Raw genomic sequence first — 138,607 nt, 5'->3', positions numbered from 1 at the left:
AGGTAGAAAATAGGAATTAAAGCGAGGGCTCTCGGGCAGACCTGAGTTCAAGTCTCAGCTCTGATATTTACTAAAGATCTGATTTGGGGCCTAAGCTCCAGTTTCCCCACCTGAAAAACAGGACAGTAGTACCTAGTTATGGGGTGGTTGTGAAGATTCAATAGTGAGACATGTAAAGAAAGCACTTACCAGAGTACCCTCCCAATATAGTAAATACCCAAAAAATGAAAGCCATTATCAGTAATGAGATCTCAGGCATTAAGAAAAGGGGAGACAGGAAAATGAGATTTTTCTAGAGAGAGTTTTAAAGGGCAGGATTTGAGCACAGAATACAGGTTTATTCATTTTTTAAAAACTTTTTATTATAGAACATTGCAAACATACATGTATAAATAAAATAATATAGTAGACTCTCATATATCCAGCTGGAGTAACTATCAATAAAGGCCAACCTTATATCGTCCATACCCATCTATACCTTATAGGCTAGCTATTCTGGCCACAAGTGCACATTATTTTCTTATAGGAGAAAGAATTTGGGAATTAGAGTCTGAAAATGTGTTCCACCCTTGATTAGCTGTATGACCTTAGGCAGGTCACTTAATTCATCCAATTCTCAGTTTCTTCATCTGTAAAATAAACTTGAAAATAATAATAACTTGCCATACATATTTCATAGAGCTCTTGTGTAGAGGAAAGGAGATGCCTGTGAAAGGGTCTTATAAAAGGAAGTGTTATGCCCTGGCCGGTTTGGCTCAGCGGTTAGAGCATCGGCCTGTGGTCCAGAGAGACCTGGGGTTGTTTCCCGCTAAGGGCATGTACCTCGGTTGTAGTTTGTCCCCGGCCCTGGTTGGTTGTGCGGGTGGCAGCCACTCAGTGTGTCCCTTTCACATTGATGTTTCTCTCTCTCTCCCTCCCACTCTATCTGAACAAAAAATGGAAAAATGTCCTCAGGTGAGGATAAAAAATAAATAAATAAAAATAAAAGGAAGTGTTATGTAAACATCGATTATTATTGGCACATCTTTCACTGTCTGTGGCACCAAGTATGTGCTCAACAGACATTTATTCAGGTTGTTCTTAAGTGCTAGGTCATGCCTAAGAAAAAGCTGCTCTTCAATCTTAGGTTGCACCCCTGAGTCTAGCTGGTCACATTACAAATGCTGTCACTAAGGCACCCAAACCAGAGAGAATGAATTACTCAGTGCATCTCAGCCCTACTTTCAGAGAAGCCCCTCAGTGTGTACATCCTGTTGGACCAAGAGAGTCACTTGTCATGATTCATGTCCTTGTTCAATGTCAAAGCCTGGAGTGTCAAAAGTCTCCAGCGCTGTATCTCTGTTAAGGTTCAGAGTGAGAATTACAGAGACAGTGGGCAAGCCCTCAAAATTATATTTTGAAAAAGAAGCTGTCAAGAATATAACCCAAATCACCCTTTCAAAAATTATTTGGAGATAGGTCTTAGATCCAGAGTTTAAGGCTGTTAGAGGAAACCAGAGGGCATACCTGACCCAAAGGATGGCCCTACAGCTACTTTGGCTGTGGCTGGAGAGATGCTATTTCTCTTGTTTTTCTTCCCTTAAAAGACAATTTCAGAACTTCATCCTTGCCCCAACCTCTGCTTCCTTGTGGCCCATAAAAACAATATTTTTTTGCTCAGCAGGGAAAAACCTCTTATTTCCAGCTGTCCTTTTCCCATCTCCCAACTCCACACTGAAATCTTTGCTGTAGACAGATTACTCCAGCAAGTTATTTTCTCACCACTGAGCCCTGGCTGTTTTGCATCCCCAGAGCATGTCAGGGCCAGAGCAGAAATGAAAGGACAGAGGCAGTGTCAGCTACACAGGGGCCCAGGTCACTGGCGATCAGATTTTTTAATGAACATGGAGGCCAGGGATTTGAAAGGAAGGTCGGGGTTCGCAGAAGGGCAAGGACAATATGCTTCTGGATTATTAAATCCTGAACGTGAAGACATCGGTATTCTTCCAATACCTGTTCCTCCCAGGAGCTCAGTGCTTTACTGATCAGTCAGGATTCTTGATCTCCTAGAAGCCTTTGACAAAGGAGCATGAAGGACATTTGACAACTGGGTTATGTCCCAACAATTTCCCACCCTGACTTTGGAAGTTCCTGACTTTTCCCTTTTCCCAGAAAGAATACAAGGTCAAATTTTCAAAGTGCTCCCAGGAGAAGGATGTGGCCTATAGATGGAAAATCTCGTTCAGTAGTCCCCTCTGCCCTGTCCCTAATGCAACTATTTTTCTTATTCCCATTTGACCACACCTTTGAGTTTTGGAGATCTTGATTTCCTGGTTCCAATTGGAATGAGGGCTTTTTTTTTTTTTTTTTTTTTTTTAGCATTGTAATCCTAAGTATCATTGGAAGAAACATACTTCCTGATGGGAACCGGTCTTTATTTCTTCTACTTCAGAGTTACTTTCTTTACTTGTTCCTAAAAGCAAGGCATAATCCACCTCTCTACAAAGTGGTGATGCCCATCTTTGGTAGTAGTTGTGGTTAAACCAGCCATGCAATATACTGACAGATGATCACATATTGATGCTTTAACACCTCGAGTGATAGGGAGCTGCTAGGAAGCCCAGTTCCATTTTGGACAGCCTTTCTTGTTAAAAAGTTTCTCCTATTCCTTCCCTAAATCCTTTCCTAATTTTGCTCATAAAAGAAAAATAGGATGAATGAAAGGCCTTTCAAAAACCCCATGTGACATTCCTTGAGATCTCTGAACATACCTCCAACGTCTGTCCTAAGTCTTTTCTTCTCCAAGCTCAGCACTTCCAGTTACTGTCTCATTACCCTATACAGGGAAGGAACAATGAACTGGGAGTAAAAAGACTTGGGTTCAAGTTCTGGCTCCGCCAATTACCAGCTGTGTAACCTTAGGAAAGTCATTTAACCACTCTTAGACTAAAATGGAGATTAAATATATATACCTTACCTACTGTTGAGATGATTGCAGAAATACAAAGGATCACATGAGACTATTATTAACAATTATATGCCAACAAATTGAATAACCTAGAAGAAATGCATAAATTCCTAGAAACATACCACCTACCAAGACAAATCATGATGAAACAGATTAATAATAAGTAAAAGGATTGAGCCCTGGCCAGTTTGTCTCAGCATTTATAGTGTCAACTAGCAGACCAAGGAGTCGCAGGTTCAATTTCGGTCAAGGGCATGTACCTCATTTGCATTTTGATCCCTGGCCCTGGTTGGGGTCATGTGGGAGGCAACCAGTCAATGTGACTCTCTCACATCGATGTTTCTCTCTTTCCCTTCCTCCATCTCTCCCACTCTATCTGAAAAAAATCAATAGAAAAATATCCTTGGGTGAGGATTTAAAAATAATTATAATAAGTAAAAGGGCTGAATCAGTAATCAAAAATTTCCCAACAAAGAAAAGCCTAGGGCCAAATGGCTTCACTGGTGAACATTTAAAATCTAACACCAATCCTTCCCAAACTTTTCCAGTAACTTTAAGAGATGGGAACATTTCCAAACTCATTTTACAAGGCCAACATTATTATCCTGATATCAAAGCCAGACAAAAACAGTATAAGGAAAAAAATTACAGGCTAATATCCCTGATGAATATAGATGTAAAAATCGTCAACAAAATACTAACAAACTGAATTCAACAGCACATTAAAAGGATCATACAGCCCTGGCTGGTTTGGCTCAGCAGTTAGAGCATAGGCCTGAGGTCTGGAGAGACCCTGGTTCGGTTCCCGCTAAGGGCAAGTACCTCAGTTGCAGTTTGTCCCCGGCCCTGGTTGGGTCGTGCAGGTAGCAACCACTCGATGTGTCCCTTTCACATCGATGGTTCTCTCTCTCTCTCTCTTCCTCTCTTTCCCTCCCACTCTATCTGAACAGAAATGGAAAAATGTCCTCTGGTGAGGATAAAAAAAAAAAAAGGATCATACACCATAATCAAGTAGGATGTATGCTAGGGATGCAAGGATGATTCAATATATTAAATTAATAAATGTGATACACCACATTAATAAAATAAAGGTTAGAAACCATATGATCCCTCCCTGGCCGGTTTTGCTCAGTGGTTAGAGCATTGGCCTACAGTCCAGAGAGACCCAGGTTCAGTTCCCGCTAAGGGCACGTACCTCGGTTGCAGTTTGTCCCCAGCCCTGGTTGGGTTGTATGGGTGGCAATCACTCAATGTGTCCCTTTCACGTCGATGTTTCTCTCTCTCTCTCTCTCTCTCTCTCTCTCTCTCTCTCTCTCTCTCTTCCCCTCCCTCCCTCCCTCCCACTCTATCTGAACAAAATATGGAAAAAATGTCCTTGATTGAGGATTGAAAAAAAAAAATCATATGATCTCAATAGATGCAGAAAAAGCATTTGAAAAAAATTAAACATTTTTTCATGATTAAAAACTCTCAATAAATTAAGTATATAAAGAATGTTCCTCAACATAATAAAGACCATATACAACAAACCCAGAGCTAACATCATACTCAATGGTGAAAAGCTGAAATATTTTCCTCTAAGATCAGGAACAAGATGAGGATGCCCACTCTCACCACTTCTATTCAACATTGTGCTGGAAGATCTAGCCAGAGTAATTGGGCAACAAAAAGAAACAAAACACATCCAGACCAGAAAGGAAGAAGTTAAATTGTTTCTATTTGTAGATGACAGGATCTTATATATAGAAAACCCTGAAGTCTCCACCAAAAGACTGTTAGTACTAATAAATGACTATTCTGTAACAACCAATTTGTACTTCTTAATCCCTTCATCTTTTTCACTCATCCCCCCAAACCCCCTCCCATCTAGCAATCATCAAATGTTCTCTGTATCTGTGAGTCTATGTTCTATTTGTTCGTTTAATTTGTTTCATTAGATTCAATTGTTGATAGATATGTATTTATTGCCATTTTATTGTTCATATTTTTTATCTTTTTTTTTTCTTGTTCTTAAAAAAGACCCTTTAACATTTCATGTAATACTAGTTTAGTGTTAAAATAGCTTTTTCTTGTCTAGGAAACTCTTTATATGTCCTTTTATTCTAAATGATAGCTTTGCTGAGTAGAATAATCTTGGTTGTAGGTCCTTGCTTTTTATCACTTTGAATAATTCTTGCCAATCCCTTCTGGCCTGCAAAGTTTCTGTTGAGAAATCAGCTGATGGTCTTACGAGAGCTCCCTTACAGGTAACTAACTGCCTTTCTTTTGCTGCTTTTAAGATTCACTTTGCCTTCAACCTTTTGCATTTTAATTATGATGTGTCCTGGTGTAGGTCGCTTTGTGTTTATCTTGTTTGGTACTCTCTGCGCTTCCTGGACTTATATGTCTATTTCCTTCATCAGGTTAGGGAAGTTTTCTGTCATTACTTTTTCAAATAGTTTTTTTGTTTGTTTGTTTGTTTCTTGCTCTCTCTTTTCTCCTCTGGCATCTTCATGATGTGAAGTTGGTATACTTGAAGTTGACCCAGAAGCTCCTTACCCTAGCTTCATTTTTTTTAGATTCTTTATCTTTTGCTGTCCTGATTGGGTGTTTTTTGCTTCCTTATATTCCAAATTATCCATTTGATTCTCAGCTTTATCTACTCTACTGTTGATTTCCTGTAAATTAGTCTTTATTTCAGTTAGTGTAGCCTTGATTTCTGACTGGTTCTTTTTGATGATGTTGAAGTTCATTGTGCATTCTTATAACTTTGAATTCTGCATTTAGTAGATTGGTTGTCTTCATTTGGCTTAGTTTTGTTTTGTTTTTTTCCCCTGGAATATTGTTCTGTTCTTTCATTTGGGACATGTTTCTTAGTCTTTGGCAGCCTCCCTGTGTTTGTTTCTATGTATTAGGTAGAGCTGCTGTGTCTCCTGGGCTTGGTAGAGTGGCCTAATGTAGTAGCTAGGGTCCAGTGGCACAGCCTCCCTGTTCATTCAAGCTGGGCATTCCAGGTGTGCCCCTTCGGGTAGGCTGTGTACACCCTCCTGTTGTAGTCAAGCCTTGGCATCAAGGTGAGAGCTTGGGGGGACAGCTTTGGCCTCTGCCAGCACTTTTATCTGGCAGAAAGCTGCCCCCCCCCAACTCTCACCCTGATGCCAGATGATTCAATTCCTCCCTGTATGTCCTTGGTGCCTTTTAAACTGGAACAATGGCCTCTGCCAGCACTTTTATCTGGCAGAAAGCTGCCCCCATGAGCTCTCACCCTGATGCCAGATGATTCAGTTCCTCCCTGTACGTCCTTGGTGCCTTTTAAGCTGCTGTCCCAGAACTGGAGCCCATAGGGAGGGAGTCAGAGTAAGTCCAGGCTGGAGCCCTTTAAGAGGAAATGCCTGGGACTCTCGTAGCCCTCCATATCACTCAGCCACAATCCCCGCTGGTTTTTACAACCAGAACTTAAGGGGACTTGCAGGGGCCTAGAATGGGGCTGGGACCCCTTGCTCATCAGGGGTGACCTCTGCAGCTGAGATCTCTCTCTCAATTTTTATCTAGCACATGTGGGTATGGCACCATCCTGTATCATATCTCTATCCCTGCTACCAGTCTCCATGTGGCTTCTTCTTTAAATCTCTAGTTGTAGGAGTTCCATTCAGCTAGGTTTTGGGCAGTTCTGAATGATGGTTGTTCTATAGTTTAGTTGTAATTTTGATATGGTTGTGGGAGAACATGAGTACCACATTTACCACAACCACCATCTTGAGCAGAAGTTGGTCAACTAATTCTTGGGGAAAGAACAGTCTTCAATAAACGATGTTGGGAAAATTAGTTTCCCAGATGCAAAAGAATAAAATTGAATCTTATCTTACACCACACACAAAAAATAACTCAAAATGGATTAAAGATTTAAATGTAAAACTTGAAACCATGAAATTCCTTGAAAAAAATATAAGGGAAAGGTTCTTTTACATTTGTATTGGCAATGCTTTTTTTTGGATATGACACCAAAAGCATAGTCAACAAAAGCAAAAATAACAAATGGGACTGTGTCAAACTAAAATGCTTCTGCCAGCTAAGGAAACCATTAACAAACTGAAAATGCAACCTATGGAATGTGAGACAAAATTATCAAATCATCTATATAATAAGAGATTAATATCCAAGATGTGCAAAACTCATACAACTCAATAGCAAATAAATAAATAAAAATAACTTGATTGAAAAACAGACAAGTGCCCTGACAGGTTTTGCTCAGTGGTTAGAGTGTCAGCCTGGGGACTCTATTCCTGGTCAAGGGCATGAATCTGGGTTGTAGGTTTGATCCCCAGCCTCAGTGGGGGTATGTGCAGAAGGCAACCAATTGACGTGTCTCTCTCACATCGATGTTTCTCTCTCTCTCTTCCCCTCCCTCCCTCCCTTCCACTTGCTCAAAAAATAAATAAATAATAAAATCAATGGAAAGTCCTGGCCGTTTTGGCTCAGTGGTTAGAGCGTTGGCCTGAGGACCAGAGAGTCCCGGTTGGGTTCCCGCTAAGGGCACGTACCTCAGTTGCGGTTCAGCCTCGCCCCAGTTGAGGTTGTGCGGGTAGCAACCAGTCGATGTGTCCTTCTCACGTTGATGTTCTCTCCCTCTCTCTCTCCCTCCATCCCACTCTATCTGAAGATAAATGCAAAAATGTCCTCCGGTGAGAATTAAAAAAAAAAAAAATCTATGGAAAAAAGATCCTCCAACAAAGATTAAAAAAAAAAAAAATGTACAAGGAACCTAAACACACATTTTTTTCGAAGAAGATATACAAATGGCTAACAGGCACACGAAAAAGTGCTCAACATCACTAATTATCAGGGAAAACCCCGTCAAAACCACAATGAAATGTCATCTCACACCTGTTAGGATGCTTATTATAAAAAAGACAAGAGATAACAAGTGTTGGTAAGGATATGAAGAAAAGGGAACCCTTGTATGCTGTTGGTGGGAATGAAATTGATCTAGTCATTATGGAAAACAATATGGAGGCTTCTCAAGAATTTAAAAATAGAACTAGCATATGAGTCAACAATCCCAGCTCTGGTTATATATCTAAAAGAAATGAAATCAGTATCTTGAAGAGATATCTGTACTCCAATATTCATTACAGCATTATTCACAATAGCCAAGATATGGAAACAACCTAAATGTCCATTGATGGATAAATGGATAAAGAAAATGTGATGTATCTATCTATATATCAATCAAAATATGCAAATATGTATATTACACACACACACACACACACACACACACACAAAAGAATGCTATTCAATCATAAGAAAGAAGAAAATCATGCGATTTGCAACAACATAGATGAAACTAGAGGACATTATACTAAGTGAAATAAGCCAGGCACAGAAAGACAAATCTTGTATGATCTCACTTATAGAAACTAAAAAAGTTGAATTCATAGAACCAGAGAGTAGTACAGTGGTTGCTAGGCACTTGGAGGTAGGGAAAATGGGGAGGTATTGGTCAAAGAGAACAAACTTTCAATTATAAGATAAATAAGTTCTAGAAAACAAATGTACAGCATGGCACTTATAGTCAATAATACTGTAATGTACACATGAAATTTGTTAATAGAGTGTAATAACACTTAAGAGTGTTCTTCAACACACACACACACACACACACACATAAACTATGTGAAGTGACACATACATTAATTAATTTGGTTGTGGTAATAATTTCACAAAGTATACTTACATTAAATTATCACATTGTATGCCATACAAAATCACATTGCACAAACTAAATACATACAACTTTAATTTGTCAGTCATACTTTAATAAAAATGGGGGATGAGATAATATATGCATACATTATTTGATGATTATAAAACATTACACACATGCTTACTAATTATCATCATCACTCTCCTCCATTCTAGTTGACCTCCTCTGGAGCTCTCTAGTTTACAATGTTCAGCTAACTATAATATTTGTTATTTAAAAAGGCATCTGTGAACCAAACACTATACTAGGCACTGGGGAAAGAAGACAAACAAGATGGCCTTTGTTTTTAAGGTAATTAGAAGATTATAATGCACTGGCCTAAAAGCTACAGTATAGACACATGCAGAGAATACTTTAAGGCAGTGATTTTCAACCAGTGTGCCACAAGAATTTTTTAAAAATTCAATACCTGCCCTGCCGGTGTGGCTCAGTGGATTGAGCATTGTCCCTTGAACTGAGAGGTCCTGGTTCAATTCCCGGTCTGGGCACATGCCCAGATTTTAGGCTCGATCCCCAGTGGGGGACCTGCTGGAGGCAGCTGATGTTTCTCTCTCTCACATTGATGTTTCTATCTCTCTCTCCTTTCCTCTCTCTCTACAAAAGTCAGTAGAAACATATTTTAAAAATATGAAAAATGCAATATCTGACTATTTAGTCAGAGGCACTGACCTCTTTTCCCTTAGATTGTCAAATAAAAAATGACAATAGCCAACACAACAATAGGTGTCCAGTGTGAATAAATCAAAACTATACCTATTTTTTGTCAGAGTAGCAAATAATATATTTTTTGGTTTGCCACAGAATTTTAGTAATTAGTTTATATGTGCCATGAGAAGGAAAAAATTTGAAAATCTCTGCTCTAGGAATACAGAGGAGGGTTCCTAACTCATAGTAGAGAAAGTGATGGCTTAGTTACAGGATGCATAGAAGTCACCCAAAAAGAGGAAGATGGGGGGCATTCCAGGCAATAATGAAAATATGCAAAGCCATAAAGTTTAGTTTGAATAAAGATAAGCTATTTTGAATTTTGAAAAATCACTGTTGCATCAAAGAACACAATCAAGAGTGAAAGGCAACCCATGGAATGGGTGAAAATATTTGCTAATCATGTATCTGATAAGAGGTTACTATCCATAATATGCAAAGAACCCCTACAACTCAACAACAAAAAACTATTAAAAATGAACAAGGGAATTGAATAGATATTCTCCAAAAAAGACATATGAATGGCTAATAGGTACATGAAAAGATGCTCAACATCACTAATCATTAGGGAAATGTAAATCAAAACCACAATGAGATACCACTTCATACCCATTAGGATGGCTGTCATTTAAAAAAAGAAAGGAAAAAAATAAATAAATAACAGGTGTTGGCAAGGATGTGGAAAAGTTGGTACGCCTGTACACTGCAGTGGGGATGTAGTATGGTTGTTCCTCAAAAAATTAAAATATAATTATCATATCCAACAATTCCACTTCTGGGCATATACCCAAAAGAATTGAATCGGGGTTTCAAAGAGACATGCGTGTACCCATCTTCAATGGCAGCTCTATTTTCAATAGCCTAAAGATAGAAGCAACCTAATAAATGAACAGATAAACAAAAGGTAATATATAAGTACAATGGAATATTATTCAGCCTTTCAAAAAAAGAAAATTCTACATTTCCCATGCTACAACATGAATGAACCTTGAGGACATTATGCCAAATGAAATAAGCCAATCATAAAAAAGACAAATACTATATGATTCTACTTACATGAGATACCCAGAACCATCAAATTCACAGAGACAGGAAGTGAAATGGGGGGTATAGAGTTTTAGTTTTTCGAGATGAAAAAAGTTCTGGAGTTGTCTGCATAATAATGTGAATGTATTTAACATGAGTGAACTGTGCACTTAAAAATGATTAAGACAGTAATTTTTATATGAGCATTTTACCACAATTTGTAGGAAGATAATAGAGGAAAGCTAGAGAAATTTGATATGCACTAGATATTATTGCTAATTTTTTAGTTGTGATAATGGTACTGTAGTTAATAAGATAGTGTCCTTATTCATGGGAAATGCACACTGGTCAATGAAAGGGGAAGTGCAACCTATTTTGAAATGCATGGATGGAAGGATAGATGCAAAAATAGTTACATAAAGCCAACTTGGCAAAATGGTAATGACTGAATTTAGGTGTACTGGCTTTTTCAACATTTTCTTTTTTTATATTTAATTAATTAATTAATTTGTGTTACAGATGTTTCTCCTTTCCCCCCATTGACACCTTCCTCCTATCTCCCATCCCCCCCCCCCCACACACACACAGATAGCATTGTTGTCTGTGACCATTGGTTACGCATACATGTATATAAGTTCTTTGGTTTATCTCTTTCCTCCCCCCACCCCGCCCACCTCCTCTGAAGTTTGTCAGTCTGAACCCTACTTCTATGTCTCTGGGTCCATTTTATTCATCTGCTTATTTTGTTCATTATATTCCACAAATAAGTGAGAGCATGTGATACTTGTCTTTCTCTGATTGGCTTATTTCTCTTAGCATAATACTCTCCAGGTCCCTCTACATTGTCTCAAAAGATAAGAGATCTTTCTTTCTTCAGCTGTATAGTATTCCATTGTGTGTATGTACCGCAGTTTTTTTTTTATCCACTCATCTATTGATGGACACTTGGGTTGTTTCCAGATCTTAGCAATTGTAAATAGTGCTGCTATGAACATAGGGCTACATATAGTCTTTCTGATTGGTTCAACATGTTCTTAATACTTGAAAGTTTTCATAATAAAAATTTGAGAAAAAAATTTAAATCACTGTATGAGCCCAGGTGGAGAAAATAACACTAAGCTAGCATATATGTAAAAATAATTAGATGTTTCAATATGAGTTAACTCTGGGTGTGACTGCCAACCCAACCCCCCTGCCCACCAAAAAAATATAAACATGACCTGAATGAATAGAAACATGGTATTTGTAGTGCAACCTTAGACAAGTTATTTACTCTCTGTAAGTCTAAGTTCCATGGGTGCAAAATAAAAATTATATTAATGTCTTGCCTGTTAGGGTTGTGGCAAGAATTAAATGATAAAATGTATGTAAAAGGCTTAAAACAAAACTAATTTTCAATAATTTCCATAAATACCTGGTAGGACTAGAAGAAAGAAAAAAATGTTATAGTCCTAATTAACTCTTTACTGGTGGCGAGAGTTACACCATGTAGGAGTTGATCTGGGGGTTCTCTGGTTCCTGGGTGATATAGTCATGTTATATCATGAGCAGCTGAAGATAGGAGCTGTAACACCTGGAATAGAAAAGACTGGATGGGAAAGCATCATGACTATCTTCTGAGAGCTGAAAGAATAGGAGCAAAGGGTAAAAGGTTCAGTACAACAAATCTCATCTTAAATAAGGAAAAGTGGTCAGAGTGGTTTGAAGAGAAAAATGACCATCTCCAATGTCAGCTCTCTGTCTCCAATGATGGGTGGGTTTCAATCAAAGGCTGGACAACCACTTGATGAAAACATTGTTTGTCATGTAAACATTGTTTGTCATGGGCCAGATAATCTTTGTGGTCCCTTCCAATACAGAGTCTAAGATACTCTTCCCATATGGCACCAGGAAGTGAATGCAATGTTGTAGATTGAATTAGCACGACAAATACCCTCCTTAATATAGTTGCATTATTTAAATCTTAAATATCTTTATATTATATGAGAAGAGAGAAAACAAAAACTAAATACATTTGCCGTATCTGTCAGCTGTTAATACTATACCGTATATGCATAGTGTTGGATCTGTCTCATCTTTACTCATGTTCATTCATCTTTTCTGCACATCATATATATTTACAAGATATGTTTTTCCTAGGTGCTAAGAATACAAAAATGAATAGACATATAAACAAATGATAACAGCAATATGATATGTGCCCAGCAGTGGGATATTAATGAGGTAAGGGCAGAGCAGTCGAGGATAGAAATTCACTGTGTCGAGCAGTGGCAGAAAGGATTCCTTGAGGAAGCAACATTTGAGCTGCATCTTGGAAGATAAATAAGGATTTTTCCAGACATAGAATGGGCAGAAAATCATTCATGCAAATGGAAGAGTTTATTAGAAGTCAAAATAGAAAGAGTGCCATGTTTTGGAGGGAAAAGAAACCAGGTAAGACTGGATCTCAAGGAAATATGAAAAGCCAACAATGTCAGGAACAATTCTAAGAGGAGAGAGAGGGAGAAAGAAAGAGAGAAAGGAGACTTAAGCACCAAACCTCTTTTTTCTCTTCTTCCCACTTTTACAACCCCCTTCTTAAAACCCAGTATCTTTTCCTTCTTTAAGCTGGTGATGTTATTGCAAGTTTTTAGTAAGTTAGTGTTTAGTTTTTTTTCTCTCCTGGAATTGGTCTCTTTCTGGTTGTACATTTCAGATATTTGATCCCAAAATACACCTCACCTGTTTATCCTACCCTTTGATGGACTCGTCTTAGATCTCCGATCAGGATGCTCTCTGCAAGCATGTCATGTGTAGAGCACTCTTGGTTCCTCCAATATTGCCTCCAATTCATTGAAATTTCTTGTTCCATTTCTTTAGCTACTAAGCAAGGCCAATGATGGGAGGGATGAAAGTGAGAATGGAAGAGACTCATGAAGCTTTAACTTGACCTTATACAAAGAAACTTTAATACCCCACACACACATTCTCACTACTATTTAATTATTTTTACTGATTCTCAGCAGAAAATTGATATTCCCTTTGGTCAGGGGGCTGAATGACTGTGTGCAAAGTAAGTGAAATATGGCATGTTTGGAGACCCTTAGCTTGTAAAATTACCGAGACCCATTATTTCAGCATGCCTCTCCAACACATGAAAAAGTACTGGTGAGATGCCTGGCTCCTGCCTTCCCATAAACTATGCAATTTGTTTGACACTTCTTACTGGTAAAAGCTCAGGTAAAGGGATACTGAAGTGGGATGAGGGCTAGGATCTCTAAATATGTTGAAAATGTTATCTGTTCTTTCTCAAATATGTCTCTCCCATTTGGGTATTTGCTCTGTGATAGCCTTTTACCTTGGCAGCCACTGAGTCTCTGTGCCTCGTATTCCAGAACTGATAAGAAAAGGCAAGATACTTCCCACATTGCTTACTCAGAGCACCTGGCTGCACAGCCTCACAACTAGTGCTCACCCACCGCCCCCTTGCTCTGCGTGCCTTGCTCATCTAGAAAGCAGACGGTAAGGGAAAGGAGAAAATAAATAAGCTTTCTCTGAGGGACTCACACATGCACTCTCTCTGGTGATTTCCTTATCTGCAGACTTGGCAAATTTTTTTACAACATCTGATCAACAAAAAGCTTTTTTTGATGTTTCTGCATGTTCTCGATTTACTGCCAGGCTGCTGGAATATGATGAGATGCCCTTATCAGAAGCCCCTTCAGAGCTTTCCAGACTGGTTGCAAAGTCTGCGTATTTTTAAATAAACAGCAAGCCAGTCCCAGAATGTGGCTTCTTTGTGCTAAAGCAATATTTGCATAAAGCAGGAGAGTAGATGCCAGACCCAAGTGATCTACTGCCCCTAATTTGGTTCTGTGTCCCTCCCCTTTCCTCTTCCTGTCTCCTATCATGTTAATTAGACTGTCAGGACCGCTCTATAGGTCTCCAGGAACAGCTGAATTATGAAATGGGAAGCTGCTCCTGGCCTCCAGGTTTCTGCCTTCCATCTGCCTTGTGCCCGACTCTGCGGACCAGTGCCGCGAGTCTCAGGTGGAAGAGATTGGAGATTTGGGTTTTGATCTGCTTGTTCCTCAAAGTCTTTAAAGCTCTGACCTATATGTCTACCATGACCAGAATCTCCGACAAGGTGGTGGGGAGACTATGGAGTGAGCAGGCACCTGGACAATGCAGAAAGGCCTCACCTTTTATCTATCTGTTTTGTGACTCCCAGTACCTGAGAAGTCACAGCATCCATATACCCATCAGAAAAGTTTGGAACCGTGTGTCCTTAAAGAGAATCCTTCCCAAATTCACTTTAATAGCCCCCTTCCCATTTCTCCAGGCTTGCTGTAAATATATCATAACTGAACTCTTCAACTTCAAGATTAGTCATATTCAAAGTGTCTACATCTTTCTAAACTTGGAGAAGACCACCCCAAGTGAAAGATCCCTAAAGCAAAACCTCCCATCGTGGCCAAACCCTGGACTATTAGAGTTTTTCACAGGATCTGAAAGTCAAACAATATCTGACTTGGACTCTCTATATGCGACCTGTCTCTATTTGCAGGAAATCTCAATTTTTAAGGGTTACACACAGAAGGATATTTCCTAGTTGAACATGGTGATCTTAAATATTTGGGTACTCTGCTTGATTTTTCTCCTCCAAATGGAAAAAGACAGTGACCTAAGACCCTGATGGTGGTCTGATAGGTGGAGTGTGGCGGGGGGAGGCAGGGCAGGATGAGGTGGAAGAGAGGCCATCATCCAAAATGCATTGCATATTTCAAATATGTGAACTTATATATAAATTCTTGAGGGCCAGAGGCAGAAAAAGGAAATGATATGTTGCTTTTCAGATATGTGATCATAGATGCATTACTTATTTTCTTTGAGCCTCGAGGTCCTCATATAATGAATAATGATCATATTAACCTTCCAGAGATATGATGAAAAGTAAGGGCTAATAGCAAAATGCTACATAAATGTCAATAACAACAACAGTGGTAACAAAAATAATAACAGCTGCCACTAAGGAGGGAGGTCAGGATAAAGCACTGTGAAAGAAATAGTTACCTGGACAGCAATGATAAGGAGAAGTAGAACTGGAGTAGCCACCTGAGCCAAGGTCATCTGTACTTCCTTCCCTTGAGATAACAGGCCTCTCCTCACCTGTCCACGTTGTTTCTCTACTCTAATTCTCCTTCCCCTTCTCACAAATTACACAAACTGCTCAGCAAATGTTTGCTCCCCACAAATAGCCGCCAATCTGGTAGCTCTCTCCCTGAGTTTGGGATTTGCATGAATTATGGTATCAGTGACTGATACAACCCTAAAGGTCAAGTAGATGGATACAATTTGCAAGAGAGAAAGGATTCCTTTCTCACCAGACAGCAGCCTGCCCCCGACCATGCTATCCTGCCTGTATCAACAGAAATATAGTGCCCAGATCAAGGTCACTCACACTCTACTTTGAACTGATCCAATCACACTTTATATTTTCTGGTTAGTTGTAGACACTTCATATTATGGAAAATAGTAACTAAGAAAGGAAGACAGAATATGGAAAGATCTGGAAATTAGGTCTCAAGAGAAATAAATTAAGGAATTGGAATGTATATTACTCTAGAGAACAGAAGACCTAGATAACATAGGACAACTGTCTTCAAATATTTGGAGGAGTATTTTCTTTCACTTAGAGAAGTACAACATTGGAGGAATCTTCCTAATATTTATCTATCACCAGAGGTGTCTGAGCCCAAGATGTTGTAGTAAAGATTGGGTGAGGGTATAAAGGACAAGGTCTTTATATTATTTCCATCTCCAAGCTTTTAATTGTTCTTTTGCTTTGATTTGCTCCACTCTTGTCCTCTAAGTCCCTCTGGTGAGCAATTAGTGAGATTGAAAAAGGCAAGAAATTCCCAGCAACAGTCAGCTTCAGCACTGATATGTCTTGGGAAATTCATTTACTAGAAGGAGAAATAAAGGCTTTGGGTCCATGTTCAGGGCATGCATGGGGAAAGGAAGAAAGGAACAGAAGACAGTTCAGAAATGCAGATTCTTCAGCTCTATTAGTTAAGAAGCAGCTAGATGGTCATCAAAATACCCAAAGGCAATGTTGATCTGAAAGCTGGATTGGTATCTCATTATTTGGCAGGAATTTACACATTTGTCAAAAGCCGGGAGAAAAGCACCCTTCCCTGTTGCTGGAAGCAGAATAACTTAACTCCTCCTCTGTTCTCCCCACCCCTTAATGAAAATTCCTTTAAGCTTGCAGGGTTGTGGGGTGTGTGTGTGTGTGTGTGTGTGTGTGTGAAGGGGAGAGTCCTTTCTCTCCAGGTACTTCTAGTATAGAAATACCTACTATTCAGATCTGTCAAGTATCTGTGAGCTTTTCTCTCTCCTCTCCCAATTAAGGTCTTCAGAACCCTCTGGAGAGTAGACTCTGTAACTCAGGAAACCACTCCTAGTTCCAGGCTGAAGCAGGAAGGGGCTCTAGGGGTGATGAGTGAGACCCTATGCGACTGCAGGAAAATTGTCTGCATCTTGATCCCTAACTCAGTTGAAAGGAGAGGATGGGAGAGTGCTCTTCCAGGCTTCGCCTGGCCTGAGAGAAGAATCTGAGCTATGTCTCAGTAACTGAGCAAACATTTACACTTGTCAGCAAAAATAAAATTGAAAACTAAACTCAAAAGATTTGGGGGAGGGTGGATCAGGTCCTTTTTTGTTTTCCAAAGGAGGAATCTGACATTAGGAGCATCTCAACACCTGGCCAATGCAGAAGACATAAGAGTAAGAGGTTTATGTACTGATTAAATCAAATTCAATCCTATGATCCTGCTCCCCCACCCCTCCATAAGATTTATGTACAAGGGAGGTGGAAGAAGAGAAAGAGTAAAGCAAATTTTGCTTTGAATTTTTTCCAGTCTCCTATATCCCTTTCACTTAGAAGGAATAGACAGAAGAAAGAACTACAGTATATTTATTGTAGATGAACCCTCTTATTCAAAAAGAGGAATTTTTTTAAAGTTTTTTTTTTTTTTTTTCTAGTGAAAGGGAGGATTTAGGAAGACAAACTATTTTTGGTAGTCACATGTAATGCACATTTGGAAGTTTAATTTTTTTCTAAATAGGTTAGGATGTGGAAGAACCCAAAGTTAAGATTGGTATTAGACATCAACTGGATGCTTTTTTTTTTTTTTTAAATTTTGTATCTGTCCCGTTGTTCCTCATTACTAAAATCTAAGGATATATACAAGCTCTTTTCTTTTTCCTACTCAGGTAGGAGGATCCTGGTAAAGCATACTCCACTCAATCCAAACGCCCAAATAAAAACCAGGAAAATCAGCATTCTAGATCTTTTTTTTTTTTTTAATCCTCACCCAAGGACATTTTTTTTCTTTCCCATTTTTTTGTTCAAATAGAGTGGGAGGGAGAGAGAGAAACATCATGTGAAAGGGACACATTGAGTGGTTGCCACCCACACAACCCAATCAGGGCCGGGGACAAACTGCAACCGAGGTACGTGCCCTTAACGGGAACCGAACCCGGGTCTCTCTGGACCGCAGGCCGCTGCTCTAACTGCTGAGCCAAACCGGCCAGGGCATTTTGCTATTCTGTAAAGAAATTGTAGAATAGCTAGTTATGTTTGGAATTTTTTGTTTGTTTGTTTTGCTTTGTCTTAATTTTTGTTTTCTGTGTGAGTGCTTAGCCCGCACACAACCGAACATAGAGAGCTGTCATTTCTCAACTCTTTTCATTTTCGTTTCCATTCTGGGGATTCTGTAGAGATAAATTAGATTGAGTGATTTTAAGCAAAAGACCCTCTTACTTTTTATGTCTATGCGGAGAACTCTTCTGTTTTTCACTCACACTGCTCAGAAGTTTTGTTTTGCGCCACTTACAGCCAAAATATAAATTCCAAAGAGTAGAAGAGAAGGAGAAACTTTCCAGCAGGTAACCTAGCTTGATTTCTCTGGCTGTGGCAGCCATGTCTGCAAAACTGTTTTTGGTTGGGGTCACAAGTAACAATGACTGTTTTCAGATAGGTCTGTAATTGTGTGAAGGAGGCCTGCATGTCTGCGGGAATGTGTCAAGGTGTGGATTTCAATGGGTTTTGAAATGTTTGCACTGTAGGTGGGAGCCTGCAGGCAAGCAGACCCTTTCAACAGGCAAGTCCCCATTTCCAATGCACCCAAATTACTGAATTTGAATTGCTGAATGGAGACCCCATGCTGGATTCAGGATTTACCACACCCCACCCCACCCATCCTTTAGGGAAGACATTGGCTTCCTGCCTTCACACTTTCTAGCCTCAGCTCCTTGGGCAGGGTCTCTCCTGCTGAGCCTCAAAGGTGGGAGTTAAAAATTGAGTTCCAGAAAAGGACAGATAGTGGAGGAACAGGAGGTGGGGGATACAGTGGGGGCGGGAGGAAGTTCAGGGCTGGAGAAGAATGTGGAATAGCTCTTCCCACCAGCTGCCAGCCTGTATTTCCTTACATGTATCTCAAAGGTTTTCCCCCTGAATAGCTGGTTGTCCAGATTTCACCTCTTCAGACTCCCCATCTGGCAAAAAACCAGTGCCTAGCAGAGGCTGCGGGCTGGACAGAACTGGGGAATCAAAGAACTATGGCCAAAATTGTTAGAGCCACACCCAGGACCCTCGAACTTTTGCTTTCCTTTGGGTTGCTGCTGAGGAATTTCCTCCACCAACTTTGTTCTTCCTAGGGTGGGGGTGCTGATCCAGAACTCTAACCTCAGGATGAAGTGTAGGGGAGGCCGGACAGGTGACTTTCCCTTTTCCTGACTTAAGTTAGGCTTCTGTTTCTGTGATCAGGATCCATGAGCGTAAATCTGTGTTAGTAGGAATAAGCAACAGGATGTCATCAATTCCCAACAATTTCTACTGATGGTAACTGGCCAGGCCAGAGTGGGTGATCTACCAAGGGGTGGCCTTCCTTGCCCTTGAGTTCTATTAACATTGAGATGAACCAAAGAACTTACATGCATGTATGCATAGCCAATGGACATAGACAACAATCCTAGGGGGATGGGGGTGAGATGGGGAGGAGGGGGTCTAGGGGGAAAAAAGGAGAAACATCTGTAACAAAAATAAATTAATAAAAATTGGAGGGAAAAAAACTATCAGTTATAAAAGGAACTAATGAAGCAAATCTGTTTTCCTAAAAATAAAAACAGATTGAAACTAAATAAAATTCAAAGTTGTAAAAACAAAAACAAACAAACAAAAAACAAAATAGAAAGTAATGCTTCTCACTGTCCCATTTTAGACACAAACTAACCCATACACTGCCCTGCATGAATTCACTTTATTGGCATAGAAGCGGAAGACACCCCAAACATTTTTTTTAAAAGATCAAAGGAGAGCTGGAGGCTCGAGGAGAAAGGAAGGCTTGTCTGTGACAGGAGCACCTCGCCTAAATCTCCCTGCAGAATGATGGCTTCTCTGTCCCCTTTCTACCAACATTTCTGCCAATCCAAACATCCAGCTGGGCCTTCAAATCCTATACATTTCCAAAGTTGAGTCTTTTCTTGAATTTATACTTGTTAAAGGAAGCGCAAACAAAAACTGTAGGAACCGTGTTTTAAAGAACAAAGGGAAGGTAGGAGAAACAAAAATGCCTCCCATCTCTAACCCCACGTTCATTAACTTCATATTAATACACTGACTATGGTTATACTCTTGGACTATTCAAACATTTGAAACTGTCATCATTTCAGAACACCATTTTCGGGATGCCTGACTTTTAAACAGAATTTTGCCCCAACAAACATTTACTAAGCATCTACTATGTGCCAGGCATTATTCAGGCATTAGAAATGAAGCAATGAACACAACAGACAAAAATCTCAGCCTTCATGAACCTTCCATTCTAGAATGTTAGGAGGCGAGAGATTATTTTCATATATGGTTGCTGGAAACATGTGTGTCACTTATTTACTGTGTTAACTCTTTCGGTGTCTTTGGAAAGAGTCCAAACTATTACAAGTTTACCAGCTTTCTCTACCATTAAACATGATCTATAATACTAATAACAGGCAGATAGATACATGGCCCTTCACAGTCCTGAATTACCTCCCCAAACCAACAATACCATTTTAACCAATTTCCATGCACCCCTTCCCTAAACAGACAATCATTTTCTGAGTCTTCTCTCCTCTGGGAAGCCCAGGCTGCTGGTCTGGCAAGAGTGGAGAGACCAGGGCATGACCCCATGACCAAGACCCTTCCCCCGAAGCACTGGCCTCAGCAATCCTCCGGTGGGGGTGGGGGGCTTACAAGCTATTGCAGGGCTGAACTCTCCATGAACCAGGAAGGAAAGGGGGTGAGGGTGACAGAGCTAAGCCAGCAGGAACAGGCTGGGGAGGAGGCAAGGCTTCTGGGCAAAACTCTCTGGCTGAATAAATATTGAGCAGCCTCATCTCCAATGTGGGGGTTGAAATGGAGCTGTCAGGCCAGAGTAAACTGAAGGGAGCTTCAGGCCTCAGAGAAGCAGAGGGTACATGTTTTGTGGGACTCCCCCCTCCTAGGTTCCCCTCTAGGCAGAAAGAACTGCAGAGCTTAGAATCATCTGGACCCAGGCCAGGGATCTTGAGAGCTTGAAGGAAATGCAATGAAAGTAGGGTGAGGGTGAGGGTGAGAGTGATTTTAATTAGCTCTAACTACAGTAGACTCTGTGCAACAGGATGCCCCCCATCCCCATCCCATGTACATCACTCTCCTATTCCAGACCAAATTTCACATCCTCAGAGGAAAGGATGAGTCAAGCTGCAGTGTTACAATCCAACTTGTATTAAAAACTGGGAAAGCAGGTCCTGGCTGGTTTGGCTCAGTGGTTGGAGCTTCGGCCTGCGGACCAGAGAGTCCCAGGTTAGGTTCCTGCTAGGGGCACGTACCAAAAAAAAAACAACAAAAAAAAAAAACAACAAAAACTGGGAAAGCAGGCCCAGAGAGGACACACAAGAGGCCCTTGGTAGAGGAAACTCTGGTATCCCAACCTCCTATAAAGTTCTTTCTCCTCTGAAGTACCTGATCTATATATTTTCTGATGGAGAGAACAACAGTGGACAAGGACCAGAAGGTCCATTTTTGAGCTGAAATCTACAGCTGTTTGAGCCTCTCTATTCTCCCAGAAATGGACATTAAATATTTTTGCATCTCCAACTCCTGTCCTACCCAGGATTCACTCTGATTATATAAAGCAAAGGCTGAAGCATCTGGAATACTGTGGTTGAAGGTCATGCGGCCAGCCGGCTGGCTCAGTGGATTGAGCGCCGTCCCATTGAGTGAGGTCCAGGTTCAATTCCCAGTCAGGACACATGCCTGGGGCACAAGCAGTTTGTGGGCTCGATCCCTGGTGGGGGGCAGGAAGCAGGAGTCTCTCTCTAAAAAAAAAATTAATAAGAACATTTAAAAGGGGGGGGGGGTGTCATGCAAGGAAGTCCTTAGAGCCAGAACTAAACCATTAGAAAAAAATTTGGCACAACTGCAGGGGGTGCCAATCTCATACATTGTATGAGAATGTGCTCCCAGAGTTAGTTAGGCAATAAGACTGTCCTGCCAAGAACACGTCTCATTATGATACTCTACTTACTGTAAACCAGTATTCTATGGGACTACCCTGAACCCTATTGTTCATAATTATTTTATCCCCTAGCAGCAAATTTCATGGTTATGGTACCAGGTGGGTCTGTGGGTGCAGTGCAGGAGGACCAAGGCTGAAGGATATCTGCTTCCATCATGCCAAAAACAACTCAGTGTGGGAAAGTAGTAGAAAAAAATGTCTTGTGTGAATATATAAAACAGAAAATCTCTACTGACCACTGCCAGACAGTATTCTAAGTGTTTCTCATATATCCCATTTATTCTTCAACATCTTCCATTTTACATCTGAGGAAATGCAAGCACAGGGAAATTGAATAACAGGCATAAGCTCATCCAGCTAATAAGAGGGGGACCACAATGATAACTAAGTTATACTTCAGAACCCTTGCCCTCCAACACTCTAAATCAGGGCCTCAAAGCCTCTGACTTCAAGACTTCTTATCCATCCCCCCAATAGAGAAGGGAGAGAAGGAGTATGGGAGGCTCAGGATAACTCTCCTCTTCTACAAGTGAGTAGGCTGACACTGGAAGGGAAGGAAGGGGTCTCAACTAGACTCACTCAAGGTGTTCTCAGCTGCTAGGAAGGAATCCCTTTTACCTGTCCTTAGTCCCATAACCTGTCTCTAGTACCATTTACCTATCAGGGTTAAACAAGATATGAGTGTGAGAAGTGAGAGTGTGTGCACATCTCTAAGGGTCAAGATGATCTCTGGAATAGATTAGGGACCATAGAAAGGGGAGAGGACATGTCCCTTTTAGTAACGATATCTATTATTATAGCTCACATTTATTTATTAGGGACTGCTCCGAGCCTTTTACATATAGTAAGTTATTTAAGCCCAACATCAGCCTTATGAAATAAGTAGAGTTATGATCTCCATTTTGCAGATAGTGAACTAGGCACAGGGAATTAGGCAACCTGTCCAAGGGCACAAGGCTCTGAGAGGCAGTGCTAGAAGGATTTGAACGCAGGTATCCTGGACACCTCCCCAACTCCTCAGCCTTCCTCTCAGGCTCACATGGATGTTCCTCATCTCAGTCATCCTGAGATGGCCCCAGCCTTTCCATCTGCACCCTCTTCCACTCCCCATCCCACCAAATCCCTTCCAGCAGCCCAGTGGTATTGGTGCGAAGAATATTCATAACAAAGAAACCCACATTAAAAGTAAGGAGAACATCAGGGGTTTTTAAATTCTCTTTTTCTTGTCCAGAAGATCAAAGGGCCTCACATTGAGAGAACAAACGCTGAAGAAACAGGCAAATGAAAGGAAAAGTTCACACTTGGAGCTGAGAAACAGATGGTGCAGAGAGTTGGGTGGAGTGCAGTCTTGACTGTGCCCCATTCAGACCATGGGGGAGGGCCAGGAGAAGCTCAGAAACCTTGACAAACTTTCAACCAGCCCTAAGGATTCTCCCTCCCATGAAGAATCGGAGGGGGGAAAATCTCTCTTACAATTTTTACTTTCAAAACAGGAGGTTTTGTTTTTTGTTTTGTTTTGAAATCTAGTAAGAGTAGAGGGAGGGGTTTCAAATTTTGCAGAAAATGCACTTTCAGATCCCCTAGTAAATATAATTCCCTTCATTCCTTCAATTGGTGAAAAACCCACCAATCTGAAAGGCATGGAAGAGTCTCTGACTGGAAAGTTTCACAAAGACCATAAACTTGATCCAATTGCAGAAAAATGTGTTTTTGTTTTTTGTGTATTTGTTTAACCATCTTCTCCTTTGTCGTTCATGACAGAGAAATACACAGTGATCATTTCCTTCTCCAAATAGATGTCTCCTGTGTAGACCAGTCTGGGGCCTCAGATACAAAGTGGGATTTTATTTTTTGTTTCTTTTTTCTTTTTTAAAATTAATTACTTTATTTTTGTTACAGATGTTTCTCCTCAAAGTGGGATTTTAGGAGAGAGCAAAGTGAGAATGGAGTCAAGAGCTCTGCATCTAAGGAGGTGGGGTGTGGGGCTCATAATCATTGTGGATTATTTTGAGCCCACCCCTGCATTAACAGAGAATGGATTTGCCCCTCACCAGTCCCTGGGGGAATCTGATGGTTTCTTTTGCTATGAGCCAAAATCAAATGGCCAGCCTTCCCCTTTCCTCCTGGGCCTTCCATCATGCCACCCTCCTGTCAGTCCCAGATCCACCGTCCTTGAGGTTCTGCTCTAACCACGGTTCCTCCCTGCTTTCCTGCCCACTGATCCAAAGTTGTAGGATCCATAATTAGCCCAACCAGAAGTCTCTACTAGCTCACATTGAAGGGCTCCAAGGAAGGGGAGTTTTGTTTCCACAGACACTAACTTGCTCTGTCCCCTCTGTCAAGGTGACCCCTTTGGGGAAACCAAACTTGATGGCAATTTCAATTAAATACAGAAAAGCAGTTAATAGATTTTTTTTTTTTTTTTTTTAAGACAGAGGACAAGACAGGAGCCTCTGGTAAAGCTACTTCCTCTTGCAACACACTTCTTTTCACCTCCAGCTGGTCTGCAATTATTGATAACATAGCCTCTCCTATAATGGCACCAATTTCATTAGGAAGCAAATGCTCAGTGTTTCTTACACACACTCTTAGTCCTCTTCGTGCTTCTCTTCCTTTGAAAGGTCAAACATTAAATAGATGGGGTGGTTATAAGTCTCCCTTGGTTCCACTGCCCCCCCCCCACCAGCTGTCCTGGCTCGGGGGCATTTGGGCTCCCTGGGTAACTGGAATCAATAAAGCGGGCTCCCGGAGCCCTCAGGCCTGTGTCATCTCGATGGCACTGAGGGAGCAGTGAGCGATGGAGGAGCTTCCTGAGCCCCGCCCCCCCCAAAGGTCTGTCGGTTGGTCTGGCCCCAAGGACAATAGCTGCCCCTGCGGGTGCTCTGTTGGCTTGTTTGGAAAGCCCAAAGGCTCTCGAGGTAAAAAGTTCAGCTGGAGATCCAGATCTACCTAGGCCTCCTCGACCTACCCCCAGACCCTTAGTCCTCCAACTTGTCCCCCTGGGGGCCACCTTTCACTTTTCCTGCACCCACTCCCATCCCCACTGGCCCCTTTTGCCATAGCCTCCTTCCTGTGGTCCAGCACCAGAGACCCGGGAGTTCACCTTCAGCCGTGGGAGGAGGACACTGAGTTATGTGGTTGACACTGGAGGTGGGCAGGCTGTGACTGAGTGTCCTAACCACTCTGTCTTCCAATGTCCCCACATTTTGTCACACTGGGTGGAAGGGAGCTGGGTTGGGGGCCATCCATCCTCTGACTTTCTCTCAGCAAGAAGTGGTGGGGAGGAGGACATTACACAGCCCCCCCCCCCACTTTATTCCTTCTGCAAATATTTACTAGGTGCCCACTCTGTGCCAGGCCTTGCGCTGGGCGGGGGGGTGGAGCAGAGTTGCCCCATGTCTTCCCCCACACTTCCTACTCCTTTTATACCCTTTTCTGTTTTCTCCAAACAGAGCTCTACTTTCCAGACTTCCTCTCAGGATGTTCTCCCAACTGTTTCCCCACCACCTTTTCCCTCCATCTCTGTCTTGCTTCCTCCTGGGGTCCGGCTGTGCTTCAGATCCACCCAGTTCTTTTCAGCCCAGTTGGCCTTGGCCAACTCTGTCTTCCCCTCTCCCCGGGATTCTTGGAGTATAAAGCCTCCTCTACCCTGAGGTGGAAGAGCAGAAGCAGGCGGGAAGAAGGAAAAACAGACTTTATTGAAATGAGGTAGTTGGAGGTACAGAGAGAACCCAGCTTGCTTGGGGCTCAGGTTTCCAGAAACTCGGGTGGTGCCTCCACTGTCTCCAAGGTTCAGAGAAATGCTTGCTGCTGCTAGGAGCTCTCGGGGCACCTGGGCCTCCCTGTTCTCCCCCAGAGAGTTGAGGGGGAGAGGTCAGAGGTGGAGATGGGAATGAGGGTCCTGGGTTTTCCAGGAGGCAATAAATAGGGGGGATCTAGTGGGGGTGTGCCTGCACCTTCCTGGTAGAGGCTTGCTGGGGGCAGGCCTCGCACATTCCATAAGTCTCCAAAGTACCAAGTTCCAAAACACTTTGGTGGCTTAGACATGAGATCGCTGGTGGAAGGAGTCAGGTCTCAGAAAACAACCTCTGGAGGCTGCATTAGTGCAATACAAATGTGTGGGAGGGGGTCAATAAGGTTGGATGGGGGGGTGCTTTTTGGTCTGTCTCAAGGCAGCTGGTGCTATTGTAAGGTCTGTGGTGACTGGAGAGATTAAGCATTTGTGACATGCCTGCACCCAAACACCTCCCACACAAGAAACGTCAAGGCCGGCTCTGTCCCAGGCCTAGAGGGTAGTTTGGATAGGAGTGAGTGCATGCGGACAGTCCTCGCAGCTCGAAGGCACTGAACTGAACAAACTGAAGTTGTAAGGGCAAGCGGATTTTAGGAGGGTGCAGCTTGCTCCCACCTCACCCCAGTGCTGATCCCTAGATCAAAGGCGGCGAAAGGAAGCCCTCCCCTCCATATTTGGCTGGTTATGCGTCTCCCACGCCTCTCGTCCCATAGGATCCCCGCCACCAGCACCCCGCCCATACCAGAGAAAAGTGTTTCCCCCATTGCCTCCCAAGGCAGCTCCAAACTGGCGCCCCCTCGGCCTGCGGTGATGAAAATCTCCCATCAGTAAAGCCCAGGCCGAGTTAGGGAGAGCGGAGGAGAGGGCTGGACGGCAGCGCTGGGGAGCCCCGTCAGTTAGGAAGTTGAGTTCAGGAGGTGATGGAGCTGGGCGAGGCCTCGGGGGAGGTGCAGGTCGACTGGTCCGAGGCGTCTCCCGTCGCATCCTTGGGACAGCCTGGAGGGAGTGGGGGCAACCGGCCTCCCTCCCGCTCGCGCTTCTTCTGCTTCATGCGCCGGTTCTGGAACCAAATCTTGACCTGCGTCTCGTTGAGCTCCAGGGTGGCGGCGATCTCCACCCTCCGGGCCCGGCTCAGGTACTTGTTGAAGTGGAACTCCTTCTCCAGCTCGGTCAGCTGCCGCGTAGTGAAGTTGGTACGGAGGCCGCCGGACGCGCCCAGGCCCAGCTCCGACACCTTTGCTGGGGGAGGGGCAGAAAAGGGCACGTCAGCTCTCTCACCTTTCTCCTTCCCCGCCCCTCCTCCCGGGCCGCTCTGCACCCCATGCACCATTCTATCCAACTTATGCTCTCCAAGTTCTCTTGGATCACCAGGCACACCCCACCCTCAAGGTGTTCTCCAAATCTGGAGCAACCTCTCCCACACTTCCATTCCCCACGCCACCCCTGGGCCTGGGCCTGTGCTAGGCACACCGGTCAGGAGTGCAGAGTGGGGTGGAGACGCACTCTGAAGGGTACACCGGCACTCACTGGGTGGAGGACCCCACCTGGCCTGAGACAGGTGGAGTGCTCTTACCTGGCTCCACCAGAGGTCTCGGAGAAAGGAACCCGGCCCGAGCTCAAGGGCACCTCAGTGCAGGAGCCACTTTGGGACCCTGGAGATAGGGTGGCCATGCCTGAGCCCTACCTGTCTTGGGTGGGTTCCTCTTAACCTTCATCCAGTCGAAGGTCCGGGCAGAAGGGGTGCTGGGTTCTGACGGGCAGGGCGATTCCTTGTCCTCGGAGAGGAGATCAGCAAAGGCCGGTGCAAAGCTCGCTGTCTGCTCGGTCCCGTAAGGGGGCTGTGGCGTAGGGTATGGCCCCGGGCCAACTCCACCGGTTCCATAGCTGTCGGACAAGCCCCCTATCTGGGCCCCATAGCTCGAAGGATGAAAATAACCTCCATCTCCTTCTGGCTGGCCCAGAGGGTAGTACTGAGAAGGCCCATAGCTGGCGCTGCAAGTTGCCGGGGCGTACCCCGAGGTCGCTGAGCTGGGGAAGGGCAACCCCAGCGCCGAAGGCGACTGCTGGATGGGATAGCCTGAATTCTGCTGAAGTTCGGGGCTGGGCAGCCCCCCACCATAGCGGGTCTCGCTTGCATAGCTGTCAACAGCGGGAGCCGAGCTGGGGGGGAAGGAAGCAGGGGCGCTGTGGGCGCTGTAGGCGCCGGGTCCCCGGTTACAGAGTGGGTACTCTAAGAAGGAGTTCATCCTATTATAGTCCATGCGTGGAGGCCGTAGGAGGGTCGGCCCGTTTGGGGGAGACACCCTCTTGCCCTACAACCTTTCGGCAGTATATCACAGCGCTGAGGCTTGCATCCATGGCCTGAGCCAGCTCGCTGGGCCAGCGCTCCCCCAGGACGGGGGTAGGAAGTGGGGGTGGAGGGGCGCATGTGATCTCTCCCAGGCCAATGGGCGCAGTGGGCCAGAGTTTGGCAGCCCCAGCGCCCATCCATCACCCCCCAATCATTAGCATGACAAAGACACTTCAATCACCCGCAGCCCATCCATCTGAGAGCGACGTGGAAGCGTCAAAAACATCTTTCTTCAAAGACTTTTGGAAAGAAGGGACCAGAGGGAAAGGGGGGTAAAGTTAGAGGAATATTGAAGACTTTCCTCCCTTCCCAACCCCCAAGGCCTTCAATAGGCTCCTGGGTTATTAGATTTGGACAAATTCAACCCAGCTGCCCCTCACTCTTCCCACACCCCAAAGGAGCCTTCCCCCCAAGGCTGTAGATAGAGAGGTAGGGAATCCAGCCTCCTTACTTTGCCCAGAACGCCCACTCCCAGTTTCTTTCTCCCAATTTGTCTTGGGGTGATGGGCTAGGACAGCTGGGTGAGGTATGTTATCCTGGGCCAAATGGATGACTGTGAAGGGAGAGGGTGCAAACACACCTAAGGGTGTGAGGCGGTGTCTAGAATCTAAAGGACGAATTCATTAAGTTAAGGGTGGGAAACTGGCATTTCAGGGAGAAAGGCAGGACAGAAATGTGGAGGGAGGATGAGAAATGCCCCCATTTCTCTCTCCATCTCTCCACATAAACACTCTCTCCTCATTCACACATCCATTTCTCTCCCTCAGCCTCTCTTTATATTCCCTCTGTCTCAATCCATCTCTCCGTTCGTCCATCTCTCTCCATATTTATATTTGTTCCCTACCTATCCATCAACTCATCTCTCTAGATGTATTTATCCTCTCTCTAGCCATCCATAGCTGTAGCTGGCTCACTCACTCAGACTCAGATAACTCCCTGTATCTCTCCAGAGAGCCATGAGCACCGAGCTAGGTTTACAGGTGAAGGGGAGGGATTTTTTTTTTCTTGAAGTGTTTAAAATTAGTGTGCATCCTGCATTCTTTAGTTCTCTCCTAACCCTTTCTCCTTCACCACCCTCCATTCCCCACCCCCAATTACTCAAAAGAATCCCAAGCCTCAAATCCATAAATTCAATACCAACTACGTCTTAACAAATACTCAAATTTTCAATGAATTTTTTAGACTAGATCAAAGGAGTTTACTCAGAGAATGGGAGATTCAGTGTGGAGGTCTTGAGGCTCAGGAGTGGAATCTCACCCTCTTCTGCTCTACTGTGTCTTTTGGGGGAGGAGAGGAGTACAAGAAGTGCCTCCACTCTCTTCAGACTGGGCTGGGACTGGAAGAGAAGCTCTTAGGTAAAGCCCATTGATTCTCCTCCTCCAGACTCTGAAGACAAGAGCTTGGTGCAATCCAACACCCACACTCATTTGTAACCTGTCAGGGTGTCTGCCTGGCCAGCAGGCCTGGGGCCGGGGCTAGGGCAAGTCCAGGAGGGCAAGAGTTCAGGGAGGGATCTTTGTAAACAATAAAGCTCTGGAGAGGAAGAGAAGCAGGTGGGACAGGTCCAGACAGAAATCTTAAAACTTCTCAGGTTTCCCCACCCACATAAAGGGCAGGGTGGAGTACTCATCCCTCTGCAAGGAACCCCAAACTTGTCTCTCAGTCTCTGTGTCTCTCCATCTTTCTGTTTCCCACCCCTCCCCTCATTTTGCCTTTCCTCTACAGTTGCCTCTTCTACTTCCCATCTTTATTCCCAGAATCACTCTGCCTTTCTCTTCTCTTAATAACTGTGAGCCTTACTTAACCCCCAACCAAGAAAGAGCTCAAAGCATTTCACAGGACCCCTGCCCCTTTGCCTCCTCACATGTTACTTCAGACCCAACTTAGGACCAGGACAAGTTAGGGGGAGGGAGACCAGATGGTAACCTCTTTAAGAGAGATATAATAGGGGAGGGTGAGAATGTTCACTGCCAAAGGGATGAAGGAGACAAAGGGAAGGAGAACTGAGTTGGGAGGCAGGGGTGGCTGGCAGAGAGATGGAAGAGAAAATGGTGTTGAGGTAAGAGCAAGCATATTTCTTTGTATTTCCCTTTTTTGGGTTTGTAGATGCTCCCCGCTTTTCCCTCTCACTTTATGATGTTTTCCATAGTAGCCTTTGGAGAAGGAGGGTATAGAGAACTAAGATTTCTCTTCAAACCCCAAATCTGAGCTAGGCCTGGCTGCCCTTCCTCTGAGAGACCTAAGACTTCACTTTCCACCTTTCCCCCAATCCAGAGAGAACCTACTCACTTCATTTCTTGCCCTCTTAATTATGGGAACAATTTGAGGTCTTAAGGAGGAAGTAAATTCCAAATCAGTTTAATAAAACAGCAGAAATCTGTGTGGGAGTTAGGGAAATGCAGTCTCCTGAGTAAGAGCTGAAATCACCGGTACTGTAGTCCATTATTAATGACAAGAAGAAAAGGGGGTGGGGCAAAAGTGCCTCAAGTTACACTGTCAGTGATTGCTTTAGCCTCAGCTCTCCAAAGTCACTATAATCTCCACTTCATCCCTGAGTCTTGCTTCCCTTTCCTGTGTAGCAAAAAGATTTAAACTTTCTTCAAAATTCCTGCTGGCTCTCCCAGCCCCAGCAGAAAGAACTGGGAGAAAAAGCAACTTGGCTCCCTAGGTTCCCAAGTTTCTTCCTCTTGAAAGAAGCTTCACCAGTCCTCTGACCTGACAAGAAAGTCTACGGAGCCTGGATTCCTTGCTAATCCCACAGCTGAGTGCAAAACAAAACAAACAAGGACAAGGAATCCACATCTGGAATCACCTATGGGCTATAGGATTTTCTGGTTGACCAAATGAACTTCACCAGAGAAGATCTGGATGGTCACAACACCAAAGTGAAATAAAGCAGATTTCCTCATTTATATAATCCACTTAGATGTGAACTATAGGAGAACATAGGAATGTTTAGAAGTGAAATTATGTTTGAGAGATGCTAGTCCTTATCACACTGAGAATGCATGCAGGGGAACTATTCCAATCAGAAGACGGAAGCCTTAGAAATTTACGCCTGATTCTGGCCTTTTCTGTGGAGAAAGCGGCTTTAGCTGGGGGTTGGCAGGAGCAATCTGAACAGTTCTTTCCTTAGGTATTTCAGTGTCTCTCTGCCTGCTCTCCTCAGACCAGATCTTGGAGGCCAAGCTCAAGATAAAATGTTGGAATTTAAGAATTAAAAGTATATTCAGGGCCCTGGTCAATTTGGCTCAGTAGTTAGAGTGTCTGCCCTCAGACAGAATGGTCTTGGTTCGATTCATGTCAAAGGCACATACCTGGGTTTCAGGTTCCAAGAATATATAAACCATAGAGAACTCTATAAACTATTGATATTAGCATTACATGTACATTCTGAACTAGTATGTCAGTCTTTTGTTTTTTAATATAACTAACATTATAATATGGAAATATGTGATAGGAAAATAGCATATGTGTCATATTTTCATGTAACATTATCATCATATATTATACAACATGTACTTTATCATATGCAAATTTCACAGTTGGCTCTGTTTAGGCAAAGGATTTTCTTCTAAGCTAAAGAGTTTAATGAAAACTGAAATCTAATGTTATATAATCTATTAAGAACCCAAATTAAATTTGCAGCAGAGAGGTTTGAGGTTGGACATTAGGAAGAACTTCCTGATCTTCCAAATGTTTGGAAAATATTTTCTAGAGAGGATATTCATTGTCTCTCTTCCCTTGAGAGATTTCGCTTAGAAACTGTCTGGGGGGTGGGGGTGGGGCTGGACCTCACTTCTAGAACCTAGATAGATCAGCAGGATGTAAACTTTCATCTGGAGTGAAATGTAAGTCAGAGAGTTGGGAGCTTTCTAAAAGGAAAGGTTGGAGTGACATGAAGAATTGAAATACTTTTCTACTGAAATGGATTTATCCATTGTGGCCAAAATATCGCTTTGGAAACGTTATCAAGTACTGATCAAGCTGAATTTGTATCTGAGTGACTGTCCAGACTGATTTTTTCTGTGATGGTTAGAGAAGGTTTTGGGAGGGTTCTTTCACTGCTGACTCTCTCCTTAGAGGAGGCAGTAGTTTGTTAGATGCCCTTCAGGCACTAAATATCTGCCTCACCACTGAGTGTGGAGAGAGGATGGGGGGTGTGGGACCAGACAGAAGAGCAGAGCTGGGCTGGAGAGGTCATTGGAGGATTGGGGCCATACCAACCACAGCAGGTAAAGAGGGTGACATGGGGGTCTGCTTTCTGCAAACTGAAGTAATGTATTTGACTAGAGCACATTTTAGGAAGATGTACCATGGGGCCATTGAGTGCTTATCAGAGACTTGGGGGAAAGGTGGGCAGGGCAATTCAGCAGGGCTATTTAGGGAGACCCAGAATTTATATGCTCTGATGCTCCAGCAGCCAGATAAAACCTGACTAAAAGGGACTTTTAAAGTCTAATACACCATGTCAGAAAAGAAGTTTGGTGCCTGCCTGTTTTTGTATAAAATATCCTACTCTTTTTCAAACAAGGGTAAACATAACCAAATGTTGGGGAAGGTGGCAGAGCATGAAAGCCAGAGGAAAACATGTCTAGGACACTTCTTAATGTTCATATTTATTGACTACCTGGCATCTGGCACACAGCTCTGCATCCAATTACATGCTTGTTGAAAAGATTTCTTTCCTTACTCATTTAAATAATGACTATGGGCCCTGGCCAGTTTGGCTCAGCTGTTGGAGCATCAGCCTGTGGACCAGAGTCCCAGGTTCGGTTCCCGCTAGGGGCATGTACATAAATAAATAAATAAATAAATAAATAAATAAATAAATAAATAAGAATAATGACTATGGGCACAATTTTGGTGTAAAGGTACAAATTAAAATTTGTTTAACTGGCTCTACCAGATACTTGGGAGGTGGGCAATTGTCACCACCTCCATTTAAAAGCACACTGCACCAGCCACAATAAATATTTAATACATTGTTTGTAAAGACTAATGAATATATTTTGGGCACATATCGATGTACAGGACATTAGAGGCATTTAGTTCTTCCATTTATTTTACAGATGGAGAAACTGAGGTCTAGAAAGAAGGGCCTTGCCCAGGCATAAGTTACATTTTTTTAATGACTCAGGGTTATTGTGCTTGCAAATAATTCCTCAATCTAATGGCCCTTTGCTTTCAGTGTACTATTAATGAGTCATTCAAATGACTCACCAAAAGCTAGGCAGACTGACCAGCAGCTTTCGGAATGCCACTGAAATCTTCCCATTCTAACCACAATCAATTTATATCCAGTCTGTGCTACAGACCACTCACATCTGGTCCTGATCAGGATGGGATAAGGGAGTGCAGCCGAATGGCACTGCCACTGCCCTCTAACCTGCCATCACTGGGGGAGGGGGAAGTCTGCTGCTTTATCTGGGAACCCTTCCTCTTCTCCTTCCACCTCCGTAGCCAACCAGGAAAACTCAGGCTAAAGAGGATGACCCCAGAGATGAAACAAGGAAAAAGAGCTCATTTGGAACACAGGCATCCTGAGTCCCAATTCTTTATGAATCCCAAATTGTCAGGCATTCCTTTGAATTTGAAATTGGGTGGGGAGATTGAAAGCAGGAGTCAATGCATTGTGGAAATGCATTGCCTCTTTGTTCTGCTGTGTTGACATCAGAAATGGTGAGTTTTGTGAGTGTAAGAAAGGGTTGTGTGTTGCCTATAAAAAGAGTTCCAACTACTCTCTAATAATCAAGCAAGAGAAATGCTGAAGCTCTCGATTCCCTTGGATTGATTGCTTCTCACCCCCAGGATTCACAAAGTACCTAGAACTAGACACGTAGATTGAGCCTTTGGTTGGACCCTCCTGGCTCCCTACTCACTTAGGTAGGTAGGAATCAGGATTCATGCAGCCTCAGATAAAAGCTGAGATCCCTGCCCTTTGGGTCACTGGTTTGGGTTGGGGAGGCTTGGAAGGCAATAGCCAGATAAAGTGGATCAAAAATTCTTAAACATGGGAAGAAGGCAGGGGGCAAGGTGGCACTATGATTTAACAGTACTTCTCAAACTTTAATGTGCATATAAATTACTTGGGGATCTGCTAAATTGAGATTTTGATTCCGTTTGAAGTGAGACCTAAGATTCTGCATTTCAAACTACCTCACAGGTAGTGCTGATGCTACTGGGCCACAGAGCAGTAAGGATCTTAGAGAACCAGAGCCTCAGAGGCCCCTGAGTATTGCAGACCAAACCCTGATCCCAAGATGTGAATTCTCTCCAGCAGAGCAGATCCTGAATTTTTGGCATTGATGAAGGGTGCTCTCCTTTTGACCAAAGAAAGCTGGAAGGTGAGCAATTAGCAAGATCCTTCTGGTATTCTTGATCTTTGTAACAGCCTGTTATAGCTGAAAGAGCATTTTTAATTAGACCAAATTATCCAGTTTGGCTGTCCATAGAAATCAAGGCCCCAACTGAAATGTCTGTTTCATTTTGTTAGTGTGGAAATGGCTATGTGCTGTGATTTTTAAGATGTTAAACACTGCCTATGGGCACAGTTTATAGGGAAATAAACACATAGCCCAATGAGATGTATAGTGTGGTTTTAATATATTGTATATTCACTTATTTATGAGGAAAATAAACACACGAGCCAATAAGCTGTGTATCATTACTTTAATATATTAAATTTATTTCATACCTATATATTTTATGAAGAAAAATAAACTAATAAGATACACGATATTATTATAATAACACATCTAATTGTTCTATATTAATTTATTTATGAAAGAAATAAGTGCAATTTAACATGACATAATATTATTTAATGCAGGAGATGAATTCTATATTGAGACAGTTTAAGGGATTAAATTTCAGCTGAATAAGATGTGTGTACTTCCCACACTGAGGGTCCAGTTAAAAACAATATCCAGGGCTTGTCTAGTCCTATATGTCACGACCTAAGTTGGCTCATGGCTTTTCCTGACAGTTGTTGCCTGTTAGTGCCTGGTACTCCAAGTCCCGGTCCTGTTGGTGCAGGGGAAGGTCTGGGAGGCCCAGGAAATGAACTGCTTTTAGAGACTGGCCACATCTGCCAGGGAGGTAGCTCTGCAGTGTCTATTTCTGAGCCCGAGAAATATTAAATAAGCCTAAGGAGGATGGATTGCTTTCTAGGGCCCTTTAAATCTCCACCTTCCGCGGAAGAAACCAGAAGGCAATGGGACAGATCGATCCTTGCTTCCCGCTTACCGGGTTTGCAAGTCGCCCCGCCGGTGCGGTGGGGGGATAGGAGATAGTGTTGAGATGGCAAATGAAGTCGTTGGCAAAGACAGGTAGGTCTGCATTTGGAGAGAGCTCTGGCCAGGCTTCAACCCCAGAGCTAAGAATCACAAGCCGAGTCGCCGGGCCGACGGGGGCCTGCAGACCCGCCGCGTCCCCTCCCCTCCCCGCCCACGCGGCCTCTCGGTCCAGCTCGCGGCCTCAGCATCCATTGGGCTCGTTTTATAAAATAAAGCTGAAACCAAAAGGAGGCTCCCTGGCTCCCTTTCTTCACTGGCGTCTGAACTATCCAAAAAGGAGACAGAGGGTACGAAGACGGTCCCCGGCGGGGCCCCGCGCGTCCCGACGCGGCCGTCATGGCGGCGGCCAGCTCTTCCCTCGCCTCGCAGACGCCCGGCCCCAGCGCCATTTTGAGCCTCATCCTTGCTTCCCGTCTCCCTCCCGCACTCCTCGCTCTTCCTTCCCTCCCTGCAGGCCGAGCGCCTGCTGACGCCGCCCGGGCTCTCTGGGCTGCTCCACTCCCGCTCCTTGGATGCTCTCCAACCCCAGAAGCCCTGGAGCGACTGCGGGATGGAAGAGCGTTGGAGTCCGGCCCCCTGCACCGCTCACCGGCCCCCTGCACCGCTCACCGGCCCCCTGCACCGCTCACCCGGCCCCCTGTACCGCTCACCGGCCCCCTGCACCGCTCACCCGGCCCCCTGCACCGCTCACCCGGCCTCCTGTACCGCTCACCGGCCCCCTGCACCGCTCACCCGGCCTCCTGCACCGCTCACCCGGCCCCCTGCACCGCTCACCCGGCCTCCTGTACCGCTCACCGGCCCCCTGCACCGCTCACCGGCCCCCTGCACCGCTCACCGGCCCCCTGCACCGCTCAGCCGGCCCCCTGCACCGCTCAGCCGGCCCCCGCACCGCTCAGCCGGCCCCCTGCACCGCTCAGCCGGCCCCCTGTACCGCTCACCGGCCCCCTGCACCGCTCACCCGGCCCCCTGCACCGCTCACCCGGCCCCCGCACCGCTCAGCCGGCCCCTTGCACCGCTCAGCCGGCCTCCTGTACCGCTCACCGGCCCCCTGCACCGCTCACCCGGCCCCCGCACCGCTCACCCGGCCCCCTGCACCGCTCAGCCGGCCTCCTGTACCGCTCACCGGCCCCCTGCACCGCTCACCCGCCCCCCTGCACCGTTCACCGGCCTCCTGTCTTTCCCACTTGGAGGCCCAGTACCCTCCTGGGGACCGGGCCCTGCTTCCTGAGAAAAGCCCCGACCCCCACTCCACGCCTTCGCCAGGCCAAAGCTTCCTGCGCACTGGGAAAAGCCCATCCACCCGGTGTGGGGCACTGTAAGAGAAGCCGGGGAAACCCCAGGACCCCTTCCAAGTCAGCTCAATCTCTGCGCCTCCCCTGCCACTACTCCGAAGCCTGTGTTGGAGACCTCCTCTCCTTGCACCTCTTCTGGGGGCAGCACACCCACTCCCTGCACCCGCCCCCCTTTATGTCTAAGCAGAGGCCCGGGAACACCCGCGAAGGGCCAAAGGCCATCTGTGAGGCGGTGGCGGGGTGACCCAGCTCCCAGCAAACTACAGTCTTCTTGGAGCTGCGGGAGGAGAAGCGGCGGCCAGGTGGGCCATTTTTGTACCACACGGACTTGGCCGGCCCAGAGCCAGACAAACCCCGGGTGGGAATCGAGGGAGTCAGACCTGCCCAGGGACTTCGAGGAAAGGGGCTGCGTCCCAACACAAAAACTCGTTTTCGTATAATAAAGACATTTATTTAATCTATGAAAATAATGTACAATAAATACTTTCCCCTTTTTCCTATTATTAAAGAGTTTTAATAAATAATCTACGGTCTAAAACTTTAAAAAAAGAGGAAAATAGGTTCCTCGAGTTCTTTTAAAGAACCGCCCCCCCTCCCAGTTTAATTATTCCTGAGATTTTGTTGGAAGGTGTCTACCAACCGGAATTTTCCTGTGATTTAAAAAAGACGCCCGAGTGCCCAATAATTTAGAGAAGAAAGGAAGTGGATTAAATGCTAATACAATATTAATACCTGAATTTTAGCCAAACACATAAAGAAGTCTAAACCACTTAGGGGTTGAGGGGCCCTGGGAAGGTCCTGGGGGTGTCGGAAAGGCCGGGAGGAGGAGATAGTTAGGGGAACTGCAAGTCGATGGCACAGAGCGTGCTGGTAAAGAAGTCTAGCTCTTCCTCAGAAAAGGGAACGGGGCTGTCGAGAGAGCTCTGCAGGCTGGGAGAGAAGGCTCCAGACAGCTGGAGACAGGAGTCGGCCGCGAAGAAGTTGAGGTCAGGCAGAAAAGGCGAATCCTGTCGCTTAGGGAACGCATCTTCGGGCAACAGCTCTGGCCCCAGCCCGCCAGCCCCGCGCAGGGCGCAGCCGGTACTTGGCGTCCCCGCGCCCTCTCGGCGAGAGGCCAAAGACGGGGCGTCCGGAGCGCCCAGGGGGCCTGGCGCGACCTCGGGCGGTTGAGAGCAGGCTTCCCGCAGCGCCCGCGAGGCAGAGGGACGGCCGGAGCTGGCCACGGGCTCCGGGGCGGGCTCGCCGGTGTCCTCTAGGGCGCCGGGACAGGCTGGCTCCCCGTCGGGCGGCTCTCGGTGCTGTGTCTGCCGCTTGTGCTTCATGCGCCGGTTCTGGAACCAGACTTTGACCTGCCTCTCGGTGAGGTCCAGCAAGGCCGCGATCTCCACGCGGCGCGGCCGGCACAGGTACTTGTTAAAGTGGAATTCCTTTTCTAGCTCCAGCAGCTGCGTGTTGGTGTAAGCCGTGCGCAGCCTGCGCGCCCCGCCGCCGGCCGCCTCCGCCAGCCCCAGGCCATCTGCTGGGAAAGCAGACTGGGCATCAGAGGAGCCGCATCCTCCTCCCAACCTCAGTTCAGCTTAAATAAAGACTACTCCATCCGCCAAAAACAGTATCAGCAATGTCCCTTCCTTCCCGCCCACCAAAGCGGCTCGCTCTCACGCTTTTCCCTTCTTTCCCGTCCCTCTCGCCCGCACAGCGGGCCCAGGTCAGGGCAAAGCATTCAGGGGAGCCGCCCACGGGCCACGAAGGGGTTAGGAAGTGGCTCCCCTTAGCCCTCAGAACCTCACCCAAGTCCTCCGAGTGGACCACTTAATTCAGACTCCACCCTGGAAGAGGGTGTATAAAGATTGTTCCTCACCTCCTTTCCTCCCTAGCTCTTAGGTTCCCCTTCTTGTGTAAGAGCTGGGGGAAATGGGACCGAATCTTTTCCTGCCCCCAGATTCAACCTCAGCAACAACACACATTCATTCCTCCAAACAGATAAAGGACAATCGAATTTTCCTCTCCTAGCAGAGAAAAAGCTCTTCCCCAACCAGCTTCCAAAATCTGCTGAAGGGGGAAAAAATCTAGCAGCGGCCAGGCCTGAACCCCAGCGGTCTACTCTGCTGCCTCCTCACTAGAATAAACGGGGCAAGAAACCCCCAACAGGCTCGACACCTTCCCCCCCGCCCCCCTTCTAGCTGCCCCTCACCCCACCCCTACCCCTTTTACTGACCTTTAGGCGAGCCGACCCCGGAGGCCGGGACAGAGGAGGCGGCCGTAGGAGACGTGGCAGATTGGCTGGGTTTCTTGGCGGATTTCTTCTCTTTCATCCAGGGGAACTCGGGGGCCAAGGGGGCGGCGGGGAGCGGCGGCGGCGGCAGAGCGGGCCCATCTTCGGCTCGCTTTTGGCTCCCGGGTCTCTGAAGGGTGGAGGCGCCGGGCTGGAGGCTGGGGAAGGTTTGCTCGAAAGGAGGAGGAGGAGGAATTATTGTCGACTCCTTGATTGATGAAGTTTGAAATGTCTCCAAGACAGCGGGGAAGGAAGTCAGACACTCGGCGAGCGATGGCTGGCTGTTTATAAACCCAATCTCCCTCTCAAATTCAAAATTCATGGCTTTCAATGGTGGGGGAGGGGGCCTGCTGGGGGGGGGGCGTCAGGAGGGAGGATCGGAAGGGACCCCCTCCTCCTGCCCCCCCCAGGTTTATGTGATGGAGCGATTTTGGGAGGGGGAGATTTCGCTGTCTCTCTCTCTCTTTTTTTTTTTTTTTTAAATTTTGGGCCTTTATAATTGTATATTGCTGATAAATACAAGCGTATGGGGACTCTCTCTATTAAACCCAGGACTCCGGCGAAATTGCAGGGAATTCGTGGTCACGAGACCAAACTCGGCCAATCACTCGTCTGGGCCTGGTAGAAAACAGAGAGCATTATTTGCTTTAATTGATTCAAAAACTCTGGAGGACCCCCGACCTGGACACCATGAGCCCCCCAGTCCTTCACTCCCTCTCCCCAATGCTTCCCTTTCTCCAGAAAAACTAGAGAACCTTTCCCGCGTCTCCTTCAGAGGGTGAGAGGTTCTGGAGCCTGGAAAACAAGAGAATCTCAAAGGGAGATATTTTCCTCTTTTCTAAATATTTTAATAGAGTATATAGCTTTCTGCACATGGCTAACACCACCACCAAAAAAGGAAGTTGAGTGAGGATCTCAATGTGGTAGGAAGAGTTGGTAGAAAGAGACTTCCCTCCTTTGGGAAAAGTCAGTGTTAAGGTGCAATAAGGAAGAGAGGAGATTTACAATCATCAGCACCACTATCCCCATCCCACCCTCCAAAAGCAACAGATAAATCTTTGAAAATCGACAGGCTGACACAGAGGAGTGAGATAGATGGTGAGAGGCCCTTTTGGGCCTCTAGCCGCCGTAGCTGTGTGGTCTCAGTTCCCTTTCTGCCTGGTGTTTGCAGCACTGCCCCTATGTCCACCTGCCTTCCTCACCTGGAGGTATCTGCACTCTTCTATGACATACCCTCAACAGTCAGGATCTAAAATGCATAGCACCCACTCAAGTCTCAAGCCTGTATCTGTATCTATATCCAGGAACATGAACAAGAACCAAGGTAGACACCAATTTATTTAACTTAGAGCACTCTGAAAGATCAGGTCCATGTAGGGGGGGTGGGATTTTCTCCCTTAAGACAAAGAGATGCCCCCTCCCATTTTTGTCATTGAGTTAGTATTAAAAAAAAAAAAAAGTCACTGTCAAGAAAGAATTCCCTGAACATGGAGGGGGTGGAAATAATGACCACTGAGATGATCTTCCTTTTCCGGCCATGGAGGGTATTTTTGTTTGCTTTTTATTCATTTTAAAGGGGTTGAGATAGTCTGAATTTTAGAGAGTGCTGTAATTTACTGGAGGGAGGGGACACAAGACAGGGCCCCAAGCAATTGGTGGTAAACCAGATCTCAAAGCAGAAAATGAAAAGTCGATCTGGGGGAAGATTTTTAAATAAGTGGGTCAGAGGGATGGAGAGGAGATGAGGCGATCAATCTTAGCCCCCTGACAGCTCCCTCCGATGGCATCAAAGAATTTGGCTCTTTGGGAAAGCAGAGGGAACAGCCGAAATTCCACATCCCTTTAAAAGGCCTGGGGGTGGGTGGTGTTAGCACAAGAGAAAGGTGATTCTGGGAGATGGGGAAACAGATGGGAAATGGGGACAGAGGGAAGGGCGCTGAGTTGGGTGGAAAGTTTGTCTGGAGAACTCCCACGGCTCTGGCCTCCCCTCCCCCTCCTGGCTCTCGGCTGCCCAGCAAGGAAGAGAAGGCTGGTTAGCAGAGAAATGGCAACTCAGCCGGGAGCAGGAACTAGAAACTTTCTGTCAATGTAACAGCCGCGTGGGTGGTGGTGAGTATTCATCCGCGTGGGTGGTGGTGAGTATTTAAAAAGGACAGAGATGTCTGAATCGAAGTGTGGGGCTGGAGAAGAGCCAGTTGGAGGTGGGGGCTGCAGGGACAGAGCGTGGCAGACTCTGGCTAGCTCTGGAGGGCTCAGAGAGAAGTGCTATGAACTGGACAAACTGGCCAGAGAGGGTTATGTCCAACTCAGCTCCAAAGAAAGCAAAATTACCATTTGGAGGTGTGTGTGGGGCGGAGGTGGGGGGTGGCGCAGAAAAATCTGAGGAGTGGTTGTCTGGAAGATGTGCAGTGAGGCCTGAGAGCGGGTTCTCTCTCGGCCACCCCCTTGAGAAGCTCTGGAAGTTTTTTCACGGGCTCTCGAGCTGGCTGCAGGGTTTAGCGCTTCCACCGGCAACAGCCGGCCAAGACTGTCCCTGCAGGAAATACGGCTCTCCCTAACCCTGCTGACAGATTTTACTGCCAGATTAGAGAACAGCAGAAAACTTGGGTGTTAAAAGGGGCCAAGAGAGCCCTCCTTCCCAGAGACACAGCTTCCCCGCCCCCTGTTGTGCTGTGAATCTTACAGCACAGATATTTTCCCCATGACTTTGGCTGCTGAGCTAGCTGGAATCTCGCAGAAAATAAGGGTGGGGTACACCAAGCTAAATCGGTCCTTATTTTTCTTGTTTGCCACCCAGCTTTAAGCCAAAGCTCTGTTTTTCAAGCTCCAGCTAAATTCTTTCTCTTGGCCTACCTCTCTCCTGCTAAATAATCAATCCACTGCACCCCCAGACCCAAACATGGTGCTTCACCTAGTTACATCATTCAGAAAATGTTATTCAGGGAAGAGGAAGAGAGAGAGAAAGAAAGAAAAACCCTTGAGCGTTATTTGATCCCAATCAAACTTTGCACGCTCTTATGCCTTTAAATTATAGCCTGACCCAATGTTAAATTGCTTGCTGCTTGAATGAGCCGAGTCCAGTTAAAATCCTACTGGGCGGGGGGGTTGTAGAACTCAGGTTGCTTTTTTATTGTTATTTATTGTTGCATAAAGACTATAATTACTAACCTTGGACTGCCAGGATGCAACATAAAAATGAAAATCAGCCCTCTCTTTAAGGCTGAGGGCCTGCAAAGATTCTCACCCACACCCCCCCATCACTTCCACCAAATATATGCTCCTAATTAAGCAATGCGGGCGCATCGCTTACAATTAGAATTATGCAACTCTTCAGCAAGCAGCCATCGCTTCCCTTTCAACGAATTAGCTCCATATTTCAGCCGCCCTGTCTCCTCGCTCTTATCGACTCCAGCGACGCAGCGGTGACATTTCATCTTTGACAGACTCTCTCTATCCTCACTCCAATGTGATAAAACTTTTATGGAACCACGACTAAGAAATGAAGTTTTCCCAAGGATCGTGGAAACAGAGCCGCACATTAGCCTGGGGACCATTTTATTTACGCTTGGATCCAACAGCTTCTCCCACCCTCCTCCTCTTCCCTTTCCTTGGCAGGGGAAATCAAAGGCGCCTTCTTTCCCTCCGCCCCCAGTTTTATTTAGTAATTTAATTTCACTTTAGTTTTAAGGTTTGACCTGAGAAGTCCAGGCCTCATATATATATATATATATATTTTTTTTTTTTTGATTAATCATTTTCCTTTGTTTTCATTTTAGACCCAATGGTGGTTGGGCTTCTGGTCACGTGACGACTTCTTTGTAGCTCCGGAAGAGAAATGAAGTTTAGGTTGAGTGGAAGGAGCAGTAATCTGCCCATTTTTGTTGTTGCTGTTGTTATTGTTGTTGTTACGGGTGGGGGGGGGGCTGAGCAAGGAAGTTGTGACGGAAGGAGTGAGAAGACAAAGGTCAATGAATGAGAAACATGGAGAGGCAAAGCTGAACAGAAAGGCCTAGAGAGAGCACTCAAGAGTCCTTCCTCCTTTCCCCCAACTTGTTTCTTAAGTCTTAGCTAAAGGAGTTGGCAGGATATCCCAGGCTCCTGTGAGAAAAGCTATATAAACATGAGACACAGCAAGGGGAGGTAGGCGCCTGAACAGTGGACAAAAAGGCCAGGATAGGGTCTTCAGTGTCCTTATTCCCTTGGGGGGAAATTTGGCAGTCAGCAGCCCCACTCTGCTATCTAAATTGGACCACCAGGACAAGATAAAATTGATAACAGAAAGTTTATTCAAGAATTGTTTGACAGACAACCCTTTTAAGTAAGGAAAAAAGTAACTACGGAAGAACAGAAAGTTCCAAGAGGGAATTAATCTAATTCTACAAATTCAGGACTATACAGTGACAATTAGGAGCTGAGTTCATGCCTTTTAGAACTAATTACAATTGCTCATAAGTACGAGTTTAACATAAATCTACAGCTCTTTTCTAGAGTACAATAATAACTAAAATAGCTGGTTTTACATGACAGGAAACACATCCTTTATAACAAGTAAATACTAAAAAAAAAAAGTACAGTTTTTTCCTTTTTCCCTCATATAAATACATAATGTAAGGGGATAAATAATACAAAAAAGAAAATATTTTAACAGGCTATGACCAATAAATATATATGAAAATGTTCACTAGAACACACACTTTTTGAGCGATGCTGGACTCCTGCAGGCCCAGACATCTCTCACAGTTGTTTTTATATCCATTAAAATGTAAACTCTAAGTGCAACAAAAGTGTCCTGTCAGGGGGTTGAGCAAGGCACACAGGCCCAGCTGCAGCCCCTTCCTGGGACAGACAGTTTGTTAAAATATACCCTGTTTTCACGTTAAGTCAAGAGAGCAACAGGAGAAAAGTGTAGAAGAACCTCGTGTCTCCAATTGCTTTCTGTAGAAAGAGTGGGATGGACCTGGAGCTGAGATGGGTGGGAGGCAGCAGAATGGGCAAACCTTCAGTCCTGACAATTTGCCTACCCTCACCTCCCAGCTTTTCCATAAAAGAAAAAAATATATATATTTATAATATAGACAGCTCTGACTTTCAAGATCTCTCACCATCCCTGAGCCCTCTGAAAACTGTAATTGATGGGGTCGGGGTATAGATATTAATGTACTAGAGCAGAAAAATATGGGGCTAGAGGGGAGTGCCCAATTAACCTCAAATAGATGGGAGGAAACTTGAGGCTTCAGGGAAGTGGGAGGGGGAGCAGTGCTTGGTGCCCCTGGTTCTGAAATGTTTTCTAATTCTTTTTAAAGGAGAATTGCAAGGGGGAATCAAGATTTGGGGGAATTTCCCACAGACACTGAAGGTAAGTTGGTTGGTTGGTGATGGCCTAGCCATCTTGTCTGTGTTTTTAAAATGTGCTTCTCTTTCTTGTTTCCCTATCTTCTCCTCCTTCAACCCCACTCCCAAGAGTGGAATACCAACTGGATTTTGCTGGAAGTCTAAGGTTGATGGGGGTCATCTCCAATCTGCGGTGGACTCCTTTCCCGAGGGTAGGCAGGCAGAACAAGGGCTGGAGGATTTAAAAAAAGCACCCTCTTAGGTCTAGAGGGGAAGGAGTTCTAGACTTGTTTTTTCCCAGGAAGACTGTCTACCCCGTCCATATCCCTTCTTCAGATTTCCAGGTTGCTGCTCCAGGCTCTCCCTTACCCCTTGACCTCACCCCTTTACCCTCCCTCTCCCATCACAGATGTGTTAACTTGGGTGCTTCTTGGATTCTACCCTGAGGAGGAGGCGCATGGTGAGAGGAGAGGTCTGTGTACGTGGGGTGGGGGTCACAGGGTCCGTGGTGCTGGCTGGGGGCCATAGGGGGCGCCCCGTTGTAGTCCAGGTTCCCCGAGGGGTGGTGGGAAAGGTGGTTGAGGCCGTAGAGGGAGGGGCCGGCAGGGGGCGGCAGCGGATCCGCGTAGCCGCCCCCGCCCACGTACACGGGGCTACCCTGCATGGTGGGCGTTCCGTAGGCGCCCCCGTTGGCTTGGAGGACGTGGGGCTCGTAATCGGGCGCCGGCGTAGGGGGGTACTTCTGTGGGGCGCCGCAGCCTTTGAGAGGGGGCTGGTAGGTGGAGGACAGCGCGTAGGCATTCTGGTGGGCTTTGCCGAAGGTGGGAGGGGACGGACTCTCGTAGCTGGGGGTCAGGGAGTGTAAGGCGTTCATGAAGCCGGCGGTGGACTGCATGGGTTGCGGGGGACTGCCGGCGGGGGAGGGGCCCCCCGATGACGAGGCCAGACCCTTGGCCTTCTGGTCCTTCTTGTACTTCATGCGCCGATTCTGGAACCAGATCTTGATCTGCCGCTCGCTGAGGTTCAGCAGGTTGGCCATCTCCACGCGGCGCGGCCGGCACAGGTAGCGGTTGAAGTGGAACTCCTTTTCCAGCTCCACCAGCTGCGCGCTCGTGTATGCCGTCCGCGCCCGCTTGGACGCCGCGGATCCCGGGGGGCTCTTGTCCCCTCCCCCGCTGCTGCCGCCCCCGCCACCGCCTCCACTACCTCCACCACTACCTCCTCCTCCTACGCCGCCGCCGCCGCCGCAGCCCTCCGCTGGATCCGAGGGGGAGGGGTGGGAAGGGGAGAAAATGAAATAAAAGATAATTACTGAACACGCCGAAATTGAATGCATCGTTTCTTAATAAATCCAGGCTTGGACTCGGAGCCCCCCGCCACCTCCCCTTTCTGTCCCCGCCTCCTCCTCTCTACACCCCCCCCCACGCCCGTCGCATTAGCGGACACTCTATAATAGTGGCATTTATTAAGAGACCTGTTCTCCTCTCACTGCCCCAGCTTATGAAAATTTGATCATGTCATGCAGACGGAGCCACATGGCCATTTATTTAGGGCTGGATTTTCTCGCGCACGCTTTTTTCCCCATCCCCAATTCCAGGTCTGGGAAGACACTCTCCCCCTTCCAGCCCCGTCCGTGAACAGGGTGGGTGGCCGAGGAAGGCCCTTGAGGGAATCTGGACATCCGTGAGCAGGGCATGGGAGTGTGGCTCGAAGAGGCTGCCGTGCCTGGAGGCCGGGACCCCGGGCCGCCCTAGAGATTGTGATTAATACCCACAGTAATCATACTTAATAATAATCAATCGTTGACGACTCTGCGTCTACTGGCAGCGTCTCATGGCTCCGCGGCCTTGGAAGGGCTGAGGCCGAGCGCCTGGCCTTCTGGAGCTCTCAGGAGCTCGGGTGGAGGGTGGCTGGAAGGAGAGGGTGTTGGCGGGGTCAGGGGTCATCAGGTGGTGGGAGGTAAGGGAGCTGCGCCGCTGCCGCCGCCACCTGATATTGTTCCCAGGCCGCCGCCTGGGCGCCTAGGGGCTGGGTGCTAGAATAACAGTGACATTCCTAGCCCGGACAAAAGCGGACATGGAGGAAGGCAGAGAGCTGGTACCTGTGCCGGGGGAGCTGTTTTTCAGCTTGGACGTTTGCCTCGACTCTTTCATCCAGGGGAATATCTGTTTGGTGAGGGTGGAGTTGGAGCCGGGACCGCATTTGGGGGGGCCGCTTTTGCCGGACCCGCCCCCATTGCTGCTGTTGCTAGTGGTACTGGTAGGTGCGGCGCTGGGCGGGGGTGAGCCGGGCGGGGCGGGTAGGGGCTCGGGGGCCAGGCCCGGCCTCATGCAGCTGCCGTTGAGCTCCTTGCTCTTAGCATGCTGGGCGGCGTTGCCCAGGGATTGCAGCGAGCACGCTGAGCGCTGGTAGTCTCCTTCCAGGTGCGTGGCGGCCTGGAAGGGGGGTTGGGGGGCACCGTCGTAGCCGAAGCCATTACTGCCAGGGTACGAGGAGTAGCCTCCGAAGAGTGCAGCCGCGGCGTTGTCGTAGTAGGTGGCTTTCTGCATCGCTGGGCCAAACCCGGGCAGTAGGTGGCAACTTGCAAGGGCCTGATACCCTCACGACCGGACATTGGCACCCCTGGGGGTCACGTGAGGCGCCGGACCCCCCCTCCCCTTTCTGCCCCCCTCCTCCCGGGGTCTGTTCGGAGCCGCTGACCTGCGGGGTGAGAGAAGAGACACAAGGGGGAGAAGAGGACTGGGGCTCGAATCCATCTTAGGAACTGAAAAGGGAATTGACATCAATAGGGATTTTTCTTCTCCCCAACCCCAACATCTTCACAGCAGATGCTGAGGCCACTTCCTGACCTGAAATTGATTTTTCTTATTTCAATGCTTTAATTTTAAAGTAAAAGTCCACCAGTTTATTTCCACTTAAAAATAAGGACTTTACTCCTTTAGGGACTGGCTAGGTATAGAATCTTAATACTTACTGCAAGAGTCGTTGCTTTCTCACCTGCCTGCACACTAGCCCCTGACCTCTCCTCCTCCCTCCCCCTATCTCCCCCCCCCTAACTCTGGGATAGGGTGGCTCAAGAGAGGGGAGACAGGAGACTCCAAAATAAAAGCATCATCAGCACCCTTCTCTGAGCTGAGAGACCTCCTGCTTCTGCCTCCCTCCATGTCCATCTAGGTCTCTCTCACCCAAGCAGAGTCTCACCTGGAGGAAAAACAGATCTCCGAAAGAAATAGAAAGAAGAAGCAAGTTGAGCAGAAAGCCTTCTTGTATAAGGGATCCTTTCCTTCCCCTCCCACCTCACAAAGACGACGACGACAACAACAACAACAACAACAACGGCCTGATCTAGAAAACTTCCTGAAGACTTTTAACCTCCTGGACCAGAGGAACTGAGGCTTTCATGTGTCCCTGCTGCAGGTATCACCACCTCCAGTCTAAGTCTTTGCTCAGCCAAGTCTGGGACCCAGCAGCCAAGTGCCCCCACGGGGCCCCCAAATGGAGCAGGGCTGTTTCAGTTCCCTGGCTGGGCTAGTTGGTGCTGTGACCATTTGGCCCACATCGTTTTTTAGAGACTTAATTTTTTCCCACCCTTTTCTTGACAGTTTGTTTCCTTTGATTCCTTCCAAAGAAGAAAGAAACTGGATAACTGCTGGACTTTTCTACCGCGAGATGGGAAAAGGCTTTCTAAAAGAGAAAAAAATTCCTTAGAAAAAAGAAAGTCAACAAAGCAATCTGGACAATATTATTCTCTGGGTTGGAAACGGGGTACCCCTGTTTACTAAAGTTCTCTGAGGCAAAATAAATTTTTAAAAATACAATCATTATTTTCATGCAGCCTTTTAAAAGTGTGCAGAAAAATAAAGGTTCAAGCTGTCATAGATTTTGTATATTTCTTCTGAAACTTCTGACTTCATCCTCCACCCCATCTGTCTTCCCCAATGCCTAGGCATCACTTTTTCATAAAACCTCCAGACTGACCCCCTCTTCTGACATGTGAGTTTGGAATACTTAAATCTCATTCAGACCAGCTGGCAAACTCCAAAGAAAACTAAAAATAGGAAAATAAAAGAAAAGGAGTGTAGGTGAAGGAAGTCCCTCCCACACATAAATCCCCTTCTTAATAGCACAGATTTATACTCAAAAGAAAGCCAGGGTGGCCCTGAGTTCCGGGAAGAATTTGTTTCTGGAAAATACACATGGGTCTGCAAAACAGCAGGTCCTTTCAGGGAAAACTGGAGTTCAATTGACCAGGCTGACCCAATCCCTTTATTATTATTACCATTAGCCTCTGATGATTTAACCAAAATTAGCTTCGGAGCAGCCCTGGCTGAAGGGGGAATTAATTAACAGGCATCAGTTGAGTTTGTTATTAATAGATAGAAGAATAAAATAAAAACGTTGAAGGGGGTTGGCTGTCTGGGCCCTGGCTTTATTTAGTCTAAATGATTGTTACAGCAGTAATGATGATGATGATGATGATGATGATGATGATGATAAAAGAATAATTTGACTAGACGCCTGAGGCCGAAATTTCTGTCGCTCCCCCTGCAATAAACCCGCAAACCATTGCAGGGCCGAGGCCAGGAGAGTGTGGGAAGCGGAGAAGCCAGAAGCGTGATAGGAAAGAATGGAGACTGCCGCCGGGGAGAAAGGGCCCGGAAGGTTTGCGGCGGGCTTAGCCCCCGGCCGCCGCCGCCGCCGCCGCCGCCGCTGCCGCCGGGCTGTCTGGGCCGCTGCTGCCGCGGTGGCTGGCGACTAGCTATCCGGGCCCAAGGAGGCGAAGAGAAAGCGTTCAGGACGCCGAACCGGTTAGCGGTGGCAGGTTCCAAGCGCACCCGGCTGAGGGCCGAGCCCTACGGGCGACAGCAAGTTTGGGCGCTGGAGGTAACAGAATTAAAAGGCGCTTTAGCAACTCCGCTCCGGGACTTTGCCAGGCCGGGCTGGAGGGCGCCGAGGCCTGGCTGACGGGACAGTGAGAAGAGGGAAAGGTGCCTAGGGGACCCGAGATCTGGGGATCCAGGAGAAGTGGGGGTGGGGAGCAGCTCTACCAAGCCAAACATGTCTATTTCCCTTGCCTCCATGTTGGAAAAATCCAGGCTCCATATGGCTTCTCCGGAGGGAAACGGTGATTCCTGGCTTCCCCCCAGGGTCTCGCTGGAGTGAGCCACCCTAAGAAACCCACCTTGCCAGGCACACCCCCATAAGAGCCGGGGGAGTAACAATGGCTGGGGAAGCCCCGGGAGAGGGAATAGGCCACCTTCCAGGACTTAAAAAAATAATGGAAGGAAGAAAAATAAAACAGGGAAGGAAGAGAAAGGTTAGGCTCTTCTTATCAGCGGGAGAAAAATTTCTGCCCTGGATCTGGCTGCTGAAAGAAAAGAAGAGAAAAGGAGAGAAGCAGGAAGAGAGGGAGAGAGGGAGGGAGAGAGGGAGAGAGAGAGGGAGGGAGGGAGGGAGAGAGAGAGAGAGAGTCAGTCGCTGCGTGGAAGGAAGCTTAAAGCTTGTGAACTCTTCTTGAACCGAGATTGGAGTCATATGGGCCATAAATCATTGAGACATACTCTCCGCCATTCACAAACTGATAGCCTATTTTAGTCCAGCTTACCTTAGCCACCGACGAGGGGAGAACAGGCAGACATAATATATATTCACATCGAGCCCCAGCGCGAGCGGCAGGCGAGAAATCTCCCCTCCTTGAAGGCAAAGGAAAAAAAAGACCACTGTTTAAAGCTGCGTCGCCCCCCCCCCCCTCCCCAATAGCCACCCCGGCTGGGGAGCCCGAGGGGCAGACCGGCCGGAGGTGCCGCGCGGCGTCCGCTTCAATTCACTCGGCTTAGGAGCGGGGGTGCGCAGGAGTGAGGGGGTGGGGGAGCGGGAAAAAAATAGAAGACCGAAAGGTGCTCGGGCTGCTGGGCTCCCCGAGAATCCAGCTCCGGGCTCCGCCACGGCCAAGTCGCCACAGTGTGGTTGCCCTATAAGACTGGTACGCCCTACTCTCCGTAACAATGGCCTCTGCTTTTGCACAGGGAAAAAAACCACACACACACACACACACACACACACACACACAAGCTCACCCCCCCCCCCACCTCTCCCCCTTTAGCAAGCTTAGATGCCTGATAAGGAGGGAAGGTGATGGTGGTATTGGAGAAGAGGGGATTTTCACCCCCCCAAAAAAAAGGGTGAGTAAGGAAAGAAGGTAGAGGTTTTGAGTTTTCTTTCTTTCTTTCTTTCTTTCTCTCTCTCTTTCCTTTTTCTTTTTTTAAGAACAGGTAAATTTTTAAATGGAGATTTTGGCAGGGAGGCAGGGAGAGCAAAGGCAAGGCAAAGCCAGTTGGTGTTCACAGCTCCCCAGTAGTAAACCATTATGCTAATTGAGAAGTAGCTGCTGGGAGGCCTAGTCAAAGGCGCTATCTTCCCCGGAGGTGGGGTGCTGGGTGCCCCTCTGCATTCATTCGCAGTGGAACACTAGGTTGGTTTTTTTGTGTGGGTTTTTTTTTTTTTTTTTGAGTAGTTTCTCTCCTCTGGGGCTAGTGGCTGGGTCTTCTGCCCTCTCTGCCCTCTCACTCTGGCGCCCTCCATCTGAGTCTCCCAGTCTGCTTCTCTCCCCCACACGCACTCTATTCTTCCTCTCTCCCCACAAATTTCCAGACCCAGTTTCCAACCGGTAGGGGGGAAGGCCAGATTTTTTAAAAACAGCCCCCCCCCCACTTTGAGAACAGACAACAAGCGGTGAGTGATTATTTTTAAAAACCAGACCATCTTGCAGAGCGAGGGGGGTTGAGAGGAGGGTGACAAAAGGAGGACCCTGTGTTTAGTTAGAGCTCAAGACCGGCTGGCAATAAGGAGTCCGTAAGAACTTCACGGAGAAGTTTCTGTTAGGATTCTCACCTCCAGATAGGCAGGGCTAAGAGGTGATAAGGATATTTGTACTTCTAAGAAGATGAGAAGAACTAGCAAAATGACTTAATTTTAATTGCACTGGCAGAAGAGATGGAAGATTGTTGTTATTGTTGTTATCATCATTATCATTATTATTCAGAACAAACCTGTTTGTTGTCTTAGTTCTACAAGATTGTGATTCTTGGCAGAAGTGAGGAAGATGATAAAAGCTAAACTTTTCTTAGGATGTGTTTCAGAAGGGCAGAAAAAGGTGGGGAGACCTGTAGGAGGAAGACGGGAGCCAAGAATGTAGGTGTCTGCAGATTTGGGTCAGGGGGTGGGGAAGTCATTCTGGTGGAGGAAAAAGACAAAAAGAGGACCAGGACATTTCCAAAAGCAGGAATGTTTGCAACTCTGCCTAACTGCTGACTCTGGGTTTAGGGAATAAAATAGAAGGCAGTCTATTCTTTCTACAAAGGCAACTTGGAAAACTTGTTCTCTTAACTTTTCGTAGACAGAAACAGCCACTACCCTGTGACCTCCTGGTTAGAATATCTGGCTTTTGCCTTCTCCTATCTGGATGCACCAGGAAAGATGGGACTGGGAGAACAAAGGTGAGAGATTGTTTCCAGCTATTGTCTCCCTTCCAGGAGAGGGTGGTGTGTCGGGCAAAGCTCCCCTCATACCCTATCGCTCCTCACTCACAGGCTCTCCTTTGGGCTGAGGAAAGGTTCTATTTTCATAGGGAGTGGTCCCTGGGCTCCCCTGGCCCCCACTTCTTCCAGGCTCCCTAAGTCAGGCTTTCTGGGCTACAGCAGCAGGTTTCCTGGGGCCCTACTGAATTAAGGGATGGGGTACCCATGGCCTCCCTACCCTCCAGCAACAGGAACTGCATGCAGAGCTTCCACTATGATGTCCCCAAAGATCCTACCTTCTACCTAGAGAGTGGTGGCTGAGAGAAAGGGGTGGAGGTAGATGAGGATGGAGGATGGAAGCCATTTTTCTGTGTTTACCAGTAGTACCAAGAAAAGAAAATGCCCAAGCCAGTGTTGGGTCTCAAGCCAGGACCCTCAAAGAGAGTGATTAGGGTTGCCTAAGTGTGTAGCTGCAAGGAATCTGTCCTGAGATCGCTAGTCCCTGGTTAGAGACCTACAGAGTCAGACTTAGGTACCTTTGGGGGGTCTGGTGGGTCCGGGAGGCTTCCAGAGGCTTAAGGGAACCAACCGGCACCTTTGAGTCTTTTCTCTCACTCCCCAAAATAAAAAAGTTAAGAATGTACCTCAGAGCCTAAAGCTCTCCTAGCTGTTGCTAGAGAAGGTCATCGTGAAATTGAGAGAAGAACCTGGTTGTTTGTGGGGCTGCAAAGCCTTGCACCAAGGAATAAAAAGAGAGTCTGGAGAGCACCCAGCCAGCTGCAGGCCTGCAAGCCCAGGCTACAGGAGTATCGGGCCTGGAGCTGAGCTGAAGGTGAAGGAGTTTTCCAGAAACAGCAGTGGACTCCTCTTCCCCACCCCGGAGCCTCCTCAACTCATTGTGGTCCCTTCTGGCCACACAAGGAAGTGGGGCACAGTGGGGTGGAAGCAAAAAGAAGAACTGGGGAGCAAGAAAACTAACCTGAAGAAAATTTTCAGAGGACATGCACCCCCAAATGCGGTAGGAGATGGAGTGGGACTTCTTAATTAGTTCTGGAGAGCACAGCCCATTTGAAATGTTTGGGAGGCAAGGCAATTAGATCCCATTTTGGCTTCTTTCTTGCCTTTTTTCTTCCTTTCTCAGAGATTTCTGGCTGGCCCGTTGCCCCTGATTGGGGCCGGGAGGGTGTGGAGTATGCATGGTAGAAAAGGCAGGCAGCCCTGGGATGTTGATGCAGGCTAGGGACCTTTCAAACTTCAGGGGACGAAGGCTGGGCAGTGAGGAGCGTGGGCAGGGAACTTGGGGTGGGAGACACCAGAGGGGTCTGAGGGAAGACTTTTGGGTCTGGAAAAGAGTTGATGAGAGGGCTTCACCCCTGCCAATGAAGTTGTGATTCAGGGGCAGACTAAAGGGAAGAGAGGGAACAATTTTTTTCTGGATTCAAGGCGGGAAACTTGGCAATTTACTCTGTGTGTGTGTGTGTGTGTGTGTGTGTGAGAGAGAGAGAGAGAGAGAGAGAGAGAGATATTGAAAAAAATTGGAAAGATTGAGACACAGAGACCTTGTTGTAATCTAATAATTAAAAGCAAAAAATTAATAATAAAGGTAAAAATTAGAGAAAATGCCCCCTTTCATAGGCATTCTTTTCTCTCTGATTCAGTTTGTGAAAAGCCAGAGCACTCTGGCACTGGCATTCCCCTCCCCCACTCCTAATCTGTACCCAGTACTAGGGGACAAGGAGTACTTTAAATCCTCTTGAGAGATCGCTGGCCCCCAGCCTTCCAGACCTTCGGGGGTTCGTGTCAGTTTCCCTCCTTCCAAAAAATCCATCAGAGAGCAAACGAAAATTCTCCTCTCAAGAAGCACAAATTGGCTGGCTCCTTTAAAATCGATTTCTGATGATCAGCCTTGGGGTGACCAAGGATGCTGCCCTGAGCTCAACCTGCCCCAATCCAACCCGCCGAACGAAGCATCTGTCTGTTCCTTTCTGGTCCTGTCTGGGTTCCCAGACCCACACTCTTCTAGCTTCACTGCCCAACTTTGCAGCAGCGGCAGTCTTGTGAAGTTCACACCCGCGCCGGAATCTCCATCCCTTCCTAAATATTAATAAAGACTTTAAAGCTGGGGATTGTAAAATGGGAATTGCTACTGAAGACTCCACTTGGTATTTGGATCCCCAAACCCGCCTTCCCCCACCCCACCCCACTGCAAGACGCGGGATTGGGACGGAACAAAGGGGCAGTGGCACGGAGATTTGGCGCCTTGGCAGAGGCCGGTGTAGACCGGGCTCAACAGAGGGATCGAAAGAACAAAAAGGCCACTAGGGTTGAAGAAGAAATACCCAAGCTGTACTTCGCCCCTCCCCAACACACACACACACACACACACGCACACACAAGCGTTCGGGTGAAAAGGGAGGCGGGAGAAAAAAAGGGCAGCCACGGGGATTTGCCAAGGTTCCTCGATGACCACGGAGGCCGCCTGACCACGCTGAAGAGCGGATGCCCCCCCCCCCACACACACACACGTCAAGTTGGGAGTTGCCGGCAGTCGGGCGCCTTGCTGGCGTATGAGCCCCTGCTGAATCAGGGGTCCCTGACGCCCCATCTAGAAGCTCAGTCCAGGCCTAGCTAACCCACCCGGGCAGATGTTGAAACAAAGGTGGGCAGAGAAGGCAAGAGGAAGAGGGTCGAATCTAGGACAGCTGGATGGGGGTGGGGGAGTGCTGGGGAAGGCAGGGAGAAGCAGGCAAAAGAGGAACAGGGGCCCAGCCGCTGCGAGTGACTGCGCAGGTCTCTCCTGACAGATTGGATGTCTCTCTCCCAGTGACCTCTGTTTAGCAGACAATAACTCACCGGATTAATGACCAATCAGCATAAGGCCTTCCGAACTGCATCCAAATATAAAACTACAAAGTTGGATGGGATAGAGCCAGAGTCTGGACCTGCCAGCGCTCGCGCTCTCTCTCTCTCTCTCTCTCTCTCTCTGTCTCTCTCTCTCTGTCTCTCTCTCTCATAATAATGTTTGGAGTGAGGCTTTAGGATGTGGCTATCTGGGCAGAGACTCTGATTTCCAGAACTAAGATGAAGTTGTTTCCCATCCCTTCCCACTTACTCCAGCACAACTCGTATCCCTGACCACATTTCTCAGGGCAGTCTGGAAACCTCCCCTCCTCTGCCTGGCCTCCTCCTATCTCTGATCCTACAAGAAATCTCCCTTCTCATACCATTACATTTCTGAGGAACTCCCAGCCCTTCTGAATTTTATTTTCTCCCAGTTGGGGGAAGAGATGGAAATAAGAGCAAAAATTGATGGGGGTAGTCACCCACCTTGCAGGCCCATCCTGGCTGCCCTGGGAGGACACCTGGCATAGTGCTGTGGCACCCTGTGTTTGCCCTCTCCTAGAAAGAGAAGGCCCAAAGACCCAGAGATCAGGGTGAAGCTAGGAGTGGGGGTGGGTGGGTGACCTGCCATCATGGAATCTAAATTCTAAAACCAAAATTCAGTCCCTGGCTGGAGTAGAAGGGACTTTAAGAACTTCATTCTGACTAACTCCAGCTTAAGCTGGGCAACTGGTAAGAAGAGTGCTTTGCTCTATGATGTCCAGCCTTCCTTCCTTAGCCCCCCTTTAAATGCCAATTCCAGCCCAATCCATCTAGCCAGCCCCTCTCCATTGCCTTCTATTTCCATTGCTCTCTGAGGCCTAGCCTTCTCATCCAACCCTCAGGGAAAGAAACCCAGTGGATTTCCTAGAGCCAATCTGAGTCACCATCCACTGCTCTGGGTGGGTACCAACACCCTGTATATTGCAAATAAGCATGCAGTAACCTCTGTATGCAAGGGAGCTGCTCTCAACCACTAGACAGTTACTCAAAGTCAGAACTGGAAGGACTCAGAGATTATCCTGTCTATTCCTGCCATTGTTACAGAGAGAAACTGAGGTCCAGAGTGGGAAAGTGACTTGTCTTAAGTCATCCTTGGGATAGGCTTGGAAGTCAGGACACTGAAATTCTAGGCGTTCCAGACTGGCTGCATGAGCTAAAGCAGAGAACTCCTTGGGCCTCAGTGTACCCTTCTATATAGCCAAACATGTGTTTGGAGGGAAGGGGTTGGGCTAAATGATCTTCTTAGGCTCCTTTTTGGACTGAGAGTTGTTCTCTGTGTGCTGATGTAAAAGTGAGCAACACTAAGCAGTAATAAACTAAGTTCAGACAATAACAGCACCAATGTGGCCAAAGGCAGGATATTTCCTTTTGGGATTTAAATGCAGCCTTGGCCGGTTTGACTCAGCGGTTGGAGCTTCGGCCTGAGGATCAGAGAGTCCCGGATTCGGTTCCCGCTAGGGGCACATACCCCCCCAAAAATGTTTACACCCCTCTATTATGGAACACCAACCCCATCCTGTTCTTTCTTACCCCCACAGGGGCTCATGAACTGGCTTTTACCGCGCTTCTGTTTGTGTGTTTATGTGGGGTGTTGTTCTCTACCTCCATCACCAAGTCAAAAGTGCTGTTTTTGGACACAGGAACCTGAGCAGTAAATAATTAATTTGTATAATTAGTGGAGGAAGGCTTCGACCTGGCAATTTTTAACCAGGAGTCAATGCACCCATTGTACCAACTGGCCTTCTCACCCGACCCCCAACTCTGCCCACACACCTACCAGCTTCCCAACTGCCTCCCCCAGTTGGAGACCAGCATTCCCAAGGTGACCATCAGGATTCCAGGAGTCAGACTCTGCTCTCTCCCCACAAAGTTCCTTTCCCTGCCTGCTCCCTCCCACCCCAGAAATCAGTCTGCCTGCAGCTGCCCTTCATAGCTTGCTTTCCCTACCCCCTAAAGCTGTGCTGGTCCAGGCTCCCTGCTCTTGGGACACAAGTAATCCACCTCCCCAGCTCAAGATGCCCAACAATCCAACAATACAGCGAGTTTGCATTTCAAGAAACTCCCATTAATATCAATTTACTTCACTGAAACCTCGGGTTCTTCATCAAGTTGATGATTTATGATAAAATCAATTAAATTACGGCCACTTAGGGCCCAGCCGCTTCCTCTCAGATTTCATTGGTGCAGGACCCAAGTGTCTGGTGGAAAAATGCAAGTTTAGCTGGAGGCGAGGAAAGATAATTCTGCGGCTGAGAAAATTTAATGCAAAACAATTTCCAGGCAAAGCCAGGCGTCTGGACAGAAATGCAAGAGCCACTAGTTGGCCTGAGGAAATAACTATCTGGGGGTCAAAATATTTTTCTCACCACACCCACCATCCTGCTCTGTTCCCCTTTGTGCTCTCTTGCCCCCTTCCCCAAGCAGACCTTCAGGGGAATTTAAGCAGTAATGGTGGAACCCAAGCTTGCCAGGACCCAGCCTCAAACCACTGATCTCCCCTACTACCCCAGGCCTTTTCCTCCTCTCTCCCTCATCTTCTCACACAGCTATGCTCACTAATTCCTTAGTCTCCCATGGCAAAGTTAAAGGTTCAAAGTGAGTATCAGGTGGTGCGTGGGCAGATGGCACAGAGGGTCCAGGGCCAGGCCAAGTGGACTCTGCTGCATGTGGCAGTGGGAGGAAAGAAAACACAGGCGGAACCAAGCAGTGCCCCACGGTGAGGGCACAGAGCAGCAAAGTGTGTCCAGAGCTAACCCATCTCAGGGTACAGGACCGGAGACCCCTCCAATCTCCCTCCCAGCTCCCTGTCTGCTCACTCACAAAGCCATGATGTGCCAGACAAACACTAACCCAAGAATTGACACACACACAAACACACCTACACGTGTGCATGCTTGCACACTCCTTATACCTCATACAGACCCACCACATTTGCTTCTGCGAAGAAATATTTCCCACCATCTCCCCACATCTGAGAAAATAAATCCCAGAGCATCAAACTGGTATTGCCTCCCACTCCAAGAAGAAGGGCTTCTCCCGCCTCTGCTCTGTTTGGTTTTTGGTTTCCAAAGCAGGCAGGGAGTAAACACAGCTTCTCTGAAGCCATAAATCAACCCCTCTCCTACCTTCTCAGTTTAACACCCAGCCTCAGCGCAACCCCTTGTAGTTTCAGCTTCAAATAACCCGCAAGGTGCTAAAAGGCTTGGCCATGGTGGCAGCTGAACTGTAGGAGCAGGGCCCAGACGGGCTCGCCCTCTCCCCAACAGATGCCCCTCACAACCCTGGCAAGCCCTCCGCAGCCTCCAATACCCTTCTTGAGGGAGACAGCCCCCATCCCCGAACCTCGTTCCTGTCCACACACCACACGCGTACCCACATTCCTCCACACTGCCCTGCACACAAGATCCCTCTACCTTTCAGCCCCCACCCACCTCTTAAGTTGCCCTCATCTTTGTCTTCCACGGTTTGGATCCAGTCTCTTTGCCGACCCAGGAGAGAGGACCGGGACGGGGGTCTCAGCCACCCTGCTCCCCACCCCAACCCTCCCAGGGCGCCCTGGCTCAGCACCCACACTTACCTGTGCGTCTCCCGCTAGGGCGCAGGCCGCGACAGGCAGCCAGGAGCGGGGCGCTCGCGGGAGCTGACGGCCAGGCCCGGGTCCCTCAGCCCCAGCTGGGGCTCCGCCGGCCGCATCCCGGTCATTCAGACCCCGGCAGCCCCGGGACGGCAGGCCCGCGCGGGGAGAGGCCCGGAAGCGCTGCCCGCACCCCGCCCCCGCCCCCGCCCCCGGCTTTGTTCGGCCTTAGAGGCCGGGGAGCGGCCGGGCGCGCGGGGCTGCACTCGAGGCGCCCCTGTCCGAGAGCCGGGGCTCCCCCTCAGCCGGGCGGGCCGGGCGCCGTGCTGGGTCGGGGCTCTGAGAGCCGGCCAAGTTCCCAGGAAGGGGAGCCGCGACTGACGGGGGGCACGGCGAGGAGCGGGAGCGCCGGGGGCGCCATGGCGGAAGGGAAGGCGGGCGCACGGGCGGCTCTTCAATGTCACCAGCGAAATGGGTTCCATATGTCCGGCCCGGCGGAGAAGGGCGGGGAAGGGAGAGAGTTCTGGGCAGGACAGGACGGGAGGCTGGGGGTGGGGGTGCTCAATGAAGGGAGCTAAGCCGCGGGGAGAGCATAAGAGAGGCACTGGAGAGGCGAGAAAGGTTTGCATTTTCCATTTTTTCGGGAGTCTTTGAAGGCAGCTTAGTCTGGTAGGAACTTTCTTTCCCTTTTCCCCCTTTTTTTTTTCCTGAAAGACGGGGGGAGGGAGGAGATCAGTGAAGGTAGCATCCGTTTGTTCAGGCTGGGGATTCCTGGGAAGGAATGTGGATTGGAGGTGAAAGGGAAAGTTCTTAGCCGCTGGAAGACCAACTTCTCCCGGTCCCTAAAGAGGAAGGGAAGAGACCATACCCACGAGAGGAAAGAGAAGATTCTAAGATCCAGGTGTGAGAGGCAGACCCCAACACCCCCACTCATGCTGGAATTCTGTTTTGGCTCAGTCCAACCATTAAGTTACTCATGATGGTGGTAGAAGAGGATATTGAAGTGTCCAAGACATCTTGGCCATTCCCTGGCACTTCAGTCCCTGCCCCAGCTGCCTCCCACCTGATTTAGCACCCCAGAGGGCCTACACTCTAGAGGCAGTTGCTTCTGCCATGGTCTCAGCTTTGGGCAGCTGTCTGTAAAGAAAGCAGGAGTCTGGAGAAGCTTCCAGACCCTGCAGCCCTCTCCCCTCTGTGCCTGACCCCTAAAGGAAAGGGTTTGGGTGCTCTCTCGTGCGCGCACTCTCTCTCTTTCTCTCTCTCTGCCCCCACCCCATTTCTAACCATCTCAGTTGTCTCTGTCCCTTTCTCACAGCCCCTTTGTCTTCTCATACTCTGCCTCTCAGTGGCTTAAGTGAATTTGAATTGAATCTTGCAAAGGACTTAGGAGTCTCCAGAAATCACTTCTGGGATAGCTTATTAGGCTGCCCCTCTCTTTGGGGCAATGTGGAGCTTGGCCTCAAGGCCTTCTCCTCTACAGAGAAAGCCTACCCTTTTGTTAGAGACAGCCTCTTGGGGGGGGGGGGTGCAACATGAGTGGTTTCCTTTCCACTTTCCTTCTTCTCACTTAGCTCAGAGGAGAGTGTGGGTGTATTCATCCAAGTTGTGGGGCTTCTTCTAGGACAGCCTCCTGCCTCTCTAACTGGTCTTTGTCTCCACTCTCCCCTGCCGTCCTCTCCTTGAGTTCTGCCTTGACTTCCCACCTCTGAAAGGTATTCTGTTGCTTATTCTCTCTCTGGGGCTCTCTCTTTTTTCTTTATTCTCTCTCCTCATCTTTCTATCCAACTTCTCTGGCCATTAAAGTGGTGTCAGCTCTGCTTCTCAAAGTCAGAGGGAAAACAGGATAATTATATAGAGAAAGTGGACACCAACAGAGTCCGGGGAGAAAATAGAGCCAGCAGCTTTCCTAAAACCCCCTTCCATCAAATGCATTCTACCCCATCCCCTGAACAACAAGCACAAAAGCAAATGTGTGCGTGCGTGCGCACAGAACTGGCAAGAGGCAGAGTGCCTCGTGGTTAAATAACCAAATGTATCTATTTTTTAAAAAAAGCACTAACAAAGTCTTTTCAAACTTGATGGTTTGGGGGTGGGGTGGGTAGGTCTATATGCCTAGATGGAGGGCATCAGGCCTCACATAGGGAGATATAATGAGGGGCCAGCAACGAAAAGGTAATGGTGGAAAGGGATGGTCTCCCTGCTTTTGTCTCCTGGGGAAGAGTCTGTGTGTGAGTTGGGGAAAGGGAAAGGGAGGGAGTATCCCCAGGGCCAGAAGAGACAAAGACATGAAGGGGGCTAAGAGAATGGAAAGGAAAAGGGGGGGAATCAGACCTCTCTGCGTCATAGGCACAAGGGGGGGGCTAGATGGGGGGAGGAGTTGGCAGCACAGGGGTAGGGGCCTGTGGGACTGGCATCCACCTCTTCTTACTAGCTATGGCCTGTCCTAAAGAGCAAATCCTTCAGCCTCCACCCTTTTGTTCCCCATCCTCCAAAACAGGCTACATTCAGAAGCTAATAAACATAATTCTATCTTCTTCTTTATGTCCTTCTTCCTCTCCAAGGAAGAGGTAATCCTTCCCTGCTCTCTCAGGGATTCCAAGACTATGGCCTAAATTCTGGAGCACTAGTTTCGGGGTGAACTCACTGTCTTCACAGTTATACTCCCCTTGTCAGGTGAGAGAGAAGGAAATACTTGCCTCCCACACTGTGTATGTTGGGGGGTGGAATTTTCCAACACTGAAGGATGGAGGACCTGAGGGGCTTGGAGTCCCCTATCCCTCAGGTCTCTTTTCTCCTGCCCCCAGCCCTTTATGATCTTCAACCTTATCAAAGCTGCTTTGAATCCAGACTCCACCCTCCTTTTATCCAGGCCAGGTAATGCTCCCACCCATCCCAGCCTAGGGTCTTGTTCCTCTCCTTCTCCTTCGCCCTAAACCCTTGTCAACTCAGACTACCACCACCCACCCACAAATCTGCCTGGTTACAAGGACGGTGCTCAGCGCCCACTTGGAGTAGAGCATGGGAGCGAGCTCCTGGATGCTCCACCACTGGGGCCTAAGCCGCCACTCCACAGAGGCTCATCCATAAATAATTAACACCTGGGTGCAGAGTCACTCTAATTTTCCTGCTCAAAGGTTTACACTAGCAGGCAGAGTTAAATATCACAGATAATAGTAGCTATAAAGTCAGTTGGCCCAGCTCCAGCCAGAGAAGAAAAAGCCTGCAGTCTGGACCAGACTTTGCAAAGACTGTCACCCTCTGCCCCTCATCCATCACAACTTTGGGGTACAGTATAGCATGTCCCCAGAAGATACCTCTAGCTTTTCTCTTGACCAGCAGACTCTTCCCTGATGGTGAAGGACTGAGACCTCCATATGAAACCCTAGGGAAAGTTACCAGCTCTCCACCTCCCAATTTGTACCCTGTTTGCTTCTTCTTGGAATGAGGGCTTAGAGAGAGAAACACATTTCAACTTTCTGGGACCACTTGATTCCTGGAACATTTCTTTTCTAGAAAAACTTGGAGAACTTCTCCCTGCTTTAGCCCCAAACACGCATATTCCCTCACTGCTGAGGAAACTTTCTTTGTTTCAGGAGGTCGAAGGAAGGCTACTGGGGTGTGAATTCATTTCCTTGTTTTGTTAGCCAGAGGGTGGTGAGCCAAGGCTTTCAGCTTCTCTCCATGCCCTTCACCCTCTGCCTCCATTGTCTCCCCCAATTTGGGCAGCTCAATCTCCACCCTAAATACCCTGCCATACACATCAGTCCTATAGGTTAAGCTTTAATACTGTAGCTGAATCTTCCAGTCCCCTTCCAATTGCACGGGACTTAGATTTGGTCCCCATCGATTACAAAAAATCTTTGCCTTCAACTCCAGTAATTTCTCCCTCCGCCTCCACCTCTCTTGCCCCCAGGCTCCTTCTGCCCTCAGAGTTGGGTTCTTTCCCATGGCTGGAGTTGGAGCAGCCAAACTCTGGAGGGGAACCGCTGAAAAATGAAGCTCTGTCTGCTGCTGCAGGAATGTTGGCTCTATCAAGCTCGCAAATATAATTTTTATATTAGGTCATGGTCTTTGACTGGGTTTATATGCCAATGAGGCATTTCTGGTTTACCAAATTTATACAAATCTCGCCTTAATTGATAATCACGGATGCTGTAATTTAAGACCTCCAGCTATAGAGCTTTCATATTAACTGCTGATATATTACTGTAAATCGTCTGAAATAACCAACTCCTGGGAGCAGAGCAGAGAGGGAGGAAGTGCCTCCGAGAGCAACTCTCTCCTGGCCGCAGAAATAGCCCAGCTTCCATATCATTTTCCTTGAGAAATGATTTATCGAAGACATGGCCATAAACAACACAACTCGCTCACAAACACAGACGCGCGCACACGCGCGCACACATACACACACACACACACACACACACACAATGGCTGGCATGCTGGCCGAGAAGCTGACACCCATATTGCTATAAATCAAGAAAAAGGTTGGAGGAGAGGGAGAGGGAGAGAGAGAGAGGAGAGAAATATTCCTAAAATCTCTATGCAATGCCTCAATGGGTATAAACACACAGAGCACCGTGTGAAGAGAAATGGCAGGAAATGAAGATGGCTATTTGTCACAGTTTACGACAATAACATTAATAACAAACAATAAATTTACATGGACATATAAGACGCGGTAGGTAGTGAGAAATCCCTTCTACTTACAATACCCCAGCCCGCGGTGTGGCTCCGGCTGCGGGGCTGTTTTATTGCTGCCTCCCTCTCTTTTTCTCTCTCTCTCCCTCTCTCCCCCTCTCTCTTTTTTTTCTCAGGGTACAGGCTTGTTTTTCAAAGGACAGTTGAATTGCACGTCAGAAACAGGGAGACCAAGCCTGCGATTTTCCTGACGAATACATATCTATTCTGCAACCTCGGCATTAATTATTTAATGAATCACGTGACCAGGAGGGGGAAGGGGGTCTTTCGATTTCAGACTCAAAGGACCACTATGACCTTCCCCTTCAAGAGGAGAAATTTTCCTGCAAAATAGGTTCCCCTCAACCCACCAATGTAATAGTATGGAGTTCTCCTTCTCTCTTCCAGATTCACATCTATACCTACTATATCTACAGCTCCCTAACCACCCCCACCCCTGACACACACTTACCTACAGCCCACCTCTCCTCTCTCTCTTCTCCTCCTGCTTCTGCTTAGTTTGTGAAGGTGCAGAAATAGTCTGCAGGGGCGTCTGGGGTGGGGGTGGGGTGGGCGCCGAGCCCTTCTCCAAGCCCCTGGATTTCTCAGCTTCCAATTCTACTCCCTGCATCCCTTAAGATTAAGATTTCCCCAATTCCGTTCTCTCCTTCACTCCTAAGATACTGATTTTAGTGGGACCCACTCCCCCTGTTCCTAAACAATCAACAAAATTTCTAAAGGGACCAGCTTCAAAAGAAACACTTCATAAGTCTACATTATATATGTATAAAGAGTGGGGCTCTGGCTTTCATTCTCTTTTTGATCTTTTGTGGTACCTTTTGAAGGGGCAAAAAAGGGACAGGGTGAACAGGCGACTCTGGGACTTCCAGAGTTGAGAATAACCACAACAGGGACTTCTTTCGTTTGTGGTGTTACTATTATAGGGAACAAAATTCTGACTGACTGACAATATGTCTAGAGACAAAGACCTGGACTAAGATTTCTACACAAAAGAAGTGGACTCTCAGCCTCTCTCTACCTATGTCACACCCTGTCTCTGTCCCCTTGCTCCCGACTCCAGTGAAGACAGCTGGAGATTTGAACTGGAGGGGGGCAGGGAAAAGGAAGAAAGAGGCTTTGAAGTCAGCCTGGCAGCCCCGGGTCCCTATTTCCCAGGTGTTAGTACCCTGAGCTTCCAATCCACAGACAAATGGAGACTGATCAATAGGAAAAAGATGAGGGGGTGTTGCATATTAAAGAGATGAACAGCGGGAATGTAGGAGAAATCCATTCCCTAGGCCTAGAAAGAGACATGTACACAGATACCTCCATCTCAGATATAAACAAAACAAAACATCCCCACCCAAACCTTCACATACAGCTCACCCCCAGAATGAGCAGACCAATTACAACCAGAATCAGAATTTTTGGCTCTGGGGTGGGGTGGGGGTGCAAAGGGAAGCGGAAAAGACATTCCTGAAGGAGCCCCTCACTGCACATCCCAGTATTATCTTCAGCAGTTCTGGGGGCAGCCGGGCAGGGAAAACAGGGGAAGAACACATGTGGTTTAGAGTAGGGAAGCTTGGGGCTTGTCCATTTGTTTGGAGGGTTCTGAACCAAAAGCAACTCAATGGGGAGAAGGCTGAGGATGCAGATGGTTTAGCAACCCCCAAAGAAACAGCTATTCCCCCGTATGGGTCTCAGTAGGGTCGAGCTGTGGCGGCATCCGTGGCTCCTGCAGAAGTCACTGGGCTGGCTTGGCCTCTCCTCGGAATCTTGGAATTTTGCTCCCAATGTACTGGTGGGGCACCGGCAGGGTTCAGACTCTGTAGCGGGGTGGTCAGCTTTGATTGTCCAGACACAAAACACAGACTGGTATTGAATTCAGCCTGTTCCGGACGTGGGTCCTGAGCCCGGCTCCAGCAATTCCCTGCAAGGTCCTGACCACAAATCCATTAAAATGGTCCCCCAAAGAAAACTCTCCACTAAAGTTTAAAAGAAAAATGTGAGTGAGCAAGAGAGAAGATATAATATGCTGGAGCATGGGAAGGTGGCAATCCCTGAAATGGAGAAAATCTTTCTAAAGACAAGGAAAGGAACAGCAAACTGACATGAAGGCATGCAGGACAGGTTCTGTTAAAATGCCCACACTCTTCGAATCCTGGGAATGTCCGTGTTCAAATAAACAAGCGCCAAGCATGAGCTGAGTGCTTTCTTGCTGCCGATAAAGCGAACGTTTATACTGTGAGAAAGGCGAGATTGATTTACGAATCTGAACACGCCGGTTTTATGGCTGATCACAAATCCGTCAGCGCTCAACTCACGCTGGGAAACTTCCCCACTTCGTTTTCCAACCAGAACCCGTTCCCTGACCACTTCCCAGGGAGCCACCATGGGGCGCTGGGGCTGCCCAGTCTGTCCAGGCAGTGGAAGTAGGAGAGAGATGGGGAGGACCAGGGACCTGGAGGGAAGGGAGGTCAAAGATGAGGAGGACTAGAGGTAGTCACTAGAATTGTAGAAGGTGAGCCCAAAGGGCTGGAGAGTCTTAGGCAGTGTTAAGCTCTGCAAGGGTTGGGGTCTGGGAGTGAGGGAAAGGGAGCTCTCCAAGTTCCCACCTGTAGGACTGAAATCCTGGAATGAACCCTAACTTTCCATTTCCACTGTTTTCCTCCTTCTTCCCATTGGTGAACCCCTAGTCTTGAAATTGCCAGAGAGAAGACTGTAAAGTCCTAGGTGACTAACTCTTTATTTCCTGAGCCCAAAGAGCTCCCACAATTGGTTATCTAACTTTATGAGTAATGGGTGCACATCTCCCTGGAGCCCCAAATATTTTCAGTCCAGAAGCAGCCCAATTCACCTTTCTGTTCACTCCCTTTTCTTCCCAAGGCCTCCATCCTCTGCATTTATTATGCCACCCAGGGACAGAGAATGATACCAACCAACTCCAGTTATGTCTTGCCTGAGACCAAGTCCTCAAGTTATAATAGACAATTTGCAAAATATAAACCAATACCAAATACATTCCAGCAAGGTTCTGTATCTCCTAGTCTTAACCCAAAAGGAGCATTTTTTTCTTCCCACCTGGAATCTCTATCTCTTCCTCTCTGTCTGTCTCTCTCCTCCTGAGAGGTTGGCTACTAGTGTGGATTTTAAGATACAGCAAGCAGAATACGGATTTGAAAAGGCCCTGTGTTCAGAGTTCACATCTTAGAAAACCTCCCTCCATCTCTGAAAATTAAAAGTTGCTGGACACTTTGATTAACATAGCTGAGCTCTTCCTGGAAATGGTCAGAAGAGTCCGCACTGACCCTTCTCCCATCTTTCCTGCTCCTTTAGTGGAGAGGTATTCCAGGGCTTCTGTGAGTAGCTGAGGTGAGACTGGGGACCAGAGGAAGGGGGTGAAAGTGATGATAGGAATAGCTTCATAAACAAAGGAACTTTAGAAAAAATGGGTTGAGGGGCTGTGGATTTGGATATCAGTCTGAGACACAGTAACCCCCAAAGGGCTGTTCGAGTGGGGAGCCCTCTCTTTCCTTAGGGCCCAGAAGCTTGATCCCCCAGCCCTCTGAAGCCTTGTGGACCTCTCCTACCACTCCCCTTTGTCTCTTCCCTCAGCTTCTTCTAAGCGAAACAGGAAAGAAGAAGGGATAAATTGGACTTTGGAGTAGTGGTTGGAGCCTGGCTGAGGGAAGCAGCTCTGCAGAGAGAGACAGACCAGCACCCTCTTCCTTCCCCAAGCTAACAATTTTATTCCTTTTCTTCCCGATAGACGGTAACAGAAAAATAATCCAGAAGTTCCAAAATATCAAAGAAGGGGCTGGAGCTGGAGGGGGTTGGACACGGGCACACAACAGCTCAAGGACCGCTCCCAGTGGAGGTGTGACTTTCCCTCCCAGGCAGGACGCAGGAGCCAGCACAATGTCCAGTCTCAGAGAGGTCAAGGGGCTTCCGAGGTCATTTTGTGGTTCTAATACTGAGCTAATCGCCTAGAAAACGTGGCCTTTCCATGAACTCTCTCTCCTGCCAACCTCCTGCGTCCAAACTCTCAGTGAGCCCCAGGGAAAAAGGGCCGGCACAGTTAGGTCTGAGGCAGAGCCCACTGGCTCACTCACCCTTAGAAGTAGGGCCCCAGGTGGGGGCAGGAAGAGCCCCCTAACCAAGAGAGCAAAAGGAAACCAAACCACAGAACACTGAGCATCCAGGAAGAGGGGAGAGGGGACAGAACTGAAGAGGAAGATTCCTGCATCAAGGAACTTTGTCTATGAACAGAGCAGTTTCCTGCTCCAGAGAATTGTGATTATTTGTCTAGAATCCCAAGATTGACACAAAAATTAAAAAAAAAAAAAAAAAAAAAAGATGTCCACCTAATCCCTGCTCCCAGGCTGGGGCATTCCATCCAAGAAATGCATTCCATTTTTCCAGGAGCCAGCAGTGACAACATCTCACCAGTAAACAGATATATGGGACACAAGCCCCCAGTGTAGACAAACAGAGTCACAGAACCACTGGCCACATGTGCACCCCGCTACACACACACACACACACATGCACACATGCTAGGGCTCCACAGGTCCACCTGCATTTTCCAAAACCAGGCAAACACTTCTGCGCTGCCTCACAAACAACCTTCTCTGGAGTCCTTCAGGGGCCCTAACACCTCAGTCCCCAGCAGTTCAAACACTAGCCAGGTGTCAGGCCTCTCTCTTTCTCTCTGGTCCAAGCATCAGTCATCATAAAAGGCCCCAAACCTGACCAAGCGTCCACCATAAAAACCCTGCCAAGATAGGGGTTTCTTCTTTCCCTTGTTAAAAAAAAAACACAAAAAAAAAACCTCATAAAACGATTTTTTTTTAAAAAATGCCAGCCCAGGCCGGGGCTTTGTTACCTTTGTGCCTCTCGCCTCCTCTCGCCCGAACTCCTCGCATCCCATTCATGATGAAGGGCTTCTTCCAAACTGAGAGAAAAAAGTTTTCAACTTTACGGTTCCAAAAATTTTCCCCCTTGCAGATCTGGGAGAGACGGCTAACACTTTTTCCCCCCAACAGCCGGTCTGCGGAGATTTGCTGTTGAATAATAACAAAGGAGAGAGGATACGTATTTAAAGAAAAGAAGTGATTAATGGTTTTCTGTATAATTCTCACATTTTTCTTAGCTCTTGTCTACACAGAATGGCTGTGAACTTTAAGCTCCATAGAAGTCTTTTTTTATTCTATTCATACCTTCCAAGGAGTAGCTTTGATTTGGTTCTATAGAGGCATGGGGGGTGGCATATTCCTTTTAAGAACTATTTTCTCCCTCTGCTAAGGGTGTCGCATCCCCTGGCAGCTAAACATCACACCGCAATTGACCGAAACAAAGCTGGCCGTTCTCATCTTCCAGGTCTGGCAGATTTTTTTAGTCTCCCTGCAGTATTAAACTGGGAATTCAACCCTTTCTCTGTACTAGGGACATTAGCCCCGTATGTCTGTCCCTTGGCCCTACCCAGCCTCAGACTCCCGGGTGCTGCAAACAGGGGGAATACAGTAAAGAAATAACAATAAAATGTATGGGTGAAATTGGCTTTTTTTATTTTCTGAAGGGAGATGGGACCAAAAATAAACAAAAAACAACTTTTAATTGAATATGCTCTCCAGAGCCCTGAGCTCTCTGGAGGCAGGTGGCTGTACCCTGGGCCACCACAGAACCAGAGACCTCAGGCTGGAGCCCCCAGACCTTAGAACTTCTCTTGGGTGCTGCACAAAATAGGCCCAAGCTTAACAGAACTTCCGAGGGTCACCCGCACCCCTTCCCCCACTCCATTCTAGGGGTGACTGGGACCTCGGAGACAGAAAGCTATTTGGTCCCCAGTCGTACTTTCGATACTTTCTATGAGAAAGAAAATGAAAATTAATACAGGAGCAGGGCTTCACAAAAGAGGCCATTTGTCTTCTTGATTATCTATTTGCTTGTCAGAGTTTGAGCTATGGCACCGGCTAGCTCCTTTGTAATATAAAAATACTCTGAAAACCTGCAAACACCCAGAAACATCTGTGCAAAAAATTAGACTCATTAAAGCCTTAAACACCTCAGAGGAAAACGATACCTTCTTACGCGGGAGAAAAGAGGCCGGCCTCGCGGAATCCTCTCTCGGAACTTTAATAAGCAAAGAGCCGTCTGTCTAGAAGGAGACAGCTTAACTGCATTTTATTTGCTTATGACAAATAAATCATGATATGAAAGGCTTTGCCGTACTTAAGCCTCTTGTGTCCTACAACGAAACATTTTTCCCCCATTAGGGATTGGAGTCAGCCCTCCAAGTCCTTTCCATCCATATTTTGGACTGGAGGGGGAAAATGTAAAGCCCCAAACAGAACACACTCACCCCAAAAGGAAAACAAACCAGCTACCACAATTTTGGAGTCCTCAGAGATAGAAATTCCCATCAGACCCTTTGGGGAAAAAAATCCTCAACCACATACAATGTGAGTCCGAATGGACTGGGGTGCTTAAAATAGAGGCTAGGTGGCATTTGTCTGTATCTTTAGATCAAGGCTTTAACAAAAACACGCTTTGCTGGTCACAAGAAACCAAACATTTATTTCTATTGTCACTCTGTACAGGACACAAATTTTCACTCCAACGAAGGGTTCTAGACTCAGGCAGCCCCAGAACTAGGAAGGGGGCCTAGTTTGGAATGTCAGGAAGAGAATAGGAGAGAGAACACACATGACATAAAATAATAATTAATAATAATAATAATATAATAATAATAATAATCAATGCAACAATGATAAACTATGAGAGAGGTCTCTGTAACATCATCTCCCAGTCTGGGAGAGGCGCAACATCTTATTTCCTAGTTTCACATTCAATTTCAGTCTAGGAGAGCAGGTCACCTCTGTACAACTCAAGATTGGCTGTGCCCAGCTCTCGAAACTCAACCGGCCGCTCACCCTGCCAGGAATAGTGTGACCTTCCAGAGGAAGGCCCTCCTGGGTCTCGGGGCCTCTCTTTTTTTCTTGGACTCAATTTCCCTGCCGGATCCTGCGTTGCCAAGGCCGCCTGCGCCTCCATTAGTCCCCTTCCTGCTGCCCCCCATCCCAGCCCCTCAGTGGAAGGGGGTGAGCAGTCAGTGTCACCGCGAAGGGGCATGGAGGGGAGGAGGCTGTATGTGTGTGTTTGTTACCGTGGCCAAAACACTGCGCTATCTGGCAATCAGAGGGTGCTTTCGCTGGGTGTCAGGAATGGGGGACAAAGAAAGAAAATCCAGGCTGTCTTCCAGCAGCGGCAGCAGCAGAGGCAGCGGCGGCGGGCCGGGCCTCATTTGTTAGCCAAGTGTCGAGGTAAATGGTCGCCACCGAGGCCCGTCCTCTCCTCTCCTCGGCAGAGTAAACAAGACAGATGGGCCTGGGCCTGGCGTGATTAAAGATGAAACGTGGATCCATCTTCGCCAAAGCTGAAAACGAGGAGTGTAGCCTCCTCCTATTTCTCTTTCTGTCTTTTCTTTCTTCCTCCTCCTCCTCCTTCTTCTTCTTCTTTTTTTTTTTTAAAGAAATAAAGCAAGAGACTTGCGCTTTGCTTCTGGGGGGCCTCGCCCGGCTCCCTATTGTCGTTAATATAAATAAAGCTTCCCCTCCCCCTTCTCTGCGTTTATTCGAGTAAGTAGATAAAGGGGGGGCAGGAAGGCTTCCCGGCCTAGGCCCCAGGGTCTCCTCCCGCCTCTCTTCCCCCCTATTCTCGGCGCTCGCCATCCTCCCCCGCCCCAGGTTCATGGTTCCCGGGCGGGGGCCACTAGAGTGTGGGGGGACCTCCGTTGGGCCGGCCTGGGGTCCCTCCTGCTGCGCCTGCGGTGCCACCCGAGCGGATCTTGGTGTTGGGCAACTTGTGGTCTTTTTTCCACTTCATACGCCGGTTCTGGAACCAGATCTTGATCTGGCGCTCAGAGAGGCAGAGCGCGTGGGCGATCTCCACCCTCCTGCGCCGTGTCAGGTAGCGGTTGTAGTGAAATTCCTTCTCCAGCTCCAAGACTTGCTGGCGAGTGTAGGCGGTCCGAGAGCGCTTGGGCTCCCCGCCGGCGTAATTGGGATTTACTGGACACACACAGAGAGAAGGAGAAAGAGAAAGTTTTATTGCCCCGAAAGGGAGGAGGGAGAGCCCTTTCTTCCAGCTAACACAGTATCTCCCTCCCTCCCTCCCTCTCCCACCACCTCTTCTAACTCTGTGGCGGGGTGGGGGTGGGGGGGACGAAAAAGAAAGAAAGCAAGACCGCAGGAAGAAAAAAAGACCTCAAAGTTTTGGATGGTTATCTCGATGTTCTTTGGGTGGGGGTGGGGGGTGGAATGAGGGATCTTCACTAGGTTTAATCGTTCCTCTCCCGCGTTGGCCTGAGGCCTGGGATGGGAGAATGAGGAGGGAAAGGGGTGGGGGGTTTCCCTAAACCTTTCTTCTGTTAGTTCCCACCCTCTCTGCTCAGGTTCCAAGCAGTGCCTGCCCTCAATAAAAACTTTTGCCCACTTCTTGAGCCAAGGAGCCAGGCTAGAGGAAAGAAAGAGAAAAAAATAAATAAATAGTGGGAGTTGATTCAACTCTGCTTAAATACAGATTACCTTCTCCTGCTTCTCCCCAACCTCCCACTCCCCTCCCCAACTTCCAACTTCACTGAGACTACATGTCCCTGGTGAAAAAGTCGCTGGTGAGAATGGCAAAGAGGATGGGGAACCGACTTCAAAGGCGCAGGGCCCACCAGGCCATAAAAATTTATGGGGGATGTAATTATGTGGCTCTGAAAACAGGCGACCGTAAATCTCGGCAATGGCGAGTTTATAGCGGGGACAATTGGCTTCCCCAGCTTTCCCCCGCCCCCCCCCCATGCCTCCGAGGTCCCTTTGGTGTGAAGCGCCAGGGGTGGGAGGGGGAAGGGGTGCCCACGCACTCACCCGTGCTCACGTGAACTTTGCGCATCCAGGGGTAGACGACGGGCTCTTTGCACGCGGAGTGGGACGGGCTGGGGTGCAGGGTGTTCTGGGCGCAGGGAGGCGGCGGGGGGCTGCTGTTGACCGCCTCGCAGCGCTGGCCGGGCTCCGGGAGGAGAGCCCCAGAGGGTGGCGGCGCAGGAGCCCGAGGGGACAGCCCGGGTGGTGGCGGGGGCGGCGGGGGTGGTGGCGGAGGCGGCGGGGGCCCGGGGTCCCGGCAGGCCGCGTAGCGCTGCACGGTGCACGCCGCGCGCCGCCCGAAGCCCGCCTCCGGCTGGAAGCTGCTCTCTCGCCTCTGGCCGCCGGCGTAGTACCCCGGCGAGTGGTCGCTGGGTAGATAATCGCTCTGTGAATATTCCTCGCACGGAGGGAACTTGGGGTCGACATAGTTTGAGTTGATCAAAAAAGAACTCATAGCCATTAATTTCTGGGAATTGCCCACAAAATATACTAAAATTTATTCCGACCCCTGACTCGTTTTCCTGTTTCCGAAAGCCCTCCTACTTACTGTCAAGTGAACAAAGTTAGGACCCCACGTGATCCTGGGAGCCAATGGCCGCCCCGCCTGCGATTCCCGGATAAGGAAATCTGCTCACCCGGACCCTACTCCAGCCAAAGAGGTTTATTTCCCCTTCTTCTATACCCCCTCCCCACCCACACACCCACCCACCCAACCAACACTAGGATTTACATAGGGCTCCTGAGGGGAGACCGCCTCCGCACCCTGCTCTCTCCCAGATCGAGGAAGAGAGAGAGCAGGTTGCCAACCGAGGGCCTTGTGGGGCCCTGGGCTGAGCGCAATCCCTGGATACCCTGGGAAGTCGGGGCTCCCGGTGCAGTCCCTCCAGTCCTGCCTCACCTCTGCCCCTCATTCTGTGACTTCCGTAGGCCCCATCCCTTCCTCCCAAGCGGAGGGCGCCCATGCACACTGCGTTTACGTGGGAAGTGGAGTGAGGGGTAGACTGGGGTCTTAGCCTAGAAAGGGGAACCCACTTGGGACTGAGAGGCATTGAGCATGGGGGCTTTTCTTTGCAGCCGCATGGGGAGGAGGAGGGAGTTAAAGAGGAGGCGTCGGGAGCAAGCAGGCGGGTGCACGAGGGACTTGTCAGAGATGAATGGAACCGCGGGCGGATCGATAGAAAATTCATGCACTAATTCGGGGAGACCTCGCCTTCCAAATCGCATTTAGCTGCGCTATTAGTTTGGCTTTGTCAGTCCGTCTGTCTGTTCCCCTCTCCTATCCACTCCTCTCCATACCCCAAATGGTCCAAACGGGAGAAACGACTTGGTTTCCCACACTGAACATGAGCACTGGAGTAAAAACCTGCAACTTTTGAGAGCACATTGAATAACAATTTGCTAATTCCAGAACCATCGGAGCAGTACTAACCACGGGGTGGAGACGTTCTAATTGCCACTAATGCCACAGCCTCCTCAGTGAACAGAAATTCCACATCCTTGTGATGCTGGGGATAAGAGCCCTGGGGGTGACCCACACACAATAACACCATCGGTAATCGCGTATTTCCAGGGCATCTTGCTCTGAACCCAAACGGAAAGGCGACCTCAGCATCCGTTTGAAAAGCGAAATTTCCTTTGCCTTGGCGCACACTGAAGACAACAGTCATTTTTCCGGATTTTCGGTAAAGCCTCCCTGGAAATAGGTGGGCTTGAGGGAGAGGATAAAATAAAAAACACCCACCAACAATAACCTATTAAGAGAAGTGAAAAGGGACCCAGGCTCCCAGGGACAGACATGGGAGATTTCAGGTAGATGATTCCTCTAACCAGTTTCAGGAGGAAAAGAAAGAAGGAAGAAGTCTTCGTGTGTTCAGTCACCGCAGGGTCCTCATTTAGAATAAAATATATTTTTCTTCGGGGGTTGGGGGGAAATGAGCGGAGTGTTTATGTCAACTACATATTCCCCTAGATACGAATTTGTGACCACAAAATTTCTTACACAAATTCGGATCTACAGGGTATATACAGAAGACAGAGAGATCTTCTTGGCCCAGAAATTTTCCAGTTCTCCTACTTTCCGCGTGTTCTTCTTTTGGGGTGTGGTTTGAGTGCTTTGATTTTATTTCGTTTTGTCCTGATTTTGAGCTCTGGGAACAGGAAAAGGCACTGCGGGTCCATCCCTGGAATTACAAGGTTTTCAATTCTCTTTCTCTTTTTTTTAGAGAGAACTATAAGCAGCGGTTCTGGGAAAGAGACGCGAACCTCGCAGTGGTGCGAAACTCTCGGCGGTGGCGCATGAATTATGAGATGTAAACACTAGCTAAACACAAAAGGAGGAAGGGTCATCCTGAGGCTGCGGCAAGTCAGATTCAGGCCCTTCTGGGTGCCCTCGCGCCCCTCCCATCCCCCAGGACATTTTTTTTTAAAGAAAAACAAAACCCCAATGGACTCCTCCAGTGACCCTTGCAGCCTTTAGTTTCGATCAAACAAATATCTATATATTTTTCAAGGCGCCTCTTAGCAAAGGGAGGGGGGAAAGGCGGCTTGGTGTGAAGGGGGTGTCATAAAAGTCCTTTTGGAAAAATTCAATGGTAAAATGAGGGAGAAACAGCTGTAAAGAAAAATGCTGGGAGACCAAGCAGATGGGGCCCCGGATATTTAATGACGGGCAATTCCGTTTACAACCTGAGAAAAAGATCAAAGGCGTTTCATTTCCGAATGAAGGGGCAATGAAGAACCATAAAAGATGCAGCCAGATGATATTCCGGTTGGTCCCTCCCAACCTCCCAAACCTCCTGGGGCCAGAACGGAGGATAATCCCTGAAGTGTGAGGAGAAACCCGTTTCCCCACCTCCCTAGCTCCAGGCAGACTCTCTCTGACTGTCTCTCTCTCTCTCTCTCTCTCTCTCTCTCTCTCTCTCTCCCCCCAACTTGCTCACTCTGCCACCTGCTAGGGTTGCTGACAGTGGACAGTGGGACCCAAATGGGGATCTTGGAAACCTGGGGGATCTGAGGTTCACAAACAAATTTCTTGAGGCTTCCAGTAACCACTAAATTTACTAAACTGGGAGACTGGGGGCTGAGCTGGAGGGAACTGAGTCCTAGACTGTGAAAGCTGCCAGCCTTCCCAGGGTAAGGGAACGAGTGCATAGAAGCAGCCTCCTCCCCATCCAGACTCCCTACCCATCTCCCTAGGTCTAAAAAAAACTTATATCCCTAATGAACACGTCAGAATAATATCAATTTCATTAACAAATATACCAATGACACGAAAAAAAGACCCTCTAACCACCACACTCCAGAAGTCTCTGCCCATCTCCAGTGCTGGGACACTTGCAGGTGGATAAGAAGAGAACTCCCATCTGCCAGCAACTAGTCCGGAGACTCTCTTTTCTATCCCAAATCTAGATTGCTAATGTTGGCCTCCAGTCCTGATTTCTAACACCAACACTCTACCAGCCAGGCTAGACTCACACATATTTGAAAAATCAAACACATACAATTATGTTGCCGTTATCTTAATCTCAGACCCCCATCTGAGCACCCAGGGAGACTGAGTCTGGCCCTGGGATCACTGAGGAAATGCGTAAGTAGGACCCACACCAGGCCCCCAGCGTCAAACAAGGACTTTTCCAAGTCTTGTCAAAGGCCACTTAGTCAGGAGCTGCACAACCCATTCCAACTGTTCAGGCCCCTCCCCCACACCATACCTCCTCCTCAACTCTATAGCTCTCTGAAATCCATCCAACTCAATTTTGGGAGGGCCGCTGAGCTGGCCACCCGGCCTCTCTGCTGCTCTACATTTCACAAGGGATGTGTCCCAGGTGCCCATAACACCCCAGGAGAGAGGGATGGGAGGTAGAGCCACTGAAGGGTTAGGTAGGGCTGATCCTAGGGACGGAGCGCGGAAATTTTCTCCTCTTCGTGCTGAGAGCCGTCACCTGCCCAGGCCACCCATCCCACAGAACTGCCGCAACCCCCACCCCAGCCGATTCCAGCTGCGGTGGGTGGAGGACAAGGTTTATCAGCGATTCTAAAAATAGGTTTCACCACAGCAGGACTCTGCCCCTCTCCTCCATTCCCAGAAGAATACTAACATCAATACTCATAATGATAAAAATAAAAAAGGGACAGAGCTCCCCGCGCTCCTTCAAGCCACCTCCCCTGCACTCCTAAGGTGACTCGCTGTCTCCCAGCAGCCACAGGTTGCTAGATTGACCTCTCGCTGCTCAGCGCCCCTCCGCCGCCGTCCCGGTGGAGCCCAGCCAGCGCGGAATCATCTACCTTTTGTTGGCAGGGTGGGAGGGACAGAGCAAGGGAGGAACAGAGCGAGGGAGGGAAAGCACAGGGCCAAGGAGGCAAGCCCCTGGTCGGTCCGCGCACCGCACCGGCAGCCGCGCGGAGGAGTGGAAGGCCCAGAGCGGGAGCGGGCAGAGTACTCACAGGGCGGCTCCCCGCACCACCGACCCGTCCGAGACCGAAACCCGCTAGGCAACAGCTGAGCTCGCTCTTGTCCACTACAGTGTGTCCGGAATACCGAACCGTGGCGGCGGGCAGAGGAGCTCCAGGCCCCCTTGGAGGCCGGAACAAGACTTTTTTTTTTTTTTTTTTGGTGTGTTTTTGTTTTTGAAGCGCAAGTTTTCGTATTAATCTCATACTTTGGCAGTCTTTGTTAAACAGCTAGGCGCGTCACGAGGCTCTCGAACATTTTAATAATTTTTAGACGCCGTGAACTGCAGTTCACCCCTGTCCAGGCCTCCCCCACGAGCAGGCAATTACTATAATACAGTGGCACAGTTCTAGGTCATATTGAATTTTGCGGAGGCACATTACTTGGGTGAAAATGACCAAGATTTTGGTTTAGCTCGTCCTCTCCAGTTCACTTTTTTGTCAGAACCTTCCTTCCCTTCCCTTCAACTCAACCCTCATCTCAAAAAAGTTCCATTTGGATGGGACTCAGCCTGTCCCGCCTCTGCTTTAATATTCTATCATTCCTATATTTTTATCAGCTCTGGTTTTTGACAAAGGGGAAGAGGGCAGGATTCCATGAAGGGGGGGGGGGGTCCCTTGGTGGCCTGTGAATGGGGCTGGCACCTGGAGAAGTGGAAATGTGGCAGTGGAGATCTGTGTCCCAGAGAGAAGGCCTGACACAAACTCCCTTCCCTCCTGCCTACCCTATAAATGGCTTGCATTTGGCAGGGCCTATATTCCAACCTCACTGCATACTCCATCTGCTTTATTCTATCCCCCAATGTCAGAAATAGCCCCCATTTCTGCCAGAACCTTGGAGGCTCCAGAGCCCCAGGAATGAACCCTCCACCTGGGTGGGGGGAGGCATGAAATTTGGTCCATAAGCCAGTAAGTTCAGGGAAGATAGAGAAATGCACTGTTCCAAGCTGAGGACTTGGTTTTCACAGGCTCTAATTCTCCCTTAAAAACAAAACAATATCCTCCCCACCCTGCAATTTTTGTTTCAAACCACTTCTCATCTATACAGTAACTCCTTTGCCTACCCCCATCACCAGCACAAGGAGCTTCAGGGGCAAATCAAAGAGGCATAAAAAATATTCAGAGATTTTCTTTGGTTTGTCTCTCTAAGATTAAATTCGATGGATGGCCAACAACAAATGTCCCCTTTCTGCAGCTTCCAAAAGACCCACAAAGGCAGGTCAGGTGACTCCCTTTCCATCCAGTTCAAGTACAGGATGAGTGTTTGCAGGGTGGTATCCCCCTAGTACAGGGAGCTGGGGGGAGGAGAGTCCCAAGGCACCCAGCTTGGCTTGAGATGACTGAGGACTATCTTTCCCCACCCTGAGGCCCTCTCCAGTCCAGGACTTTGGGCTGCTCCAGTCTATCCCACAAGACCATAAATTTTCTAACATTATGTCCTGGAATGGAGGAGAAGGAGACTAAGGGGGAACAGAAAGAGACAGATTCTCCAGTTCAGGCTTTTACCTCCACCTCCTCTGGACTCCAGGAATTCCTTCCTGGCCTGATTCCCCAGAGAAACTTGAGTGAAGGCTGAGTAGAAATGGGGACCCACACCCAGTTGATTTTGTAAAAACAAAAAACAAACAAACAAAAAACACGGGGCCATATTTTTTTGAAATTTGACATTCAACCATTGTCTCTTCTGGCCATATTTCAAAGGCATCTTTATGAAAACTCTCAGGTTATCTCTATTCTGGCAAGACAAAACACCCACAGTGCACCTCCTGTACTGAATGCTTAGAGAGAATATGATGACATCTCATAAAGCAACAAACAGTCATTTAAAGACCCAAAATAGGCATATGCCCTGGTGTTATAATTACAAAGCCTCTAAGCATTTTACTTATGAGCTAAGCTTAATGCATCGATTCAAGGTTCATTTCAGGTCGCCTGTTTCAACTCCACTTAAAAAGCTCTCTGTGAGACCATTCAGTATTTTTCCTTCTCATTTCCCCTCCCTCTTCCAAATAGGAAGAGAGGGATTCTGGATGAACATGCAAGTGGAGGTTTGGGAGAGTGAGAAAATTAACAAGCTAAACTTCTTTCAATATTCAAGTTCTTAAATCCAAGCAATTTGGAAAGAGGGATAGCAGTTTAGAAATCTTCCAGTCTTGGCCTGTGGTTATGGATTCCAGCTGCCTGGACCCAGCCTGGGGGGGTCAAACCCTGCCTGGAAAACAGGCCTGCCTGGAGAATGGGGGTTTGGGGAGCCAGCTGTTTGGCCCCTTTAGGGTAAGCGGGGTGGGGCCAACTTTGTTGGGACTCAGGCCTTCACCTTGGAAGCCTTTCTTGGCCCCACCAAACCTCCTGCAAGGACATATGGGTAATTGGATTTTTTAAATGTGTGCTTCTGAGAAGGTTTTAATTAAGTTTTATATGGTGACTCAAAGGTTATCTTTGGGATAGAAAATTGCAGCGGAGGATTTGCCACACCCGGAGCGCTCTCTTTTGCACAGCTCCCCACTCCACTAGCACGGTTTTTGGAGAAGTGTTTCATCCTCCCTCAGTTTCTCCTCCCCTAGACATCTGCCTCTTCTCCCTCCCCAGCTCTGCTCCTCTACTCCCCACCACCGCCCAGCCCACAAACCTTCCTTACCTCCAGCATCCCTTGCTCGCTTTCTTCTCTCTTCACACACACATACACAGCCTCCTCCCCTCTTCCACCCCGCCCCCGCGCTAGACGCCGCCGCCTCCAGCTCACGCACGCGGTAAACTTTTGACCCTCCAACTTTGCGACCCCTCCGGCAATAACACTGGCCTCACCGCCCAGGGTCTCATTCTGCTGCGCTGGCTACAGAAATCCCAGCGCATATAGCCTTCCCTGCACCCTCCCCCCCCCCCCCCCGCAAACACAGTAGGGGCCTTAGACCTGGGGAAGAGGAGTCTTTTGATTATTAAATAACTCCTAGGGAAAATTCTCCAATCCCACTTCCCGCATTGACCCCACTTTCCGCATTTTCACCGGTTTCATGTTAGGACCACTGGAAGAGCTTTTGATAGCCCACTCCTCTCCACTCCTGTCCCCCAGTGTGGGGCCGGCTGCTTGCAAGGAGACTTAAGGGGAGCGGTAGAATGGTCTGACCAGGAGACGGGTACTTGGGGTAAAGAATGAAGAGAGCTTGGAGCAAGGGTTCCTTGGGAGAAGAGAAGTCGACAGTCCCCACAGGGTTAGAGAGAGAGCTCCGTATCCAGGCCATGCGAGGCCCAGCGGGCTCGGGGCCACCTTGCGCGGCTGCTCGCTGGCGCCTCTGAGGCCCCAGCCTGGCTGTGAACTTGGTCTAAGGCGGACTCTACTGGCAGCTCCGGGACGTTACAGCCTCTGCCTCTCGGCCAGCGCAGCGGCCGCGCAGGCGACCTGTGCTCTTGGTTTTCCTTGAGCCCAAATACTTCGCCCCCGTCTCCTCACCTCTGACAAGACAGAGTTTTCATTCCTCTTTCCCTAGGGGCCCTCGAGAGTGGTAAAACAGAAAAGAGAGAGCAAGTTAGAGAGACACACCCACAGAAAAAGAGAAAAATGGAACAAGACTACAGAAACTTGGAAGATGGGGATTACCCTCCCTGCTGCCTCCAACTCTCCGAGATGAGATGTTCCCACTTGCTGGGATTTCCCTCCACTTCTCCCCTAAATGTTGCTTACCAGGCTGAACCCCCTCCTTTCCACCTGACCTTGATCATCTCTTGGCTAGGCAAGCCAGACTGGGCAAAGCACCTTTCCTCCCCAGATGTATTCATCTCTAGCCCAGAGGGCTCTGAGGTTCAGGGATCCCTGCCACCAAAGCGGGCCGGAGCTTGAGCTCTGGAGCTTGAGGCAGCAGCCAAGGCCACGGTTTGGGGGATCAGCCGGATTCCACTCAGAGAGCAAAGCCAGAGCACAGCTGGGCAGCCTGGGAGCATTTCCAAGGAGGAGAAGCTAGAGGATGCTGCACAGAGTGCATTTTCCTCTCCAAAAGGAAAGTTAGGAAGAGAAGAGATGGGCAGAGGACACCTAAAACAGAGACAGGGAGGAGAAATAAGGGGAAGAGAGATTAAACTTTGGAAAGGTGGTGATATTCGGGATCGGACAGGTCCCGAATTGCCTGAAGTCCAATCCTCTCCAGTCTCCTAAGTCCCCCATTTCCTCTTGGAGCCGAAATGTGGGTCTCAGTAAATTCTCCAAAATAAAAGAACGCAAAATCCTCCTAAACCTGTCAGCATGCCACTGCCCTGGCCAGAGCAGCAGAGGTAGCGGTCCCACCCGTGGCCAGTAATGTATGCGGCAGCGGCTGGCAGCCCCAAGTAGGCCGGCGCTCCAGCCCCGGTCTGCTGACCTCTGCGTGATCCCGGACTCTATGAATTATTGATGAGATATGAGCGTTGATTTCCCCTTTCAGGATGCAAACTCCATTATATTGTTAAAATGGCGATTTAATCGTTGAGAATAGCTTTGGTGTGGGTTTTTTCCCCCAACTCATTTGCGCCTCCTTCCTTTTCATTTAACTCTCTTAATTAAATCCTTTAACAGATTTTAATCACTTTTTGGAGGGAGGGGTAGAAGGAAGGGGTAGGCCATCACTACCACCACCACAAAACACTAAAGCAAAACCAGCTTCCAAACCAGAAAAGGCTTCTACCTTGGGGAAGTTGAAAGGAAAGTGGGAAGGGGCAGTGACCTCTCTATAAAGGTCGAGCTGAGATCATGTACCAAAAGATCCATCCATCTGAGGACTAGGGCACCTTAACTCTGACTAGGAAAAGTCAGCCAAGCCTGGGGGTTATCTAATTCCATGCCCCCCACAGGAGATTTGGTGTGGGTCCGACTATAGAGACTAAGTCTCGCCTATCCCTGCTGAGAAGTACGGGGACTGAGCTTGGGGGAAGCCACATGATTCTTGTGGGAAATGACTCCCCAGTCTTTGCCCCTGAGACACTTAGAGAGAGTGTCTTAAGGAGCCCCTATTTTCCCCTCCCCCTCCTCAGTTTCCAGGCGATGTCTGGGTTAATTAATATGGATGTGTAACAGCGCTGCAGCAGTCGATAAATCCCACTGTGGGCAGATCCCAGCCTGAAATCCGATTACTCCTAGAATCTCCCAAAATGGAGAGAGTGACCAGTGGGCTCTCCCTTAACAGAAGGGAGGGGTTCTTGCTGACCCTATCCTCCTTAGTTGGCCCTTGGTCTTCCTCAGGCTGTGAAGTACATGTCTGTCCCTGAAGGGACTGAGTTTGGGGAATTGTGCAGAGTGGGCTGCCTTCTCCCTTGCTCTGAATCCTTTGGCTTTCTGCCCTCCCATCCAGACCCCAGGGATAAAGAAGCCTCTCCACACCCTGCCCCCGCCAGCCCCCAGTGAATACCTTCTCACAGCCAGGGAAGGGTTAAGTGTCCCCGCTGCAGTTATGGAGAGGAAGCCAATGAAATATGGGCCCTTGGAACTCCAGCCCCGGCTGGCTTTCCTGTTTACACTTCTTTATACTTCCTCCCACCCTGAGGCCACAGAGAAACAACGAAAAACAAAACAAAACAAAAACAAAACCAAATAAAACAAAACAATCAAATTGTCTACTGAGTAGTGGTCAGGCTGGCCTCCAAGAGGAAAGGGAACTGCTGCCGCCTCCTGGGCCTGGGCTGTGCCCCAGGTTGAGGGTGGGTCCATTGGCTGGGAGACTGGGCACAAGGATCTGCCGGATAGTACCAGCCTGAAGCTCAGAAGGTTGAGGCCTGGACCAAGAGGAAGCGGGTGGGAGAAGAAAAAGAGAAAAGTCCCAGAGAGACCTGGAGAATGACGTGAGGAAGGCAGGAGGAAAATGTGCTGGTCTGGGGCAGAGGACAGAGTTCCTTTGCACTAGAGACCCCTTCTCACCTCTCATCTCCTCCCCAAACTCCCAAACTCGTCCTTGTTGGGGTTCAAGGGAGACTGTTGCCCAGAGAGCCTGAAGTGGGGAAGAGGAAAGCCCAGCTAGGGCATCTTCTCCAGGATCCACTTAGAGCAGAAGACCCTCCAAGGGTTTTGGCCTCCACAGAGGAAATGGGCACCCCGCAGAGGAAATGGGCACCCCCCCCCCCAGACTGCTCTTTGCTATTCCGGAAAATCTGTCTAGATATGCCCAGCAGATATCCTTGGGCTGCAGATCCCACACACTCTTTATCAGAATTTGCAGAACTGACATAAAGGGGGAAAAATCTTCAGGGACAGGCCTGGTGGTCTGGGGTTTCTGAGAGAGGGAAGCCAGGGTCACAATAAGATGGGACTTCCAAGAAGGCCCCAGGTTGGATTCTGCCCCTGCTGCAGCTTCTTCTGCACCTCACTCAGCTCATCTGCCTTGTCCAAAGTGGAAACCTGTGGAAGCTATGACTGTAGCATTTATTAGTATTTGATATGGTACTGGGAATCTTTTGGGAGAAGAGCCTCCTTTCCAAGGTATACAAATGCCCCATCATTTTGGGGAAGATGTGCCTTCAAATCAGAGTGAGGACTCCAAACTCTCTTTCCTTTTCACTCTCCACGCCTGAGAAGGGTCTCCTGTAAGTCAGACCTGTGCAGGGATTGAAGAGCTCAGGGAACAGAGGGTGGCTGCTAAAGGGAGAGGACAGAGGGAGAGAGTGGGAATGTTCTTAATGGAAATAGAGGGAATTTTGTGACTCTCTCTTTGTCCCAAAGATCAGAAGCCCCTTAAGGTGCCACATGTCCAATTCCAGGCACTATCCACAGGAATTAGTAAGCTGAAGCACAGCACGAGCAGGCAAAAGCTGGAGGGACAGGGTGGTTGACCCAATAGGTCTCAAAATTGGGCAGTCAATTTAGTGGAGAAGAGGCCTCTGTTTTTAGAAGAGGGACTTACCCTTGGAAAATAACAGGTCCCTGAAGATCAAATAATGAAATCCCTCCGGTTTGTGGTGCCACAAAACAAAGGGACTTTTAGTGGTCTGACAGAGAGAAAAGAGGACAGGATAGGACGGAAAAGAGAGCACCTTTCCAATTTTATCTCCCAGCTCCTGCATCGTTTTTCCCCCCTCCAAACAGTTGGGGTGTACTTTCTTGAGCAAATTTTATTTATGGAGAGATTTCCAGGGACCCACTTAAGCACCTAACCCCTCTAGGCAAGGAAAGAAGCTCTCCCCTTTTGCCCACTGCTGGCCAGAAATTAGGTTTTGGATCTCAGGGGATTGTCCCCCCCACCTCTGTTCACTCCCCACTCTAACCTCAGGACCCTACTTAGAGCCAAGCAGAAGGGTTGGCTTGGCTGAAGTGGGGTGCAAACGTGCCATGCTCCCCATCTTGGACAACCCTGATGAAGCTATGGGGAATCAGAGGTACCCCTTTCATGGGGCTCAAAGATCTGAAAGCCGGGGAGTGTCCCAGTGCAAGGCAGCCCAGAGCAGCTGCATTAGGTTCCCGGTGCTTTTTCTCAGCTCAGATGTATCCAGATAAAAGTGCCCAGCGGCGCGCCCCCAACACACCCCTAACAAATGAATGTCATAAAGTTTCTTTCCTGGGGTGGGGAGATGTCTGTCTGAAGATATCCAACAGTGAAGTGGCCCCCACAAGGGGCCCTTCTTTCAGTAGTACACAGCCCTCCTTCTTACCAGCTAAATTTCCAAGGGCACTGAAGGACCCCACACAAGCCCTTTTCCCCACAAAGAATCAGATACCATTGCAAATAAAAACCAGGTACCTCAGCTACTGAGGCCTTCTTGAACTGAATGCCCCCCCCCCACCTCCACCTTCAGACACCCAGCTTGTCAGATCTTGGAGCAAAAAGCAGACTAAATTTCTCCCACTTATCCTACAGCCCTGCCGGAGGCAAGATTTCCTTCCCCAGTTCCAAGCCCCAAAATTGCAAGGGGAGAAAGCAAAAGCTGGAAGCCACTTACTGCGGGAGTGCTGGGCCTCCGCTGCCGCCACTGCCTTCTGGGCTAGGAGAGCCCTCACCTACCTCTGCCCCCTTCCCCACCACAGCGAGCAGTTAAAGTGTCACTTAACATTCTGGAGAATGTGAAATATACCGCGCGGTGTCAACTCCCCAAAACCATAAAACTAACTTTATGGACCTCACGTGACTTTCTCGAGCCAGTGAGGGGTATCTGTCTGACTTCTCCGCGATTTTTACGATCTAACTTCAAGATAAAACCCCTATCCATTTGACATCTAAATGTCATAGCGACTTTTGGGATAGTTTGCTATGGACAAAGGGGGACAAAGTCAAGGGGTGAGGGGGAAGGAGGGCCCAGTAGAGCCTCCGCGACCCTCGGCTGCCTCCTCACCAGCTTCCCCTCCCCCACAAGTCCTGTAAGAAGTTGGGCCAAGCTGGAAGGGATGTACGGGTAAGTGTTCAGACTTGACTCTTGCGCTCAGGGTAGAGGCTGACTTGGATGGAGGAGGACTGGGCCCTGGCCTTGGGCCAGTCTAACTGGAGGGGAACCAGGGGTCTTCCAGGAGGGACCCCCAAGTCCTAATCAAGAGGAAAGGTCAGTTAGGCCCCTGGGGAGAGAGAGCCCTTGAGAAGTGCAGAGAAGGCTGAGGGTGAGAGGAAACCTTTGAAATCCAACTAATTTTCTTTTTTTTTTGCCTTAGTGGGTGGCAGAACTGAATTGGAATTTGGAGCAGGGCACAGGGGACTGGGTAAGCCAGTACCACTCCCAACTGGCCAGGAGCCTCCTGCTCAGGATTTAGGCCCAAATTACTTTCCCTGAAGAGGTTTCCAGAGGCTTTTCTGACCAGCTGGTAGAAGGCCAGGGTGAAGTCCAGCTCAGCCTTTCCTTACCCCAGCCCCACATGGGGTTTCTGGGTCTCTAAGTCCCCCAGGCACGCAGGCCCGTCCTCTGACCCAAGCACTGCTGACCAAGCCAGGGACTTAGGTGGGTGAGAGGGGCTGCTAGTGAGCATCCTGTTTTCCCTTCCCTACTCCCCAGATCTATCAAGAATGGTCTAGGGTGTGCTCAGTGATGGGAGAGGCAGGCCTTCAGAGAAAAGACAAGTGGAAGGGCAATGGAGTAGGGAAACATTTATTTGACTTTAAGGAAAGCTACAAACAAATACCAAAAGCGAATCACTGAGACAGGCCCGGCAAAGATAGATTTCACACGTAGCACAGCATCCACTCGCTCACTACAAATGATCTTGGAAGTGAAATGGATGGGGGAAGGAGATGGGTCTGACCCAGACTATCCCCATATTTACAAGCTTTGGGCCCTCTACACCAGACCCTGGATTCACAGAGAAATACACAAGACATTTTACACTGAGGATTATTTTGTTTCCGTACACTCCCAGATCAGGCCTTGTGGGGCCTACCCAGGTGGCAGGAACTCAAATCTCACTATATGCCTTCCCTCTTCTCAACATCACCCCTTTGGTCCTCCCTGGCTCTTTCCCATCCCAGGACCAAACCAGTAAGAGACTTGGGCCTGGAGAGTGGAGAGGGAGGAGGAAAAGGAGGGTGGAAAGAGACACAGTCATGGACTCCATCTCTGAAGCCAGCTCAGCTGGGCCCCGGCACTGCGGCACCACCCCACCTCAACTGCTGCCCCTTAGAGAAGTTTCAAGCTGAAACTCAACATACAGCGATCATCCTTTTATAAATAAGTTAGAACAAGATGGGGAGGGGAAAGTTCACATTAAACATGCGAGTTTCTTTTCTTCCTGGGGGAAGGAGTGCAACCACAGACACGAACATTCAGAAACACTGGTGGATTTGGGGTGAGCAGAGGGGAGCTCCTCAAGGAGCATGGAGGGAAAATAATAATAATTATTATTAACAATAATAACAAGATTAACCAGTCCAGGAGAGAGGGAGCCACAGGAAGATCTAAGACCAAACGAAAAATGGTAACACAAGGCGGGGGCGAGGCAGGCTCTTGGGATCCAGTCCCCAGCGGGCGGCGGCAGCGCGGGGAGGCTCGGAGGGGTCGGGGCTGGGGGCGGCAAGGGCTCTTGGGCCGCCCAGGGCTCCTCCCGGAGGACTCAGGGCTGGAAGGCGCTACCGGCTGTAGCCAGGCTCATACTTTTCAGTTTGTTATCTTTCTTCCACTTCATGCGCCGGTTCTGGAACCAGATCTTGATCTGGCGCTCGGACAGACAGAGCGCGTGGGCGATCTCGATGCGCCGCCGCCGTGTCAGGTAGCGGTTGAAGTGGAACTCTTTCTCCAGCTCCAGGGTCTGGTAGCGGGTATAGGCGGTCCGGGCCCTTTTTCCGTCAGGCCCGGTCATATCTGAAGCAGACAGAGTAGAGCCATGAGGCAACGTTATTCCGGTTAAGGGAGGGGGCACTGGGTGGGAGGGGGGCGTGGAGCAGGACCCAGGCGTCCCCGGCCACCAGCTCACTGCAGCTCCAATCCTCCCCACTCCAGAGGCCCCGCATCCAAGCTCGCTTTCTGCACCCCTTTCTCCTGCAGCCCCCACTTCTGCCGGCAGCCGAAGCGCCCGGCTTTGTCTCTGGCTCCGTCCCTGTGCCTCACCCTTCGCTGGGCTCAGGCGGCCGCTGGCCCCGGGAGGGAGGAGAGCGGCTGCACTTTTGCCCTGGAAAGCTCCTTTGACTACTCGCCCCTCCTTTGCTAGTGGCAGTCACAAAATTTCGGGGGTAGGCAGGACCCTTCCCCACCTTACATAAACCCCATCCTTCATCCGAAAGCTAGTACAGCTGGGCGAATAAAACCTAAGCCGAGTCTGGGAACAAATTATTTAAAATACAGCTCCCCACCCCCACCCCCACCCCAGCTAAACACCTTCTTTGGCTATGTCCCCGGAGCTATGAGGACTCTCTTAGAGACTTCTGCCCCTCGGGGGGAAAAAATAAATCTATATTTGAGGAAAAGCCAACCTCTCCTCGTCGTCTCCCCCAAACGCAGAGAAGGAACGCCGAGAAGACAAAAAAAAAGGGGGGGGGGAGAATTACCATGGCTGATGTGAAGCTTCCTCATCCAGGGAAATATCTGCGGAGTCTGCCCCTCAGGCGCGGCTGTGGAGGTGGCCATGGGCTCTGGCTGCGCCCGAGCTAGGCTTGGGCTGTTTATCTGGCTCGTCGCTTCCTCAGGCTCCGAGGACGCGCTGGCCTCGTCTATTTCGGTGAAATTGGCGCTGGAGCTGGCCGAGGTCGCCTGGTCCGAGGGGGACGAGGCAGAGGGCTTGGCGCCGTGGCTGTCGCCGTTGGTGCAGGGCAGGGACTCAGGCGAGGACAGGGAGCAGCTCGACGCCGCTGGCCTGAAGCGGGGCTCCTGGGCGGGCGCGGGGAAGGCGCGCGAGCTCTCGCCCACCGCCCCAAAGTGGCTGGAGGAGGCCGAGGAGCGGTTGACGCTGAGGTCCATCCCATTGTAATTGTAGCCGTAAGAGCCGGTGTGCATGGCAGCGGGATCCCTGTAAGAGCCGCTCAGAGAGCTGCCACTGCCATAATTTAGCAACTGATAGTCCGGGCCATTTGGATAACGCCCCGAGAAGGAGTTTACAAAGTACGAGCTCATTTGGGTGATTTTGGAGGGCTTGATTTGTGGATCGTGGTCGTTATAACCCTGTGCTTCACGATTTATGATGTATTAATGAATTATAGCGATGCACTGTACTTCGTTTTGCTATGTATGCGGCCAAATATGGGGGGGGGAGGTGGAAGGGGGATGGGGGGGCGTTAGGGAATCACGTGCTTTTGTTGACCAGTCGTAAATTCTCGCTGATGACCTCAAGAGGTAATTCATGCTCTATGGTTACAAATAATGACGATCCGAGAATCGTTAGGGCCGATTCAATGCGAGCCTCAGAGAGAGGGGGAAAAAAGGAGAAGGGGGAGAAACTGGGAGAAGGTTGGCGGCGGCCTCTGAGCAGAGCGCGCCACCTCCCGGCAATCGGCGGGAGCGCGGGCCGCAGACCGCCATGGCGGCGAAGGCTTGCTGCCTCCCTGCTAGCTACCCGCAAACGCCGGGCGAGCAAGAAACCCCGCCTAGAGTCACCCGCAGGGTTGAGTCTTTTAGAGGAGGGACCCAGTGGAGCCTTTATTCACTTTCTTGGGAGTATGGTTACTTCTCTCTATTTGTGTTCTTCTCCCTATCATTATTATTTTAACTCTGGATCAAACACTGAGTTGCTTTTCCCTTACTCGGGTTTTGCAAGTGTCTGAGTAGGGGGAGGAAACAAGAGAGAGGGTAGGAAGACACGCGTGAAAAACAATTATTGAAATGGAGTCGTCCCTCGGCCCCCCCCCCGCCCCCCCGCAACCACCACCACCACTCCAGCTCGGCCTGGCCTGCTTCTCAAGGGCCTGCAGTGGCCCTCCACAGCGCTCAGGCCGAACTGGTAGGGCAGGGCCGAGGGTTCGAAGGAAAAACTTTCGCTTCCCTTGCATCCCTTAGATTCCTCTGCTTGGCCTCCTTCCCATCCTTAGCCCAGCCTGGGGAATGACAGAGCAGAACAGGGACCCCAAGTAGGAGCATGGCTGGAGCTAAGCGGCCTAGTTGTGGGAAAAACGGTGGTAGCGACCGCATCGGCGTCCGGGGTCTAGATGGAAACATGGTTTTGAGAGTTCGGCATCAAGGCAGGAGCATTTCGCCTCCTCACCAGATGCCTGCTATTGCATCGGGAGGCCCCGCTGGAGGCCCCTCGCTGGTGTCTGGGTAGTTTCTGAATGTGCCCAGCGGCCCACGCCTTCCCCAGGAAGGGGTTCCGAGGACCGGTGGCGCCTTGCTGAGCGCGCTGGGCGGCCAGAGACTGGCCGCAGCTGGGCCCCTTCTGCCGAGCGGCTATTTTCTTTAAAAATAAAAAAGGGAGAGGGAGGGAGGAGGAAGAAAGGAAAACAGCGTCCACAGCTTGCCGCCTGGGTGAGGGTGGGGGTAGGAGAGAATGGGTCGTTTTTGGTAGATGGGATGAGACCAAACTGCCCCATAACCTCGCCTCCTGCCCTCAGGTCTCCAAGGAGGAGAAAGTCTTGTCCTTCCACCGGCGCCTGCGATAGCTTCGCATTCCCCGACTTGTCACTGAACTCCTACTTGAGGCAGGAAAAGGCGCCTGGAGCTTTCAGCTGCAGGCGAAGAGTTATCCCACCACCCTGATTTTGTCTCCGGAGCCACAGGCCAGGAGCCAAAGGCCAAGGCCAGCAGAGATCAGACCATGTGGGCAGGCCAAAGGCCACGGCCTCGGCAAGCAGAAGGACCAAAATGCGCTGCTCAGGCGCCAGACCCTTCTGGTTCAGTCTTTACCGGGGCTCGGGCTAGGGGACCTGGGTGGTGTCCCCCCTGCCACAGACAAATGAGGAAAAGCTAAAGAATACGAGGGAACCGGCCCTTCTAAGTCCCTCAAGTGTGCACCTAGAAAGGCCATTCAGAGAGAGCCTCAGCACGCGCGCGGTGCGGCGGCGCTGGAGACTGAGGGACGGCTCCAGCCTTTATCTCAACTGTAACTTCCGAGTCAAGTCAGGCCCGCTGGGGCCCACCACGCTCCAGCCTTTGCTGCGGAGTTTCCGGCACAGGGACCACGGGATGGTGGCGGGGATGGGGGAGTGGCAAGGGAGGAGCAGAGGTGACTCAGCGGCGAGTTTTTACGTCTTTATTATTATTATTAATATTAATATTATTACCGAAGTATTTCACGTCCAGAGCTAAGACAAGACTACAAACACAACACATAGAAAATTAATAAAATAGAACTTTGTTTTCTTCTCAGGCTCCTCTTCTTCTAGGTAGTATGTGCTCCTTCCAGTGGCTTTGGGGAGGGGATGGGCCATCGGTCTGGGGTCAGGGAGTCTTCAAGGCCCCCTCTGAGGGGACTGCGAAGCTACCATTGAACCGTGCACAGGGGACATGGATGAAATGAGATGCGACACGGACAAGAGTGTTTTGCTCTGCTTCCAGGAAACATCGAGTGAGTCCGGTCCTCAGTTCTCACGGGGGGAGAGCCTGATCTGGCTGAGGCGGGTTCCACGGGGATGGAGGGGGCGCGAGGGTTGCTGGGTGGGCTCAGGCAGCATTGCCTTCCCGCTCCCAGCGAGAGCTCTGCGGGCGGGGGCGTCCAGGAGAGAGCTGGGCCCCGCCTGTCTTGTGCTGGAGAGCAGGTCCCCAGGCTCCCCCGCCCGCAGAGCCTTCTCGAGCTCTCGGATGCCCTAGGCTCCCCACAGGCCTCTCCCTTCGCGCCCCCGTCCCTTTCCAGCGCCTTCACTCCGCTGGTTTTTCTTCCTCTTCCTCCGCACTGAGCTGAGACGCACTGAGCAGTTTGCTCTCCTTTTTCCACTTCATGCGCCGGTTCTGGAACCAGATCTTGATCTGCCTCTCCGTCAGGCACAGGGCGTGCGCGATCTCGATGCGCCTTCGCCGCGTCAAGTAGCGATTGTAGTGAAACTCCTTCTCCAGCTCCAGGGTCTGGTAGCGCGTGTAGGTCTGGCGGCCACGCCGGCCGCTGGGCCCAAAGGAGGAACCTGTTACGCAGAGAGGAGATGCTGAGGCCTGGGGTCACTAGGGCCAGAGCCCTCTTTCCCACTCGACCCTCAAACATGGACTCCAGCCTGTCCCGGGATGCCCTTCACTCTCTGGTTCCCTGCAGCGCCCCCTCCAGATTCCCTCGGGCCTCCACGGCCTGCGCCTCCAATCTAGACTCTCCATGGGGGGATGGGAGGAGCAGTTTAAAATTCCACCTGAGCCTAGGGGGGAGGGGCTGGAGAAGTACAGACCAGGTGTGTCTCTTCCCAGCTACATCTAGCTCCCCCACCACCGGGTGATAGATTCCAGCCCTTAATCCGTAATGACGTGGATCGATCCATAGTCGGCATTAACGGCTCCTCACTTTGGTGTCCCGCTAATGGACATCAATTTGGGACTTAAGACCGACAAACAATCCACCCTAAGACGCAGGCGCCTGCTTCTCCCACTCTCCCCTTCTGCCTGCTCCCACTGTTTTTCTTCCCCTTATTCTCCCTCCCTCCTCTGACTACCGCCCCTTTCCTGGTGCCTCATTTTTCCCCAGCCCCCCACCCCCCAGGGAAACACAGTCCGGGACAAACTCTACTCTCCCTTGCTAGCGTCACGCCGCCCCCCTTCCCGTGACGCACTCGGTTTTTAATAGAACACTCTTGGGGTGAGGGATCGGACCAGGACTGGGGGCGCAAGGGAAAGCCAAGCCTGTGGCTGTGACCCCTGACCCGCAATCCCGGATTGGCCTCACGTCCCAGAGAGCCCACTCGCTTCCCTGGCTCCCAGTGCGGCTGGGACTTTGCAAACTTTGTAACTCCTGAGGATGAGAGGACAGAGCAGGAGACCCGGTGCAGGCGCCCCATCTTCCCTTCGATCCTAACTGAGATGCCCAGCCTGCACCCAGTGAGAGAATGGGGGCTCACTAGTTCTGTCTCCCGGGGTGGGTGACCGCAGGGATCACGGCGACGATGGAGTCTCACTCACTGTTGCACGAATTCATCCGCTGCATCCAGGGGTAGACGGGCGTGGAGCACTTCTGCTCCTCAGGCTCGCCAAACACGCTCTTGTCCTGCGCACAGTCGGACTTCCGTGGCTCTGGGTGGAAGGGGGGTGGCTCGTCAGCTCCGGAGAGGGCGCAGGCCGACTCCTTCTCGCGGTAGAAGGCCGGTGCCGGGCCGTAGTCGCAGGGCGCTGCTCGGCTGTAGCCGCTGCCGGCCGGAGGGTAATAGGAGGAGGCGGCAAAGCCCTTGTCCTGGCCGGGCCCCGGCCCATAGGGCGCCGGGTAGTGCCTCAGCGGGTCCGCATAGCCAGACGAGTAGAGCGGTAGCTGGCCCAGGAAGGACTCCTGCCCGCTGGCCAGAGTGACGGGGAAGGTGGAGTTCACGAAATAGGAACTCATTGGGAGGGAGGCGCGCACGGCCGCTGCTGCTCCGCCGGGTTTATGATTTGTTGTGTTTTATAGTCCGAGCGCCGCGCCTATTAGTAGTATATCTGAGATTGGGTTTTAGCTGAGGGGGGATGGCGAGGTGCCAGTGAGGGCCAGAAGGAAATACAACCATCTGATCCAACACTGACCAATGGCAGAGGCAGGAATTGTCAAATAGCACCCAGGAGGAGCGCAGCCCGCATGAGGGACCCGCGCACAAACCTATCAACCTTTTTTTCCTTCTTCTTCTTCTCCTTTCTCTCTCTCTCCCAACAACACTAAGCGTTCTGTTCCACCTACGTAGGATCTGCAAAAAAAGGCGTCTGTGCCTTTGAGGAAGGAGGGAGCTTTGGATTGAGACCACCCCATACTCCAGTGATTAAATAAATATATCCCTCCCTCCCCACGCAGGATAGGGAAAAGTTAATTGTGTTTTCAGAAAAGTTAACCCCTGCGTTGCTAGAGCCCCATTCCCTCAAGGGAAGGGTTCGTAACCATCCCTGAATCTCAAATCTCAATCTAGCTAGGAGAGAACCAAAGGAGGTTTATTTCTAGGGTTTTGTGTTGGTTGAAGGAGAGAAGAGTTCTCCGATAACTAGCATCATTTTCAGAAAGAGAAAGGTGAAGAAGAAACCATTTCCTTTCCAGGTTTTGCAAACCTTTTTTTTTTTTTTTTTTCTTCCCTTATGTCAGATCTACTCTGTCTCTTCCAAGCCTGAGCTTATTATTTCTGCTTCTCCACAACTCTCATGGTTTGAAAGGCAGGCCAGAGCCTGCTGCCCAGAGGACCCCGAAGGCTGGTAAATGGGAGGAGGGTCTGAACCCAAGCTTCTCCCTCTGGCTCTGCAGCTAGGCTAGGAGCCTCTTGGACTGCTATGGCTGCTGCTGCCCAGACATCTTGCCTGGTTCTAACATGCACTGCTTGCTCTTGGCACAGGAACGGGCGCTAAGGAAAGGGACTAGACTTCTCCACTTGGGGATAAGGAGAGGAGGTGTGAGGGGCATCCCCCAGCCTAGTTTTGTCTGATACCTATCCTGCCGGTCACCTTCAACCCCCACCTCCTACCCACAAAGACATAAGAATATCCTAAGCTACAGATTCTTAGGAATAAAGGTTATCTCAGAAAGTGGACACAAGAAAGAAATTGGTCATCCTCCAATTTGGCGTCCTCAAACCCTCCTAATATTTGAGGCTATCATAGACCACCAGGAAGAAAGAGGTCCTCACACCTTTTCCAAGTCTATCCAGAAGCTGGCAGTTCTTTTTAAAATTAACTATTTCCCAAGATTTAATTTGGTTTAGTTTTATAAGGAGGGAGGAGTGTTTGGATCTTCCTGGGGACTCAGCAGGCAGCTTACAACTATCAGCCCACATCCCCTCTCCAGATGCTCACCACCGTCTGCCTCTCTCAGTAGCTCTACAATCCCTCCCACCTCCATCTCATTTTTGTGTCACCAGTTTTGCTGCCATACAAGCTTGAGTGTGTGAGAGAGTGTATGTCTCTGGCTCTCTCATTTAAAGAAAATGAACATTGAAGTCAGGCTGGAAGACTGAGCCAAAATGTGTTTTCAACGTTCTAATATGCACGAGGAGGCCAGGCAGTAAAGGGTGACCACCTTCAGAGCTGGAGCTGGGAATGAGCCGGGGTGTGGGACAAAATCTGATGAAGGGGCCAGGCTGAGCCTCCTCTCTACCTTGCTGTTTGAGCTCCTTTTGTGGACCAGCTCTCCTCACTAAAGATGGTACAATACACTAGGGAAAGTGGTAGAGGGTTGAGGTTGGTGGTGACTATGGGTGGGAACTTGGTTGGTTGCAAAGTGGCCTACAAGGCTTCCTGAACTCAGGAATACTTCGAGGTTGCACTTTCATGGCCAAGTGGCGATCCCTTCCTAGCCTGACTCTACAGTCGTTTCAGTTTTATCAGGATTTAAGAAAAATAAACTCAAGTCTTCTAATGATGGAGGATCATAAATGCTCCAGTCTAGCTGTGATTGGGCCCATTCCTACAGAGGCATGAGGAACATTTGGGCAAAGTGAGCAAGGTGGGAGAGTGTCTGTGTGCACTTCCCCCCTCTCTGACACTGAAGCTGGGCCTTGGGTTTCAGCCCTCCTTGTCCCCTCACTGGCCATAATGTCCCTATTCTGGGACTGGACAGTGTGGGCTTGCCTATGGAGTCTGAACAAAGTAAGATTCCCCTGTGATAGAAGCAGGAAAATAACCGCCTTATCCTTAGAGTCACAGCCCCAAATTAACCTCACCTCTGCAGGTTGCCTGTCGTGAGATGGAGCCACAAAGGCAGGGCCTGGGCGCCTGTAGTCCAGCATGAAAGGAAATAGCGCCTCATCGCTCTTATCTAAGCCCAGAGGTATTTATGAGCGTTTATTCCTCTGATCCATTTGTTTGGGAGAAAGAGCAGGCAGGCAGACCTGGGCCAGAGGCCGCCTGGTTTCTGGAGCCAGATCTCTACGAAACCGTCTGTGGTTCGGTCCACTATCCCATCTGTCTGTCTCCAAGGGGGAATATGTAAATACACAGCGGGCACAGCCGTCTGCCCGTCTGGGGTGTCTCGTCCTGCCTCAACGAGGAAGAATGCGTATGGAGAGGTGGATATAAACGTGTACCAAGTCTTAAGTACACAACAGAAGGAGTGTACAGAAACCCCAGAGGCAGGGTGTATAATTGTAGTTTTCTGTGCTTCGAAACTGCAGCCCTGCGTACGCACACACATTCCAGTTCCCAGGGAAATATCTCAGTTGTGTTCAGCTCTGGAGGAAAATTCTCCTGTACCAGAAATCTCAGGGATGGGTATCTGACTGTATGTGTGTAGAGGGGAGAGGGGATTGAGACATTGTCCAGGCTACCCCTTTCCTCTCAGCTACAAACCTTCCCCCACCCCCAGCTTCTTGGGTTGTGGGCATCTTCCCCCATCCCAATTCCAACTCTGGCTGGGGTGTGGCAAATTAAAACATGTCTATCCAATTCTGTGTTTCTCTGGATTTTGGGAAACATACATGTTCCCAGAAGAAGCAATGTGGTGGCTCCCAGCCTTTGGACGCTGTTTAGATGGGACAGGGCCTTAAAATGGGCTGGTCCAGAGCTCCGTACAAAGACCTCATTTTCATTATGCAAATGAACAACCTAGTCTCCGATCTGGGGGTGGGGAGGGCTTCAGTGTTCAGCTCGCCGTCCCTGTACCCTCCCCCCAGGTCCGCGGGCACCCTAACAGCCCTGAAGTGTTTCAATCCTCTCTACCAGCCGCCTTCTCTTCCCCACCTGTCCTTTGGATTGCCCACAAAAAAAAAAAAAAAAAAAAAAAATCCCCGAGGGGCCCAATACTTTCGGGACGCGCTCCCTCGGGGCCTCCCGCACTGGGCCTCCCGCACTGGGCCTGGCCTTCTAGCTGTAGGAAAATCACTCTGGCTGCGGAAAAGCTGAAAGGGCTGCCCCTGAGGCCCAGACTCCTGAGGCGCCGAAGGCGCGGGGGCGGTAGCCCTGGCATTTGCGTTTAGCACCGACCGGCCCCTCCACCTCGGCAGCTCCTCCAGCTCCAGGCCAGACCCTAGTAACACCTCGGCCTGCCTGGCACCACAGGCAATTTCCTAGAGCCCCCGCCCAGGAACCGGGGCCACAGCACCTTGAAAGGAATGGCCAGAGCTTCCTCCTGAGGCTTGAAAGCCCGAGCTAATCAGTAACCCGTGAGACAGGGGCCAATATTCAAACCAGGCAGCAGAGGCGCGGACCCTAGCCCTCGCTTCTGGGAAAGCGGTGAGGTTAAGCGGGTGTGAGGGGTCCCGCAGGAACGAAAATTACAGTGGTTTGATTGCGCAATGATTGTTCTTTACTCCCACTCCCAATTTTTTCCCCAAAGCATATTTGTCGATTTCGCTTGAAACGATCGAGAATGAGGGAGGGGACCCACACTCACTTGCAGAACACCAACAGTTTCCAGAAAATTAGGCTCAATTCCTTCATCACGGATTCACCAACCAAGGAACTGGCAAGACCCACCAGCCAACCGGGAGAACACAGACCCGGTTGTCTTTTGACAACCGAGTGGAACTGCTGGGCCAGCGGCGCTTCCTCTGCTGGCCCCTCCCTTGGCCGAAAAGAAAACCAAATAAACCTTGAAGAGCCTTGGCCTCGGATCTTCCGAGAGGCCCGGACGATCTCCTCTAGCGCCTGCGGGGCGGGGGGTCGCCCGTTCAAGCCCCGCTGCCCGCGGAATGTAGTATTAGTCCTCTTTAAATATGCCCTAGAAAAAGCCGCTTCCCAGCCAGCCACCAGGTTTGGAGCCAGAATGGGGCGGGCGAGTGGGAGAGGACACTTGTTCTCTAATCCACACACGGTTGGGCCGGAACCGTGATCCAGCGGAAAGCGACAATCTGAACCCAAGTTCCTCGAATCCCGCCAAACCTGAGCGACCAGGCTCCAGGCGTCGGGCACGATTCAGGCAGCGTCGCGCGGCCTGTGGTGCCGAAGCCCCATATCTCTGAACGGACGGTAGATGGCAGCAAACCGCATAATTTGGGTCACAGCAAACTGTCTAAGGGATGATTTATACCCCGCCGAGACTACAGGAGAAAAAGACCTTTAGTCTGGGTGGGTTTGGGGAATTTTCCCTTTGAGAATAGGCTTCAAGTGCCATGGGTGCTGGCCGAGAACTTCTCTGGCTATGTGCAGTAAGGGGTCCCTCCAGGCACCCAATCCCCACCTTCTAGAAGGGCATCTACCTGGGCCTCCAGTAACCCCTCCCGTGCCACAAGTGGCTGAGTCTCCCTTTATTCCAGCTCAGGATTGAGAGGGCCATGTATCCCCTTACACAGCCTCCAAACCCTGCAATTCCTTGCTAGCCAGAAGCCTAAGGCTAAATGCTCTGCATCTGGTCTTTAAGAAGAGAAAAGCAATCACCTAATGGCAAACCAAACTAAATCAGTCTCTCCTACCCTCCGCGCCCAAAGTTGCTTATCTGTTGGCTTGCAGCTTCCTCAAAAGCTCTCTCGCTCTATTTTAAGTCCTCACCTAGAGGCTTGCGCATCTTCCACCCCATCAGCTACTTTAGGAATCTCTGTCTCCAGCCCAAAGATTCCCCCTCAGGAAGCCTGCTGAGGAATGAAATCAGGAGCTGGAGGGACAGGATTAGCTGTCTGAGCTCAGCGCCAGGCAGGTTTCCAGTCCAGACACCATTAGGCCCCCTAATTGGGTTTTATTTTTATTTTTTTCCTCTCTCTTGTTTGTATGTTTTTGTTTTTGTTTATAGTCTTCAACAACAACAGATTAATCAGTTTCTTCACAATCACCAGGTTTGGATCCAGGAAAGTTTGAAATGTTTCAACATCAGTCACACACATGGCAATTTTCTCCTCCACCGAAATCCCCACACCCCATACCAATAAAACACAAGTAATAGAATCAGCATTGCACAGAAACCAACACACTGTAACCTACCGCGTTAAAAACCACAAAATTGTCTCCCTGCAGAGCGAGGCTCCCTCCTGTGGGAATAGCAAGCGACCTGGGCATTCTCAGGCAGGCTTGGGGTGGGGGGTGGGGGATAGCTCCATTTGGGTGCCTCCACGTACAGCCTTTTAATTTCAGAAATGTCTCCGAAGAGAGCTAATAAGCATTTCTCTGTAAATTGTTCTTTCTGTCTCTCTCTAGCCGCCTCCTTGCCCTCGCTGGCCTCTGCGGAGATTCCAGGCCCTCCAGAGACCAGGACGTCCCTCAGCACCACCGCCCCTCATGCCAATGCTGTCGTGAAACTGCCGACACCCGAACTGGGCAAGAGAGCAGTGTGGGGGCAACTGGGGGAGGCCAGAACGAGGTGGGAGGGGGTGGGGGCACAAACCCACAGAAGCCATATCAACTGGCTTCTGCGGGTGCCTGAAAGCCCCCATCCTCTCTTTCGCAGACCCCTCGCTGGAGCCTCTTCTCCCAGCTTAAAAAGGCGACTTAGAGCTAGCCTTCGGCCCCTTTCGATTCCTCCTCCCATCTTCCCTGCCTTCGCTCCCCCTCCAGGAAGCAGCCACCCCTCTCTCTGCCAACGCATTTTCTGGGAAGCCTCTCCCTGCAGCACCCAGAGGTGGGGTTCAGCCCCGTCTTGGACAGGGGAGGGGGGAAACAAACCCAAGCCCCACCTACAAAATCGAGGCAAAAGAAGAAGAGAATTGTAGAATCTCCCTTACCTTTGCAGACCTTGAGGTTTCTTTTCCTCCGATTGAGAGGGGTGGGGAGGAAGGAGGAAGAAAAAAAAAAAAAAAAAAAAGAGCGTTTGGCTTCTTCATCTTCCAGATAATATTGTCCCAACCTGAGAGCCGTCGCTTCCCCTTCTCTGACTTGGGAGAGAGAGTGTTTCATTTTTCTGATATTTGGATAGAAAATGGAGTAAGTTCTGGCTTTGAAAAATGGTATCAGGCTGCAGTCCTGGGCAGTTTGTCCACTTCCCCTCCATGATGACTAAAATCCCAGATCAGCAAGGAAATTAACTTAGGAATTAAAATTATTTTTGGTTCTCTCTTTTGTGTAATTCCCACCCCCTCCTTCCCCCTCTCTCTTCTTTCCTCTCCCCCTCTCTCTTCCTCTCTTTTGCTTTATCAAACTGATACTGAAGTATAAAAATATCAAGAGGCTGGAGCCCTGAAGGACGACAGTGCTCCGACCTAGGTGTGGTGTCCAAAAGAATGCTGCATTATAACCACCAGGGAAATGATAAAAAGTTCATGTTCACGATCGCCCGGCCACATGACCGGCGCCGGCCAATCGCTGGATTCAACCACTCATAAACTTCTATCACAAAGTTGTAAATTTTCATAAAACAACAAGGAATTTATTGCATTTCTTCATGGCTGCTCCACCAGCAACCCTTTTCTCAGTCGCCATCTTCTTTTCTTCTCCTTCTTGCTTTTTTTGGGAAACCCCAATCTGAGAAGGGGTGAGATTCGGGGTGCAGGCAATCAGGTCGAGGAGCCACAAGGGTCCAGCTGGGAAGGGGGTTCTTTTTGGAACCTCTTTATTCTCACAGGAGCTCTGCCCTCTCTTTCTAGTAAAAATTCACCCCAAATACTCCCATATGGGGACTGTTCCAAGGCAATTTTGGGGTGAATCGGGAGCAGCAGCTGGTGTTCAGAGTTGCCAATTGCATGGAGGCAAAATGAAAGCTTCATTGCCCCCTCTACTCCTCTGAACACCCCCCTCATTCCCAGCTCTATTGATGGCTGGACCCCCCCACCTGTGAGTCTTGCAGCATTGCTGGCCTGGGGGCCCTATGTTCCCTGGGGCCTATTTTCCCCTAGGGAGGAAAGGTGGCCCTGATGGAGACCAAGGAGGATAGTGTAGCAACCACATTCTCACCTCTGCACCCCAGAAATTGGAGGCGGCAAAATCGGGATCCCTGCCTCTCCCGCCCAAATGCCCACAAGCCGGGGTTCCCATTGACAACTCTGTGTGCTCTCCGGGGGTTTCTGCGGTCATTGATGGGGGAAATTGCAAGTTTAGGGGCCTTTTACTTACAAATTCAAATTAAACAGATTCTAAACGTGCTTCCCTTTCAATCCTCTTCCTCCAGTCTGTCCAAATGCTGTTCTTTACATTTAAATAATCCAGGGTTTATAATCGAATACATACTAAAAATCAGCTCCGCAGGTCTATCTTCGTAGACGCCAATCTCCGAGGTTTTGTCCATCAATTGGGGAGTATTTTTGGAGCAAAAGCAACCCTAAGAACAACAAAATTCACCTCCTGTTTCCCAGCCTCCCTGAAATTCTCCCGTATTTTGAATTAAGCTACTAGCGCCCAAATTCAGGAAACGAAATAACTTCCCCAAAATGTTTTTCTTTTTTCTCTCTTTCTCTGTGCTCCGGAGGAGACTCCAGGTTGGTGGCAGCGCGGAGAGCGGGCCGAGAGGCGGAGGAAGCCGGCGGAGCAGGGACGGGCGGCGCGGCAGGCTCAGAGCTCCAGGATGCGGCCACACTAGCCGGTAAACTAGCAATGAACGACCTCTCGGCTCGGTCTCCCCGCCTCCATTTTAAAGTTTTATTTGGGTCACTGTGTTAATTTAGAGTATATTAATGAAAATAAATTGAAATAAAATAACCGAATAGCTCTTGTGGAAAATATTTGCCGAGTGAGCGCGGAGCCAGGAGCGCCCTGGCGTTGGAGGCCTCTCGGGGTCTCTGCTGCTGGCCTGGCCTCCGCCCAACACCGCCCAAGAATCGGTGTGGATTTGGCTGGTCATTTTCCCTTCCCTTCACCTCTTCCTCTGTATGGGGCTCAGCATTTTACATTTTAGCCCTGGGCCCTGGCGGCACTGCCGAGCCCCCAGCCTGGCTTGAAGGCCTGTTTGAGGAAGTTTGTGGAACTGTGGGGATTTGGTTTAGTTTAATTTTGTTTTGTGAATGTGTGTGATTGAGCATGTGGGCTCAGGGATGTGTTTACTTGGGGGGGCAAATGTGAATCTGTGTTTATAAGCCAATGTGTCTGTGAGTGAGTGTGAATGCATTTACTTGTGAGTGTGTGTGAACATAAATGCGTGTGTCTGGGCATAGAGCTGGGATGTGTGAATGCCTGTATGTGTATTTGTGAACATATAAATGAGTGTTTCTTTGTGACCTTATGTGACAATATATATTTATCTATGTGTGATGTCAGCCTGTCAATATGTGATTGTGTGCATTTGTGTGTGTCTCTGTCTCTGTGTGTAAAAAAAAGTAAAGTGAACGTAATGTGTATGTGATGTTGGAGTTGACTAGTTGGCAGCCCCCAGAGTAGGGGCACCAGGAAAATGAACAAAATGCAGCACAGAAAGAAGTAGGACAGCAGCAAAAGTTACAGCAGATGGGTGCTGGGATGCAGAGCTAACCCCGACTCCCTCCCAGCTTTAGGGAGACACAGAAAATAGAGCATCCATTTGTTTTTAAATTGTGTTTTATTTCTCCATTTTTCAGACACACATAGAATGTATAGAGGATCACAAGGGCTGGCGCGAGCAAGGAGCATCAGGCAGGGCAGGTGTACAGAAGGTGTACAGAGAGGACAATGGAGCTAGTCAGTGGGTCCTTGGGGCTCCCTAAGGCCCCTTCAGTGCCTCTACTGGGAAGGCAGGGGCTCAAGAGGGCAGGGGAACAACACACATTAGTCCAGACCCACAGACCACGAAGACAGCGTCAAAGAAGGGGGTTTACAAAACAGCAAAATTTTACAAAGACCTTACAAGAGCGACATAGAAAAGGGGAGGCAAAAAGGGGAGAACAGGTAGATGATGTCCTTCCCATATTGTACAAAACAAACCCGGTGGACTTTTCTACAGGTAGTTTTTGTTTTCAGTGTTAAGAAACCAAAATTTCACCCTTTCTCCTTAAATTTTTTTTAAACTGCTTTCCATTTCAATAGGGTTTTCTCCCATATTTGATCTGAGTTTCCTGGTTCGGTTCCCAAAGCTGGGCTTCTCCCTCTCTCCCTTTCTCATCTCTCTCTTTTTCTACCCTTTCTCTATCCCTCACTCTTCCTCGTCCTCCTCTGCCTCGGCCTTGTCCTGTTCAGTGGTCCCGGGGCCCGTGGTCTTGTTCTCCTTTTTCCACTTCATGCGGCGGTTCTGGAACCAGATCTTGATCTGTCTTTCCGTGAGGCAGAGCGCGTGCGCGATCTCGATGCGCCTCCGCCGCGTCAGGTAACGATTGTAGTGAAATTCCTTTTCCAGCTCCAGGGTTTGGTAGCGGGTGTAGGTCTGGCGGCCTCGCTTGCGGTCGGTCCCTGAAAACAGTAGAGAAAAATCAGTGCATGCGGGGAAAAGTCACTAGAGTGCCCATCTCCCTCTTAGATCCTGTGTGTGATTTGGAGTCAGTAGTTAGAAGAGCCCATTTTCCCATTAAACCAAAATTTCACTTTCCATACCCCAGTCTATGCCCACTCTCTTCCTCAGTGTGCCGACATCTCTATAGGCCGTCGAAGGCAAATATTCCCATTTTCCAGCCCAGAAGTCTTCCAGCCTAGGACTTCTGAACCCAACATCTAAACTACTGGCTGTTAAAAACCCAGCGCCTTAGGAGTGTTTATGGGTTGAAAGGACCTAATCCTTCCAATACCCTCAAGACTAGGGACCTCAAACCTTCTCTTTTGGATGCTGGCTCTGATGGTCTTTGGGGCAGGGGGCAATGGAAACCATGTGAATGATCCTGATGTAAGGCTCTAGACCTGGCCTGAGTGCTTTCTCCAAAAAGAAAGGAGACAAAGGACCCTCACAAATCCAGTTGCTCCCCTCCATCCCTCCCCCCAGCCTGTTGTGAAATGAGTTGGTGAGGATTTGCAGATTTCCTTGGAGCATGGAGTTGGTCTGAGAGCAGCTGCCCTCTGATGACTATTTCCCAGTGAGTGGTTGAGGTTCTGTCAGGGCCAGGCTGTCTTGCCTGCCCACCTGCTCAAACAACTTAGCTCTCAAAAGCAAATTTTGGGCCTTCAGGAAGGCACAGGGGGGAGAGTACAGACAGCAGCCAGGGTTGGGGGTAGAACATAAAGTATCCCTGTGGTGGGGGCTGAGGGACAGAGGAGAGCTTCCCAGGTTAGGCCCCAAACCCGGAGGAGGTTTAGGGGAGGTTGTACTGGGGGAGGTGCTGGTGTCAGCCCTCCAGGGAAGAAGCCAGAAGGAGGAAGGACCAGGGGCCCTAATTTCAAGTCAGATAAAAGCCAAGCTGAAATGTTTATGAGCAGAAAAATTGGGGCTTTGGTAAATCAACTGGAAAGGCAGTTTAATTATGGAGCAGGTAATGGGGACCGTGACCATCAATACTGATGGTGTAAGAGCTGGTCTTCTCCTGGCCCTCAACTCTGGCTGGATTGGAGCCTTTGAACACAAGTCTTGGGCCTTAGTGGGTTGGAAGGATGTATGGTAAAGGCTTGTCAGGAAACCCCATGAAGCACCTGGTCTCTTGGGGTTCCTACAGCAGCTGGCTCAGTGGTCTGTACTTTCTAATTCTTGATTTGGCTCCATAAAGTCCTAGTGCCTCCCAGAAAGGGACATTCACCTTTTGGAATAATACCTACAAATTTGGCCAGTTCTCCAGAGGTGCTTGGGAGCCCTAGGAAGGGCACCTGAGGAAGCCAGTTATACCCCCAAGAGGCCTCTGCCCCTTTAGTTCTCCTGCTGCCCCCTTCCCAAGTTCACTGGGGGGTCAGGAGCCTCTTCTCTCTTGGCCTCAGCCCACCCCCTCTTTCCACCTGCCTCTCTGGCTCTGTGTCCCAGGCTGGATCCTAATCTCTCATACCCCCTCCTCCCGCCAGGCCTCTAGAGCCCACCTCTAATTGTCCAGAAGGGAATAATGGGGGAGCAGGGTTGGCTGGGAAGGAAGGGGGAGGGGAGAACTGCTCAGTGCTGCAGCCCCCTCCCCTAGACCTTATCCAAGCTGGGTCTGGGGGACACACCCAGAGCTGAGATCCCCCAGCGGGGGGACGGGGGAGGGGAGGAGGGAGGACCCTAATGGCTATTCTCTGAAAACCTCAGCCTTCCTCCGCAAGACAAACGGCCTCGTCTCCAGCCCGTGCCGGCGCGGCTGATAAATATTTAAAGCTAAAAGGCCGGGAGGAAGGGTGGGGGGCGAGCTGGGGGCTCCGAGCGCCGTGGCGTCGGCGGAGAGAGATCCGCCGGGAAGCAGAGCGAACCTCTCTGAGAGCGCCAAGCAAAAATAAGGGTGGAGGCAGCGCGCCGGGTCTCGTCCAAGGGGGTGCCGCGTCCCCAAGGCCCACCTCCTGTCGGGAGCACTGTGGACGCGGAACGGGGCACTTGGCCAGGAAGGGGGCGCCTTCTGGGGAGTGTGCCCGGGCCACTGAGGCTCGGGACGGCTCGGTGCGCGGCGTTACCTGAGCTTCGCATCCAGGGGTAGATCCGGAAGTTACTCTCTGCCGCCAAGTCCGAGTCCCTCTGCTCCTTGGCGCCCGCCGCCTTGGCGGGGTCGCCGGGACACACCCCGGAGAGGTTCTGCTCAAAGGGTGCGCAGTGCATGTTGAAGGAACTCGGCTCGAGCCCGTAGCCGGCCGCGTAGACGCCGGCTGCACTCTGGCCCGCCATGCCCCCCCCGCCGGGGTACAAGCCCTGCATCGAGGCGGCAAAGGAAGCGCCCGACCCCGCTCCATAGCCCGGGCGCTGGGGGTTGGAAGCAAACGCACAAGAAGTTTGTTCGGGGAAGGCTCCAGTGGCGAAAACCGAACTTGCGGCTGGATATTTAGAAAATAAAGCGTTCGCATAATACAATGAACTCATAATTTGGCCGGATGATTTGTAGGCAGGGACGTTTTAGTGTCGGTTTTACGAGATTCCTTGATATATTACAGAATTAGAGTCCAGATTTACACCAAAAAGGACCCCCTTTTTCCTCTTTGGACCACGTGATCCCTCCCACGTGACATCCCCTCTGCCAATGGCTGGGCAGCCTCCCCACGGCTCCCGGTAATGTGGAAAAAATTGTGTGGTGTTGGATTTATAAAATATGATCAATAATGAATGGGGAAGCCAAGCCCTGTGGATTGGGGCTGGGGGCTCAAGGGCCGCTGTCGACCCCCGTGGGCTGGAGGCAGCTTGCCAGCGAGATTTAGGGAGGAAGGGATTGAGTGGAAAGGAAAATAACCTCCGAGAGACCCATGTTGTCACCCCCACCCCTCCTTCCCAGCCCGTTACCCAGCGAGAAACAAATGCAGGGATTGCACGCAACGGGGCGGTGGGTGCTGGTAATTCAGGTCTTTATTAATTCGGACCAGTTCGGCATTGCTTGGGAGAACTCAGCCCAGTTCTCCTGAAGTAAGGAACGAGGTGAGATTGGCGTCAGGCTCTCTCTCGGTGCCCCAGACATACGGGCAGGGAAGGAGCCAGACTTCGTGGGTGTTCCTAGAGTCGCGGGATCCAGCCCACGGGCGTTGGATGCTGCGTTATCTGGTGACTTTAAAAAAAAAAAAAAGGTTTGAAATTAAACAAACAAACAAACAAACAAACAAAAAGGGAAAGGGGTGGGGTGAGTGAGAAGAAAAAGGAAGGGAGGAGGGCGGCTGGTACACTGGCTCTTCTGGTTCCGGGAGGCGGATGCCTCCGTCGAGAAGCTGCCAGAGAAGCAGAGGGAGCGAAGGAAGGAAGGTGGCGAGCCACGACGACCTCGGAGTTGGGCCTAGGTGGCCAAGTCCCAGAGAGGGAGAGGCAGGGAAGAGCATCTCACCTTTCCTGCTCCCCCCACCAGAGTCCAGGAAAAATAAAAATATCTAAGCTTGTTCAGTAGCTCTGCACTCTTTCCCCCACCCACGCACACACAAGAGGGCACACAGAAACAAAGGGGGAAGGTAGTTAAGATATAGCCATCAGCCCAGGCGCATCTCTCCCGCTTGGCCAGGGCTGGGGTCTCCAGGGCCACGCAGCGTCGGAAAGGGAAGGGTGGGGGTTTCTCTTGGCTCCCCTCCCTCGTCCCTCTCTCCTCCAATCACAAACAGCCGCCTCCCTCACCCCCTGCGCCCCTGGGCCAAGGGACTCGCACCACCTGCCTCCAGCCCCCGCCCCTCCTCCGCAGGGCCTGGCCAGGCGGGCGCAGGAGCCCGGTGACCGGCTCCTCCCAGCTCTGCAAGGCGCCTGTAGCAAATGAGGAGCGCGGCCCGGCCAGTCTCGGGTTCCTGCTTGTAAACTTTATTGTAACTCTTCCGCCCTTTTCAGGCGCAGACAACAGAACAAAGTATAGAGGAACAAAATATATAATTAGCCCTCCCTCCCCCCAATAAAGCAATTCACGGATACAGGATACATTCTCTTCACAGTAAACCTAAGAACACTTTTAACAATTGCCCACAGCGCGCATGCTAACTAAAGTAACCTCTTTTGAGAAACATTTAAGACAAAATTGTCAAACCAAAGGGGAGGGGAGGAAAAGAGAGAAGCAAGAGAGAAAGCCAGCGAGCTAGGGAGGGCAGCGGGGAAAGAGGAGTGGGAGGAGGAAATGAGGAAGGAGGGAGAGAGAGAGAGAGAAAAAGAGAGAGAGGGAGACAGAAAGAATTACGGCGTGAATAGGCAGTTTCATGTTGTTGGGAGAACTTAGCAGAAATCGGTACCTCGGTCAATACAAGGAAGCACGTTCAAAGGAAAAGAGACCATTGCACAAGGAGGCTTTTTACACGGGGCGGGGGCGTGGGGAGGGGGTGCTCAGCCAAGCCGCAGCCGCTCACCCTCGCTGGGCGAGGGAGTCCTTGCATACAATCCTTGTCTTTCCCCCCCGGGCCCCCAAGAGAAGGGAAGGAAATCCACGGTAGCTCACACACAGAAGCTATTACGAGATACTACCACTAGCGGGGACTGGCGCGGTGGGGACGCTGCGGTGGGAGGCCAAGCTCCGGGCCCCGCTCGCAGGACCAGAGCTCTCTTGGGCGGGGGCGGGCGACAGCAGCGCGGTCCGGAGACTCGCGGACGGAGGACGACCGCGGCCCTAGCAGTCCCAGTTGGAGCCTACTTCTTGTCGCCTTTCTGCGCGTCGCCCTCGTCCGCCGCCTCCGGGGCCCGCTCCAGCTTCTGTTTCTCCAGCTCCTCCTGCTCACATTTGCTGCTAGGGAACTTGTCTTTGTTGTTTTCTTTTTTCCACTTCATCCTCCGGTTCTGGAACCAGATTTTGACCTGTCTCTCTGTCAGTCCCAGCGCATGCGATACCTCGATCCGCCGCTTGCGAGTCAGATAGGGATTAAATAGGAACTCCTTCTCCAGCTCCAGGGTCTGGTAGCGGCTATAGGTCTGTCGGCCTCGCCTGCGTCCGGCGGCTGCTGGGAATGGGGGAAAAGGCGAGAGAGAAGGGAGGAGAGGGTGGGGGAGGGGACAGAGACGGAGAAGGTTGGAAGATTCGTGAACCACCAGCCTTGGAGACCAGTATAATAAGGACAGGGAACCTTCTACCCCGCGCGGGGGAGGGGGCGCTAGGAGGCCGAATTCGGGGTGTGTGTGTGAGGGGGATCAGACACCATTGAATTTAAGAGAACCAGAAAGGGAGAGCCCCCTCCTCTGGTAACAAGCAACAGAGAGTGAGGTGGGGTGGTTCAAATCTATTAAAAGTGCCATAAACTAGAAGGAAGGATGTGAAGGAGTGGGAAAAATAAGAATAAAAGAGCCAGGATGGGGACGAATGGACCCACCTTGAAAAGCCCCCAGAGCCTCTGCCCCAGAAGAAAAGTTTCTTCAGGGTAATTAAACTATAAAGCAATTGAGAAGTGCAAAAGTTGAGCGCCCCCACTCCCACCACCCTCTCTCCACTACCCCCCATAAAACAGTAAAAGGGGGGAAAAGGAGGGGGAGAAGAAGAAAAGTAAGGCGGGGTGAGGGGTTTACGGATTCAGGAAATGTCTCTTAGCGACCCTCCTTCAAGGGAAACAAAAAAGGAAGGAAGGAAGGAAGGAAGGGAGGAAGGAAGGAAGGAAGGAAGGAAGGAAGGAAGGAAGGAAGGAAGGAAGGAAGGAAGGAAGGAAGGAAGGGGCCATCTGAAAGGAGCAGGCAAGTCTTCCAGGAGCTGGAGGAAAGAGGCCCCGGCCTGCCCAGCCCCCTGCCCGGCCTCGGGCCCTCAAGTCTCTCTCCCGCCCCGCCGGCTCTGCCGCGAGCTCACCTTGCGGGCGCATCCAGGGGAAGAGCTGGGTGGGCGACGGGCTCTGCTCTGAACCCTCGGCCTCCTCGCCCAGGCCGCTGGCGGCAGCGAGCTTGCAGTCTGCGTACTGCACCAGGTCTGGATCCTGCGCACCAAACAGGCTTTGCCGCTGCAGCGGGTCGTAGCCGTAGAAGTTGCCCGGGTCCCCGTGGCACGCCACGGCGCACGGGTTCTGCTGGTAGGGAGCCGTGGACAGCGACGACGGCCCGTGGTAGAACTCCTGGATTTGCGACGGGTGCTGGAAGCTGCCGCCGCTGCTGGGACCGTACACCACGGTGGGTCGGCCGCCCAGGTCCTGGGCGAAGCCGCAGTCATAATAATTGGGGCGCAGGGACTCCCCAGTTTTGTATTTGGAGAACAGTGAGTTGACGAAATAAGAGCTCATTTTATTGAATTTTGAGGCGGCGGCGGCGGCGGCGGCTGTAGTTGGGGGCTGTTGGGGAGGGGGTGGGGAGGGGGAAAGGGAGGGAGAGAGAGAAAAAAACGCGGATTCGCCGGCTCCTAGTCACCCTCGCCAGGAAAGGAGAGGGAAAGGGAGGAGGAAAAAAAAGAAAGAAAAGGCGAAGAAGATCTCGAAGCCACCACACTTTTTGTGATTTCCAGGAATAGAAAAGGACAGCGAAGCCTCCAAAAGTCTAAGCTTGCATGGCAGCCGGCTCGCTCGCCCTCCCCCCACCCCCCACCCCCCAAACAAAAATATACCGCCACTTAAAGAGGTCCTCGCTTTACATTTCGAAGAAAGGATGCCAGTTCATAAACAGTTTTCGGTGATTTACTTCCCTGCAAATGAGTTGTTTCATATTTTGCACTGTCTTTTCATGATCATTTGCATCCATTAGAGACCCCGCATCCTATTGGCTTCTCTGTACTCCTCCCGGACAGAACGCAGAGCAAGGTTGAGAGCGAGAGAGCGAGAGAGAGAGCTAGAGCGAGAGAGCGCCAGGGAGTGAGGAGAGAGCGAGGGGGAAAAAAAAGGAGGGGAAGAAAAAAAAAAAAAAAAAAACACCCAGGGAGAGAGGGGGAGAGAGAGGGGGAGAGGGAGAGGGGGTGAGAGAGAATGAATACGGATTAAATCTGTTTAACTACCTACATTAATGAGATATCTCTCGCCTCACAACAAATCAAATACCTTCGCGGACCACCCCCAAAGACTGATGTGGGGGAGTCACGGAAAAAACCACGCACACACAGACACAACGCGCCAGACGTAGGCACGCTGTTAATTTCGTGATTTTAACGAGGCAGTTGGAGTCTTTTTAAATGTCAGGGTCGCTTCGGAAAAATGTAAAAGAACACGGTTTAATTGCGCCGAGTTTTAAAAGGTCCTATAAATGTAATTGGTATTTTAATACAAGTTATCAAATCATACAGCTTCCTCTCCTAAACATATTTTCAAACAAACGAGGTAGTCATATTTAAAGCTTTAATGATCAATTTCCTTATTATTGATAAAGGTTTAAGTATCGTGTGAAGGGAATTGGCTGGGTAACCGGCCCCCAAAAAAACGGCTGTAAACTCTTTAACAAACTATAAAACGCAATAAAGCCGGAGTCTGTTGTTGTTTATGCCGCAGCGCATAAAAGCTGTTAGCATTTTACGAGTTCTTTCCTCTACAGCTATAAAACTGCAGCTTCGATCGCCCCCGCTGCACGACTGCAGCACGGTGGGGGTGACGAAGCCGAAATGAAAACGATTATGGGTTTTTTTCGGCGCAAACGGTGACTTTTCCGAGATTTTTGCCTCCTTCAGCTGTGGACAGCACCTGTCCCCACCCCCTCTCTGGAGCCCCCAAACCACCTTCTGTCTGCCCCACCGGGACCAAACACCAACTTTTCCCTATTAAGCAAACAGGCAAGGGATTTTTTTGGAGAAGGGGTCTGGGAGGATATGAGGAGGGACCAGGACAGGGAGAAGAAACTTTTTGGTTAATGGGCAGTGGTGAAGCATGGAGCAAAATTCCCCTGCAACTGAGGATTCTGCAGTCTTGCAAAGCCTCGTTTGGGGGAGTGCGGGAATGGAAAGGAGGTCTCTAAAAGGTACTTGGGCCCAGTCAGTGCTTTGGGGGACCAACTTCGTGTAATGGGAGAGAGGCCTGATGCCACCAACAGGGTAACACTCAGTTGAGCTGTCCCACTCCTGTACCCAGGCCTTGGGACCCGGTAACCAAGCCCAATTGTCTCCCAACCTTCCCAGACCAGTCCTCAACATCCTTGGGAGAGAGGGCACCACAAAGCCTATCAGCACATCAAAGGGAGGGAAGGGCATTGGGGGCCACTGTTGGACACAAGGCCCTGGCACCTGGCCTTGCTGACCATGTCCTGTACTCTCTTCTGCTCTAGGCAATGGCTGCAGAGGCTGTATATGAAGGGGGCACCTTTTAGCTTTCAGTGACCTTTGATCCACTGACACTGCTTAAACTGACCTTGGGATAGAGGGGACTTAGATTCAACAAGGCCACTGAGCCCCCCTTTTTCTCTCCTCCCCCTTGGGGCACCTCTAGTTGCACTCGGCTTTCCCTCCAGACTTGAGGACCTGGGGCCTGAAACAGACTGCGATTCCAAACTGACTTGGTGCCATACTCTCATGCCAGTGGCCTTTCCAGGCCTGCTGGGTGGTGGCTAGGCTTTAGAAGGCCCTAGTCTGAGGGTCTGAACCAATGGGTTCCTGACGGGGCTCACTGGCCAAGGGAAGGGAAGGAAAGAAGGAGGGGAGAGAAAGAAGAGAAAATTTCTAGCAACAAAGGTGGAGGTTTTACAAATACATTCAATTTGTTGTTTATTTAGGCGAGTGGTTTGCTGTGTATTCAGAGGGGTGCTTTTTGGGGATCCAATTCACCCCAACCTTTGTAAAAATGAAACCATCGCCTTTCTAAGGGGAAGTTACAATTAGGGGCCACTTGGTCCTTCAAAAGTGAATCTTGAGAATGGGAGAGAGGGGCTGACAGAGAGAGAGAAAGGAGACAAGGAAGGGACAGGTCTTGAATCTTTAGCCCGGGGCCTAAGAAGTGGTGAGGCAGTGGAACCGAGAGTTAAGTTGTTGCCGAAGCGAACATTTTTATCAAGTGCGGGGGTTTGATGGTCATGATTTGAGGACTCACCGGTGAGGTAAAAATTCGATGGCTTGTTCTAAATCATCCCTACACCGTGCCAGAAATTCCTGATGGAAGGAAAATGTTTCTAGAAGAAGGAGGAGAAGGAGAAAGAGAAGGAGAAGAAGAAGAGGAGGAAGGAGAAGAACAAGAGCAAGAACAAGGAAGAGCAAGGAGATAATTTATAAACACCCAACGGAGCGCAGATTTATTGGAGAAACTCAAGTTGAGAAACTCCGCTCGCCTCTTCGCACCCGCTCCTGGGGGAAGAGAGGAGAGACTGCGGCAGGGTTAATTTTAAGGAGGGTGGGGATCAATTTCTCAAGCAGGTTTGTCCCAATGAGGGGCACGGCTCGGCTCGGGCTGGGCCAGGAGGAAATAAGAGATTTGGAGTCGAAGAGACTATGGGTAGACAGTGCCTGGGTCTCAGAACGAAAAACACCCGGAGTCCAGACCTCCAGCTGCTAAATTGCGTGCTCCTCACGTTTGCGCATCAAGCCGGAGTTGGCACCTGGAAACCACAGACCACGGGTTAAACCAAGCTCCTGCTCCCTGCAGCCGCGGTGCCTGTCCCACTTGCTTCCGCAAAACGCTCATGTTTTCTCAGCGAAACACCGGAGCCTTCCCATACCTCGCCATTCCGGGGAGCCCCTGCTCTGCGCCTGGGTCGACCTGGCGCGTGCCCAGCCCAGACCCCAACTCTTACAAAGGCTCTTGGAGCCTCCGTCCGTGTGGAGCCCGCCTCGCCCGCTATGGGCACCTCCAATTCCCACCAGAACCACGAATCCATTTCCCCCCCAATCTCCCCCACCCCGGGCTAGCTCACCCGGTTCCCTCTCCTGCCGATCTGGCAGCATATTTCCCGCAGCTCCCTCTCCATCTGACACTTCTGCCGCTTCTCCCCGCTCACCTGACTTGCTCACCCGCATCCGCAGACATTCCTGTTGCTCCCCTCCCCAGAAAACTATCATTTTCCCAAATCAATTCTTCTCGTTTTTTAGACTCATTTCCTATTATTATCATTATTATTATTACTATGCCCTCATTCTCTTGCATTTGTTGTCTCACCGAAAACAGAAACTGGGTGGGTGAGAAGTGCTGAGCCCTCCTCCTGGGAGAAATTAATAAAATTGACCATTTGAGAAGAGGGGGGCAACACCAGTACATCTAAAATCTATAAAATGGGGGGAACGGCTATAATGAACCCTATATTTTTATTAAGCACAAATTATTCATGACTTTTGGTAGCTCTGAGTTCGTAGATTCAGGGCCGACTAAAGTGCGAAGTACAGCTACCAGCGCCCGCAGCCGCCGCACCCGGGGATTTTCACATGGAGCAAGGCTGCCATCTAGCGGCCACCCTGAAAAAAGGCGTCATTGCCACCGACTCGGTCAGTTTCTCTGAGAGCCAGCTACCCCGGCAGCAAGAGAGCAGAAACTTTCGTTATTGGTAGAAAAGGGGGAGAGAAACGAGAGCGAGCGAGAGAAAAGGCATCGAAAATCAAGAAATGGTTCATGAAATTGTGCAGATAAGCTAAGAAAACAAACAAAAACCAGGGTGAGGGGTGGGGAGGGGGAAAAAAAGAACCATAAGCTTTTTTCTCTCCTACTGACACCTGCCCCCCATTTCAAGACCTGAAGTTCTGGCGGAGACCGCCAAACAGTGTGCCGTTATGGCCAGTAAAAGGGGGAGCCGAGCACTTTTCAAACCCAAACGATTGTTTCAAATTCTGAGGAGAAACAATTGAGCTTTTTCTGGGGGGAGAGGAGGCCTGAGAGGGTGGAATGGGACTGTAAAAAGATCAAGAGGCTGCCCGCTCCCAGACGTCTGGCCCCGCCGGACGTGTGTGTGTGTGTGTGTGTGTGCGCGCGCGCGCTCGTGCGCGCGCTCTCGCTTGCAGGGACGGGGCTTCTTTATGACGTCCGATTCTGGAGGGGGTGTGAAGAACAAAGACAAGAGTTCCAAATGCGTTCTCTAAGCATTTGGGACAACAAAGTGTTTCTGTCTCTCCCTTCTGTCCTCTCCCCTCTTTGCCCCCTGGGGCCCCGGAAATCTCAAACTCGGTACTGAGCGGTGAAGGTGGGGGCTCCGAGCCAGTCGCACCCATTCCCCCAGCCAGGCCCGGAGCCCGGGCCCAGCTGCAGCTCTCTCAGCTCCGGAAAGTTTCCCCTCACTGTTTGCTTTGCTGCTGTTTAGTTTCTTAACCTTCAGAAATTTATACGCTATAAACTTTTATAGCGGTCATATTCTTTTATTGCTGCGCACACGGCATTGAATTCCTCTCCCGGCTTTTCTGTCTCGCACTCTCGCGGTTTTCCTCTCTGAATCTCTCGCTCTCTTTTATGACAACAGATTCCCCATCTCCGGCTTCCCAGCCTCCGCATCTTCGCCTTTGTCTGTCTTTAACGAAGCCACCACGGCTAAGGACCCAGACGCCGCCGGAGGCTTCTCCCAGCGCCCTCACCCCGTACCCCGCAGCTCTCCTCTCCTTTTTTTCCCCCCTTGCGATTCCTCTGGGCGGAACCCGGCCTTCTCGCCTCACTCTCAGCCCCGGCTGGCTCCAGGGAGACCAGGATGAGGGGGGAGCCTAGTCTACACAAGATCTAAAGACAGATTCATTTTATATCCCGAATGAAATCCTTGGAGGATGCGGGTGCCAGGTCGTGCCATATTTCAGGGGTTTCGCGCTCTCCTGCCTCTCGCCTTCTCTCTGATTAGTACATCCCTTTGTTCGCTGGAGAGGGGTTGGCCTGGACTTTCACTTCCAGGGTCCTTTCACTCAGGTTATGCTTTGTCCCTACCTCTACCCCCATCCCTTCGGGTCCTTGCTGGCTGCAGCGCGCTGGGGTGGCCCGGTGGGAGGCTCCAGCGGGAAGCGGCTTCCCAATCGCCAGCCCAGTAGAAGCCTAATCCCAAAGCTTGGATGAGAAGGACAAAGCTGCCCAAGAACATCTGACTTCAAAGGGGCTCCGGCAGGAACACCACAATCTGAGAGGAACAGAAAGGTGCCTCTCTCAAGAGAATTTAGCTCTGGGGTCCAACTGGAAAAGGAATTTCTTTTCTCCTGAGACAATTCTCTTCCACATTCAATCCTCTCTCCTTGCCTTTGGGAGCTGCCTTCCTAGGTGTCTACTCCTACCAACCTCCACCCACTTTATACCAAGGCAGAGCCTCAGATTCCTGGTGGGGACCAAGAACCCTGAGGGATTTGCTCCTTGGAAGAAAGGAGAGCTCAGCCTTCCACAGGCCTCTGCCTAACCAGTCATGCAGCTGCAGGGAATAGCAGAAGGAAGTTACTGCCTTCCTTATTTGCATGATATTTTAAAGTGACCAAACCAAGGTGACATTCTCAGTTGCTGAGAGAGGAACTGCTTTCAGGAGCTGCAGGGCTGGCCTCGCCTTCCCTCTGGCGCTGGAGTTTGTGGGGAGGTGCAATTTTGGAAGCAAGACCAGACCCCTCTCCAAAACGCACATTTCCCTTCCCTTTCCTCCTCCAATCCCTCTCTCTCCTGTGGGAAGGCTCTTATTCAATTTAAGCAGTGGTCTTGGGACCTTGGGTCCAGACTAGCTCTCGGCTCCCCCAAGAATCCTGTTTGCAAGGTCTAGGGAGAAACTTCTTGGGCACAGGGGCCTCTCTCTTTTTTCCAAGCTACCCTCTTGGAACTAGGATCTTTACCACTGACCAGGTGAGGAGAGCCAACACAGAATAAGACACAAGGAGAGTTTTATTTTCTAGAGTGATATATATTTTTTGTTCTTTTTCTTGTTTTTTTTTTCTTCCAAAACAATCAGAGAGCTCTAGGCCCCTTACCCTCCTCCCCACTCCCACCCACCACCCTCCTATATAAGAGACAACTGAAAACAGGCGAGACAATCACCCCCAAAGAAATCACAAAACACAGCACAATTTCACGACAGCCACTGACAAAGCAAAAAAAGTTCTACTGGAATGTCCCCTTGTAGGGGCCGGAAACACAGAAGCAAGAGTTCAAGGAATTGGAAGGGATTGGAGAGCTGGGGGAACAGGGGGTGGAAGGGAAACCGAGAGTAAGCTTCAGTTTAGGTGCCATTCCGCCTCTTTCCTTTGCACGCGGGACTGTTCCCCAGAAGTGTGCGCGAAGCAGCGGCACAGATCGCCAGCCAAGCCCGTGTCGTGGGAAGCAAAGATGGGCGCTGCTGGGGCTGGTCTCCTCCTGCGCTGCGGCGGGCACCCGCCAAGCCCCGGGGCTCCTCCGCGTGGGTCCGGACGTGGGCAGGATGGGGTGGAATTCGCCTAATGCCGCGCTGGAGCCTTTGCTCCTCCCTGTCCGCCACAACTTACACCGGAAGGGAGCTCCGGAATCGATTCTCAATAAATTCTCCATGGAACTCTCCTGCCCTGGTTTCCCTGCCTAAGGTCGGGTTGACCAAGCAGGGGATGGAAGGTGGAGGGTTTTCTGCAAGGGACGGCTTTACTCGCTGGTGTTAGGCGGATTTGGCCAAACAGAGTTGATTTCAGAGTTGGGAGGATGCGGAAGAACGCAAGGGCCGGTGGAGGGCAAGAGAAGCTAGTCTCAGTCAAGTGGGGCACAGATGAAGAGACGGACAACATTGTCAAGGCTTACGACCCACAATTTGACCTCCTTTTGTTGGAAGGAGAGGAAAACAACATGCAGAATTAAACATTTCCTGCAACAAAATGTGTATGGAATGCCTTCATAAAACCTAAGATACCTTCATAAGACTACCGCTGCCTTTCCTTGCCCTGTCTACCCACCAGCTTTGGGGCTGAGTTTATCCCCCGTCGCCCTTGGTTCGGGCAGGATAGAGTTGAGGGTTCTGTGGAGGTGGTATTGTGATATTCAGCCCTCTGGGCTTCAGTGCCTCACTCAGGAGTGTCTCTAGACATCCTGCTCTGTATTTGCATCAGGGATAGAATCTTGCCTGATGGTCTGCTGGCTGTTCTAGCAGATTTGAGGTGCGATGGTCTGCATTTGGGAGGTCACTTAATTTGAATGTTGGCTGTGAGCTTTCCTCTTCATGACTGTGGGCTCCAGGCTTTATGTACGAGGGCATCTGTTGGACTGTGTGCAGTTGGAGTGTCCCTGGGTGACTTTGGGATAGGTGTAGGGGAAAACAGGCAGGCTGGAAGCCAGGGGCTGGGCCTTCCCAGAAAAATTGGGGAGGGGGTGGGTTGCTAGGTGCTCATCTAGGGTCTCTCTTTCCTTGTGGCCCATCCCCTTCTTAGGAACCAACTACATCTACCTTCTAAATTAACAAAGCTTTCTCCCGAGGTCCAGGGAGAAGAGGGCTGGTAAGAGCAAAGGAGAGGAGAGAGGCTCTAGATTGCAGGAAAGGACTTTGAAGAGAAAGACTCCCTTCCCCATTCACTTGAACACATCCCAGACAGCACTGGCTTTGCAGCCATCACTTATAAATAGGCGTGAGATGGACGGGGTGGGAAGGGGAGGGGGAATCTTTACTCCTTGCCCTGTTCCTTATTCATTTTCTTCATTTTCATCCGCCGGTTCTGAAACCAGATTTTGACTTGTCTCTCACTCAGATTGAGGAGTCTGGCCACTTCGTGCCTACGGTCCCTGGTGAGGTACATATTGAACAGAAACTCCTTCTCTAGCTCCAGCGTCTGGTATTTGGTGTAGGGACAGCGCTTTTTCCGGGAAGAGCGAGCGTGCAGCCAGTTGGCAGAAGGGTTGGCTGAAAGAGAAGCAGCGATAGAATCAAAGGAAGGGGAGGGATGAAGGGTTCTCCTGTTCTCCTTCCAACAGGACACATCCCCCTAGTTTCTACTCCCCACCTTGCATTGGAGAAGGGGGCACCTGGGCCTTCAAGCTCCCAGAGGGGGCCCAGCAATGGGTCAGGAGTTGCTTTGGACATCTCCAGGTGAGAGGTTATTTGGACAGGAGGGAGCCAACCATATGCCAGGCTGGTCAGCACTTCTAAAGCTTTGCCTGCCTCAGGTCCTCTTTCAGTCTCTTTCTATACTTGGGTCCAAACTGGTCAGGACTCAGGTCAGAGCCCAGCATGGTGACCCCCCTCCAGTGCTGATGTGAAGGGTCGTGGCTCTAGGTCTGGGAGGTGAGAAAAGGATTGGGCTGGGGGAGAGCAGCTTCTGTTCAGCCACAGCCAAGAGACCTCTTGGCCCACCAGTCCAGTGCCAATACACCATGCCTTGGTCACAAGCTCAAGTCTCTTGGCCACATGGCAGCAGGCATGTGTGTCTGTGTAGATATCCCCCCCCAGACACACACACACATACACACCACAAAATGGGTCCGCACTTAGAGACACAAACATTCAGCACACTCCAATTCACAAGCAATCCAATTGCAACCATTTATCAACTCCAGTCTGTGGACAAGGGAGCGCCAGGGGCTCACAGATAACTTATGGTTGCAATAGTCTCCTTTTCCGCTCCTGCTCAGCTCGCAGTTTGGTTAAAGCAAGTTCAGGGAAATTGGGAAGCAAGATTGCTCCAGTCCCAAGGTGGGTAGCCATGGATAAGGTGGGGGTAACAGAAAGCCCTTCACAGCACACCTAACTCCAACTGGCTCCATGTGGTGAAGGGGAAAAGAAAAAAGGGTAATTGGGGGGGGCACAGATAAAAAAAAATATGTACAGGCTTCTCTTCTCCTTGCTGTCTCTCTCCCTACCTTGGAACTCAGAAAAGTTGCTAAATAAAGCAGCGCTATTAAAAATAACAGCCACCCTCTGCTAGACCCCTTCTCCCCAAATAAAAAAATCACTAAATATATTTTTAAAAATAATCTGGTTCATCCTATACTAAGCACCATGTCTTACCAATTTGCAGAGCTATTTCCTTAATGTGATTGCCTGTGATGGGACCTACATTCACATTAAATATGAAAGAGGGGAAAATGTTAATAATTGATCCTAACCAAACTGCTGCCTTGCAATAATGGGCTTTCCAGGCAGAGTTTGGGGGTATGGGGTGGGGGGGCCTCTGTTTGGGTGTGAGTAGGGAGGGTTTGGGATGAGCCGGTTTTACTCAAATGTCAGCTCCTGTGATTCAACCTGGCAGGTGGGACCCCACAGGGACCTCAGGGGAGTGGGGCAGTAGGAACGCCCCAAAGGGCCTATGCACCACTCTGTTGGTGGGAAATCTGGCAAAGCAAGCAGAGAGCAAAAAAGCTGACCTCCACCCTCCAAAAAGAGTAAGGGGTGAGGACTTGCCCCCACCAGCCTGAGAATTATTGGTTGGGGCTGAGCTCCCAAAAATGTGCTCTTCTCAACCTCAATAACAAAAAATAAGAGACTTCCCACCACCACCCTCAGTCAGCAGCACCTTCGGGAAATGAGCCAGACTTGGGTTCCTGGAGGGGATGCTTACGGGGGTGTGGGAGTTGATGAGAAACTACGTCGAAGGGTAAAGTTCTCCACCTCTCCGTAAGCCCCTCTTCCCCCACCCTTCCTCTCCCCGGGGTTCCTTCTGGATCTCTCCTTTTCCGCTCCGGCTGTCGGCCCCGAAGTTCGGATGCGATTCCCGAGTCCCTGCGAAGCGGGCTGCACTAGCTGGGGCTAAGGAGCCCTTCGGAGAGCAGCGAGGGTGGGCGGCGTAAGGAAGCCGCAACCCAGGAGAGGATGCCTTAGAGGGGTGGAGGAGGCCGGGAGGAAGGCTCCCGGGGAGGGGCCGGCGCATCCGGGGAGGGGGCTCAGTCACCCGGTCCTGGGCTTCCCCCGCCCCTCCCGGCGCCGGCTGTGGACCCTTAGCCGCTACTGCTCTAAATCTGCTGGGCTCAATCCTCCGCCAAGCTGTTGCATCGCAAATAAAATCCTAATGAGCCCCCTCCCACTTCCCCTTGGCCGGCTTTTACGGTCTGCGCGTGGCGCGGGGAGCTCTGCCAGCAGCGCGGGCCCGAGCAGCCCCGTGCGCTCCCGCCCTTGCCCGCGCGGGCACTCCGCCTCGCTGGCTGCCGCCGGGCCCCGCCATCTCTTCTCCGGGCCCGTCGTGATCAGCCTCACCCCGATCTTTCAGCCGGGTCTCCGGAAAAGTGGGGGAAGGGAGGCTGAGAGAGCAGCGAGTTGGTCCCTGCGCCGCAGTTCCCTTCAGGACTTTGAGTAGCGGGGGCGTCGCTCCTCCCGCAGCCTCGGGCTCCCCTCCGGGGTACCCAGCTTGCTTCCTTCCTTCCGCTCTCTGCCCTCCTCCCCAGCTCGCTCCCGGGCCACCGCCGCGGTTTCCCTTCACATTGTCCGCAGTTTATTGCCTCTCCCCTCCCCCTCGCCTGGCCTTCGGCTTGGGTATTTCCTCACTTTTTATAACTTACTTTGATCCGGCCTCTCTTTGTCCTCGCTTCCTTCGCAAATTTTATTGTCCCCGTAGCCGGGTCTTTGATTAGACAGGACGGCCTCTCTGCCCGCCGAAGTTTCCAAACTGTACTCGGGCGTGCCCTGTTTGAGCAGCTCCCCCGGCGCGCCCAGCAGCGGCTCCGCCTTCACCGCCGCCGGGCCCTGCCCCGGAGCCGCTTCGCCGCGCGGCGCGGGCTCCAGCCAGGTGCGGAGGTACCTGCTCTCAGCCGGCGGGACGCCCTGGGGCTGGATGTAGGGGTGATAGACGGACGGCAGGCTTCCGGACGCGTGCGGGCTCAGAGGCGCCCAGGAGGCGCCGAACACCGGCGCTTTGGGCTGGAAGCTGCAGGAAGGGAACTCCAGGTGCTCCGAGTGGCCCGGCTGCCGGGGGCTCGCGTACTGGCCGGAAGGAAACTTGGCTGGAGGCGCGTCCTCACTCTCGTGACTTATGATCGAGTCGACATAATAGCTGCTAAGCGTCCCAGAAATGGACATTCTCAGACATTATCCGGGCGCTCGCAGGGGGAAGGGAAGCGCTCGCGCGGCGGCGCCCAAGCAGGGAGAGGTGGCACCCAGACCCGTGTGAGGGCTTTCGGACGCGACCCCCCCAGCCCCCCACCCTCCCACCCCCACCCCCTGCTCAACTTCTCAGCCAACAAAGTACAGTGGAGCAGCCCGGCTCAGCGCTCCTTGCAAAATGATTGGTCAAAGTTTTTCCGACTGCCTGATAAAGCGTCAGCTCCGACATAAATCAATCCGGCGAGGGGGCTGCGCTCTCTCTGTCATCCGTCCGCACCGCATTCCATATCGAGGATGGATTGTTTTATGCTGATGCAATGTGCTATCACGTCAGGGCTCGGGCGGCCACGTAACCTCAGCCAGAGCAGCCGGCCGCCCGCTACCCCCCCCCCCCCCGCGCCTTTGCAGGAAGGGGGGTGGAGTTCTCGACGTGGGGCGGCGGGGGCGGAGGAGAGGCGGAGGGAAAGCAGCGGGCTGCCTCAGGAGGGGCTGGGGCTGTGGAACCCTCTCCCCAGGCGGGTCCAGGAGGGAGAGAGGGAGAGCAGGGCAGAGGGAGAGAGAGCCCCAGCTTGGGAGCAGCCAGAGGGGCCCACAGCATAATTAAAGAGGAAGTGGTCCTGCCTCCCCCCCCCCCCCAACACACACACACCTCCACTCCACCCCGCAGGCCCTCGTTTCCTCTTTTCTGTCCTCTTGACACAAGATGTTTATTAAACTGCGCAGCAGCAATTCACTGGAGATGATGGATAGAAGTTGGGAATTTTTAAGACTTTACCCTTTTTGGAGGGGGCTCTCTGTGACTATTTGAGGAGCGTTACTATTTGAGCCTGGAAGCTTCTCTTGACCCCCTCAGTAGCTGAAAGAGGAGAGATGGGAATATAAGGGGGTGAGTGAGCAAAAACCCTGTCCTAAAATTTAGCTGCCCTAAAATTAGAACCTGCATGAGGCTAAAGGGCTATTCATCAGGCCCTGGAAAGTTGAGCCTGTGAAAGAGTTTAATACAATTAGCCAAAGCTCCTTTAAATTTCTTGGGCCTCTCTCTGGCCCTGGCCAGAGGGAAGTATGGGGATGAGAGGGACATAGCCATTCTTCCTTTCCTCCACTGAATAACAGGCCAGGCACTTAGAATTGCCGTTAGGGGAGCTGAATGTGACAAAGGATTAAGGTAACTTCCCTAAGGTATCATTGGAGCAGAGATGTGGGAAGGGGTCCAGAGTTATCTCCCCTCCCACCCAGTGAGGATAGAGCCTTTTAAGACTTTCCTGTCCCGCTTCTCTCACCCATCACTGTCACCCTGAAAGATTTGCAAATACTAGTGTTGGGCACCAGCGTAGACAGGGAGCCTTCCGGGTCAGTCTCCAGTCTCCCGCCTACCCGCGCCTTCCCTCCTGCGACTCTCTCACTCTCTCGCTGGAGCTTCCAAATCCCCTGTTTTGTTGGTATCAATTCTTTGGGCCGGGACCTGGGATTCCCTCGGGGCCACCGGCTAGCTTCCTGCTCATCTCCCAGCCCTTGCTTTCCCAGTTTCTGTCCTGGGTGCAGTTGCTTCTTGTGGTGTGGGCACTCAGGGAGGGCAGTCCCTGGACAGACTCAATTCTCCTCAAGTTGGGTTTAGGGGCAGGCTGGGGCCGATTTTCTAGGCATTCTCTGACTCCGGGCTCTCATGAAATAGGCTGGCCCCAGCCCCATTATTTTAACAAAAGCGGGGCCATTCTAATTTGAGGTTTTATCTTTTTGGCCATGTACCCCTCTGCAGTGCAGAAGGCTGCAGATCACCTCCGCACATGCACACCCTCCCGCCAGCTTTTCTTTCCAAATGAAGCCATCTCCTGTCATTACATGTGAAATACGAGGGCAAAGCGCCATATTTCTTCACATTATGGCTATTTCAAAATGATTTTTTAAAGATCAATGCAGGCACGCAGCCGCCCCCTCCTTTTCCACCCGAGTTCTCTGAGGGCAACAGCCCCGCAGATCCAGATCCGAAACCAACCGAAGGGCAGGAAGATCTGCTTTATCCATGGGACTCAAGTGCGGAGACAAAAAAAAAACAACAATAACAACACGATGCAAATTCTTCTAAGTAGTGGTTGGATGCTTGGGAAAGTAGAGAGAGAAACCCAGACTTGCCAGCGAGAAGCTGGGTGCAGAGTGAATGAATCACAGTTAAGGCAAAGCACCTGTTCTCGATTTGCCAGACGTATAGAGTCTGCTGTTGGCTTTACCTGTAATAAATATATTCTTCAGGGGAAAAAAATCCCTCCTGCTATAAATAATGGTGTTGTGAAGCATGGTGGGCTGAGTATATGGCTTTCTGTGGTATATAAATTAGGGTCCAAAAGGACATGCGGACTGTGGGCAGGGACTTTATTTAATTTATAGAAAAGTCACACCACTAGGTTGTTCTTAAGACTCAGGCTGTGCAGACACTGAACTCTGACTGCAGTCCCTCTGGTTGCCCTTACCACCCCCGTTGTCACCACCTTTCTGTGCAACTAGAGAAGTCAAGAGGATCACTTAGTTTAGGGAAGAAGTTAGAGGAAGAAGAGCACTTGGGCTCATGGCTTGTGCCCTATGAGGGGGGAGTGTCCCAGCAGGCAGGGTCTAGACTGTGGGTTGCTGTCTGTCTGGGGAGTTGCCCCTAACCCTGGGTGGCTCCTGGGTGCTGAATAAGGAGAGGACTCAGACCTCTTTTCTGACACCAAAACTTAGCCTTAGTTCACAAAGAAGCTGGAAAATAGGAGCAATTTCAAAATGACAGGCTTTGAGGGTCTCAGTCTTCTCAGGAGAGATGACTCTGAAAGGAAAAGCGTGAACTAGCACCAAGCCCTGGAGTCTTGCACCTCAGTCATCCCCCTCCAGGTGGGGACTCGGATACACCACGCCATGAGCCCCACCCAGATAGGCTTTCTAGAAAACACTGTTGCTCCAAATTGGAGCTCAACTCCAGTTCAGACAAATGATGGAAGGGTTGACTGAGAGGGAGCCCCTTGTTTGGGTGTTCTGAAGGTCTGTGTTCCCCCCTTTCCAAAAAAAAAATTTGTTTTTTTTCTCTCAGACAATGGTAACTACCATGGCTGAGGGAGGCAAACAGGATTTCAGCCTGTGGAGCCCAGTTTCTAAAGGTGCTTAATAGAGGGGTTCCTTGAGTGGAAGTCACTTTGTCCTGAGAGAGGAAACTGCTCCCCACCCCACCCCCAATCCTAAAGAGAAAGAAGGAAAACCCTGTCTTCCCTCAAAGCCTCTTGCCATTCCCTGCACAAGAGCGAGCGGAGCCTGAACACAGCTGGGGCCGGTATCTGGTAGCTCCGGGAAGAGCAGGCAGGGTAAAGCTGCAGTCCCTGACCACTCTGGGGCCCAGAGAACCCAGGAGAGAGGCCAAGATGGGGAGCACAGAGGCCAGCCCTGGCCAGGACCAGCCGGTGAGTGCCTAGTTTAAGGGCTGTCTTTTAGAAGGATCCTTGTCTGTAAGAAGAGAGAAAATTTAGGCAGATGGGAAAATAAAAGAAGAAAGTAAAAACAAAAATAATAAAGGGGAAAAGATGTTTTTAATCTATAAGCTAAGCTGAAATTTATGCATGCTGTGTTTGAGTAGATGTGTATATCCTGTATGTATATTTCAAATCAATATTGAACCCGGTGTGTAAATGTGCTGTGGTCTAATGTTGTGTATAGAATATGTAATAAGTAAATCTGCTCAACCGTAATACTGGATTGCTTAAACATTGGTATATAAGATCTACTGGTATATATGTGGATGAATGAATGATCCCTGTGAATGACGTAGGTTTACAATTCTACTCATATAAGAAGATCTATGATCTAAAAGCTTTTGTGTATATTTTAATAACCATCACACCCGTAAGAAAAGGGCAAAACTTGTATGTTTGTGTACTTGGATTGTGACTACAAAACACTGGCTGATTCGGAAGCTTCAATTGAAAAATCTTCCTGTTGACTTGATATTCAAGCAAAATATATACCATCTTCTCAAATAAACACATGTGACTTAAATCTGGATTCTTTTATAACTTTCTTCTAAAATATTTCTCAGGAAGGTGAAAGAAATGCCTCAAATTGGTTCAGGCAAGGTCATGAAATTTTGTGACTTTTTTGTCCGACCATGAAATCCTTTTACTGCGTGTCTTACCCAAAGCTGCAGGGGCAGTGTGCATCGTGTGATCCCTATTTCATGGTAGTGATGGGCACCAGATGAAGGCACCATTAGTTGTGCATGAGTGTGTTCCACACAAGTGTGAATCTGACCAGTAGACAGAGTTGAGTTTAATGTGAAAGCCCTCAGGTAACTGTAGAGGTCACACAAAAGCACTGCTGTGTACAACGAAATTAGAAAAGTCCCTGAGAGTCTGTGTCCCCAAGCACCCTGAGATATTTCTTCTGACCTAGGATCAGAGCCTAGACCCACTCTGGGAAAGGAGATGTGGAGACACTTGCTCCAGGGAGGAAGAAATCAAGGTCCCCCAAACCTTCACCCTTTATACAAAATAGCCTCCAAAATGAATCACATCGAATCTGCACACATGAGTTCAAACCTCAGTGCTTCCACACACACCCAGCAAGTGGGGATTTTAATTGTAAAGTAACGAAAACGTCTGCTCAACCAACCTCCCAAAATGTCAGAGGTGAAAGGAAGGACTGAGAGGTCAGAGGCCCAGGCAGATCTCTGGAATTTTGTCTTACCAATTCTCAGCCATCAGGGATCTGGAAGGTGGTGGGGGTGGCTGACTCTTTGGGAGGGAGCATCCAGGAGGCCAAACGGGGTGGGCGGCAGGCGGGGCAGAAAGGAGCTGAGCAGGTAGAAGGTTATTACGGAATTGCTTCCATAAAACCTGTGGCTGTTGTAAAACTCTCTGTTTTCCAAAGACTCTATTTCCTCTTTTCTAACATCCCCCTTTTTTCTTTTTACAGCACTGTTCCTGGGAGGGGGTGGCCAGAGGACGCCAGAGATGGAAAACAGAGAGGTTCCGAGTGGCTGGGCAGGTTTGTGAGAGCCCCAGGGAGAAGCAAGGTATGGCAGCAGGACACTCCAGACCATCTTCACCCAAACCAGAGGATAAGAAAATGTCAAGGAACAGTATTGTGTGCCTTTGCTTACCAGGACAGTGGGTTGAAGGTTGCATTTTCCCTGGGGGGAGTGTCTCTCAAGGGCCCCTCCACCCTAGCAGAGGCCTGTTGTTCAGATACCCCCTCCCTTACCCTCCAAGTCAGCCTGGCGCCGGAACCCCATCCGGTTGGGCCCCTTTCTACATTTCCTCTGCCTTAAGCAGGGGTGGGGGGAAGTTTGGGAACAAAAGTTAGCTTATGCTTTGGACTGTCCCAGCACTTCTAGTTATTCCTTCCCTGGGCAGAGAGCCAGGAACCTGGAGAAGGCTGGGCTCAAAGAGGGAATCACAGTTTTGCCCCTGCCCTGCACTCTTGCTCTCTATCAGTCTGAACAAACTGCCCTATGGCCTGGGCTCCCCACTAGCCTACAAGTTAGGCTCCTCTCCCAGGAGTTGGCTCTCAAGGTCTATGTAAACCTGCAGCCCAGACCAAGGGTCCATGAGGAAGCCTTGGTCTCTCGGTAGGAAAGGAGCCAACTTTGGGTGGGATTGGGAAAAGGAGGACTTAAAAACAAAACAAAACAAAACAAAACAAAAACCTACCTCTGTCCCACTAAGGGGCCCTAGGAAGGACCCTGAAGGCATAGAGGCTAAAACTGCAAGGCATCCTGATGTTTCCCTTTCAGAATGGTCCGCACTGAGCCTTCTTCAGGGACCTAAAGCTTCCTGTTGAACTGGAGCCCTATCCCCCAAAGGGTTACAAAGACCTCAGCGGCTCCCTGTGTCTCTTGAAATCAAGCATTTGCCAAGTTAGGGAGACTTTCTTGGTAAATCTGAATGCAGACAGGAGCTCAAGACCCCAAGGAAGGAAGCATGAAACCCCAACTACCATCATTGGGCTCTACAGAACAACCCAGAAACCTCCCTTTCGGAGAGTGGAGTGCTCTCCATTCCTCCTTTCCCTCCCAACACACACTAAAAAATAAAAATAAACAAATGCAGAAGTGGTGAGACACTCTAGAACTTCTGAGATCTCTTCTCTGTGGAACATTCTGGCTGCTTCTGGTTGAGGGACTTCAGACCTCTACAGGTTTTGCACTAGTCCTGACTCTGCTTTACTCCCCATGCCCCCACTCCTCCAGCTAAGCGAGGAGCAGTAACTGCCGTGAGTCCGGTGGTTTAATGTCGTTGTGTTCAGAACTCCAGGCCCAACAACATGAAACTACCTAATTCACTCAGCAGTTTCAGTTCAAGCTCCCTGTCAAGGGCTCACTGGGGGCAGGCCCCTGCAGCCATTTTGTGGGCCAAAAACGGCTGCTGGCTAACTTCATTCATTTCCCTCCACTTCTTTCCAAACAGAACACAGTTGCTATTAAGCAACATACCTAAAAAACTGGAGGCAGAACTCCAGGCAAAACCATTCTGGAGCCGATCCTGGCAGCTCAGATTCCAGGAACTTTTGCTGTCTTCCAGGAGCGCTGGCCGGAGAGGCCCTAAGCCCAGCCCCAGACCTGGACAGGGCCTTGTGGGTTGATATACCTGCTTGGTCATCGCCTCTAAGCCTCTGTTCATGGAGCCGGAGGTCTCCACAGATAAAAAGATTTTTCAATTTCAAACTGTTACCAAGGTGTGGCTACATTCACTGTCTGGCTAGTGCTTATATCCCAGGGTCACCCAAGGTAGCTCTGAGAGGCCAAAACTTCAAGCCCTACACCAAACCCCGCTTCAAGGCTGGGACGTAGACAAGAGAGTGAAAAGGAGTGCTGAGAGGATGGGGGGGGCGGGGAGGGGAGACGGAAAAGCAGAGTGTGAGAAAGTATCTGGAAGGCTAGGGAGCGAACAGAAGAGCATGACTGGAAGGGAAAGCGGGCCGTGAAGTCACCCTGCCCAAAATGTCCGAGGGCCCTGACTCCGCAGAGGCGGAGCTGTCCCAGGTAAGACACTTTATTCCGAATTCACACACGAAACCGGGAGGTTGAGAACTCGGACTGAAACGCAGAGAACAAATTTACTTCTTTCTTCCTGACCTTCTGCCTGGGCCCTTCCCTTCCAGACCCCCACTGATGCCCTCTACTGCCCCTCTCCTCCCCCAGACAGCCGCATCCCCGCAGGTGCTCTCGCGCACACCCCCACGCGCAGCTGGCGGCCGCGGGGGGCCGAGGAGGCGGACTTACCTGCGCGGCCGCTGGGCGCCGGGCGGGAGCAGCCGTCGGAAGGTGCGAGCGTTCGTTCGCGTCCTGTCCCGCCCGGCTCCCTCCCGCCCTCGCCCCGGAGGCGAGTGTCCGAGTGGCCACGTGTCCGGCGGGGAAGTCCTAGGGAGCGAAGAAGTCTGCCTGGCCGCCCGCTCCCCCTCCCGGGTATAAATCTTGGGGACCGGAAATACAATAAAACTTCACCGTGTTGATGAACTTCAAACGGTTTACATCCCCTCATGTCCTGAAAAGAAAGACGGCCGGGGGGCGGGTTAAAAGGCAGGGAAAACAAATTTACGAGCCGCAAAAGGCTCTCCAACCCCCCCCCCTTTTTTTGTTTGGTCGCAGCAGACTTTGCGTGGAGAGCAGCAGCCCCGGCCCCCGAGCTTCGCCCGGTCGTCCCCGCCGCCAGGCGTGCCCTTCCCTCCGAGGAGAGCGCCTGCCCGGCCGCGCGTTGGCCCCGGCGGCCACGCGGCCAGGACTGGACGCCACCGCCTACACAACAGTCCCGGGCCCTGCGCACAGCACAGGCTCGGCTCGCCCGCCGGGAGGAGACTCCCGGCCTCACCAAAGCGATTAGGCGCCCAGGCCCTTCCAGGCTAAAGCCCTGCCTCTGCCAACCACACGCTGGACCTCCATTCTTTGCCTCTGTCCGCTGAAAGCGGGTTTTGTTTTTGTTTTTGTTTTTCCTCTCTTTTCCTCTCCAGGAGCCAGACCTTTGCCCTGTCCCGCCCGTTTATTGCCAGGTACTTGCGAGAAGGGGAGAGGGGGTCAGAAGGCCTGAACCGGCAGGGATTTCTAGAGGGGAAACCGAGGGGCCGGTCTTCAAGGAAGTGGGAGTGACGGCCAGCGCTGAGTAGTGTCCAAATTAGCCTCTGCCCGGCTCTGCCGTGGTCCGGCTCTTAAAAAGCCTCAAGATCAAACAAAAACAAGCACTACCTGGATCTCCACGACACTCTCCATAGTTCTTTCCTGCTCTGGACCGTTTGGTTTTTACAAAACTTTGTGGAATCTGCATTTGGAATCGCTATTAAGTCACCGTGAACCAAAACTAGGAAAACCTCTTTGCGATTTGGGTTCCTGATAACTGGGAGCGAAGTTACTGGTTTCCTGCTCACTTTGTCTGCTGGAGCGGCCTGTTTAGGTGCCCTTGTGAGTGTGAGAGCGAAGGACTTAGATAACACCTCACAGTTATACACTAACAAAATACCAAAGAGTCAGGTCTAAGAGGCTCAGGCTCAGGCTGGGCTTGGGTACAAGATTGGGGCCCAGCTGCAGACTCTTGTGGGGGTTTGATGCCCTCAGGGCACCTTTCTCCCAAAGACACACACAGGTGCAGCCCTTCACACCATCTCCTTTTTTAAAAAATGGTGCCAAAGCATGACTGGGAGTTTTTTGTTTTTTGTTTTTAAATGGATAAAAAGTGAGATGAGCAGGAAAAATACTAGGCTGTGGTCTACAGTTCCTGAATTTTCTGAAAGGCTCACTCTTGATGCAGGCAGTCCTGCTCAGCTGCAGGTGGGGGGGGGGGGTTCACTGGCCTCTTCCTTGCACCAAGGAGGAAGAAGGGAATTCATTAACAGCAGGAGGACAAAAAGTAGCTTGTTTCCATCCCAACATTCATATTCCAGGATATGCATGGGGAGGCCCCTCCAGCTCCCCTCCTCATTATTTGCCAGAACTCCCTCATTTTGCACTTTACCATGCTATATTTTTATTAAAAAATACTGTGATGGCAGCCACTGGCAGTCATCCCTCTTATCAGAATTTGCCTCTGGGGGCTGTTAGTGATGGGTGGAAGGCAGAACTGAGGGTCCAGCAGTTTCCACACCATTCAAGACTGTTATTACCCAGCCCCTGCCCCCCCCCCCTGCAGTTGGAGGGGGGGGTCAGTGTGTAGGCTCCTTGAACAGGGATTCTGTGGCTCCCTGGGCAAGGAAAGTGGATTGAACTTTTTTAGTCTTTTTAGACTCTAGAAAATCTGAAGTGGCCACATAAACTTTTCAGGGACTTTGTGGCTTCCCCCTACCCCCATTCCTAGAACTCGGGCCATGGATCCCAATAAAACAAAAACAAAAACCTCTGCATGTTGTAGAACAACACTTCAAAACCATTCCCATTGATGTTAGACAGCTTTCTCATTCCGAGGTCTCCTGGCCCCAAAGGAGTCCATTTTTAAATGGTCAGCACAGACGCCCACCAACAGAGGCGCTAGTGCCAACAAGCACCCTCCTGAATGTCACTGGTACATTAACTGAACTGATGGCCACTTGGTGAGTAAAGCCCACTTAGGCAATGTTTCTTTTCACCCTCAAAAGTTTTCTGAATACTTTCCCAAAAGCACATCAATCTCCAAATTACCCAGAGAATTAAAAATGCAGATAACCATGCTTTCATATTGCAAGATTTAGGGGCAACTTTTCCCTACTCCCTTCCTTTTTTGAAGATAAAGCAGAGTTCTAGCATAATTGGAAGGGGCTGGACAATTTGGATAGTGAGAGGAGGCAGTATCCACACCGATTGCACAACACAGGATTCTCAAATAAACTGAAATTGACCCTCCCTTCCATTTAGTGAGAGTCACGAGAATATTTCTGGGCCTTCCTGGTCGCTTCTTAGAATTCGTGGCGGGGTTGGGGGGGTCTCAGAGAAGTCCGACGTGCCAGAAGCCGGGTCCCTGAGACTTGAGCTGGATTTTTTTCTTTTCTTTTTTTTTTCAATTTCTGACTGCGGCTGGAATAGAAGCTCTGTGGTCGCTGGCGGGTCAGGCTGAGGCCGAGGCTGACCTCTAGGCGGCGCCCTGGCGTTGAGTCTGTGCTGAGCAGGAAAGATCTTCGCTCAGCTCCTTGTCCCTCGCGGGCTGAAGGGTCCCGGTCCGGTTCCTGCAGATGCACTGGGCTTGGTGTGGAGCTGGCCGCCGGTACGTCGCCTTTGGCGCCCTCTGCCAAGCGAAAGAAACACGATTAAACGAGCGAGGGCTGGAAAAGGAATCGACAGTTACTCTTGGTTCCATCCGCTCCCCACCCCCTAGCCCCATCCCTACTCTAGGGAGCCTTCTACAGCCCAAATCTCCTTTGATCTCCACAGTAGCCAGCTCAAGGGCAGCGCCAGAATCAACACCCCCTCCCCTTCCCTAACTTGCAAAAGAAGAGACTTAAGCCCGAAGAAATGAAGTGGTTAGCCGAGATCAGAGCAGCTATTACAAGTGGTGAAGCAGGACTGGAAGGTGTGTCCTCTACCTGAATGGAATGTTCTTATCTCCAAATTATGATGACCTTAGCAACAATGTCGTTTTTGTGAGCAAAATTTATTTACAGAAAGGCAGCCTTTGTGGGTTGTCTGTGTTGGAAGTTAAGAGGCTTCTGGGTCTAAAATTCGGAGGAGCACATAAGGGAATTGGAGGCCAATATAGGAGCAGCTCAGCTAGGATTGGGAGCCAAGACAAGTACCGCCCCCTCCCTTCCAGGGCCAGCTCAAGGTTTATAATCTCCCTGGCTGTGTGTGATCACGGGCAAGTGCCTTAGGCCCTCAAAGGCCAGATGAAAAAGACCTTTAAGACGGGATGCTGTTGCTAAGAGAAGGTGTTGAATACATGACTGTCCCATAAACCAAAAAGAGAAGGTCATTTAGGGCAGGCTGTGGGGTCACTCCCTTGGCTTGAATGGAGCCTGTGAGCTTTAGGGTGGGGTAAGGGAAAAGAAGCCTTGTTCTGCATTCAGCTCTTCTAAGTCTGAGCCCAGAGATATCCAGGGTCTCAGAAACATGGGGTAGGAGCAACTAGGGTCTCTCTTTCCCTTCCCCTAAGGCAGAGATGCCTTTTATACTTCACAGCCCTCTTCCAGAAGTTTCTCCAAAATCATTACCAGGACAGTGGTCCTGGAAAATACTCTTCAGGGAAAAAAACAAAAGAAAAGAGGGCCAGCAAAGGGCACTTGTCTACCATGGTAGACTAGAGCAGAGTGCCTGCCCAGGTATAGGACCCCGGATAGGCACCTTTCTCAGCTGGGCAGGGGCTGCCCTGGGTGCCTAATTACTGAGTGCACATCTGGAGCAGCTGCACCCACCCGGCCTCAGGCACATTATTCACGAAAACCCTGTTTTTCATTCCCAGGGCTGTGATAAAAGACTCTGGAGGTAGGATTAAGTCAGGTCTGTGTGTCAGCATTCCTGTGTGTGTGAATGTGTGTGTGAGTATGTGCATCTGTGTGCCTCACATGTAACAACATCAGGCAAATTCAACTTCAAACATGCTGTCAGCCTCATTATCTGCCTATTTCAAGGGAAAGCATTTAGGACTCAAAATTAGCCAGTTAATCGCATTACTTCTTTGTTCACTTTAGGACAGGAGAAACTGTCTGTATGCTATTAAAACATTCCATATTTCAAAAATTTTAAGAGCTTTTCATTATCAATCTTATTTCCATCTCAGTTATACCTCTTGAGCATTCAAATCTGCCAGTATCATGCCAACATTATTACACACACACACACACACACACACACACACACATGTCATCGTGTCATGCCTGGAAAAGTAACTGGGCTTCTGTATCTGCAAAATCTGGATAGCTCAACTCTTAGGGTCCTTGTAAGGATTAATTAATGTACAGTGTGTCCAGGGTTTAGCACAATGCCAGGTGAACAGGGAATATTTAGTAAATAGTAACTATTAATAAGGAGGAGGAGGGTGGGGGAGAGGTGGAAGAAGAGGCAAAGGGGGAGGAGGAAGAAGCCTGCTTTGTTCTCAGAGAACCAGTCTAGCATGGAGAGTGCACCTCTGAGTGAATTCTTTTGACTTAGAACAATGTCCATAAAAGTGAGGCCACTTGCTCCCCTTGGCCTGTAACTCCCTCTTCAATAAGGAACAGAGAATTGGGGCAATTATCTGGCTCATTTCAGGTTCAAACTCCCTTTAGCCTCAAATATCTGGATATGGTAGGGAAAAGGTCTGGAGAGTGGCAGCATATTCTCATCACGCTTCTTAATGAGCCTTTTCCCTTTGCCAGAGTAGCAAGATCCTGCCTTAGAGAATGAGTAGGAAAGAAACAGAGGGCTCAGGAAATTGGAATTAAAACAACATCTAAGGTCTTGCTCACTTCCTGGGCAGCCAGGAGGCCTTGAAGCTCTCCATGCATCAGCTTCAGAGACTCCCTCCCCAAACAAGTTTTTTACTTTGCCTAGTGAGAACTTTCATTCCACATTCAACAAACATTTCCTGGGCACCTACTTCGTGCCTAGCAGTGGGCTAAGCTCCAGGGCTCCAGCAGGAGCTGCACCCCACCAGTTGTCAGAATGCTGACTTTCTGCCAGTGAGAGGTCTCTGCACCCAGAAAGGAGTCCAGGAATCCAGGTCGACCCTGCTGGGCAAGAACTTCTGGCCAATGGCAGCACTGACTTTTCAGGGCCAAAGTTCTGCTGCAGGGACAGAGCCAGAGGGTCTGAGAGCACCCCCTCCCATAGTGTCAGAAAGAGGCCAGCTCCACGGTAGAAATGGCCTTGTGGGGGGAGGGGCAAATAACTGACTGGAGGCTTCTAACCACACCAATTAACTTCCTTTAATTAGTAAAGTAGGGGACAAATAAGCATATATTTCTTCTGCTCTGATTAAAAGCATTTAGGTCAGGTGTTCACAGCCAGAATTATTCAGTTTAAGTTGTCCCAAGCAGAAAATTGTTTACTTTTTTTATTTTCAGGCAGGTTTCTGAATACTATTAGCCAACTGTTAGCTTCTTGTTCCAGCCCAGAACTACTGAGCAGGTAGGTAGTGGTCATGCCAGCTCAGACAGGGGAGCCAGAAATGGGTTGGGGTCTTTCCTGCCCCAAGCCACATTTGCTTGAAATGTGTAGGCAACTGAGGACCAACCAGGCAGGGTTAGGTTTGGAGTGTGTGTGTCTGTGTGGAGGGGGGGAGGTGCAATAAACCAGATAATTTCCAGTTCCCTTCATGTGTCTGAATATGGTCCTAAAAGAAGGAAGTTTATTCATGTCACAGGACCCCAAGAAAACCTGGCTTTTCTTCTGGAAGATCTAGCTCGGTCAATTCACAGGACCATGGGAGAAGGCCAGGAGGCTTTTACTGGCTGGGGAGGAAGAGCTACATAAGGCACAAGACATGAGGCTGGATGAAACTAGGAGGTCCCACTCAACCCCTACCTTCACCCTGGCTTGTCAGGGGCCACTTGTTGTTTGGCTCCTACAAATAAGTTAAAAAATGTTTAGGATCAAATCTTTCCCCTTTCAATCCACCAATTTTGTATCCCCCCAGCCTCTGACCTTGGCTAAGTCCTTAGCACCAGGAAGATTTGGGGTCTCTGAGGAAACTGGATAGATTAATAAGGGACACAAAATAACATTCTATTGGTCCCCACTTGTTTGGCTCACAGACAGCATTACTTAGGGGGCTGTCTCTGGATAGCCTTCCCTTCCCAGGAGTTCCAGTATGTTCTTTATTCCTTGGGAGGCTGCCCAAGCCCGACTTCCCTCCAGCAGCCAGTCCCATGCCTAGTCAGTCCAAAACCAACTTTCCCCAGTGAAGTTCTTTCCACTTACTTGGGCCCCCTTATCCTACTAAGGGAAGAAAGACTGACCCTCACAGGGAAACCAGACCCCATTAGTAGTGGTGGGAAAGGAGTACTGCTGCATGGGTGTTTTTAAAGGTAAAGGTTGACCTAGAAAACACTTAGCTATCAGCCACGGGGAGGGGAGGAGTGAAGACCTACATTCACTGACCGTAGCTGGTCTCTGCATTTCCAGCTTTTTTTGATCAACCCAAATAGAAGTTCTTAACCTGGGGTCCAAGAGGTCTGAAACCTCCTGAAATTGTGGGATTTGGTGAGTAGCACATCAGTGCATTATTTTTTTCTGGGGAGGTAGGATTCGACAGCTTTAATCAGATTTAAATTATCAGTGAGTGACCCCCCAAAATGTTAAGAACCTTTCATCCACCATTCACATACAGATATCACAAATGTGATGCAGAGGGAGGCAACAAAATAGACTTGGGTATCCCACAAGATAAATTAAGAGAGGACTGACAATTGTGTGTATCACAAAGTTGAGTTGATACTGTCATCCGGCCTTCCCAGGAGCAATGGGCACCTGCTCACAGGTGTTGAGGACTCCAGGACTGAGACAGGGCGGCTCAGAACGCCCTACCTTGTGCACCCTTGTCCACACAGAGAAGTGTACAGGGTCTCGGTGTCTCTAATCAAAATGATACAGAGCTTTTCTCCACTGGGGCCTGCATCACTCCTGCCATTTGCTGCCGTGTCCTGAGCTGATTCACACCGAAAGAGAGCCAAAGTTTCAGGTCCGTTTTTCCCTGCAAATGCCCTCGTTCTAGGGGTTAGGGGTGGGGTCTATTTCCCTGGATCTCTAGCTCTCTCAGCTCCAGCCAAGCCTGCGGTGCCGCGTCTGAGACCCGGGAGCCAGACCCCCAGCCAAGGCCTCTCGCTTGACCTTCAAGTTCTCTTGTCCGAATTGGGTAGGGAGAAGGGCGCAGAAGGCAGCTGGACTTGTAGACAGAAGCAGACACAAGGAAAGGGGTCCTCAAAGGTGGCCAGAGAGAAGGAGAATGCAGAGCGAAGCGAAACAGCCTGACAAGAGGCGGGAGCTGGAGCTCGGCGGGCAGGTGGAGCGGCCCAAACCCGCGTGCTGAGAAGGGCCCACAGCGGCGCCTGCACGGCCAGGTGCGTGGCCCGTGCCCAGCTTTCCCGGGAAGTTACTGCCTCGCCAGCGCCCCCTCGTTCTAAACCTCTCCTGTACAACTCTCCAGTCTCCTAAGGCTCTCTGATTAATTAGCCGGTACGGGAGGATAGAGGTGCCCCTCCGCCGGGGACCTGGCTGGGTTTCGCTAGATCATTAATTGTGGTGAAGAAAGGCGCATCCGGGAGGAGAATCCAAAGCCGGGAAATGGGGGCAAGTGGTGCTGGCGCCGCCGGCGGCCTGGAGGGAGAGCTGAGGCCCAGAGACTCGGACCCGCGCTCCCTCGGGGCTGACAGCCGGAAGAAGCTGCTTACTCGGAAAGGGCGCCCCGCCCGGCCTCTTCGGTCCCCCGCGCTCCGCCAGGTTCCCGCTCCCTATGCTGGTGGCCGGACAGAGCACCCCAGTCCATCCCGTCTCCGTCAGACAGCCAGCGCTTTCGAGGACAGGCCCTTGGCATTGCGGCGTCCGAGGGGACACCTGTGTTAATTGCGACCTCCCTTCGCCCCTTAATTGCCGCTTCCGAACGCTTTGGCCGGATTTCAAAACCTCCTTTCTAATTCCTCCCCGGGCGTCTACCGCTGGAGGGCCGGAGCTCGCTGCTCGCCCTCCCAGGCTTCCAGGTTCCACCCTCGGCGGGGCTGGAGGCAGATGGGCTGGGTGCGCGCGGAGTCCCGAGGTGCCCTGACCCTCCTCTGGAGACAGCTCTCAGGCTCTGGTTCAGCCCCTCCCTGCCTAGCGATCTTCCTGTCCTGCAGCAGCGGGGAGGCGGTCGCTGAGCGGACCAGCTACTTGCACAGAGATCTTTACTTCGCGGCCAGCCCGGGGCGAAGGTGCCAATCCCCAGCGAAGCACTTCGGGGTGCGCGTCGTCGGGGACTGCCGCACTGCCCAGCACAAGGGAACCCTGGGCAGGAGTTGGGATGTTCTGCGCATTGCTAAAAGCGTCGGAGTTGGAGACCAAAGGATGCATTGGTCTCAAACCCCTCACCACACTTCTCCAATCATCCCAATCCCCACGCGACCTGGACCCACGGCAGTGATGCGGTCTCTCCCTGGAGCGGTGGCGGAGCCGCAAACAGAGACATCTCAGCCCTCAGGAGTAGCCTCATTCCCTCCGGCCCACCCAGCGCAGGAGACCGGGTCCCCTGGGGCCAAGAAGGAACGGACTGAGGAAGAGGTAAGAAGTTTACCAAGTAGAAACTTGGATTCACTCTCTTTCATTGTATTAAAGGATGAGGTCTTTGGATAGTGACTTCTCTCTATAAAAGAGTCTGGGCATTCGAATCAGTCCTTGCAGTCTGGGCCCCGGCGTCTGTCATAATTTAAGAAGGAACTTCTCTGGATGGTGGCGGCTGGGGAGTTCTTGGTTATTTTTCTCATCATTATTAGTTAACATCCAGTTTATTCTGGACTAAGCCCTCGCCTCTACTCCAGCCAAGATTCAGCCTTATACTAGCCCAGGAGTACTTCAAAAGGGAGGGCTCAGAAGGAGAGGGCACAGCCACCCCAAGATGGGCCGATGGGATGGGAGTGGGGGTACTTTGGCCTTGCTGATCCTTTCTTGGTAAAGGCTGTTAGTTATTCCTGTAATGGGCAGAGGAGGGGGAGGAAGGGCATAGAGTAAGGATGGGAAGTGGGCTGAGTGAGCGTGTACATTCAGTCCTCTTCCTGAGGAAGAGTCTTGAGATTTGTGACCAACTTTCAGGTCCCGGTGTCTTTCACCCTTTGCTTTTGCAGACAGTTGGGGGAGGGGGTGCAGTAGGGACATTTCCAATGGGTGATCTCACAGGTGGAATGGACCTGGTAAGCACCACGGCATCAGCTAAAGAGCAACAAAGTGGAGATCTACGTGGACAATCATATTTGGTCTTGGCATTTTCCAGACACAAACTTCTCTGACCAATCTAGAAGTTCTTAACCTGATGTTTAAGGGGTATGGAATGCTCTGAAGTTGTGGGATTTCGTGGCTCTAGGGGAAAGCCCTAGTCACCTCCTGAGAAGCTCTGGAAGGGGAAGGAAGCAAGGAGAGCCATGGAGAAAGGAGGTAAGAGGCCCCAAACCCTACAATCTAACTCCATAGACACTGAGCTCTAGAGGCCAAGACCTGAACCCCAGGCCGACCCCATCCACACACTGCCAAGTAGGAGAGTGGAAAGCTGCAGCCAAGGAGACAGATTTTTTCTGCTGCTTTCAGCATGGCTCTGGGTGTCTAAACAGATTGCAAAGCTGGGTGTTTTCAGGATTGTTTTCTCTTTTAGCTTTTCCTGTTCTTTGTCCCAGAATAGGCTCCAGAGCCCATGAGGCATCCAGGCAGGAGAGGCACCTGGACCCCAGTCACCTGATCTCACCTGCTCCTGGTGAACAGCTCAGGGTCCCCTGTGGAGCACAGGTCAGGGCCAAGCCTGCCCTCACCCAAGGCTCAGTAAGCGGGACTTGCCCCCAATGCCTTCAGCCCTGAGCATTTCATTTTTCCGTGAGCCCAGGCCTGCTGGCCAAACTGCAGACTTCTTCCACATCTGGCCACCTGAATACCACAGAAAAATTTTTGTCTTCTTATTTTCGAAAACTGCAGAAGCCCCACATTCTTAGTCCCTCTTAGAGAAAATGCTACCACTGAATGTTGGGGTTAGGGGCGATTGTGGAATCTAATGACCTCTCAGCCTTGGAGGGCAGAGTCTACTATGATCACTTGGTGCTTTCAATCACAGTTCTGGGTGCTTTTTGGGTGGGTCAAATATTTCTTCCTTTCTTTATCCCTTCCCTCCAAGTCCAGAAAAGTTTGGATTTTTCTGTCTTTCTATGTATGGGAGAAAGAGAGGCCAAAACCCAAGAGTAAGAGAGCAATGAGGGAGGAGAAAACAAGAGAGAAAATTCCAACAGATCAAAATAATCAAAGTCTCTTTCTATTCCAGTAGCTCTTGAAGCCTAGTGTTTGTTTTAAGCAGGCCAGGAAGAGAAACCAAGGAAGGGTGGGCTGGAGACTAAGTGCCCAGCCTAACAGATGCTCCTATCATAGGACCAGTACCTTCCAAGGCAGTGATAAGGCAGAACTGCCAGCCAGCTGCTGCGGGTGGAGATGGGGGTCTAGGTCTCCCAATGTGCAGTGTGAAAGAGTGAGAGACTCTTCCTAGGGGCCTCTGAGATGTCCCACAGTGCCCTGCCTGGGGCTAGGAAAGCCTTTCTTGCATTTGTTCTGAGGCTGTGTGTTCTTGTATGTGTGTGTTGGGATGGAGGGTCTAAGCCCTGGCAGGGGGCAGGCAACCTGCCTCCTGGAGAGCCCAGGGCAAGATGGTTGAGAGTGGACGAAGTCTTCACCCCTCCTGTGCTGGGGGAGTGAGGAGGCCTCTCTGATTCTAGGAGAGGGAAGAGCTGCAGCTCTAAAGGGTGATTTGGAGGGGAGATTATATCAGGAAAAGCCCTGACTCTCCTCCTCTAAGGGTCAGGAAAGTTCACTGAGAAATGCAAACTTCCACTCAGGGAACACTTCCTCTCCCTTATGTATCATTGTGCTTCTATTGATTCTCGAAATATAGCTCTGTGCTGTATGTTTCCACATGTAACATATGTGGAATATGGGAAATATATTGTGCACTGTTCTGCTTTGAAAGGGGGGGGGTATATAGGTGAAAATATGAATTTTCCACCTGCTACCTTTATTATTGAGCACAACTAGGAGCACATAATTTCATGAATCCTTTACATGTTTGTACAAATTCTCAATCTTTACTTAGTGCTTAATATTCTGAAAGGCACAGCTGCCCTGATACAGGATCCCTTAATGACTCCTAGGGTTCCTAATTCCTAAGAGACTCCACAATACCCACCACACAGTCCCATTATGCCTGTTTCTCTACACAAGCCTTTTCAAGAGCGATTCATTTCTGTTTTGACCTAGTCCATACAGACTGAGATCCTGTCCCTGC

General features: G+C 49.9%; 9 protein-coding genes across 11 annotated transcripts; all 9 read right to left on the bottom strand.

Moving 5' to 3' along the window:
• Positions 1-26,618: 26,618 nt before the first annotated feature.
• Positions 26,619-28,064, bottom strand: HOXB1 (homeobox B1). Its single transcript, XM_036269115.1, has 2 exons — positions 27,484-28,064; positions 26,619-27,038 (listed from the first exon to the last, which is right to left on the bottom strand). The coding sequence occupies exons 1-2, from the start codon at positions 28,058-28,060 to the stop codon at positions 26,710-26,712; spliced, it is 906 nt and encodes a 301-aa protein (XP_036125008.1). The 5' UTR covers positions 28,061-28,064; the 3' UTR covers positions 26,619-26,709.
• Positions 28,065-37,572: 9,508 nt separating this feature from the next.
• On the bottom strand, positions 37,573-39,333 carry HOXB2 (homeobox B2). The gene is made up of 2 exons (XM_036268799.1): positions 38,955-39,333; positions 37,573-38,255 (listed from the first exon to the last, which is right to left on the bottom strand). Exons 1-2 carry the CDS (start codon positions 39,331-39,333, stop codon positions 37,573-37,575), a joined length of 1,062 nt encoding a protein of 353 aa, XP_036124692.1.
• Positions 39,334-43,274: 3,941 nt separating this feature from the next.
• HOXB3 (homeobox B3) lies at positions 43,275-84,377 on the bottom strand. Of its 3 annotated transcripts, none has more exons than XM_036268242.1 (5): positions 84,248-84,377; positions 67,882-68,059; positions 49,948-50,035; positions 46,444-47,042; positions 43,275-45,599 (listed from the first exon to the last, which is right to left on the bottom strand). In XM_036268242.1, the coding sequence occupies exons 4-5, from the start codon at positions 46,889-46,891 to the stop codon at positions 44,746-44,748; spliced, it is 1,302 nt and encodes a 433-aa protein (XP_036124135.1). In that variant the 5' UTR covers positions 46,892-47,042; positions 49,948-50,035; positions 67,882-68,059; positions 84,248-84,377; the 3' UTR covers positions 43,275-44,745. The 3 variants fall into 3 exon arrangements, with proteins under 3 accessions (XP_036124135.1, XP_036124137.1, XP_036124136.1); XM_036268244.1 differs by lacking the exon at positions 84,248-84,377 and adding an exon at positions 69,079-69,132 and having other exon boundaries at positions 46,444-46,507; XM_036268243.1 differs by lacking the exon at positions 84,248-84,377 and having other exon boundaries at positions 46,444-46,777.
• Positions 69,545-72,430, bottom strand: HOXB4 (homeobox B4). The gene is made up of 2 exons (XM_036268246.1): positions 71,912-72,430; positions 69,545-71,065 (listed from the first exon to the last, which is right to left on the bottom strand). Exons 1-2 carry the CDS (start codon positions 72,366-72,368, stop codon positions 70,767-70,769), a joined length of 756 nt encoding a protein of 251 aa, XP_036124139.1. The 5' UTR covers positions 72,369-72,430; the 3' UTR covers positions 69,545-70,766.
• A 992-nt stretch (positions 84,378-85,369) lies between the features above and the next one.
• HOXB5 (homeobox B5) lies at positions 85,370-88,110 on the bottom strand. The gene is made up of 2 exons (XM_036268245.1): positions 87,268-88,110; positions 85,370-86,584 (listed from the first exon to the last, which is right to left on the bottom strand). Exons 1-2 carry the CDS (start codon positions 87,827-87,829, stop codon positions 86,337-86,339), a joined length of 810 nt encoding a protein of 269 aa, XP_036124138.1. The 5' UTR covers positions 87,830-88,110; the 3' UTR covers positions 85,370-86,336.
• Positions 88,111-89,920: 1,810 nt separating this feature from the next.
• On the bottom strand, positions 89,921-98,870 carry HOXB6 (homeobox B6). Its single transcript, XM_036268739.1, has 3 exons — positions 98,365-98,870; positions 91,739-92,262; positions 89,921-90,762 (listed from the first exon to the last, which is right to left on the bottom strand). Exons 2-3 carry the CDS (start codon positions 92,151-92,153, stop codon positions 90,503-90,505), a joined length of 675 nt encoding a protein of 224 aa, XP_036124632.1. The 5' UTR covers positions 92,154-92,262; positions 98,365-98,870; the 3' UTR covers positions 89,921-90,502.
• Positions 98,871-101,568: 2,698 nt separating this feature from the next.
• Positions 101,569-104,525, bottom strand: HOXB7 (homeobox B7). The gene is made up of 2 exons (XM_036268740.1): positions 104,027-104,525; positions 101,569-101,926 (listed from the first exon to the last, which is right to left on the bottom strand). The coding sequence occupies exons 1-2, from the start codon at positions 104,424-104,426 to the stop codon at positions 101,673-101,675; spliced, it is 654 nt and encodes a 217-aa protein (XP_036124633.1). The 5' UTR covers positions 104,427-104,525; the 3' UTR covers positions 101,569-101,672.
• A 1,281-nt stretch (positions 104,526-105,806) lies between these two features.
• On the bottom strand, positions 105,807-108,774 carry HOXB8 (homeobox B8). The gene is made up of 2 exons (XM_036268738.1): positions 107,776-108,774; positions 105,807-106,945 (listed from the first exon to the last, which is right to left on the bottom strand). The coding sequence occupies exons 1-2, from the start codon at positions 108,197-108,199 to the stop codon at positions 106,638-106,640; spliced, it is 732 nt and encodes a 243-aa protein (XP_036124631.1). The 5' UTR covers positions 108,200-108,774; the 3' UTR covers positions 105,807-106,637.
• Positions 108,775-116,361: 7,587 nt separating this feature from the next.
• On the bottom strand, positions 116,362-119,764 carry HOXB9 (homeobox B9). The gene is made up of 2 exons (XM_036268914.1): positions 119,186-119,764; positions 116,362-116,597 (listed from the first exon to the last, which is right to left on the bottom strand). The coding sequence occupies exons 1-2, from the start codon at positions 119,700-119,702 to the stop codon at positions 116,362-116,364; spliced, it is 753 nt and encodes a 250-aa protein (XP_036124807.1). The 5' UTR covers positions 119,703-119,764.
• Between the last annotated feature and the right edge of the window lie 18,843 nt (positions 119,765-138,607).

This window comes from Molossus molossus, unplaced genomic scaffold (genome assembly GCF_014108415.1).
Source record: "Molossus molossus isolate mMolMol1 unplaced genomic scaffold, mMolMol1.p scaffold_m16_p_19, whole genome shotgun sequence".
NCBI lineage: Eukaryota > Metazoa > Chordata > Mammalia > Chiroptera > Molossidae > Molossus > Molossus molossus.
The sequence above is the reverse complement of the archived record's forward strand: the minus strand, read 5'-3'. Positions and strand labels throughout refer to the sequence as shown.

Coding starts and splice junctions, on each gene's coding strand:
- HOXB6 (XM_036268739.1), bottom strand. CDS start 92,153: ATGAGTTCCTATTTCGTGAACTCCACCTTCCCCGTCACTCTGGCCAGC. Junction 90,763..91,738: donor GCGGATGAATTCGTGCAACA/GTGAGTGAGACT, acceptor TCTGCGTAACAG/GTTCCTCCTTTGGGCCCAGC.
- HOXB1 (XM_036269115.1), bottom strand. CDS start 28,060: ATGGACTATAATAGGATGAACTCCTTCTTAGAGTACCCACTCTGTAAC. Junction 27,039..27,483: donor GAGGAACCCACCCAAGACAG/GTAGGGCTCAGG, acceptor CCCCTCCCCCAG/CAAAGGTGTCGGAGCTGGGC.
- HOXB4 (XM_036268246.1), bottom strand. CDS start 72,368: ATGGCTATGAGTTCTTTTTTGATCAACTCAAACTATGTCGACCCCAAG. Junction 71,066..71,911: donor CAAAGTTCACGTGAGCACGG/GTGAGTGCGTGG, acceptor GTGTGTGTCCAG/TAAATCCCAATTACGCCGGC.
- HOXB5 (XM_036268245.1), bottom strand. CDS start 87,829: ATGAGCTCGTACTTTGTAAACTCCTTCTCGGGGCGTTATCCAAATGGC. Junction 86,585..87,267: donor GAAGCTTCACATCAGCCATG/GTAATTCTCCCC, acceptor TGTCTGCTTCAG/ATATGACCGGGCCTGACGGA.
- HOXB3 (XM_036268242.1), bottom strand. CDS start 46,891: ATGCAGAAAGCCACCTACTACGACAACGCCGCGGCTGCACTCTTCGGA. Junction 45,600..46,443: donor AAACAGCTCCCCCGGCACAG/GTACCAGCTCTC, acceptor CCTCGGATCCAG/CGGAGGGCTGCGGCGGCGGC.
- HOXB8 (XM_036268738.1), bottom strand. CDS start 108,199: ATGAGCTCTTATTTCGTCAACTCACTGTTCTCCAAATACAAAACTGGG. Junction 106,946..107,775: donor CCCCTGGATGCGCCCGCAAG/GTGAGCTCGCGG, acceptor CCCCATTCCCAG/CAGCCGCCGGACGCAGGCGA.
- HOXB2 (XM_036268799.1), bottom strand. CDS start 39,333: ATGAATTTTGAATTTGAGAGGGAGATTGGGTTTATAAACAGCCAGCCA. Junction 38,256..38,954: donor CGGGGTCGGCTCGCCTAAAG/GTCAGTAAAAGG, acceptor CTTTCCCAGCAG/ATGGCCTGGGGCTGGCGGAG.
- HOXB7 (XM_036268740.1), bottom strand. CDS start 104,426: ATGAGTTCATTGTATTATGCGAACGCTTTATTTTCTAAATATCCAGCC. Junction 101,927..104,026: donor CCCCTGGATGCGAAGCTCAG/GTAACGCCGCGC, acceptor TACTGTTTTCAG/GGACCGACCGCAAGCGAGGC.
- HOXB9 (XM_036268914.1), bottom strand. CDS start 119,702: ATGTCCATTTCTGGGACGCTTAGCAGCTATTATGTCGACTCGATCATA. Junction 116,598..119,185: donor CAAAGAGAGGCCGGATCAAA/GTAAGTTATAAA, acceptor CTTCTCTTTCAG/CCAACCCTTCTGCCAACTGG.